The 144,179-nt window shown below is 37.6% G+C and overlaps 11 protein-coding genes, 1 long non-coding RNA gene and 2 pseudogenes across 13 annotated transcripts in view; 7 read left to right on the top strand and 7 right to left on the bottom strand.

Annotated features, from left to right (window-relative positions):
• LOC137742188 (disease resistance protein At4g27190-like) overlaps window positions 1-424 on the bottom strand; it is a 7,372-nt gene extending 6,948 nt beyond the window's left edge. The window contains exon 1 of the mRNA XM_068481977.1: window positions 2-424. The gene's annotated coding sequence lies outside the window, so the exon portion shown is untranslated. The remainder of the gene's footprint in view (window position 1) is intronic.
• Window positions 425-14,634: 14,210 nt separating this feature from the next.
• On the bottom strand, window positions 14,635-18,882 carry LOC137742187 (accelerated cell death 11-like). Its single transcript, XM_068481976.1, has 4 exons — window positions 18,318-18,882; window positions 16,070-16,242; window positions 15,244-15,389; window positions 14,635-14,914 (listed from the first exon to the last, which is right to left on the bottom strand). Exons 1-4 carry the CDS (start codon window positions 18,519-18,521, stop codon window positions 14,796-14,798), a joined length of 642 nt encoding a protein of 213 aa, XP_068338077.1. The 5' UTR covers window positions 18,522-18,882; the 3' UTR covers window positions 14,635-14,795.
• A 3,672-nt stretch (window positions 18,883-22,554) lies between these two features.
• Window positions 22,555-23,763, bottom strand: LOC137743241 (uncharacterized mitochondrial protein AtMg00810-like). The gene is made up of 3 exons (XM_068483117.1): window positions 23,607-23,763; window positions 23,370-23,516; window positions 22,555-23,264 (listed from the first exon to the last, which is right to left on the bottom strand). Exons 1-3 carry the CDS (start codon window positions 23,761-23,763, stop codon window positions 22,555-22,557), a joined length of 1,014 nt encoding a protein of 337 aa, XP_068339218.1.
• Window positions 23,764-30,341: 6,578 nt separating this feature from the next.
• On the bottom strand, window positions 30,342-40,265 carry LOC137743692 (disease resistance protein At4g27190-like). Of its 2 annotated transcripts, XM_068483624.1 has the most exons (4): window positions 40,079-40,265; window positions 34,044-34,146; window positions 30,787-33,940; window positions 30,342-30,614 (listed from the first exon to the last, which is right to left on the bottom strand). In XM_068483624.1, the coding sequence occupies exons 3-4, from the start codon at window positions 33,930-33,932 to the stop codon at window positions 30,596-30,598; spliced, it is 3,165 nt and encodes a 1,054-aa protein (XP_068339725.1). In that variant the 5' UTR covers window positions 33,933-33,940; window positions 34,044-34,146; window positions 40,079-40,265; the 3' UTR covers window positions 30,342-30,595. The 2 variants fall into 2 exon arrangements, with proteins under 2 accessions (XP_068339725.1, XP_068339726.1); XM_068483625.1 differs by lacking the exons at window positions 34,044-34,146; window positions 40,079-40,265 and having other exon boundaries at window positions 30,787-34,003.
• Window positions 40,266-47,145: 6,880 nt separating this feature from the next.
• Window positions 47,146-50,801, top strand: LOC137743240 (uncharacterized). The gene is made up of 5 exons (XM_068483116.1): window positions 47,146-49,412; window positions 49,504-49,679; window positions 49,725-49,812; window positions 49,901-50,006; window positions 50,109-50,801. Exons 1-5 carry the CDS (start codon window positions 47,146-47,148, stop codon window positions 50,799-50,801), a joined length of 3,330 nt encoding a protein of 1,109 aa, XP_068339217.1.
• A 15,849-nt stretch (window positions 50,802-66,650) lies between these two features.
• On the bottom strand, window positions 66,651-67,123 carry LOC137741438 (uncharacterized). Its single transcript, XR_011069295.1, has 2 exons — window positions 66,916-67,123; window positions 66,651-66,837 (listed from the first exon to the last, which is right to left on the bottom strand). It is a non-coding gene; the product is annotated as an uncharacterized lncRNA (long non-coding RNA).
• Window positions 67,124-69,225: 2,102 nt separating this feature from the next.
• LOC137743711 (accelerated cell death 11-like) lies at window positions 69,226-71,554 on the bottom strand. Its single transcript, XM_068483646.1, has 4 exons — window positions 71,303-71,554; window positions 70,585-70,757; window positions 70,241-70,386; window positions 69,226-69,501 (listed from the first exon to the last, which is right to left on the bottom strand). The coding sequence occupies exons 1-4, from the start codon at window positions 71,522-71,524 to the stop codon at window positions 69,383-69,385; spliced, it is 660 nt and encodes a 219-aa protein (XP_068339747.1). The 5' UTR covers window positions 71,525-71,554; the 3' UTR covers window positions 69,226-69,382.
• A 3,873-nt stretch (window positions 71,555-75,427) lies between these two features.
• Window positions 75,428-78,323, bottom strand: LOC137743469 (G-type lectin S-receptor-like serine/threonine-protein kinase LECRK3). Its single transcript, XM_068483364.1, has one exon. The coding sequence runs from the start codon at window positions 78,247-78,249 to the stop codon at window positions 75,835-75,837; it is 2,415 nt and encodes an 804-aa protein (XP_068339465.1). The 5' UTR covers window positions 78,250-78,323; the 3' UTR covers window positions 75,428-75,834.
• Window positions 78,324-89,091: 10,768 nt separating this feature from the next.
• Window positions 89,092-93,378, top strand: LOC137742211 (uncharacterized; annotated as a pseudogene).
• Window positions 93,379-94,136: 758 nt separating this feature from the next.
• Window positions 94,137-95,872, top strand: LOC137743273 (octanoyltransferase LIP2, mitochondrial-like; annotated as a pseudogene).
• A 1,692-nt stretch (window positions 95,873-97,564) lies between these two features.
• LOC137743239 (uncharacterized) lies at window positions 97,565-101,199 on the top strand. The gene is made up of 7 exons (XM_068483115.1): window positions 97,565-97,858; window positions 98,005-98,075; window positions 98,386-98,453; window positions 98,980-99,505; window positions 100,090-100,155; window positions 100,292-100,585; window positions 100,680-101,199. Exons 1-7 carry the CDS (start codon window positions 97,565-97,567, stop codon window positions 100,732-100,734), a joined length of 1,374 nt encoding a protein of 457 aa, XP_068339216.1. The 3' UTR covers window positions 100,735-101,199.
• Window positions 101,200-106,014: 4,815 nt separating this feature from the next.
• LOC137742217 (G-type lectin S-receptor-like serine/threonine-protein kinase LECRK4) lies at window positions 106,015-108,609 on the top strand. Its single transcript, XM_068482012.1, has one exon. The coding sequence runs from the start codon at window positions 106,036-106,038 to the stop codon at window positions 108,460-108,462; it is 2,427 nt and encodes an 808-aa protein (XP_068338113.1). The 5' UTR covers window positions 106,015-106,035; the 3' UTR covers window positions 108,463-108,609.
• Window positions 108,610-121,106: 12,497 nt separating this feature from the next.
• On the top strand, window positions 121,107-123,808 carry LOC137741940 (G-type lectin S-receptor-like serine/threonine-protein kinase LECRK3). Its single transcript, XM_068481642.1, has one exon. It carries the CDS (start codon window positions 121,192-121,194, stop codon window positions 123,616-123,618), a length of 2,427 nt encoding a protein of 808 aa, XP_068337743.1. The 5' UTR covers window positions 121,107-121,191; the 3' UTR covers window positions 123,619-123,808.
• Window positions 123,809-137,954: 14,146 nt separating this feature from the next.
• LOC137742136 (G-type lectin S-receptor-like serine/threonine-protein kinase LECRK4) lies at window positions 137,955-140,549 on the top strand. The gene has a single exon (XM_068481897.1). The coding sequence runs from the start codon at window positions 137,955-137,957 to the stop codon at window positions 140,376-140,378; it is 2,424 nt and encodes an 807-aa protein (XP_068337998.1). The 3' UTR covers window positions 140,379-140,549.
• Window positions 140,550-144,179: the final 3,630 nt, after the last annotated feature.

Here is a 144,179-nt window from a genome sequence, read left to right as displayed (position 1 = left end):
CCTGACAACCTGATGATCTGACCTTTGATTCACCAACTCGACTCCGCCGCCATGGCCGTCCCGTTCAACTTCGAGTAGGTTGCTGTTGGGGGGAGGGCGCACGAGAGTTTCTCATTTTCTCTTTTTTTTTTCTTTTTTTTTTCCTTCTTCTTCTTCCTCCTTCGGGTTGGGTTGGGGTTGGGTTTTTTTTTTTTTTTTTTTTTTCCCCTTCTTCTTCCTCCTCCTTCTTTCTGGGTTGCAGGGGGTTGGGTTTGTGGTGTGGGGAGGGGTGACGAACTGGGTTTGGTTTGGGGTTTCTTTTTTTTTTTTTTTTTTTTTTTTTCTCTTGTTCTTCCTCCTTTTTCTTTTAGGGTTGCAGGAAGATGGGGAAGAGAGAGAGAGGAGGGAGGGACGAAAAGGAGAGTGTTATATTTTTTTTTTTATGTACTTTTTATTATTATTTTAATATTTAAACAATATTAAATGATTTTTTTTGTTTTTAATAATATTTTATTAGTTTTTTAGTTAAAAATTGGTCCGGATCAAGCCACGTCAGCATTTAACTGAGAAATAAACGACCAAACTAACGGAAGATATAACATTGACACAATTTCTAAAGATGAGGTATGACATTGTCAATTTTAAAAGATGAGATATGAAAGTTTTGTGACACCAATAGTTGAGGTAGTTTTTTGTACTTTATCCTAAATTTTATTATACTTTTAGATTGGGTAATGTTAATGACACAAAATTTCTAAATTAAATTTTGTAAAATAAATAATATGATTAAATTATTACTTAAATGTTGATTAACGTATTTATTTTCTATTAGTGATATATCATTTGGTTTAAAAATTTAGTTCCTAGTATTATTCTTTTAAATTATTAGACAAAATTAAGAAAGCTCACCAATTCTAAAAATATTAAATTCATAATTTCAAATTCCGTCATTTTGAAATTAATTAGTAATTTTAAATCGCTTCTCTTCCAAACATGGAGAGAAGAAAATAACTTAGAAATAAAATGACATCCGTAATTCACTCATCAGATAATATTGCGTTTTCTCTTTATACCTGACAACCTGATGATCTGACCTTTGATTCACCAACTCGACTCAGCCGCCATGGCCGTCCCGTTCAACTTCGAGTAGGTTGCTGTTGGGGTGGGGTGTTAGCACAGCTATTCACTCATCAGATAATTCTCTCTAGTTGTAGAGTTGTAGATGGACTTACTGCTCTAAAAATGGGTCACAAAATCGGAAAGTATAGTAGACGTACGCCTCGACAGAATTAGGCGAAGCTGGCAGGGGCTGGGTGGGGGTTAGGAGGACGTATGTTGAGAACGCCGAAATCTGAAAAAACAAAATTCGTTGCTGAGGCTGCGTTCGGTGTTCTCTTCAAGGTGGTCTCCCCATCTTATCTTTTCTTTGTATTTTATTCTGTTAATTTATTAGCCCCTCGTCATCTTTTCTTCTACTCCTAAAACAATCTTTTTTTTTTTTGTCAACTAAAACAATCATTTTCTGCCTCCTAATCTTTTTTTATTCTTTTGTAGGTATTATTTTATGACTTTTTTTTAGACCCGCCATGTAATAAGGGATTTGAATCCCATTCGACTCTAAATTGTGAGGATCTTAGAGATCGTTACATTTTATTTATTTATTATGTATTGTGTGATCAGAAATTATTTAAATTTTTTTTATGTAAAATTAAACATAAATAATATCTAACGAAAACTGATAAAGTGAATTTGAAGTGGTTCCTCTTCCTATAATAAGATTAAAAATACTAATAATTTAGACTATTTTATTATTTTTAATTGTTATAGCCCATCTAATAAATAAAAGTTCTGAAAAATAAGATTATTTTTAGAAAAAGTAAGAGTTAATAAATATTAAATAAATTATTTACTTTAATCAATGTCAAAATTTATTATTATTATATTTCAAATCTACACACACTGAGACACACGTCCCAATAAGTCTTTTTCTTTGATTAGTTTCTAAAGACTAGTCTATAGTGATTAGTTTAGGTTTCCTAGGAGTAGACATTTAGTTTTAAAAAGATTATTTATTATTTTATTAGTTTAGGTTTCTTAGAAGTAGTTTATTATTATTATTTTTTTTCAATTTTTGGAGTACAACAATATCTCTTTTTCACTTTTCAGAGAGTCGTTGTCCTGTCTTGTTTGTAGTTTCCCTTTTTTTTTTTTTTTTTTTTGTCTTCTTCCTCTTCTTCTTTTTTCTTCTTCTTCTTCTTCCTCCTTCCGGTTGGGTTGGGGTTGGGTTTTTTTTTTTTTTTTTTTTTCTTCTTCTTCCTCCTCCTTCTTTCTGGGTTGAAGGGGGTTGGGTTTGTGGTGTGGGGAGGGGTGACAAACTGGGTTTGGTTTGGGATTTCTTTTTTTTTTTTTTTTTTTTTTCCGTTTCTTCTTCTTCCTCCTTTTTCTTTTTGGGTTGCAGGAAGATGGGGGAAGAGAGAGAGGAGGGAGGGACGAAAAGGAGAGCTTTATTTATTTTTTTAATGTACTTTTTATTATTATTTTAATATTTAAATAATATTAAATGATTTTTTTTAATAATATTTTATTAGTTTTTTAATAAAAAATGGGTTCAGATCTAGCCACGTCAGCATTTAACTGAGAAATAAACGACCAAACTAACGGAAGGTATAACATTGACACAATTTCTAAAGATGAGGTATGACATTGTCAATTTTAAAAGATGAGGTATGAAAGTGTCGTGACACCAATAGTTGAGATAATTTTTTGTACTTTACCCTAAATTTTATTATACTTTTAGATTGGGTAATGTTAATGATACCAAATTTCTAAATTAAATTTTGTAAAATAAATAATATGATTAAATTATTACTTAAATGTTGATTAACGTATTTATTTTCTATTAGTGACATATCATTTGGTTTAAAATTTTAATTCTCCTAGTATTAGACAAAATTAAGAAAGCTCACCAATTCTAAAAATATTAAATTCATAATTTCCAATCCCGTCATTTTGAAATTAATTAGTAATTTTAAATCGTTTCTCTTCCAAACATAGAGAGAAGAAAATAACTTAGAAATAAAATGACATCCGTAATTCACTCATCAGAAAATATTGCGTTTTCTCTTTATACCTGACAACCTGATGATCTGACCTTTGATTCACCAACTCGACTCCGCCGCCATGGCCGTCCCGTTCAACTTCGAGTAGGTTGCTGTTGGGGTGGGGTGTTAGCACAGCTATTCACTCATCAGATAATTCTCTCTAGTTGTAGAGTTGTAGATGGACTTACTGCTCTAAAAATCGGTCACAAAATCGGAAAGTATAGTAGACGTACGCCTGGACAGAATTAGGCGAAGCTGGCAGGGGCTGGGTGGGGGTTAGGAGGACGTATGTTGAGAACGCCGAAATCTGAAAAAAAAATAATCGTTGCTGAGGCTGCGTTCGGTGTTCTCTTCAAGGTGGCCTCCCCATCTTATCTTTTCTTTGTATTTTATTCTGTTAATTTATTAGCCCCTCATCATCTTTTCTTCTACTCCTAAAACAATCATTTTTTTTTTTTGTCAACTAAAACAATCATTTTCTGCCTCCTAATCTTTTTTTATTCTTTTGTAGGTATTATTTTATGACTTTTTTTAGACCCGCCATGTAATAAGGGATTTGAATCCCATTCGAATATAAATTGTGAGGATCTTAGGGATCCTTACATTTTATCCATTTATTATGTATTGTGTGATCAGGAATTATTTAAATTATTTATTTAAAATTAAACAAAAATAATATCTAATGAAAACTGATAAAGTGGATCTGAAGTGGTTCCTCTTCCTATAATAAGATTAAAAATACTAATAATTTAGACTATTTTTTTATTTTTAATTGTTATAGCCTACCTAATAAGTAAAAGTTCTGAAAAATAAGATTACTTTTAGAAAAATTAAGAGTTAATAAATATTAAATAAATTATTTACTTTAATCAATGTCAAAATTTATTATTATTATATTTCAAATCTACACATACTGAGACACACGTCCCAATAAGTCTTTTTCTTTGATTAGTTTCTAGAGAGTAGTCTATAATGATTAGTTTAGGTTTCCTAAGAGTAGACATTCAGTTTTAAAAAGATTATTTATTATTTTAGGTTTCTTAGGAGTAGTTTATTATTATTATTTTTTTCAACTTTTGGGGGACAACAATGACTCTTTTTCATTTTTCAGAAAGTCGTTGTCCCATCTCGTTTGTAGTTCACAGAAACCAAGAGAAACTTTATTGATTTTTCTCATCAATAGAAACTCTTTTTCACTTTTTTAAGAAACTTTATTCTTATGTCTTGATGATTTTATTTGTTTATTGCTTTAATTTTAAGAGTTTGTACTTTAAAAATTCAATTTCAAGTTTAATATATTTTTTCTGATAGTTTGATAAATTTCTTAGAAATATAATTTATTATATAAACTTGCATTATTGTTGTTCAATTGTTAGGTTAACATTCAATAAAGTGGTTAAGAACTATTGATTCATTATTTAAAAAAAAAAAATGATGGTGATAAATTAGAAAGTGATATACCTTCTGCATCTAATAATAACGCACCAATATGAACTGAGCAGCCTCATGATTCTCACCAAACATATAATATAATTGAACCTCAAGAAAAAGTTTTTGATGATGCTTCTTTGGAATTGGAACGAGACCCGGGGAAACGGATTCAAATACATGAGTATCCTATTAATCGACAAGATGAAGTTCGACGTGCTTATATCAAAGCTAGGCCTTACTGACCGAAACTTCTTGAGTATCCTAGGTCTCGGTTTGGATCACAATATCGTCGATTTTAGTATTCTTGGTTTTCACAATTTTCATGGTTAGAATATTCTCCGACAATAGATAGAGTATATTGTTTCCCATGCTTTCTTTTTAGGACTAGTCCAGCAAGTCGTCCGACACTAACTATTGATGGGTTTAACAATTGGAAAAGAGTTAACGACGGAAATAATTGTATATTTCTTTCTCATATTGGAGGTCCATCTTCATTACATAATACTTGTGTTTCGCGTGTAGAGGAATTGATGAATCCATCTTAACATGTTGATAAGGTTATTAATCGACAATCAAAAGAAGAAATTTTGAAGAATCGGTTAAGACTCAGGCTACAATTGAGTGTGTTCGATGGCTTACATTTCAAGCATGTCCTTTTAGAGGACATGATGAATCAGTGGGTTTGAAAAATCGTGGGAATTTTATTGAATTGGTAAAGCATACAGCCAAGTTTAATGATAAGGTGGCTGCAGTTGTTTTAGAAAATGCACCAAAAAATGCCAAATATTCCTCCCCCATGATCCAAAAGGAGGTTTTGAACATTCTCGCCAACATAGTACAAAGAAAAATTCGTGAAGAAGTCGGGGATGGTGTTTTTTGTATTCTTGTTGATGAAGCACATGATACTGCTCACAGAGAGCAAATGGCCATTATTTTAAGATTTGTTGATAATGATGGTTTTCTACGAGAACGGTTTTTAGATATTGTGTGGGTTGAAGACACTACTGCACCAACACTTCACAGGGAGATAAAAAAAGTCCTTGCTTTCCATGAGTTGCCTATAAACAAGTTACAAGGTCAAAGCTATAATGGTGCGAGTAATATGCGAGGTCAGTGGAAAGGGCTACAATCTTTATTTATTAAAGAGTGTTCATTTGCTTATTATGTGCATTGTTTTGCTCATCAACTTCAATTAGGATTAGTTACAGCATCAAAAGAAGTAGCTGTTATCTGGTTATTGTTTTCAACATTAGGTTCAATTGTAAATGTTATTACTACTTCTCCAAAGCGTAATACTTAGCTGTAGGTTGCACACACAGTGAACATTGAAGAGTTGGTGGGTGCTGGTGAACTTGAGACGGGAAGATGAGCTAATTAAATCGGTATTATACATCGACCTGGAGCTATTTGTTGGGGTTCTTAATATGATTCAATGTGTGACTTGATACATATGTATGACGCGTCTTGTACAATACTTAAGAACATAAATAATGATAGATCAACTACAAACTCTTTGCGTGGGGAAGCTACTAGTGTTTATAATGCAATCAGATCTTTTGAATTTACTTTCATCTTGCATCTATTGCAGGAGATCATGGGAATCACTAATATCCTTTGTCGTGAACTGCAAAATAAGTCACAAGACATTCTGAATGCTATGAACCTAGTCACTACTACAAAAGATGTCCTTCAGAAGTTGTGATTGGATGGTTGGGCTACCTTTATTGATAAAGTGAGTTTATTCTACAAGAAACATGATGTTGATATGCCCGATATGAATGCTCAATACAAAGTAGGAACTGGTCATTCTTGTCAGCAAACAGATCATATTACATTTGAGCATCATTATCACATTGATATCTTCAATAATGCAATAGATTTTTAGCTAACAGAGCTAAATAGCAGGTTTAGTGAGGAGGCAATGGAACTTCTTATTCTCAGTTCAACTTTAGAACCAAGAGTAGCTTTTAAGGTGTTCAACATTGATCACATTTGCAAGCTTGCAGAGAAATTTTATCCCCTGGGTTTCACTGAAAAAGAACTACATACGTTGAGATGTGAGTTGAAAATCTATGAATCAGACGTACCGCATCATCCTATGTTTCAAAAAATGTCTACTACTTCGGAATTATGTCTAGGATTAGTTGAAACAAAGAGGTCCGAAAGGTACTATTTGATTGATAGGTTAATTCGACTTGTATTGACTCTTCCCGTTTCTACAGCTACTACTGAATGAGCTTTTTCAGCAATGAATCTTATTAAAACAAGACTTCGCAACAAGATGGAGAGTGAATTTCTAGCAGATTCAATGGTTGTGTACGTTGAAAAAGAGCTTGTTGAAAAGATTTATTCAGAAGAAATAACAAAGGATTTCAATTCCGTGAAGGATCGAAGGGCACAACTTGAATAGGTACTTTTTCTTTTATTTGTTAAGTTGTTATGACAAGATTGATGATGTATGTTTCTTTCTACTATGAGTTGCAGCTTCAAATGTTTTCTTTGTTAAATCTAGTTAAAACTTGCTTCATTCATAGTTAAATTTCTTACTTTAAATTAATGTTTTCAGGCTTGCTATTGTGTAACTTTATGTAAGTAACAAAAAAATTTAACCATTTGATCTCCTAGTAATAATTTTAGTTTAGCCCACCCACCAAATAATTTCTGACTATTTTCTTAAGATAAAAAACATGTTATTCAATGTTTCTTTATATATTATATAGTAAATTAAATTATATAATAGATAATAAATTTACTTAAATATGTCTCACTCTTGCTTATACGCTAGGTATTGTCTAGATAGATTGTGTGCTTTTAAAATTTTTGTTCCCTACAATAATTTTTAATTCTCTGCCAAACGAACCCTAAACATCAGAATTCGGAAATGCTTTTTATTTACATAGTTAGCATAAAATCCTATCGACTCTCTAGCCTTTAGTTGCTCTGACAATTACGGGCTGTCTCCCTTTTCTCTGCATTAATTCTTGCTGGATGGTAGGGACAAGGATTGTCTGCCCTCCCATTTCCAGTGCCCTCCCATACCCTTCTGTTTGTGTGGTCACGGTTAAGCCACGTCAACATTTTATATTACTTTTCATTTTTGTTTTATTATCTTTATAAAAAAATAATATAAAATGTTGATGTGGCTTAACCGTGACCACACAAAACAGAAGAGCATGGGAGGGTATCGGAAGTGGGAGGGCAGACAATCCTTGTCCGACGGTCATTCAAAAGCTATTACGCCATGGCTAGCTACGTCATTCACAGGATCACGTCGTAAATGGTGGATACATTTGAGAGAAAATATAAGGCGTGCATGTCTGAACACATCACATCCAGTGTCATCCCTACTTACTCCTATATTTCTCCCACAGTCATCACTCGTAGTTGTCAAGAAGAACTTATCTATACCGAGTTCGTCACTATGTTAACATTCTAAATTAATAACGCGACACTATATAAAAAATATTTACACATATCAATCTAGGGTGCATGCAAAACTTGCCAACCCGCTTGGGGTTTGTTGAGGGCTTCCCCCTGTTTTGCCTTCGTCCTTGTTTTGATTGGTCGTTCCGGGTGTTCTTTGATATGAAAGGAAGCGACAACTTATTTCAATTATCAAGCTGAACACAAAAGTCCATGAAAATATGCCGTAATTGACGTAGCATTTGCCATTATATAAGGGCGGAGGCAAGAATTTCAAAAGTGCGTGGACTAATATTTTGCAATAATGATAAAGCTCAGATTGTTGTAAAATTGGCGGTATGTGTACAGTGGAATAAATAAAATAAGACACAATATTTACGAGGTTCCTCAACAGTCAGTGTAACTGGAGTATGTCCTCGGGGCAGCAATAGTGCTTTTATTCATTATCTGCATAATAGGAGTACAAAAATATCCTTCTCTATTTTCTCCCTCTTCTCCCTCTCTTTTCTCTCCTCTCTTCCCTTTCCTCTTCCTTCCTCTTTCTCTCTTCCGTCCGTGCACATACTCTGTGTGTGAACTAATGGACCTTTATATAGAGAAGGGCATAAGGTGGACATCATAATTGCATAAGGTGGACAACAAAATTCCAACAATTGTTGGCAGTCAAATGGGGCTTTTCATTTAAGTGGGTTATCCACTTTTATTACACTCCCCATTGGATTACCACAAGTCTTTAATTGACTTTAGATGCTCCCCCTGATTTCAAATTCTTTAGGCTGATGTGTATTGAAGCAATGCTTGATGTTTTGTGGGCTCATCGTTGATCCTTCTGCTTCAGTCTCTTGCATAGCAGAATTGGTGCGCAACCTTTGCCTTTGAATGATTCTTCAAAACATTACTTCTCAGCGACTCATCCATGCTTGGCAGCTTCAATGTAAAGAGTCAACATCATATCAACTGTTCTAAGGTATTTGCTAAGGAAATTCGAGAGCTAACAACAATTGAAGATGACTACTCGAGAGCAATGCAAGGTAAGCAATAAGGCAAAGGTTCTAGGCAATCAGTTCCAAATTGGAAGTTTGATTTTAGGTTGCGACTGATTACTTTCTTTCTCCTTGTCTTGCAAGTAAAAACAAGGATAAAGAAAATGATAGGGAAAAAGTATGATATGAGAACTTTTGCCTTCAACCCTAACGATATGAGATACTTTTGCTCTTCAAGAATTTAATGCTGATGTAAAACTTCTTGATCAAAGCTATCATCTTAATGAGGAAATGAGTTGAGCATTTTGAGTGACTTGGTTGAAGAGGTATTCTTGGGTAGAGGAAAATTGAGTATTTCGAGATGCTTTATTAAAGATGCACTCTCGGATAAGAGGAAGAGTTAGACATTCTTGCAGGTCCGCCTTGCCATGGAGAACGGAGGTCGACATATATAAGGATTTCTCAATAGCAAGTAGTGGTGTTGTTGGGACCATTTCCCTTACACTTGTTAGCATCAGTGGTGTAGTTAGAACAGTAAAGTTCACGCGTTTCAACTTTGTCAGACATCTTTGACAAAGTTGCACGTGATATTCGAAAAGCTGAGATTACGTTTGAGAAATTATTTAGCAAAATCTAGCTTTTGAAATTCGAAGAACGGTGCCTCTTTGATTTTTGAACAAGTGGCCATATTGCCTCTTCTTTTATAAAGACATCAATTGTGTTTGAAAACACGCTCAGAAAGTTGCTGCCTGTAGAAATTTCCCTTTTTTGCACTTCTGAGATTTCAATTTATCTGACCTCATTTTCCTTCATCATTTATGAAAATGGCTTACCCATTTGACCATCGTTTTAATTTGAATGTTGTGGAAGATGCATACATGTCTCTTCAAGATAATATATGGCACTCATCCTTCTTATCCTCTAATGGTCCTCTTGCGGTTGGACACTCTATGATGAAGAATGACATAACCGTTATGGTGGTAGTTAGGAATCTTCTCACTCCCAAGGATAAAAAGATACTTTCAAAATGGTTTGATGAATTAGTTGTTCAAGACTCTCTGGCTTTCAACGTTCAGTGTGCAGGCTCTGTATCTAATATGGGCCAACGTCTACTTGCTCAAACACACCAAGTGGAATCATTAATGGCTGAGGTGGCAAGCCTTAGACAATAGATTATAGGGCTCAAGCACAAGAACAAAGAGTTATACATGCTTGCAAATAATTACTTAACAAACAAGAAAAGAAAGTTTGATCAGCTGCAGGAATCCGAAAGTCAGACTCAAAGTGACCATCAGAGGTTCGTGGCTTTATTCCAAAGGCACCAATTACCTTTGCTGTCTGAAGTTTTACCAAGTACTGAGGCTCTAAATAATCAACCTCTGGTGCCTTTTCTTTCTGGAGTTTTGCCAAGTACTAAGGCTTCACATGATCAACCTTGTGAAGACTCCCCATGTTTTGTTTGTTTTTGTAGTTGTACCTCACCTGCATGTATATGCATACAAATTTCCTCTCTTATGCCTAAAAACTTTTAGTTTGGCTTGTTAGATATAGAAAACATGGAAACTTCTGGTTCCATAATCAATAAATCAATGAGGAAACAATGAAATATCATAGATTGTTCATAATATCATATAAATACATGTCCACACAAAATGTTAGAACTTCAGGTTATTAACATTATACACATGTTCTTAAAATTTATTCTCGATAGCGATATCATTAGATCCTTTCAAAAGGATAAGAATAGTGTTGACATATTGTTTGATCTGCAACTCGAGACAATGTTTCTTTTAACACTTAAATATTTATACTTTTTAGGAGTCTCAATCTAATATCAACTCTTGTAGGAGATTTAGTATGTTGCAACAATATCATAATGATAGTACTCACTAAGGCAATTTATACCATCCATTGGTATTAAGTACATAATTTGTGCTTTACCCTTCCGAGGCTTACTTTAAGCAACTTGAATCCTTCATGGATTTTCTACACTTCATGACACATTACCCTTTTGGAACATATACAGAGCAATTTGCTCCCATGTGCACTTGAGGGAATTACTTGTGGAGATATGCTTTAGGCATATATATAATTCTCCACTGAAATGAACAAGTTTCACAATGAGAAATCATGTTTCCAGGAGTGTATTACAATTTCATATTTCAATTGGAAACCTTGTGTAACAACCCATACCAAAATTTCAATATTTTTATAATTTTAAAAGTGTGAATTTATGAAAATACCATTTAAGGTGAAATCGTAGACTTTTGTTGACCCTCATATTGTGAGACGTGTAATCCATTCTATTAGTGTATCCTTGTAGGACTCGTCATTACGAACATATGGGTACAAGTGGAATCGGTTTCGAAACTGTGATGGAGACTATGAATCTACGAATCCGAAAGATACCTTTGTAAAATTACTATTTTAGATATTTTAATATTATCTTATTATTTTATTACTTATTTTTTATTATATATTATTTTATAATATTTTTTGGTGGGATTTTGTGGACCGTGGGACCCATTCCCCACTAAAAAAACACTCCTTTGTCACTGTACACATCGGTGCACAAATTTTCCGACCACCACCGCCCAAATCAAGAGCACCACAAGCTTCGTCTCATCCTCATGAATCCAAAACACCCAACCTAACCTCGAACTTCTTTCCAGACTGTTGGGATCAAAACAAAATCGGACTGTAAATTTTTAGGCCAAACTACAGCTAGTTAGAAGTCGAGAAGGGTACCATTCTCTCATCTCGTCGAGAGGTATGATTTTTGTTTTTGATTCACCCAATTTCGTTAAGTATAGAAGAAGTTATAACCATTTGAATTTTCCCCAGTTTCCGACGATCTCCGTGCCTTTGCAGGCATTTTGCGGCTAACTCCGTCCACTTTTTGGACTCCAATCAAGTATAATCTTATTCTGCACTTCCCTATCTTCGTTTTGATATATTATAAGTCGAATTTGGTTGAGAAATGAGAGAGATATGGTCATTTGAAAACTTACCATAAAATCGGGCGAAATTTCCAGATTTCCGACGACTGGAATATTCCTTACATCGACTTTTACGAAATTTTCTCAGGAACCTTCCTAGACTAATTTAGACGTCTAACTCCATTTTTGACATCCATTTAGTGAAATTCCAAAGTTTTAATTCAGTTGACCAGCTCGGCGTCTCGGTTGACTTTTTGGGTCAACCGTTGACTTTTTACGAAATCTTTCCGTTGACTTTTTCGGTAGCTAGGCATGGCTGCCGGCCATGCGTCATGGTGGTTTTAGTGTGAGTGACGTCAAGGATGGGTTCTTGGCTCGAGGGCCCAACGACAAGGATGGGTTTTGATGAAACCCTAAATGAATTTTTTTTTTTGTTTTTGTTTTAATTCCATATTAATTCAATGCATATTTAAACAAATAATTCAATGCATGGACATATATTTGATGCAATTCAAGGCAATATCAAATTCACATAATTCAACAATTATGAATATAACGCATACACAATTTATGTAGAATCTAAAATTCGAAAAATGTAAAGTTGGGTCATTTATTATAATGAATGTTCATGCTATCAGGACTGCAAAAATATCGAGATAAAAACCGTTGATTTGTAAGAACTTGATTGCTTGATGATATTGATGAACTGGTTTGATTGCGTGACTAAAGGAAGGGGGCCAGCGACATGGAGAGATTGTAGAGAGAGATGTGTTTGTAGAATTGTAGGGGAATATGTGTGTTATTCCCTCCTACGTAGTACCTTTATTTATAATAATAAGAGGGAGAAGAATTCCTTCATCCCCAAGGAATACAATTCTATATAAGAAAGAATAACTAGAATCAAATCTAATATAAGATTTACACAATCACACTTAAACTAAGAAAGTTTACAACAATTTTTTACTTTTTTCCATTTTTTTTAAAGAAAGAAAGTAATTATTAATTAGTTATCACTCAATACTACAGTACAAATTTGTTGCAGATAATTTGTGTTGAGAATTACAAATTTGTGTTGAGGTTCATAATCTCACTCTAACAAAAAGAAATTAGTTCCAACATAATTATACAAATACATACAACAGTATACATGAAAAAACAAAGAGGGAGTACAACCCGTTTCACAAGGCTTCCTCCTAAGCTCTCCTTATTCTTTCTGCAACCTGCAACCAACAACCAAACTCCATCTCCGTACTCTCTTACTGGGAGCTCTCTTTTTCTTTTTCTCTTGGATCCTCCTCTTTCATTTTATTTTTTTATTTTTTTTTTCAATTCCACCCACTTGAAGTCTGCTTTTTCTTTCTTCCAGGAGCTGCTCTTTGATTTCTTTTCATTATTTTATTCCTTTCTAGCTGGCCACTTTCCCCATAATTCGTTCGGTCTCAGTGTCGAGAGCTCACTCTCTAATTTCACTTGAAATCACTGTATTTTATTCCTTTCATCCTTTTCAGCCCACCTATTCCTTCGAATTCCATTTCTTTTATTCCTTTCTTTCCATCATGCTAGATTCCCTACCATAGAAATATTAATTCTTGCAACTTTCGGCTACTGGAGTCCAACTGGAGTGTAGGTTCATTCTTAAACCGAACGGAACACATGTTAATAGGCATTTGAGAGGAGCATTTGTTCTTCCGTTTGCATATTTTTCCACCAAAATCAATGTCGTGAGAGAGGTAGTCATGTCAATGCAATTCGAAGCTCCTTTAAATCATCATATGTAAATCAATGAGCTATTCATAGGAAAAACACTATTCACTCATATTTGTAGATTAATGTGTCTCGCTCAAGTAATCTCATTATACATACTGTCATATGCTTGCTTGTCCACCAAAATCGATATCAATAATGTTGGAACCAAATTCGTGCATTTCCATAAACGGCGATTGAGCACAAACTTGAGCAACCTGCAAAACTGCATACAACCGTGAGCAAACTTAAGACCGGAGGTGTGTACCGGCCAAAGACTCTCCGACGATCAAGTTAGTGGATGATATGAGACTCAAGTAGTAGGCTAGAGAATTAAAGCGTTTAGATTGCGTTACCCTAGATGAACCCTAAGATGGTGTATTTATATCGTGGGAGAGATTTTTTAGAATAGAATCCTCGTTCTAAGCCGAGAGAATCCTGAAGGATATCTAGTAAGTAAATATTGCTTCTTTTTAGGAGTTGTGATTATTTGCGGGACATGCCTCTTCCTAGATTGTAGGAACTCCAAGACTTATAAGATCTGATTGTATCCAATTCTGGATCAAATTGCTTGTCTCACGAAACAAGCATGGTCATCCAACAGAGTCGCTTGGACTTCGTCTAGTGCCCTGGAGTAGAGTGATGGTGGCACCCTACTCCGTTTGATACAGCTCCATCCGGAGTTGATGAGTCCATGACTGAACTTCTGAGGTAACAACATTCTGATTAGCCTTACTCCAGTTCTAGAAAATCATGGTCCCACAAATAACAATTAACAACTCAGATCAAGGGTCTTCAACAAGGTTATAATCTGGTTGAGGATTAAATGGCTAAACAGAAAATGTTATGGAAAACAAAGTCCAAGGAAAACGTAGAGCATAGAAAATTTCTTCACAATAGAGAGATCCAACTGCATTGTGGAAACTTCGAAGCACTTAGACATAAGAGCATCACTTTTTTTCGGTTTTACCACGCTTCGAACTCTCCTGACCTTCTAGTTCAAAAAAGTTGACCAACAGTACATGAAGTATAGAATGGTAGGCAATGGAAAAAGGAAAATTATCATAACTATAACCAAATAGAATAACAATCCTTACAAGGTTCACACTGATATTCAATCATAACATACATATGAAACTCGGAAATCAAAGCATATTTGTAAAAATGCATGCGTAAGTGTGAAAGACGGAAATCGATCAAATCAAGTGTAGCAGTTCTTGAGCTGACTCCCTTGAATGGAATAAGTTGTCGATGTAGCGTATCAGAGGAGCTAATGCAGTAACTGTCCTTTGCATCAAAACAAAAGCCGATGCCTCTGATAAAATATAATACCAAACAAACTGTGTAACCAATCAAGTCCAACCCTAAAATACGCATGCACGTATAGCATTCATAGAAAATTCATGCTAATTATACATGCTCAATATCTGAACGTAAGATTTTTTTTTCTTTTCTTCTTCTCCATATTGGATACGAAAAAAAGAACCTGCAACTGGCCACGGTAGCTACCGCTACCATGAGCAGTCAAACCGATCAATCCCAAATCTCTAGCCTAATGTCACTAGATATGAGCTAGTCTGCGAGAAGCCTGGTTTGGAAGCAGATAATATGACAATGATGAGTTACATACTAGAAATGTCTTACCATCTAATTTTAGCCTTTTCAAGAACAGTGACTTTGTAGGAAGGGTGTACAGTGCACCCGCAACAGCCTTTCTCATAGCCCATCCGTGGTAGGCGTAAAAAACTTGTTTATATGCTGTGTTAACCGCATCCATGATTGAATTTCCGCTGCCCAAGTAAAAAAATTAAAAAGAAAAAGAAATTCAAGTTATAAGTAACTGTGAATCTGTGATAGTAGAATAGCAGCTAGCTGCAAAATTATAGAGACATACAAAAATTAGAAAATTAGAGATAGCAGTCATTGATTTAGGGTTTGTTCTTTTGTGAATAATTAATTCAAAGATTAGTCACTAAATAATTATGTGCCTTCAGTAGAATAATTAAGTCATGGTATAATGGATATCACGAGTTTAGAACGAGGAGTCTATGAACTCATTTGGAAGTACTTTTAAAATGACTGAACATGCGTTTGATGAGAGTACTTTTCAAACCAATCCTTAGTAAAAATGTAAGTGAATCTTGAAAAAACACTTGAAGTGCTTCATGCAAAAATCACATAATTGATACTTCTTGTAAGAAGCACTTTAATTAAGTGCTCTTAAAACCCAAAAACATTTTTCTTAGAAGCATTTTCAGTCATTTTAAAAGCACTTAATGAATATTAAATATTAAAAAAATTCATGATGAACGGAAATATAAATTAAGTGGATATGAGAAAATAGAACATATGAGTGGATGTAGCTGCACGCTTAATATGATATTGCATTTGCAAATGAAAATGATTTTAGACATGTTAATGAAACAGTGAATTCAATGAAGATCGAGGCTAGGTTTGAGATAAGTAAAACCTTGAGGCCAGAGTTTGCTCGAATATTATCTTAAGCATCTCAAGTGAACGCTTCACTCTGACGAGGGATCTCGAAGCACTACTTTGGTCCTTCATGGTATTCTGTTGTATTTCACGGTCAAGCAAATCTTCTAGGGTATTAACTGACTTTCCTGCCTTTTCAATCCCATTAACCTAGCAACCACCACATTAATCAAAATTTGATTAAAAAAACAAAAAAAACAAAGAAACACTCACATCAAAGGGAATTATATATGAACAAAATCAAAAGGCAAATATAAATAATTAAGATCATCTTTGAAATATGTAAAATGTCTTAATTGTGTATTATATAACTTAAAAATATATTTGAAATCCAATACACCAAAATTTCAATATCGAAATTTGTCATATCCTAACCCGAGCTCCCACCATATCCGGGTCCGCTCCATCACCGTAGCACGATATTGTCCAATTTGGGCCCCAAGTACGTCCTCACGATTTTGTTTTTGGGAACTCACACGAGAACTTCCCAGTGGATCAACCATCATAGGAATGCTCTCACGCGCTACTCGCTTAACTTCGGAATTCCCATGCAACCCAAAGCCAATGAGCTTCCAAAGAGCCTCATGCTAGGTAGGATGAGAATATAAATATAAGAATCACTCCTCTAGACGATGTGGGACGTCACAAAATTACTCACCCTCACCAGAAGATGTGAAAAAATAAAGTAATATATTTTCATTTTTACATCTCATGCATTTCAGTCAGTCCCCAATTTCACTGACTATCTACGTGGCCCAATAATTTTAAAACATCTGTCAATCCGAGGACTTTGCCATCTCTGTAACCAAACACAAATTGATGCTTTAAACCCGTGACCAAACAATAGTCTTCCTCCTCTCCAACAAGTCTGCGTAGATCTTCAAAGCCGGTCACGGCGACCTCGTCGGCTCCACCATCATCTTCCAGATACAAGCCATAGACTTCATTTTCACCAATCTTGTCCTCCACAGCCACGCCGAGCTCGATCTCACTCACCAAGATAAAGTGCCGCCGACATACCCACATAGCTGCAGATTTCGTAGCCGTCAATCGCACTGTAGCGGTTGAATCAACGGTTGAAAGAGGGACTGGGGCGGTGATGGGATCAGTTGAGGAGAGAAGATGAAGGAGAGAAGGCGGGCTGAAGAAGAAACCATAGCGATGGCTTGGAAGATTTGCAGATATCGAAGAGGAAGAGTTCTGTTTGGTATTGGGTTTAAAGAGTTGGTTCGCGTTTGGTTACAAAGGTAGCAGAGTGTTGGGATTAACAAATGTCTTAAAATCATTGGGCCACATAGATGGTCAGTTAAATTGAGTTACTGACTGTTCAGTACCCAAACCCAAGTATTCTCCTAAGAATAATAAGAAATGTTTAGGAATTTATGTAATTGAGTTTTTATTTAATATTTTTGCCTTCCTTTTATTATTTTAACGCAATGAATAAATATTTCATCACATTAAATTAAAAAAAAAAAAAAAAATCAATAACAAAAAAAGTTAGATGTATTTCATTTTCATCATGAAATTTATATTCTCCTACTAGAGCAAAACATGTCTTAGTGTATATGGTGTTGGGTTTCATCATAAAAGTTTGATGTAATTGAGTTATAAAATGTTAGATGTAATTGAGTTATAAAATGTTCATTTATATTCTCAAATTTACATCCTTGCACAGGAAGTTGCTCTACGAAACTGAATTAGCTGAAACCATTAAATCAGCATGTAGTTCAATATCTTAGTGTATATGGTGTTGGATTTCCACTCATTTCAAGTTCAAAACTCTCTCTCTTAAATAATTGTAATAGTTTAAAATCTTCTCCCTCTTATTAATAATAATAATAATTTTTTTATATAAAAAATCCATTGAATCAAAAGGAAATATGAGCAAATCAATTATAAAGTTGAGGAACACTGAATAAACAATAAGGACGTACATAAAATAAAATTTGGTTCCTTTTTATTGTCTGTATATTATCCTCTAGTTTTATTATTTATTTAAAAAAAGAGTAACTGATTTAATCGTGTGTATATTTCCCATGAGTCAAACGCACAAAAGAAATCAAAGCACTCATCAATCACAAGCCACCAAACCCTAAAGAACACCCAAGTTTTATATCAAACTTTTGAAATTTGATTCAAATGTAGAAGACAATGACAAGGTTGCAACCCAAATCTCCCCGTCACCAAAAAGCATCAAACTCTCAAGTCTAAGAGATGAATAATACCTTAGCAGAGTACTCTATGTCGGCGAACTTCATAGCGACGCCTAAGTGTCGAATGAGAGGAGAAACGAGACGACAGGCTTGGGTGAACTTGCCAATTTCCATGGTGATCGGTGACCGAGAGTTCAGCTGAGCGGCCAGTTGTTCGAACTCATCTGCCAGCCTTGTCAGAATTCTCTCATCTCTCCTTTTCACTACCCTTGCCATTCTATAGCTTCTTTTCACCAACTATCTGCTCCTCTCTCAAACACTTTCATTTTATAGGAAATTTTGGAAAACTAACTAAAATTTGGACTCCAAATAAAATTATAACCATCACTTTAAAATTTTAAATTTATGATAATTATAATCAAAAGTTGATACGAAAATATTAATATACCCTACGTTGCTTTGATCTGATGCTAAAATATCAATATGTTGCTCGAAAAGGAATAAATTTTAGGAATATATGCTCCTCATATTCTCTTCTTAAAAGAAATTCCTCGTGTCCTTATTTGCAGTGGCAATCCAAAAAGGAGCCTGGTGCAATTGTTTGCAGGGTTTCTCCATCCTCAGTTAAAATCAAATTAACTTGCAGAAAAGAGAAGTACCTTCTTCATCCGGGTTTTGATTTCGGATTTCCGGGATTTGTTGTAAATCCTCCTCTTTTCGGCCTGCCGAGCTCTCTTCACAGCAGAGTCGGGCTTCTTCGTTGCGACCTCACAAACAACGGAATGTCGAACCGGCCTCTGAAGTGGGCTCACGGCCACATACCTTGAAAATAGTCAAGAACCTGCACCAACAATTAAAAACAGACGAACACAACATGATTGAAGAACACAGATCGGGATTAGAAACGATCTAATTTTGGGAAAACTGTATAGAAGTTGCCTGATGCACTGAGGAATCGTTTTTGAACTGCTTCGACACGGCCTTCGCCGGAATCGTAGCAAAAAATTCGGAAAGCGGACGAACGTAACAAGAATGTACTGCTGAGAAAAGGGAGGGATGGGGGGACTTGATGGAGGGAAAGAAAAGGGGATGGAAACGGACGGAATAGCAGTCGAAGCAATCCACGATGATTGACGCGTGGGCGCCCTTCCACTGTGCAAAGCAGTGACAATTTCGTAAATAAATTAAAATTTCCAATCTGAACGGCTGCGAAGAGGCTGTGGCAATTTTGTAAATAACTAAAAAATCCACCCAAGTCACTGTTCTTTTAACACAGGCAACGATGGAGTTCTTGATCTGATATGCAGGTAACCATTTTTCTGTAGAAAAACTAATATAAAAAAATTTGAAAATTTTGAATTTTAATAATAATGATAAAATAAAGGATAAAGTGAATAATATTAGGTTTGTCTTTTTAATGTAAAAATATGATTTTTCGTTAAAGTAAATAGTACCGCAACTTTTTCGCTAAAACTTCAATTTTTCATTGGAGTAAAGGTGTTGGTGCACAGTCCTACTTGGTTCAGTAGTTTTGTAAGAAGTTTTGTTTTCCTAGTGGTGTGGTGGCCTCCCATATCGGGCATTGAAAGTGATTAAGATGGGATGGTATATCTCTTGTTTGCAATGTACACTATGAACTAATTAAGATGCAATTGGCTTGTTCAGCTTCTGCTGTTGATACTGCGGTCCGTGCTGCAGCACATTACTCAGGGACCATCTTATTATTTTTAGAGAGTTTTAAAGAAAAGTCTGCAGTACTGTTTATTTGAACGAAAAACCACATTTTTACACTAAAAAGTCAATTCTGGTATTATTCACTTTACTCTTTATTTTGTCCTTATTGTTAAAACTTAAAGTTTTCAAGATTTTTTCATTAGTTTTCTTTTATTTTTAATAGGACTTAGTCATTGTGTATCACAGAATGTGATGATTTGATGCATCGCCAGTTTCTATCTAGCATATATAGTTTTTAGCGCAACATTTCTGCCAATGTGGTTGCAACAATTGAGAATGGCAATCTCACTTTATGCTGAACCTTGGTCTTTTCTCTCATCTACCCTTGCGGCCACTCTGAAAATAGTTTCTGATAGAAGTTCTACACTCAGGCGTACTTAATTAGCTATTTTTCTGAACTTTGCTCCCATCATAATTTTTTTAACAGCTTGGGTGGTGCAGGTTGCTGAGAGCATTGCTTCCTTGGTTGACAGATGGCAGGGGATTGGTTTTACTCACGGTGTGTTGAACCCTGACAATATGAGCATTATGGGTCTTACAATTGATTACGGTCCTTCCGGATATCTGGATGCCTTTGCTCCAAGTTACATGCCGAATACCACGGATCTTCCTGGGAGGAGATATTGTTTTACAAATCAGCCTGATATTGGCTTGTCGAATATTGCACAATTCACCAGAACTCTTGTAGCTGCCAAGTTGATAGATGATAAGGAGGCGAATTATGCAATGGAAAGGTAATTTTTCATTCCTACACCTTCATCGTAATTAAATGTATGTTGAAGTGGGAATTAATTAAAATTTTATTTTCGGGGGATCTTTTACGGATATGGAACCAAATTCATGGATGACCATCAAGCTATAATGACCAAAAAACTTGGTCTCCCCATGTACATTAAACAGCTGATCAGTAAACTTCTGAATAACATGGCTATTGACAAAGTGGATTACACAAACTTTTTTTGGTTGCTATCCAATATCAAAGCTGATCCTAACATTCCCGAAGAGGAGTTGTTGAACCCACTAAAGGCTGTTCTATTAGACAATGGGCAGGAGCAAAAGGAGGCATGGATCAGCTGGGTGAATATCTACATAGAGGAGGTACGATGAACTCTGGTTTTCTTATGATTTCTATCTCGGAAAAGTATATTGGTTTGATACCGACGCTGCATTCATCATAGACGTTATTTCGCTCAGAATATTTATTAAACTCGTCCAGTGGCTAGAGTCTCGTCAAAAGCGAACGTGTCATTTGATTTTCTCACACATTATGGTTGCTACTTGTGCAGCTGGCCACAAGCGGCATCTCAGATGAGGAGAGGAAGGCATCAATGAATGCGGTGAACCCTAAGTATGTTCTCAGAAACTACTTGTGCCAGAGTGCCATCGATGCAGCTGAACAAGGTGATTTTGAGGAGGTTTGGAGGGTGCTTAAAGTAATGGAACGACCATATGATGAGCAACCAGGAAAGGAGAAATACGCTCGCTTACCCCCCTGCTTGGGCTTATAGGCCTGGAGTTTGCATGCTGTCTTGCTCTTTATGAGCTTGGTTATCTGATTACAATGTTATAGTTATATATATGGCGCAAAGAGATTTTCGTTTTGTTTTTCCTCAACAGTTTTATCGTTCGTCATGTAATAGTAAGTAGTCGTATATAATAGTCAAATTCGGGTTTTCTCCTTCTCTTTCATTTACCTCGGGCGATGAAATAAAGTGGCAACGTTGTATGATTCATGTTTCTATACAATATATACAGCTTAAAGAAATGCAAGAAAAACCAGCTCAAACGGAACATGTTGGGTCTTAAAAAGACTTCACTACTTGGGAGATGTTTATCTCACAAAGAAGAATGTAACGCAACGAAATTGATAGGCAAGAGAAAGAAATAACACTCGAAGTATTACACAAAATTTTATTTTAACTCTCACAACAAACTAATACAAGAGGAAACACTCAAACACTCTCACACTTCTTAACTCTTCCTCACTTCTTGCTCTCTTAGTTCTTACATCACAACACACACATACATATATTTATAGGCATACTTTGCCAACTTACTATTGCCCACCGCCTTTGGACTTTGCATTTCAACAACACAAATTTACAATCAGCTAGACCTTTCTAGCATGCACACAGACTTAGGCTTTGCCTAATGTCCTCACAATTTTACAACTAGCTAGAACTTTCTAGTTAGTTACCACCGGCTTAAACTTTGGTAGAATTCTCTAGTATGTGCATGAATCTTTATTTGTGCATGGGTTGGATCAATTGTCTTGGGCCAAGACAAGATCATTCAACATCCCCCCTTAATCTTGTCTTGTGACGTTGATTGAGGTCCTCAATCTGACAAAGTTTTCTTGTTTGAGTGGCTTGGTGAATATGTCGACGACTTGGTCTTGAGACTTCACATATTCCACTTGCACTTCATTTCTTGCAATGCACTCTCTAAATGTAGTGATAACGGGTATCTATGTGCTTGCTCCTATCATGGAACACCGGATTCTTTGCTAAAGCTATTGTAGACTTGTTGTCAACATAAATCTCTGTTGGTTCTTCTTTCAACATGCTTAATTCTTTCAGCAATTTCTTAACCAAATTGCATGACAGACGCATGCTGTAGCGGCTACGTATTCAGCTTCATAGGTAGATAGAGTGACAATCGATTGCATCTTCAACATCCATGTGAATGCAGTGTCTCCCATGAAGAAAACAAATCCAGTAGTGTTTTTTCTATCGTCGGAATCTCCTGCCGAATCACTGTCGCTATATCCAACAAGTTTGTAGTTACTAGAACTTGAATAGAACAAGCCAAAGTTAATAGTACCCTTAAGGTATCGAAGAATTCTTTTGGTGGTCTTCGAATGTGTAGTTGTGGGATTCTCCATGTAGCGATTGACTAATTCGACGGCATAGAGAATGTCTGGTCTTGTGCAAGTCAAGTAGCACAAGCTTCTAACTAGACTCTTGAAAAATGTTGGATCTACTCTTTTTCCTTTATCATGCTTGTTTAGTTTGACCCTGCACTCCACTGGCATGCTTATGGGCTTACAGTCGCCCATTTTGAACTTCTTCAATATCTCCTTCATGTAGCTTTCTTGGAAGATGAAAATGCCTTCTTCGTTCCGCTTGACTTCAATGCCTAGGTAGTATGTCATCAGCCCGATGTTGGTCATCTCGAATGCTTTGGTCATCGCTCTCTTGAACTCTTCAAACATGCTTGGATTACTTCTGGTGAAGATTAGATCATCCACATACAGGCACACAATCAAAATATCTCCATCTTTGACTTTGACATAGAGAGCATGTTCATGAGGGCATTTGGTGAAGTTGTTTTCTTGGAAGTACTTGTCAATGCAACTATTTCATGCTCATGGTGCTTGTTTTAACCTACAGAGGGATTTCTTCAGCTTCAGAACTTTGTCTTCATGCCCATTGATTTCATAGCCTGATGATTGTTGAATGTAGACTTCTTCTTCAAGGACTCCATTTAGGAAAGCGGACCTCACATCCATTTGTTGAATCTTCCATTTATTTTGAGCTGCCAAAGAAATTAGTAATCGTATCGTTTCCAAACGAGCAACGGGTGCAAAAACCTAGTCATAGTTGATTCCAGCTCTTTAACTATAACCCTTCGCCACTAGTCTCGCCTTGTATCTTTCGACCTCTCCGTTGGCATTTTTCTTTGTCTTGTTCACCCACTTGACTCTGATGGCTTTGTGTCCTTTCAGAAGAATGGCAAGTTCCCATGTATCATTTTTTTGCATTGCTTCGATTTCTTCATCCATTGTTTTCCTTCACTTAGTATCTTGCATTGTTTATTGGAAGTCGACTAGTTCACAATCAGCAAAGAGACAGAAAAGTGTAGGATTATCAAGTTTTTCAGCTACGTCATAAAGGTCTCGTATACTTCTTGTGCGTGGTACTTCTCTTTCATTTAGACTCTCACTTGACGATGCTAATGTTGGTGAATTGCCATAATTGGTTGATGTTGGTGAAGCAGGTGGAGTAGTGGATTCTTGTTGAACGTCTCTTACTTGCTCTATCATCCCTTATTCATTCTCTTCTTCAAACTGAGGAAAGAAGCTGAGATCACTTGCATGAGAATCAAAATCTCATTCTCCTTCTTCATCAAACATCACGTCTCGACTGATCATGGTCTTCCCATTGTTCAGATTATATAGCTTATAGCCTTTTGAATTTGTGTCATAGCCGATGAAGATGAACTTTTCACTTTTGTCGTTGAGTTTGGTTATCCTCTCATCTGGTACATGTACATAGGCTATGCTTCCAAAAACTCTTAGATGAGAAATACCTAGTTTTCTTCCACTCTATGCTTCTTGCAGAGTCTTTCCCCACACACTTCTTGTTGAAGACCTATTTGATAGATAGACAGCAAATGTTACTACTTTTGCCCACAACTCCTTAGGCAACCTCTTGCTTTTAGGCATACTTCGAGCCATGTCGAGGATAGTTTGATTTTTTCTCTCCTCCACACCGTTTTGTTGAAGAGATCTTGGAACTGTCAAAGGTCGACGAATTCTATTGGCTTCACAGAATTCTTGAAATTCCTTCGAAGTGAATTCTCTTCCTCGATCAGATCTCATGGCCTTGATCCTACAACCACTCTCTTTTTCTATAACAGCTTTGAACTTCCTGAATGCTCCAAATGCTTCTGATTTTTGCTTTAAGAAATATACCCAAGTTTTCCTTGAAAAATCATCAATGAAGAGAAGGAAATAATTATTTTTACCGAAATAGCTTGGTTTTATTGGACCGCACATGTCGGTGTGAATAAGCTCGAATGGATTCTGGGCTTATGTGGTTGACTCCTTTGGAAAGCTTTTCCTGAACTGTTTCCAAATAAACATCCCTCACAAACTTTATCAGGGTGGCTAACGCACGGTAAGCCTCTCACCATCTCTTTCTTAGATAATAACTCCAAGCCCTAAAGTTAAGATGCCCAAAACAAAGATGCCAAAGCCAAGATGTGTCTTTGTAACATGTTTTAAGGCGCTTTGCATCATCATTTTGAATATTCATAGGAAACATCCTATTCTTTGACATTTTCACCTTGACAATTAATCTTCCTTTGTCATCTCTAAGAAAAAAGCTATAATTTTTCATATGAATATCATAACCTTTTTCTAAGAGTTGGCCCAAACTCAAAATGTTGCTTTTCATATTGGGCACGTAGTAGACATTTGAAATTAATTGGTGACCGCCATTTTTTAGGGGAATAAGGATGTTACCTTTTCCTTTTACGGGTATTTTGGATTCGTCTCCAAAAGAAACGTTGCCACTCACCGATTCATTGAGCTTTACGAACATGTTTCTTCTTCCACATATGTGGTTGCTGGCGTTGGTGTCAAGGTAACATGTATAGTCTTGGTCTCCACCATTGTTCTTGCATGCTAGTAGCATAATGCCATTATCTTCTTTCACATAATTGACCTTCTCATCAGGTCTGTTACTTGAAGCTCTACATTCCCAAGCATAATGCCTAAACTTTTGACAATTGTAGCATTGAACTTAAGATTTTTCATACCTCCAGTTTAAGCGCCCTCTTCCACGACCTTTTGTTGAGCTTTCTTCTCTCTCGTAGTTGCTATGGTTGTTGAAGTTCCAACCACTTCCACACCCATGTCCACGTCCGCGACCTCGGCCATGACTTTTTCCCGTATTGGCTTTTCTCGTTGTCGAAGCTTTCTTCTTTCTTCTTTGGCTAGACATGCATCTTGAGGAGTTGCTCATCATTCCCTTGCCTCTTCTTATGTTTCTCTTCATATGCTAGCAGTGAACCCATTAATTGCTCTATAGTAAATTCTTCCCAAGTTTTTGGTTTCTTCAATCGTCACGACAATGTACTCGAACTTGGGGTCCAACAAGCGTAATATTTTCTCCATAATTCTAACATCTTCCAACATTTCACCATTTCTTTTCAATTTATTAGAAACGGCTAAGACTCTTGAGAAATTATCGGAGATTGATTCAGACCCTTTCATTTGTAGAGATTCGAACTCACCTCTTAATACTTGAAAACGAACCTTTTTCACTTGTTCAGCTCTTTTGTAAGAGGTTTGAAGCTTCTCCCATGCTTGCTTGGCAGGGGTTGCACTCGAGACCTTCTCAAAGCCATTGTCATCTAATGATTGGTAGATGAGGTGAGAGCCATCTTGTCTCTCTTTCTTGAATCTTTCAAACTCTCCTTCTGGGGTTGAGACAGAGTAGCTTCATCTTCTAGCTCAATGTAGCCTTTCTCCATGACTTACCAGACATCGTGTGCACCCAAAAGGGCCTTCATTTTGATACTCCAATTATCGAAGTTGTTATCGAGCACTGGAACTTGGAAGGCTGCCATAGCATTGCTAGCCATAGGTCTGATACCACTTTGTTGGGTCTTAAAAGGACTTCACTACTTGGGAGATGTTTATCTCACAAAGAATAATGTAACACATCAAAATTGATAGGCAAAAGAAATAAAGAACACTCAAAGTATTACACAAAATTTTATTTTAACTCTCACAACAAACTAATACAAGAGGAAACACTCAAATACTCTCACACTTCTTAACTCTTCCTCACTTCTTGCTCTGTTAGTTCTTACATCACAACACGCACACACATACCTATATTTATAGGCATACTTTGCCAACTTACTACTGCCCACCGCCTTTAGGCTTTGCATTTCAACCACACAAATTTACAACCAGCTAGACCTTTCTAGCATGCACACCGACTTAGGCTTTGCCTAATGTCCTCACTATTTTACAACTAACTAGAACTTTCTAGTTAGTTACCACCGGCTTAAACTTTGGTAGAATTCTCTAGCATGTGCATGAATCTTTCTTTGTGCATAGGCTGGATCAATTGTCTTGTGCCAAGACAAGATTATCATTCAACACATGTTGCAGAAAGATAGGCTATGAGTATGAGATTTTCAAGAGGAAAGAAGTATTAAAGATACAATTTGTTTTGGTGGCTGAGCTCAAATTTCATGGTCGACAGTTACTATATCAACCAAAAACTTAAAAGCGGAATAAAACTTCCACGATCGAGATTTGAGACTAATGCAAAATAGTTGGTGCTTGTAACTCAGGTGGTTAAGAATTAACAGCAGTGATTTCATCCACCATACTTTTATGTTCAAGTCTCCTGATCGTGTTTACTTTCTAAGAATGCGTATTCTTGCCCGTGCGGATTTTTGATGGAGCATAAAGTTTGTTAAACACACAGGGAATAAAGACAAGAGGTACAATTCTGATGCTATCTAAGTAATCATGCCCATCCTTTGAATTCGCATAAGTGAAGTGAAACGCTGCGTTGAACTTCAGCAGATTAGATTGCTCAAAGTGCTGTCACAGCCAGCAAAGTCTGGTTGGCTCGGAACCTCTCTCTCTCTCTCTCTCTCTGTGTGCAGTGACTGGCTCAGCTTTCGTAAGACTCCTAATTTTGTTGTCAATTTTTGTTCTTTGGATTGCTTGAATCAATGAATTCACACTTAACATTTGATGCCTATGTTCAATGAAATGCTTCTTTGAATTTGGTATGATTGCTAGTGTAAAATTTGAATCTTTGGCTTCTATAAATCTGTGAATTCATACTTAACATTTGATGCCCATCAACTGTTTGGTGAAATGCCACTTGCATAATAGCCTTTGAAGCGCGCTGGGTATAATCCAGTTTGCTTTTTGGTTGTAGCTCTGTCCAAATTGAGCTACCATGGTACCCTAAATAGTCAAGCTTTAGCCCATCTGTGTATGTTTAGACAGGAATTACGTGTGAAGAGAACGGACATCCATCGATACTGTGGAAAATGCATCAACAACCATAATGAATATCCGTTTCATAGCCAACGAAGGAGGGAATCTTGGATCAACGCATGTGGGTTATCAGGAAAAGTTAAGCATTTTTTGTGACAAGTGTGAGACAAAGTGGTCCGTTTGTAACTTTGAAGAATGTCATAATCGTGTACTTTTAACTCTTACAAAGGTACACCTATTAGTTTCACATCGTAGAGCTTCGAAAGCAAAGAAGCTTTACATGAAAATACTAAGCAGTGCAAATGTACGTACCTACAAGTCAACAATCCAGAACAATGGAGAATGATGCAGGTGGAATTGCAAATGTTGGGTGTACCTTGATGTTGACATGCTTCTTGAATATTTTGATTCAAAAAAGAAAAAAAACCCATCTTTTTATTTCGAAGTTGATAGAGATAAGGAAAATAGGTTGAGCTGTTGTTCTTGGGTCAATTCCCCTACAAGAAAAGCATACTTCTTTTTTGGTGATGTAGTTGCTTTTGACACGACCTACAACACAAATAAGTGTGGTATGATCTTTGCTCCATTCGTAGAGGTTAACCATCACAACCAGACAATTATATTTGGCCCAATGTTTCTGCTTATCTGCCACAATTTAAAGCTCTTGTCTACGAGCTCGGGATTATAAGGTACCGTTTGGTATGTGAGACGGGACGGAACAGAGTGGGACGAGGCGTTCCGTCCCACGTTTGGTACACCTAAAACGGGTGGAACGCGTTGTTCCACGTGACGAGTTTTGGGTGAATTTTTGTTCCACCTCCACCCCCTGGAACGACTCGTTCCACTTCCGTGAAACACAAAATTATAACATTTTCGTCTCCTTCTTCCTCCTCGCTTCCATCCGAAGGCATGAGGAGCTATCAGAAACGGCGGTCGTGGCGGGGACCAAAGCCGCACCAGCAATGGTGACACTGGCGGCACCCTGGTGGAGAAAGGTGTCGACTTCGCCAACTACTTCTGCACCTATGCCTTCCGCTACCACCAGAAGGAGAAGCTCTCTGATCGAGTCCGCATGGACGCTTACTACAACGCCATTTTCAAGAACAAGCACCACTTCCATGGCAAGATACAACATCTCATGAGCTCACTACTTAATTACTCCTCCTTTACCATTTGTTGTTATGCTATAAATAAATTTGGTTTTAAGGCCATAAAGAACGAAAATTTACTGAAAAAGTTTTGAAATCGAGAGGTACCCACTTGGTTTTTCGCTACGATTTGTTCGAAATCGGTCTGAAACATTTCTTATTTGTTTGATTTGGGTTGGGGTTTTCTGTTTTTTGCAAGCGCGGAACAATCGTTCTGTTCCGTCCCTGCACGTACTAAACATACATAGAACCTTTGTCCCGTTATGTCCCATCTCGTCGTACCAAACAGTACCTAAAAGAATATGAAGAAAGATGGAAGCATGCATTATTGCAACATAATGCATTGGAGAATCACGAACGGCTGCACCTAAGATACAACTCCGTAAGCAATAAGGTCCTGCATTTTGCATGTCACATTCCGGTCCGGGCCCTCACCACATCCCGGGCTCGACACCACTATAGCACGATATTATCCGCTTTGGGCCCCGACTACGCCCTCACGGTTCGTTTCTGGGAACTCACACGAGAACTTCCCAGTGGATCACCCATCATGGGAGTGCTCTCGTGCACGACTCGCTTAACTTTGGAGTTCCTATGGAACCCGAAGCCAGTAAACTCCCAAAAGGCCTCGCGCTAGGTAGAGATGGGAATATACATATAAGGCTTACAGGAACCACTCCCCTGGATGATGTGGGATCTTACAATCCACCCCTCTTAAGGGTCCGACGTCCTCGTCGGCACACTTCCGGCCAGGGCTTGGCTCTGATACCAAATTGTCACATCCCGGCCCGAGCCCCCACCACATCTCTGGCTCGACTCCACCGTAGCACGATATTGTCCGCTTTGGGCCATGACTACTCCCTCAAGGTTTTGTTTCTGGGAATTCACACGAGAACTTCCCATTGGGTCACCCATCATGGGAGTGCTCTCGCACGCTACTCGCTTAACTTCAGAGTTCCCATGGAACTAGAAACCAGTGAGCTCCCAAAAGGCCTCGTGCTAGGTAGAGATCAGAATATACATATAAGGCTTACATGATCCACTCCCCTGGGCGATGTGGGATCTTGCATTGCATGCATATATTTTTGCAAGAGTAGTCACGGAGTTGAAAGTGGGCATACTTTCTTCAAGAAATATGTTTCAAAATGCAATCTATATGGGATTTTGTAACATGATTTGAAGACATTATTTCCAGTTGAAAAGCAGATGCATGGTTTATACACAAAAACAATATTTTTAAAGTTCCAAGATGAAGTTATTTAATATACTGCTTATTTAAAGTGTGATGTTATAAGGGAGGACGAAAATGAATGTGTTTATGTTATATGTGCTGATGCAAAAAGCTCAAAATTGCGACATACTGTTCACGATAAAGTATATATATCAAAATCAAATGTTTAACTGAATTTTATCATTCGAATTGTCCCTGATAAAAAAAAAAAAAAAATGCTTCTGGCATGAATGGAAGCGTATACAAAAAAATCCAAGAAACATTAATCTCCCAACAACCAAACAAAAAAAAAAAATTAAATTAAATGTATCTTAGCTGCAAAAAAAAAAAAAATTTTCTACTTGAGTAGAAACAAAAATGGATGTATTTTTAAAAGATATATAGGACAATATGTGTGGAATATTATTCTTCTTGTGGACCTTGAGAAATCTCCTCTCTTGCTTCTTTGTTCATCAGCTTCTTCTTCTAGGAAAATTAATTACCTCTGCTCCCACAACCTTTCGGTTGATTCAAAATAAAGGAGATGTATAAGTCAGCAATTTGCTTTGGTTTTTGCACTCCAAACATATTTATAACTGTTTCTGTAATGTTCAGCTTTAAAAGAAGGATATAGAGAAAATGGAATGAAAAGGAAAAGACAGATGAAATTTATGCATGAGAGAGATGTACCTTTTCCTTAGGAGGAGGAAATGTTGCTCATTGTTTAGTTGGACTTGCATCTGGCTGCGGAAGTCAGAAGTAGAGGTTAAAAACTGGGGGCAGTCCAGCACATGCAAGTATTCCAATGAAGGGCACAAAAGTCTAGCCCGTCCAGCGAGAAAGCTTGTCAGCATTGGAAGACTTTGCAATGCTAAGTTCTTCAGTCGTGGAATAATGATCTCGGAATCCTGCTCTATTAATCCCTCGCTTCGGCCGAAAAGTTTGTCCAAGCTATGGCACTCCTCCACCCAAAGCTCTTCCAATTGCAGCAGACATTGAGCTATGTCGAATGTGAAGAGAGTTTTCAGTTTCTTGCACTTGGAAATTGCCAGAGTTTTAAGATTATGAAACATTGCAGGCTGAGCAGGACCGTTCCATATGTTTGTCAGTTCCGGTAGATTCTCCAGTTTCATCTCTCTCAATTTTGTCAAGACCGTTTCTCTTTGTTCAAGCCCTTGAGATCTGAATATATAAACCATATCAGCTCCACCTACAAGAAGTACTTCAAGATTTTGTAGTCTCCGCAACAGATTAGATGGAACAAGTGCATCAGCCACACCATCACACTGCTCCACCTCCAAGATCTTGAGATTTCCAAGACACCCTTGCGGTAATTCACCAACACATAACTGTTGCAAGCAGTCCCATAAGAAGACATGCAACTCTTCCAAGCTCTCGAGCACAGGCTTATTTGGAACCCTAGTTACTGTGTTCATCAAAGTTACCATCTGACGGCACTCTTGGATATGCAAAAACTTGAGTCCATGTAACTTCCAACGATCATACTCCACAAGAATGTCAGTTAAACTTCTAGGCTCCATGTAGATTATTTTCTCCACTCTCTCCGTCACTGTGCTGTTAAACCAATCCGGCAGCATATTGATTGTTGTGTCCAGAAGCAGGGCTCTTGAAAATGGAGTAATAGTATTCTTTGATAATTGCACATTCATGGACCGATAAAATTGGTTTCCACAGATACATATATCAAAATTTACCCAATTTCGACGGAACCCTACAGTTTTCGGAAGGCATTCTGCATCAGAAATGTCAACCTTCAAAATGTTTAAGTAAGACAAGCTAATTAGCTCATCAAAACTAGCATTAATTTTGGCATCTTCTCCTTCAACTTTCTTGCCCCAGTCAGCGAAACTCTGTTGCATGTATAGTTCTTCTAATTTGGACAACCGCGATATCACATTGGATGGAATTGTTGCAATGGAGGTACTCATAGTGAGATCCAACATCCTTAAATTGGTCAAATGTCCAATTTCTTCGGGCAATTCCTCAATAACAGATTCTCTCATACTAAGAACCTCCAGTTTTTTCAATTCTCCAAGAATTGATACATCCGTTATTGACTGACAACGATCTAGATGCAGCGTTTGGAGCTTGGTTAAGAGATTAAATGATGAAGGTAATGAAGAAATTTGGGTACTACTTATGTCGAATACCCTTAATGCATTTGGGCCTTGGAAAAAATCTTCTGGGATCTCCTCTACTTCAAAATTTGACTGTAGTAATAAAATCTGGAGTTTTGGACATACCAACTCGTCAGGAAGATTGCAGATTTCATTCCCCATTAGGGAGATTGCGGAGTAGTCTTCGAGTGAATTTGTTGGCCAATCCTTTAAGTGGCAGCCAGCTTTTACGAAGAATCCTTTGCCATCCCCAGATGAAGCAATTCGTATTGCCATGTCCCGAATCACATCATGCATTCTTACACATCCGTCTTGTAGACCATCCAAAACCAAGCTACAAGCTTTAAGGTACTTGGCCACCAAATGTGCTGTGCTTCTGGCTTCTTGCATTGAATTGGCATCTCGAAACAATCCTTTCCCGATACCATACTTCAGCAAGTCTTCGATTTGGATATCAGAGTCCTCCGGGAATAAGCAGCAAAGTAAGAAAAATGACTTGGCGTCATTGCCATTCAAGTAATCGTAGCTCAGCTTTATACATCTGAACACATCCCCCTCGTCATCCAGGTTGGTAGTTTGGGACATCTCTAGTCGTCGAGCTGCTTCTCTCCATTCTTCCAAGTCCTTATCTCCGAGTGCTCTTGCAACTGTAATCAAAGCAATTGGGAGACCACCACATTCTCCAGCTACCTTCCTCGCTATGTCATAGAAATTGGTTGATTCCAAAGACCTGTTTGCGTTTTTCACAAACAAGGCCCAAGAATCTTCTTCTGATAGAATATTGAGGCGAATCTTTTCTTGGCACTTCATGGCATGACATACATTCGATATCCTTGTGGTGAGTAGAACTTTGGAATTGCAGTTTTGGAGCTCGTAGTGATCGGGGATCCCTATGTGAGACAAATCTATTGTCCTCCAAATGTCGTCTAAAATTATAAGGATATTTTTTCCTCTCATTATTCTCTCCTTCAATCTAGCTGCTCTGCCTATTTCTGTCTGCTCATTCAAATTCAAGGCCAGCATTTCTGCAAGCTGTTGTTGAATCTTGAGCAGGTTCGGGTTTTGGGAAATGACAGCGATAATCACATGATCAAAGAGCTTGTCTCTGCGTGCTTGCACACCAACATGTTTCACCATGGTTGTCTTGCCTATGCCTCCCATTCCATGAACCCCGATGACAGTGATGTTATCGTCTTTCAGCGCCTTCATGACCCCATCCATGGCTTGCCTTGTTGCTTCAAATGCTTCGAGATCTCCTGTTGACATGGTGGACTCAAACTCAACGGGTCGGTGAACTTGAAGCGAAACTGTTTCAAACCTTTTCTCTTCTTTAAGCTTGTTCATTTCTTCTGCCTCCTTAACGGCTCTCTTGCTTAAACTGTAACGCCATTTCAAATTCGGACAGCAGCCTCCGAGGCATGTTTTGTCTTCTCCGGCTTCATTATTCAGTCTTTTCGCATCAATTATGGCCTTCTCAGCATCCTTGAGCCATTTTTGAACCACGGACTTAACTTCGTCTCCATTCATTACCACCGCATCCACTTCTCGCTGGTAATCATTCTGCATGGCCTCAAGCTTTTCGACTAGAACTTCAAGAGACTGCATGTGGCTCTTGTAATGCACCAAGTAATCCACATTACGCTTCACTGGAGTCCATAACAACTTACCAACTTCTAGTACGAAACTAACAATTTCCATACCTGTCCCTTTTTTTTTTAAATTAACAGAGAAAAAAGTAAGATGCAAAGTTCAAAAAAAATAGGTACCACCAAAAAGGGAGAAAAACTATGTAGGGATTTGGTGACTAACCTGGATCTTCCTTAGCTTCAACTGGTACAGACTTTGAGAACGTTTTTGTACGTTAGACGAATGTCAATTAAGAGAGGATGGTTAGGCCTGGTTCTGATGATGTCTGATAACAGAAAAGGTAGACGAAGGATCAGCAGAGAAAAGAATCCAACTAATATTTTATTGGTTTGTATTTTTTGGAGTAGGACTGGGATTAGACTCGATACACTTTCGTGCATCTCCAATCATGCTTTCTATTTTGAAGTTAAATTGAATTTTAGTTAAACTTCAACTGGACTTGTTAGTTGTTCGTTAATTAAAAACTGGGCGGTTCAGATCCAGGTCCAAAAATCCAAGTTGTTTTTAAATTGAGTCCAATTGTAACATACCTATATCATAAGAAGACTACAAAATTTTTGAAACGAAATATGTTTGAGATAGAGTTGAATACAACTAATTCTGAAGAGGTAGATTACAAGCAAAAAATATCTATAATATAGTAACTAAAAAGACTTATTTGTGATATAGGTAGATTGTCGACCAAAACTCTACGATATAGGTAAATTAAATAAGTAAAAGGACTAAATGCACCATGATTTATGGAATTTAATTCTTATTTTAGGATATTACAATCCTTAAAATTTTCAATTTTATCACAAACTAAACAGAGGGAGGATAATATTGGACCTATTTTTTAAAAGTTGACTATTAATCCTACTAATAATAACTCGCAAAATTAGAAATATTGAATTTATCCTAAAAAGAATACCATGATGTCTAGTTTCTGAGAGTCATAGTGCCTAGCCGCCGTTAGAACAATAATAAAAAAAAAATAAAAAAATAAAAAAAAAGCTTGTACAGTGATTATAATCTGGGGGATAACTATTTTTCGAGTATTTACAACCATTAAAAAAATGATATCTATAAGTATAATCTATTTATAAGGAACTACGGGAGTTTAATTTAAAGATGGTAGAGACTTGGTATGTTGTATGGTTGGGGTTGGGTTTTTAAATTCCGACTTTAAATTTCATGGAAATAGAATCATTTCTAAATTTCTATAAGTAAGCTACCATCACTTTCACTCTTACACACCCACCACCCTCGTCTTGTTTGTACCACTATCATGCTACAACCACCACCATGCTCACCATTGTCGTCGTTGGTGCCATCACCACAACCGCTACCTCCACTCCCACCACCATCATTGTACAACACCACAACTATGGCTTCCATTACCGCCGCCGCCCTCACCGCCGCCACTACCACCACTCATTATCAAACCGCCTCCACCACCCACCAAATCATCACCGTAACTGGTCCTAGCACATTTTGTCACACCCCAATCCCGACATACGTCCAGGATCGACACGTGACGTCACCATATATTCGTATATCTCACATACCCCGTCTCCGGGATATGGCAAATCACAATTCGAGAATCAATTTGCAAAGAAATTTTTCGTTTACCTTATGGATGCATCTAACCTCCTCGTTAGACTGCCTACGTACCCTCAATAGGGATCAAGCCATTCGTAGTTCACTTATCACAAAATCAGACGTTTATTCTACTAAGTTCAAGCAAAAAAGCATAGTATTCCTCAATCATTTATTATAACCTGACAACATGCAATTCCTGGACTCAAGCTACATAACCAATCCCCATGAAAACATGATTTCTCTCCCATCCAACATACAAATCATTATGTCTCATCATGATATCGCAATTCACAACACACATCATATTTAAGAGCCAACGAAACACAAAACCATTCTCTAGCCGCATTAATTAATTAATTTGATCCAATTAATAACAATCATTCCCATATCTTCTAAATTCATACCTTATGAAATCATAATCGAATCAGAGAAATCCTGAAGGAGTCACTCAGACGTCCAACATCTTTTCTAACTCAATTCACAAGACTCTCGAAACCATTGACACAAATATATATATATAAAACTAAGGCTAGAGTGACACAGTTAAGCCAAGCCTACTTCTCCAAATAATGGGATTTTAGGCCACTCCATGAAATTCAACAACCTCGAGTTCCGGACCACTCAACGGAACCAAACCAAATATGATCGCCTAAAAATGTACCATGTACAACTAATCATCATCACCTCTAGAATGCGTATGGTCCCCCATCGCGGATATACCAAGCAGGACCATAGGCATAATAAACTCATCATGCAGGCAGTGATCATCCATCGCGGATATACCAAGCATGATCACCCCTGAATACATATGGTCCCCCATCGCGGATATACCAAGCAGGACCATCCATGTACCACTACTACGTGGTGCAATCTGTCACATCCTGGCCCGGGCGGGACCACTTCTCGAGCCTGACTCCACCGTAGCACGATATTGTCCGCTTTGGGCCCCAACCACGCCCTCACGGTTTTATTTTTGGGAACTCACGAGCAACTTCCCAGTGGGTCACCCATCATGGGATTGCTCTAGCCCCCTTCTTGCTTAACTTCAGAGTTCCTATGGAACCCGAAGCCAGTGAGCTCCCTAAAGGCTGCGTGTTAGGTAGGGATGGGAATATACATATAAGGATCACTCCCCTGAGCGATGTGGGATGTCACACAATCTCATCATCACACATTAAACATAATTATGCGCATACAAGCTATCGATTCCACATATCAACCAGCATCTAGTCATATGAAGCCCAACACAAGGAATTCCCTTAATTACTATTTCTACTAAAAATCTAATAAAGTACCTAACTCATCTCCTGACTTCCATCTCCATCTCATGCTAGGTAGTAATGCCAAGTTCAAATAGGTATTCAGTTGGCAAGCATATCCAAATAATTATCAAACAATATTTAGATCCCATAATTGTCATAACATTCATCATAATTATCATTCACATTATTAAAAAGTTAATCAAACATATATATATATCACAAACATCATCAATACACAAGCCAAATCATAGTTAATTAGCATAGGTCTATGGTTAAATATATAAAATTCACATTTCAATTGAAATCATAATTATAAGACCAATTCATATTCACTAATGATACTAATATAAGAAATTAAGATAATAATCATATTTCATATATTCAAGTCACTATCTAACCAATATAGGCTCACTAGATTTTCGCTAGTCATTCCCTAAGGTCCGTAAACAATATCTACAATAGCATGCTAAAAAATTTGGTGTCAATTCAATGGTAAGATCGTCAATTGTTAGAATATTCAAGTGGCGGACTTTATCGAAAATATACTCAACCAACGGCATTTCATAAATCGAATGTTACACATCGGAAAATTCAACTTTTTCCAAAAATTCTCAAATTTTACAAGAATGAAGGTCTCAACAAGTAGAGTAAACTTTATACCTATGGCTGAGTCCAATTTGGCCTGGAAGGCCCTCAAATTGGCTCGCACCCGTCAAAACCCTAAGGTGAGTGTCCTTCGATTCAGCTTCCTTGGTGTTCCAACGCCCCAACCACCAATTGGGTCTTGTTCCTGGGTCTAAGGGAAGTTAATTAAGGGTGATGTTGAATGGTAATACTCACTGGAATGACGAATCGCCGTCGAGAACCCCTAGGTTCTCTGGTGGAGTTCTACCTGATTTAGACCTTAAAACCCCTTGATTTTTGGTGGAGATGGAAGGAGGAAGGTAGTTGAGAAGGTTGCAGGTAAAGGAGATAAGAAAAGGGAAAACTTGATATAAGTCCAATTTTTTAAATTTAATTATTTTATTATCAATACTTATCTCTTCAATGAAAAAAAATTTATTGTAAAAATCAAATTTCTTCCTAATTATCTTTTTGATTATTTCTTTGTATTTATTTTTTTGTTATTTCTTGTTCTTCCTCCTGCATTAACCCATTTATAGATTTTATTTTAATTTTTATAATCAACCTATATCACAGGTTAATTGTATTTATTTACCTATACGACAGAGTCTTTTTCATAGTCAACCTATCACAAATTAATGTGTCTTGCTTGTAGGTATATTATGTTTTTTTTTTTTTTTTTTACCTTTTAGTTAGGTTTTACATCTCACTTATATGTATAATATACATTCATATACTTGCTACTTGAGTTAGGGTAGCATGTTTTGCTGATAGATTTATGTTAGTATATTAGTTTTTTTTTTTTGTTATAAGATATTTTGGAGTTGGAAAATGCATAATATTAAAAGATTTTAATTGATTTTTAATATTTTTAGAAAATATAAAATGATTATAAAAGAAATAAAAACATCTAATTAGATAATTAGACTCACTCTTAAAAACACTTTATATTTTTGGACCTGGATCTAAAAGCCCCATAGGAAAATCAGTTGAGAAATGGTAGAAATTGGCCTGAAGTTGGCCGGTTTTGAAAAATGGCTAGTGGAGTACACGGTTTCAAGAAATGGGGGAAAGAAAATGTCAACTTCCCTCTTTTGGTCCTTTCTCCTCCCCTAGCCGGTTCTCTTAAGCCAATTATATATTTGGGCCTTTTATCCTTTAGTGGAAAATTAAATAATTTTCACAATCTAAAGTTTCACAACTTCAAACATCTGCAACTATACCGTTATAATTTGGACTCGCAAACAGCTTTCGCCTATGCGCTCGTGGCCTCGAGACCTATTTGAAAACGTTACTTGTGACCTCAAAAGGTCAACGAGTAAATAATAATTTTTCAAATTTCATTCTTCATAACTAGTTTAATTGAAATCTAATTTCAATTAAATTAATATAAATTCTCAAAAAAATAATATAAAATCCCAATAATATAAATACGTAGATTATAACAGTGAAATCCGAGAACAAGATTTCACACATTTACCACTTACCACCTTCCTTATTTATAGTTTCAAATTCCATCATTTTGAAATTACTTAGTAATTTTAAATTTCCTCTTCTAAACTGCAGAGAGTTAAGAAAATAACTTAGAAAAAAAAAAAACTAATAAAAATATCTTTAAATCTTTGCATTTTAATAAATAAATAAAAAATCATCCACTAACTTCTTTTTTTTTTTTTTTTTTTTTTTTTTTTTTTGCTTAGAATGAGAGAAAGACTTTAAATTGAATTACATTTTTCAGTTTTATTTTTTGTGGTGTTATTTCCCAATAATAACCAAGATGACGAGAGATTTTTCAATGTGCTCGGAACACGAGATGATGCACCACATGTCTATACAAGCAGTGAGATTCATGTCTTTAAAAATAAAATTTCCCACCACTTACATAATAATACGTGGTGTAAAAAGTTAATATTGTAGGTGGAGGAGAAGAGGAAGCTGCAGATGGACGAACAATGGAAGAAAATTAAGTAATTGGTGTAGAAAGTTAAGAAATTGAAGAGATGCAAAGAAAATTTGATGAGTATCAAAGAAAATTAGAAGAAGAAAATGTGTTTGGAAGGTGAGAATGTGCCAAGAAAATTCAAGAATATAAGAGAGAAGAATGTAGTACCGTTAAATTTTATAAATAGTGTAGCACCATTAAATTTCATAAACAGTGTAGTAAGTTTCATAAATAGTGTAGTAAGTTTCATAAACAATGTGGTAAGTTTTCATAAATAATGTCGTAAAGTTTCATAAATAGTGTCGTAAGTGTTCATAAACAGTGTAGTACTGTTAAGTTTCATAAATAGTTTGTGTAAGGTTGCGCGGGTCATCACATCAGATTTTTTTATTTTATTTTAATTTTTTAATATTAAAGTTATGTCTTTTTCATTAAAATTTAAGTTTTTTGATCATTCTTATTAAAAATTAAGGGTTTTTCGTTAAAATTAAGCATTTTTTATTAAATAAAGTTATAACATGGTTTTTTATTAAAATAAATTTAACCCAAACCCTTTCATGAAAATTTCCTAAAAAATAAAATCACATCCTTAATTCACTCACCCAAAAGTACTTTCCTCTTTTCTATTTTCTAACACCTCTCGAACTCATGTTGACATACCACATCATGATCAAGTTTGCCAAAAATAAAATTTAAAAAAAATAAAATAAAATTGAAGCGAATTTCTAATCAAGTAAATTAAATACATAATTTTCAACAGATTGTACATCTGCGTTTTCTCTCCATACCTGACAACTTGATGATCTGAGCTTTCATTCACCAACTCGACTCCGCCGCCATGTCCGTCCAGTTCAACTGCGACTAGGTTGCTGTTGTGGGGTAGGGTGTTTAGCACAGCTATTCACTCATAAGGGCTGTAGATGGACTCTCTCCGTAGAAGTTTATGCATAGACTTTTCTGCTTTCAAAAACAATTTTTAATTCTCTGCCAAGCGGACTCTAAGCATCAGAAATGCCTTTTATTTACATAATTTCACTTTAACTTTAGATTCTTTAAGATTGCTAGTCAGCAAGTATAGTGGGCATATTGTTATACTCCACGTGTACAATCATTGAAGGTTAATGAGAATACATTCTTCAGATTCAATCTCTCTATAAACTTCCCCTCTCTCTAACTGATTCTCTCATAACTGTCACACTTTCTACAGTTAGCCCTCCCCAACTAGCTTTAGATAACTTGTTTCTTAAATTTTACCCTAACTTGTTTCTTAAACTTTACCCTTAAAATATATATACAAAATGATGAAATTAGGGTTCCACCATAAAATCAATTAACAATATAAGGAGTAGTCCAAGATCATGTAAACCCTTAGCTAGACTTGTCCCTCACCAATGTGGGACAAACTCTCCACACACCCCCACACATGTGGCCGATTTTCAAGCCTATACGTGGACAACAAGTGGGTGACGCGTGAGCACGTGTGACTCTTTGGGCTTTCACACGAGGGACAACTTGCTATGGTACTATAATGAAATTGTAGTTTCACCATATATAAAACCAATTAGCAATATGAGAAATAGTTCAAATTTATATAAGCCTTTAGCTAAACTTGTTCCTCGCCGATGTGGGACAAACTCTACCCACACCATCAACTCTCAACATTATTGAGCATCAAAGCAAAGCAAAGTCAGCAGTCAGTTTCAATACTTTTCTGTTCATTCATATGGAACTTTACAATATTTACACAAGTATTTAAGGGGAGGAAAAAGAGCTCAGCAAGGAGCTGTACAAGTCAAAGAGAGCGGCTGCAACAATGAAGGGAGTAAAGCCAATCTACCGAACTTTAATTTGACACTAACTGCTGACTTTGCTTATTTAGAAACTTGTGTTTCAATATTTTTCTGTTCATTCGCATGGAAGTTCACAATATTACACAATATTGGCCACGGTTTCTTTATTAAATCGCCACGCTTTGGTATAACCATCCCAACAATATCCACCGTGGCTATTTTTCCCTTTTCTTAAAGTGCACATACACATCACATCCTAGGTATAATGGGCTAAATGATTTGTGCCATGAAGGATGAATGTAGTGATAAAAAAAAATTTCTGTTAATAAAAAAAAAAGTAAAAAGAGAGCAAAAGTTGTGCCATGAAATTCAAAAAAAAAAAAAAAAAAAATTATATACACACAAAAACACACATACACGAAAAAATGGTGATGTTCTTATGTTCTAAGTGCTTCGAAGTTTCTACAATGCCGTTGGATCTCTCCATTGTGAAGAAATTTTCTATTGCTCTACGTTTTCCTTAGACTTTGTTTTCCACCACTTTTCTTGTTTAGCTATTTAACCCTCAACCTCATTACAACCTTGTTGAAGAACTTTGATCTAAGTTGTTACTTGTCATTTGTGGGACCATGATTTTTGGTTGGAGTAGGCTGATCCGAATACTGCTACCTCAGAAGTCCAGTCATGGACTCACCAACTCCAAGCGCAGCTATATCAAACGGAGCAGGGTGCCACCGTCACTCTACTTTGGGACACTAGGCGGAGTCCAAGCAACTCCGTCAGATGACCATGCTTGTTCCGCAAGACATGTGATCTGATCCAAAATTAGACACAATCAGATCTTATAAGTCTTGGAGTTCCTACAATCTAGGGATAGGCATGTGCTGCAAGTAATCACAACTCCTAAGAGAAAGAAATATCAACTTGCTAGATATCTTCCATGAATCTCCCGACTTAGAACGAGAATTCTATCATAAAAATGTCTATCCCATGGTATAAATACACCCTCTTAAGCTCATTTAGGTAACATAATCTAAACGCTTTAATTCTCTAGCCCACTGCTTGAGTCTCATATCATCCACTACTTTGAACATCGGAGAGCCTTTGGTCGTCACACATCCCTCGGTCTTAGGCTTGCTCAAGGTTTTTTGTTGTTTTGCAGGTTGCTAGAATTTGTGCTCAACCGCTGCTTACGGAGGTGCACGAATTTGGTTCCAACATCATTGATATCGAGTTAGGTGGACAAACAAGCATATGGCGGCATCTATATTGAGATCACTTGAACGAAACACATTAATCTACAATACGAGTGAATGATTGTTTGTCCCGTGAGTAACTCACTGGTTTACATATAATAATTTAAAGGAGCTTGAAATTGCATTGACATGACTACCTCTCACGCGACATTGATTTTGGTGGAAAAATATGCAAACTGAAGAACAAATGTACCTCTCAAACAAGTAGCCCAAAAAGATGCGTTCCATTCGGTTTAATAATGAACCTACACTCCAGTTGGACTCCAGTAGCCGAAGGTTGCAAGAATTAATATTTCTATGGTGGCGAATCTAGCATGATGGAAAGAAAGGAATAAAAGAAATGGAATTCGAAGGAACAGGTGGGCTGAAAAGGATGAAAGGAATAAAATAAAGTGATTTAAAGTGAGATAAGAGAGTGGGCTCTCGGCATTGGAACCGAATTCGAGAGAAAGTGGCCAGCTAAAAAGGAATAAAATAATGAAAAATAAATCAAAGAGCAGCTGGAGGGAAGAAAAAGCAGACTTCGGGTGCGTGAAATTAAAAAAAGTAATGAAAGAGAATTAGAGAGGGATGCATGAGAATACAAAGGGAAAAAAAAACAAAGAGCTCTCGCTAAGAGAGTACAGAGATGGAGTTTTTGGTTGCAGGTTGCAGAAAAAATAAGGAGAGCTCAGGAGGAAACCTTGTAAAACGGGTTGTACTCATATTGTTGTATGTATTTGTATACTTATATGTAACTAATTTCTTTTGCTAGAGTGAGATCATGAATCTCAACACAAATTTGTAATTCTCAACACAAATTATTTGCAACAAATTTGTACCACTAGACTGTAGTACTGAATGATAACTAATTAATAGTTATTGTCTTCTAAAAAAAAAAGTACTTTTATTTATTAATAATTACTGCCTAAAAATAAAAATAAAACTTAAAAAGAAACAAATTTAAAATAAAAAATTGTAAAATTTTAATTTTTTTAATTTTTTTAATTTTTTTAATTTTTTTAATTTTTTTAATTTTTTTAATATATATAATAAAAAACTAAATAAATAAAATAAAATATTGGTTTGTTTGATCACAATTAAAAGTAGCAGATGGTATTTGGAACAAGGTCCCGGGATCAAGCTCTTACTGCCTTTGACCCTGAACCAGAAAGAATTGCGGGGAGGTTCGCTAGAGAAAGATATTTAGTGCAAGATCCAAGCCTACTTGACACTTTTCTTGAAAAGTTGTTTCATGATCCTGAGAGCAGCGCAGCTGTTTTCCACCCTTTGGCCCCGATCTCAACCATCGCACTTGCCCTACCTGCTGCAGGTCAGCCTGTGAGGAAATCATTGGTGGCAAGAGTCAATGCACTGCCAAGGTGCATTGTATACCCAGAACACATCCTCAACATTTTGCCATCCTTTCATGGGTTGCCAAACAACGACCCCAACATGCATTTGACTGATTTTCTTGAAGCATGTGACAACACCGTAATTAGAGGTTTCTCTCCTGAAGCAATCCATTTACGCTTGTTTCCTTTCTCTATGAAGGACAAAGCCAAGACGTGGCTACACTCTCTTCCTGCCAATAGCATTTCAACTTGGAGCACCGTGCACCAGCCGTTTTCTCTTCACACTAGAAATCTCTCTCATCCTTCCCATTTTGAAGTTAAATTAAATTTTAGCTAAATCAACTGGACTTTCTGGTTGTCTGTTAATTAAAAAATGATACTTTGGACTTTCTAGTTGTCTGCTAATTAAAAAGAGTTTGTTTAGATTCAGTCCAAAACTCTAACTTGTTTTCTAAATTGAGTCTAATTGTAACATACCTAAATCATAATAAGACTAAAAAATATTTCAACCGAAATGTATTTAAGATAGTATTGAATAGGGGTGTGCTATCCACACACCCATGTTTACTTCTCATACATCCCTTGTTAATTTATGTTTGTTGATCTTCTTCAATTTATCCGATCCGATGGCCGAAAACGAAAAAAGTGTGGGAGAAGTAAAAAAGGATGTGTGGATATCACACACCTACGGAATATAACTAATTATAAAGAGGTAGATTATAAGCAACAAAATATCTATAATATAGGCAACTGTTGTAAACTTTTCTAGTTTATGTGTGATTGTGTAAATCTTAGATTATATTTGATTCTAGTTATTTTTCCCTATTAGGACTTGTATTCTTTGGAAGAAAAGGATTTCTTCTCTACCTTATTACTATAAATAAAGGCACTACGTAGAGAGATAATACATCTCTCAACACACATTCCCATACAATTCTACAAACATATCTCTCCCTCAATCTCTCTCCTTGTCGTCGGCCCCCTTCCCCTTGTCAGATAAAATAGGTTACAACACATTAGCAGCATGCTCCTACCGTTACGCTTAAGAATCTGACGTTGAAGCTTTTTTTGCACCAAACCAGTTCATTCATATCATCACGCAATCTGGTTCTTCCAAAACAACGGTTTTTATCTCAATATTTTTGCAAAAGATTCACCATAATGCATGACCTAACTTTACGTTTTTCAAAATTTAGATTCTACATGAATTGTGTATGCATTATATTCATAATTGTTGAATTATGTGAATTGATATTGCCATGAATTGCATCAAATATATGTTCATTAAACTACTTGATTAAATATGCATGTATTGAATTAAAATTCCATAATCTAGAATTAAGAAAAAAAAATTCAAATTAGGGTTTTGTTAGAAAACCCTCCCTGTTGCATGATGAGTCATCGGCTTCCACAAGCCGTGCCACCATTAACACCAGGCCAGCAACCTACGTCAGCTTGGCAAGCCTAGCCCAACCACGAAACTCAAGGCTACATGCCTAGAACCGAAATGGTGCGTTTACGGCACCACTGTCTCAACCTTCGGCCTGAAGCCCAACACTACTACAAAAGGACCTAATAGTGTCAGTTGTTGCGTCGGTTTAATATTATATAGTGGCGAAAAAGAGATTTGCGACACTCACTGAAGATGACGTCGTATTTACTGTCGCTTATAAGCGTCATAAAATTTTTATGTCGCTTTTAAACCGACGTAAAAATTTAGTGTCGCTTATAACCGACATATATTTTAATATTTTTAAGTACTGGCGTCGCTTTAAATAAAATAGTGTCGCTTTTAAGCGACATAAACTATGGGTGTCGCTTCTAGGCAACACTAATTCTTGTTTTTAATATTTTAAATCCTGCGTCGGTTTTGAGCGACATATATTTTGAAAACCAGTGTCGGTTGTAAGCGACACATTGATGGTCTTTATATGCTCTCCCCTGTGTTTTCTTTTTCTTCTCTTACACTTTTCTTATTCGTTCTTCCAATTTTTACAAAGTCTCCCGTGTTCTCTTTCTTTCAGCTTTCTCCTTTGGTTTTCAAATTTCATTTGTTCCTCTTCACAACAGTAAGTTTTTCTTGCTTATAATATTTTTATTTTCTCCTCTTATGTTTAATTTTTAGTTACAATTTATTTTTGTAGGAAATTTATTTGAGCTGGTTGAGTACATAAAGAATTGTTGACGTCGAAATTCTTCAACAAATCAGGTTTGTATCACTAACTTCTTTAATTTTTAAATTGTATAATACACAAGTTTATTTATTTAAAAATTATAATTTAAGCACTTAGATAAAATTCTACTATTTTTGTTAAATTAATAAAAATTTAGTCGAATTAATTAATTTTGTCACTCTAATTGTTATTTTAATTTGTTGTTATTTTGATAATTTTTTGTTGTTATTTACTAGAATGGATTAGATGAACATAATTTGAATTGTTATGAGAAAATGGAATGAATAATATTTATAAGCATTTATGTTAAATTAACAATATTAAATATAACATAAACTTATAATATTGAGTAATATAAGAATATATTATGTTAATTTTTTTTTTTTTGCACTCTAATTGTTATTTTAATTTGTTGTTATTTTGATAATTTTTTGTTGTTATTTACTAGAATGGATTAGATGAACATAATTTGAATTGTTATGAGAAAATGGAATGAATAATATTTATAAGCATTTATGTTAAATTAACAATATTAAATATAACATAAACTTATAATATTGAGTAATATAAGAATATATTATGTTAATTTTTTTTTTTTGCACTCTAATTGTTATTTTAATTTGTTGTTATTTTGATAATTTTTTGTTGTTATTTACTAGAATGGATTAGATGAACATAATTTGAATTGTTATGAGAAAATGGAATGAATAATATTTATAAGCATTTATGTTAAATTAACAATATTAAATATAACATAAACTTATAATATTGAGTAATATAAGAATATATTATGTTAATTTTTTTTTTTTTTTTGCATTCTAATAAGAATATAACCTAAACTTATAATATTTAGGAATATAAGAATATAAGAATATAACCTTTCATAAGAATATAACCTAAACTTATAATATAAGAATATCCTTTCATATAAGAATATAACCTTTCATATAAGAATATAACCTAAACTTATAATATTTAGGAATATAAGAATATATTAATTAATTTTTTTTGCACTCTAATTGTTATTTGAATTTGTTGTTATTTTGATAAGTTTGATAACTTTTGGTTGTTATTTATTAGAATGGATTAGATGAGCATAATTTTGATAACTTTTTGTTGTTATTTTAATTTGTTTTTACTATAATAGGTGTTGAAAATTAAAAGATTGCAATCGTGATAGAGTTCGAGGGGTGAAAGATAGAAATTGAAAATTTTGATAGTTATGCCTACATGATAGGGATTGAAAGATTGTAGGCATCTTAGTGTCAACGTAATATTTTACCTTCGTAAAGTGGTAAAATATGGATAAGAGTTGGTTGACAATACCCCGAAATTTTGAAGCGTATACAACTGGAATTAATTTGTTTTTGGATCAAGCAGTTGCAAATGGTGTTGGTCCTGATAAGTTTAGATGTCCTTGCAAAAGATGTTGTAATCGATATACTTTTGTTAGGAACACCATTGTTGAACATCTCATATTGTATGATATGGATAAAGATTATAAAAACGCTTGTTGGCGACATCATGGCGAGCAAAACATTGGAGAGCAAAATGTGGGAATTGGAGAAGAAGAAACAGGAGATGAGGTGATTGGCATGCATGATTTTCTTAATGATGTATTTGTCCAACCATTAACAGAAGAAGGTGTTGGGCCATCTACTGAACCCCGTATTGGGGAAGGGCGTCCAGAAGAGGTGCAGACTTTTTTTAAGTTGCTTGAAGAGGAAGATCAAGATTTGTGGCCAGGTTGTAAGGAGTTTAAGAAATTGGAAGCAGTTGTAAGATTGTATCAGATCAAGTGTTTAGTGGGAATGCCTGACGAGATCTTCACCACTTTACTGGAGTTAATTAAAAGAATGTTGCCTGAAGGGGATTGTTTGCCTGAATCCTGTTATAAGGCAAAAAAACTTATAAATGACTTGGGGCTGTCGTATGTGAAAATTGATGCATGTCCCAATGATTGCATGATCTATTGGAAAGATACTTCATATTTGACCGTGTGCTCAGTTTGTGGTAAATCAAGATATAAAATTACCAATGCAGAGGATAGCTCGAGGAAAAAGGTCGCAGCTAAGGTTATGTGGTATTTTCCTTTAAAACCACGATTGCAACGATTTTTTATGTCGAAGCATATGGCTGAACATATGAGATGGCATGCAACTGAATGTCCTAAGGATGAGTTTATGAGACATCCTTCAGATTCTCCCGCATGGAAGCATTTGGATAATTTATATCCGGATTTTGCGTCAGAAATTCGAAATGTCCGATTAGGGTTGGCCAGTGATGGATTTAATCCTTTTGGGAAAATAAGGAATGATCATAGCACATGGCCTGTGGTGCTTTCTGTTTATAATTTGCCACCTTGGATGTGCATGAAGCAACCAAATTTGTTATTGTCTTTGTTAATACCAGGACCGCGCAGTCCTGGTAAAGAGATTGATGTATACATGCATCCATTGATTGACGAGCTGAATGAGTTGTGGGAGGTGGGCATTCCCACTTATGATGCGTATTCCAACCAAAGTTTTACGATGAAGGCTGCCGTGTTATGGACTATAAGTGATTTTCCGGCTTATGGAATGTTGTCAAGATGGAGTACACATGGCTATAAAGCTTGTCCACATTACATGCATGATAAAGAATCTATTTACTTGCCAGAGAGTCGCAAGATTTGTTATATGGGGCATCGACGTTTTCTTGAAGATAATCATAGGTTTCGAAGGCAAACCATCACTTTTAATGGTCGTCGAGAGCATCGTAGTGCACCAAGGCAGTGGACTGGTTTACAATGTCTCGAAGAACTTTCTACATTGAGATTTACTTTTGGAAAACCAAACAAAGATGCTTCAGTTGGGCAACGCAGAAGAAGAGCTTCGAGCAGTACAAGTAGTAACAGTCAGTGGAAGAAGAAATCGATTTTTTATGAACTACCTTATTGGAGGCATCTGTTGATTAGACACAATCTTGATGTTATGCATATCGAGAAGAATATATGTGACAGTGTGGTGGGAACATTGCTAGATATAGAAAAGTCTAAAGATGGATTGGCGGCACGTGCAGATCTTGAATTCTTGAACATAAGACATAGTCAACACCCACGTAGAGAAGGAAATAGAACATTTCGACCTCCAGCATTGTTCACATTGAAAAGAGAAGAAAAAACTGCGTTTTGTAAAGTATTGTCTACTATTCGGGTCCCAGATGGATATTCATCAAATCTGTCGCGATGTGTGCACGTGAATGAACGAAAAATACATGGGTTGAAAAGTCATGATTGCCATGTTTTAATGCAGCAGTTACTCCCGCTTGCAATACGCCCGGTTTTGTCTAAAGCTGTTACTATGGTTTTATTAGAGTTGAGTGTAATTTTCAAACAGTTATGTAGTAAGAAGGAGTCTGAGGAAGGATTTAAGCAACTGAATTCAAGAATTGCCTTGACATTATGTCAACTTGAGAAAATATTCCCTCCTGCATTTTTTGATATAATGGTGCACCTCCCAGTTCACTTGGCAGATGAAGCAGCTCTTGCAGGGCCTGTTCAATATAGATGGATGTATCCAATTGAACAGTAATGAATAAATTTTTATAATTTTTTTACAATTGTAGTCATAACTTTAATTAATAATTATAATAATTTGTATTTCGTTTTATAATTGTAGGTATTTGCAAACACTGAAGCGCTATGTTCGTAATAAGGGTCGTCCTGAAGGTTCTATTGCTGAAGCATATTTGGTGGATGAGTGCTTGTCATTTTGTTCCATGTATCTTACAGACGTTGAGTCTCGTCGTACCCGTAAAGGCCGAAATGAAGATGGTATTGGACGTGGAGTATCTGGTGGGTTATCAATTTTTTACTCGAAAGGATGTTAAATGGGTTCAGGAGAAAATGTGGAGCTCGATCTAAATGTTCTTGATCAGTGCCATAGATACATTCTAAATAATTGTGATAAAGTTAGCCCATTTAGAAGGTAAGAACGTTTAATCATACGTCTTAATGTTTTATTGGTTTTTTTAACTTTGAAAAAATAATTATCTAAATTGGACATAATTGTGTAGGCAACATGAAGAATTCTTGAAAACTAAACATCGTCGAGAAAGGTTAACTATGCGACAAATTAAGGAGCTAAGCAAGAAAGAATTTCCAGAATGGTTTAAGCAACATGTGAGTTGATATAACAATCATATTATTTATTTATTGTTTTGCATTTTAATTATAACATGTTTATAGTTATTCTGTCAATTTTTATCTTCATACTTATTACAGATGAATTCAAGATATGATGCTAATGACACATTGATATCTCAAGACTTGCATTGGCTAGCTAATTATCCTAGTAGGGTTGTGAGTAGATACAAAAGTCACATTGTTCATGGATTTAGATTTCGTATAAAATCTGTGGATGATAAGCATAAGAATCAAAATTGTGGTGTCTTTGTACCTGCAAATGTTCCTGGAGCAATTGGGCAAGTGAATTGTTATGGCAGAGTTGTAGATATGTTCGAGGTCAAATATTGTGGTCCTACTGAAGCAGGAGATAGGGGTCGAGCTGTGATGTTATTTAAGTGCGAATGGGTTAATAGTGAAAGTCCACGAGGAATGAAGACTGATCAATATGGATTTACTATGGTGAATTTCAATCAATTGGGATTTAAAGAGGATCCTTTCATACTAGCATCACAAGCATTACAGGCATTTTACGTGGAGGACACGATTGAAAAAGATTGGCACGTAGTTGTTCGAACTCAGCCAAGAGATTTATTTGACGTGTTAGAGGATAGTGATGCTATTGATGATTATGCCATGCCGAACTTGGATGATCGAATTCTTGATAATGAAAATTTCCATACAAGGGTTGGCGTGGAAGAGACTCCCTTTCTTGAATCATTAGCGTTGCCTACCGGGTTCGTTAATCATGCCAATACCGACGATGAGTTAACAGATGATGACAGGGAATAAATATATTAATTTTTTTTTGTATTAATTAGACTTTGTTTCATTTTGTATGCTATGATATCGTATCATAAAATTATATTTCTGTTTTTTTTTTTTTTCCTTGTTTCCTGTCGCTTTTAACCGACGGCATATGTCATGTGTGTCAGACTTAGCGTCGGTTTTAACCGACGCAACCTTAGCCTATTCCGACGCAATGTTAACCTTACGTCGGTTTTATGCGACACATTATTATCATATTTTGACGCAATGTTGTGAATCATATGTAATAATTGTATATAATTTAACAGTTTTAACAGTTTTAAAAACTATAATAATCCTACATATCCTATCATTCTTCTCTCCTACATATCCTATCTATCTTTGACAATATTCTTCCTTTATAATATGTTTGCCAATTAATTATTCATAATTATAACACATGAATATTCTAACTAGCCAATTATGTGGGTGTAGGAAGAAGATTAAGGTACAGCATCACATTATTAGTTATTTCATAAACGTGATCACAAACTTTTAACTCAAACTTGAATAAATACTTAATTTACAGTCTTCTTCAATCAATTGGAGTAAAAGTGTTGCTATGGGTAAATTGTCTAATTTAAAGGTACATGTTATTACTCTCTACTTATATAATGATGCTTTGTTTTTTTTTTTTTTTTTTTTTTTTTATAGTTTTGACTTCTAATTTCCTCATAAGGTTTTCTTTAATTTTCATGGATGTATTATAAATAATTTCCTCTTTGTTAGGTTTTCGTTCCTTTTTATTTTTTTTGGTTCCCTGCATGTTTGTGAGATGCACTGCCTATGGAGAAGAAATACTAAAAAGAAGGAAAAAAAATAGAAAGAAAAATAGTTAAGCAATTCAGTACTGAGTAACTGAAACGTTAGAGAAAAAAGAGCCTAACAAAAACAAGAAGTTTTCTTGGTGTTGAAATTTAGAGGAAGCCAATGCCATCAATAGTCAAAACGTGAATAAATAAAAAACGAATGAAAGGGAGTTAGCTTGACTTTGGACATTAATGCAATTAATTAGCCACAATACGTAAACGGTATAGCTTTAGCTATTAGAATGAAGAACATCCAAGACGTTTTTAGAGGCGCTACACCGTAATAAAATAAAAAATAAAAAAAAACCTCTTGCGAGGTGGAGTGGAACAACATATATAAAACATTACTTCATGCAAAATGATAATTATTATAATTATTAACAGTTTTACAACATATATAAATCATTAATTTAACAGTTTTACACCCCTAAAAACTATAATAATTATATATATAATTATTATACGAATTCTACGAAACTAATTTCAACGATCCAACCGTCAAACATGTTTGTATATAATTCGAGATCGTATACGAAAAAAATCGCAAAAAACAAACATTCTGGGATGAAGTAACAGTACAAAAAATTTCGACGGTTATCAACAAAAAATGACGATTTAACGGTTATTTTAAGTCCGATTTTGATGATTTTTTACAGCTACACTCCTTGAACCTATATGAATACAATGAATGAATTCGATCTTCAAATTAAAATATTTATACTAGTGGATACCACAAAATCTTAAGTTATACTTAATGAAAGTGTGAATAAACTCTTAGGGTGCGTTTGTTGCACCGGACTATCTCGGACTGGATTAGCTTTAGGGACTAAGCTGGATTGGCTTAGAATAGACTAAGGTGGACTAATTTAGTAAAGCGTTTAATGTTGTATCGGACTAAAAACAGGACTCATATATTATATTATTAAATTTATATTTACAACATTTTATTATTAATTTAATCTATATATACTAATATTTTATTATTAAATTATCATTTTCCTTTCTAGAACTATCTTCCTTCTTTTTATTTTGATCAAGCTCTGATTCATATTCCTCTCTCATTTTTTTTGTCCGCCCACTGCATCCCTCCCCTCTCCCATTTCTCTGCCATTTTATCTGTGGCACTTCAAATCTTTCTCTGCCTCTTTTATTCGAAGATTTTACAAATCTCTCTCTTCCTCTTCACTGCAAATCTTTGTCTGCCTCTTCTATTCCTCTCACAAAATCCCTTTCAAATCTTAAAATCAAACCAAAGAACAAGAACGAAAATGAAAATTTGGGAGTTGGAGGCGGGATGCATGCGTGAGTGGCTCGAAGGTGGGGAGATGGGGTTGAATCTGCTTTCGGTTTCTCAATTTTCTGGGTTTTTGGCTTTTTGGATTTTTTGGTTTTCTGGGTTGAAATTTTGGGAGTTGGATTTGGTATTGAAAAGGGAAGGGCTACAGATCCACGAAATGAATTTACAAAAACTCCATGAAATGGGTTTCTCAAAGAAGAGTTTCTGACCACAGATCCATGGTGGCTTCGCTGGAATAGGAGTCTTACGGGAAAAAAATAGCAGTCGGGAGGAGAAAGGTAGAGAACTGACGAAGAGTGAAGCGGAAAGGGGCGAAGGAGAGCTGGTCTTAGCAATCCGCCCAATTTCGGGGGGTCTCGCTAAGACCGCCTAGTGAGGCATTTAGTCTAGGCGAGTCCCCTTTAGTCTCATTAAAGATAATCCCGGCTGCTAACAAACATGGTATTTCAGTCACTATTAATCCTAGCCAATCCAGTGAAACTTAAGGAGGCCAAACAAACACCCCCTTAAGTCTTAGTGAATCTATCGTTTTGATGGGATACGCATTCTACGAAACTAATTTCAATGATCCAACCGTCAAACATGTTTGTATATAATTCGAGATCGTATACGAAAAAAATCGCAAAAAACAAACATTCTGGGATGAAGTAACAGGACAAAAATTTTTGACGGTTATCAACAAAAAATGACGATTTAACGGTTATTTTAAGTCCGATTTTGATGATTTTTTACAGCTACACTCCTTGAACCTATATGAATACAATGAATGAATTCGATCTTCAAATTAAAATATTTATACTAGTGGATACCACAAAATCTTAAGTTATACTTAATGAAAGTGTGAATAAACTCTTAAGTCTTAGTGAATCTATCGTTTTGATGCGATACGCATTCTACGAAACTAATTTCAATGATCCAACCGTCAAACATGTTTGTATATAATTCGAGATCGTATACGAAAAAAATCGCAAAAAACAAACATTCTGGGATGAAGTAACGGGACAAAAAATTTCGACGGTTATCAACGAAAAATGACGATTTAACGGTTATTTTAAGTTCGATTTTGATGATTTTTTACAGCTACACTCCTTGAACCTATATGAATACAATGAATGAATTCGATCTTCAAATTAAAATATTTATACTAGTGGATACCACAAAATCTTACGTTATACTTAATGAAAGTATGAATAAACTCTTAAGTCTTAGTGAATCTATCGTTTTGATGGGATACGCATTCTACGAAACTAATTTCAACGATCCAACCGTCAAACATGTTTGTATATAATTGGAGATCGTATACGAAAAAAATCGCAAAAAACAAACATTCTGGGATGAAGTAATGGGACAAAAAATTTCGACGGTTATCAACTAAAAATGACGATTTAACGGTTATTGTAAGCCCGATTTTGATGATTTTTTACAGCTACACTCCTTGAACCTATATGAATACAATGGATGATGATCAATGAAAATTGATGATTTTGTAAAAAGAATAAAATGCAAGCTTTGAGTTACATTGGCAAGGTTTAAACTTTTGAGAAATGCTCATCTAATCCATTATAGTAAATAACAACCAAATGTTATCAAAGTTATCAAAATAACAACAAATTAAATGTTATCAAAGTCATCTAATCCATTATAGTAAATAACAACCAAATGTTATCAAAGTTAAACTTTTGAGAAATGCTCATCTAATCCATAATATATACTTATATTACTAAATATTATAAGTTTATGTTATATTTAATATTGTTAATTTAACATAAATGCTTATAAATATTATTCATTCCATTTTCTCAAAACAACTCAAATTATGTTCATCTAATCCATTCTAGTAAATAACAACAAAAAATTATCAAAATAAAAACAAATTAAAATAACAATTACAGTGCAAAAAAAATTGATTCAACTTAATAAATTTATTTATTAAAATATTATATGAGATAACATAACTGATTACTTTTTAATTTTGGATTAAATTTTTTTATTTTTTTTGTTTCTATTTTTATCCTTGTTCTCTTTTTTTTGTAAGTTAAAACTTTTTTTTTATGTTGGGCGGGAATTTTCCCCGTTTTTTTGCACGGGGGAATGGGTTGGAAGACTTTGTCAGTCATTATCATGTCAAATTATGCTTATATTGGCTTTAACCGATGCAAAATTATACACTTTCGAGACTATCTGCTACAATGGATTTTCTGTTAGAGACACTACACAAATTTGTTCTTATTTCGACGCAAATTTTATCTTATTTCAACACAAACTTGTTCTTATTTCGACGTTATAAAAATCTGTCGGTCTAACGTCGGTTTTAACCGACGCAATGTGGCCTAATTTCGACGGTATTGACATAGTATGTCAGGCTATAATGATGGTTGAGTCAGACGGTACTGTCAGGCTTTCAGTCAAAAGCTATAATGATGTTGAGTCAGACATAGTGTCGGTTTTAAGCGACACAATGTGTCCTTATTTCGACGCAATGGGTCCTTATTTCGACACTGTGCCACATAACGTTGGTTTTAACCGACGCAATGGTCTTCCATTGAAAAGTATGTCAGGCTTTCTGCCTAAAGATGTCAGGTTACGTGTGTAGGCTTTCTGTCAAAAGTATGTTAGGTCGAGTCAAACCTTGTGTCGGTTTTAACCGACGCAAAGTGTTCATATTTCGACGCTATGCAATTATCCATATTTAATCTTCTTTATTTCCTATCTCTTCCGTGATTCCACTCCATTTCTGGTGTACTCTCGTCTCTATCCCCCATTTCTGTCTCACTCTCGTCTCTATCCCCCACTTCTGTCTCTCGTCTCTATCCCCCATTTCTGGCCTACTCTTTCCCCCATTTCAGCCATATTCCTTCTCCTTCCATTAAATTTTGCTATGGATAGTTCTCGTGAAGATCAACGTTGTGAAGAACGTCATTTGGAAGAGGACGAGGGTGCTGCTGGTTCTTTTTTGAATTGTTATTAATCTCAGTTTTTATTTTTATTTTTTTGTGTGTGTGTTTGAACTATTATTATTGCTAAACTGAAAATATACATTTGTTTCCTGGTTTTTAATTGTGTGTTTGTATTAACAAGGTACATCTCAACGGAGGCGTGGACCCTCAATTCCTAAATGGACGAAACAGCTTTGTTCGTTTGATTCGTCCGGAAAATGCATTAGTGATAATGCTAGTGCTTTTTCAAAACATGTAGCAGCGGAGGTTAGGGACTATAGAAATCTGCCGTTGGAGAAAGATTGGCGTAAGGTTACAGAAAAAGATAAGGAAGCTTTCTGGAATAGAATAAAGGTATAGGTGTTTTTATTTTTAGTTGAAAATAGAAGAATAAGTCAATGATTGTAATAATAATTGACTAGCGTGATTTTTTTTGTTTTTTGTTTTTATGTATGTAGGGAAATATTTTTTTTGAAGATGCAGATATAGTAAAAATGCCTTTGATCCGTCATATGACGCTTAAGATTGCAGAGCATGCGCACAAAGAGTTTAGAAATAAGTTAAAAAAAAAGTATTATACTAAAAGAGCAGAAGAGGTGCGCAGCGAGCCTCCTCCTGATGTGATTCCTGCCCAGTGGGATGATTTGTTGACATATTGGAATAGAGACAAAACAAAGGTAAACCTTACACGATTTATTTCGTTATAACTTTAAATTTGCCTAATATAATCTTTTTTTTTTCTTTCGTTTTTTTTTTCCAGGAGGTTGCTAAAAAAAATAAGATTAATCGGGGATTGAAATCAATGAACCATACCACTGGTACAAAATCCTTTGCAAGAGTGCGGGAAGAATATGTATGGATTGTACATTTTGAAGAAATGATTAATTTTAAATAATTATATTTATTTTTAGTATGAGGTTTGCTTATATTGTCTGTAGGAAATTTTATTTTTGATAAAGCGGAAGAAGCATGGGAAAGAAGCAGATCCTGTAGCCTTTTTTCGTGAATGTCATACACGAAAAGATAAAACATGGATTGATGAAACATCGGAGCGTACAGGGGTAATAGATTTTTTCGTGTTAGTATTTGATTTTATTAGTATTTATTATCTTTAGCTTATTTTTCTGTTTTACGATTGAATTTTTGTTTTTAAAAATTGTAATGCAAGTCAACAATGGAGAGCAATCTGCAAACATTGATTGAGTCGGGCCAGGAGGATAGTGAAGATCTTAGGACCCAAGTTTATGTTGATACTATGGGTCCTGAGAGGCATAATAGAGTCAGAGGATACGGTCATGGTGTGACTCCTGATATGGTGTCTTATGCATCTTCTTCATCTTCTACATCAATTTCCTCCAGGAGATCATCTAAGAGTTCAATGGCGTTGCTGATGACTCAAAATAATGAGTTGAAAATGAGGGACGAAAATAATAATAAACGGATTTCGAACCTAGAGAACAAGCAAAATCAGTTGTTTGCATGGTTTTTTCAAAGATTTCAGCCACAACCACCGTATAACCCGGGAACCCAACAATCAGGCCAGAGTCAACCTCCTCAACAGTCGGGCCAAAGTCAGCCTCCCCCTGCATATCCGTATGCTGGCCATAATCAGCAACCTTCATATCCTGTGTATCCGATGCCTGCGCAGCCCATGCCATACATGCAGTAGCAGCCCATGCCATACATGCAGCAGCCACCTTATCAAGTGCCAGTATATCGACCTGAGATGGCTGCTCCTAGTGGATCTTTTCCTGAAGTTCCAGCTGGGGGGTTTTCTGGAATGCTTGCAGGTGTTGGATTTGATGTGGACTTGTCGAGGATTTTTGGATCAGATGGAGGATCTCAAGGAGAAGGTTCTCAAGCAGAAGGATTTGGACGACGTTCAGGCGCAGATTCGGTTGGGTAGTTTAATTGGTTCTTTTTCTTGTCGGTTAAATACGACACTATAATTGTTTTATCTTTTTGTTTTTTTATGTTATGTTTGTAATGTCGGATTTAATGCTTGTTACGACGGACAACTTTTTGGATTTTATGTGAAATGTTAGATGTACAGTTTGGCACTATTGTTTTTGTTATTTATTTTCATTAATGTTTATTTAGATCTTAAAATTTATTATTTTGATTATATAATTTATTGTAGTTGGAATTAATTGAAATTGCATGCAGTTGTCGATCTATTTTTATTATTATTAACAGATATAGTGTCGGTTAAGACCGTTACTAGATTTTATATTTTATTTATTTAATTGTTATCTAACGTCGGTTTAAGGGATATTTTATTTAATTAATTTTAATATAATGTCAATTAAAAGAGACAGTAGATTGCATACTTTATTATTAAATAGCTGATGCACGTGTAAGTATGCGTCGCTTTAAACCGACGTTAAGATTAGTGTCGCTTTAAACCGACGCTGTGTAGTGGCGGATTAAGCTCAAAAAACGACACTGAAGCCCTTTCGCGACGCTAGCAATAGTGTCGCTATTGAAATGTGACATTACATTGTTTAATGTCGGATTTGTGCCAAATTTTCGACAGAAATTTGATTTCTCGTCGGTTTTTCCTCCGCCGGTGATAACATATATTGTAGTAGTGCAAGTCTTCCCCATCGATTTTTTCAACGAAACACGACCGGTTGTCATGTGATTTAGACGAAACTCATCGTTTTCACCAACAATTTTTTGAAATTCCAGAAGAATTTCATGAGTTTTTAATTAGATTCAATCGAATCCTTTCGATTCCCCCCCCCCCAACGTTAAGATTCCATTTCCGTCGTTCAATTTTGGTTTTCTGATGAACCAACGGCTTGCACCGACCATGGAACACTGCCTAAAGCGATGCCGCTGACTAGCTTCGACGGATGCCCACACCCAGCGCCGTTAGGGTGGCCTGAAGATCCCACCTGAGCCTTAACGGGCCTCGAATTCCATTCGATCCATTCGCACAACACCTTTATTTTTTTGCCTGCTTGTGCTAAGAGTTTTGACCCACATCACCAGCCCTTTGGGCTTTGGTGATAACCTGACCTGAGAACCAGTTTATCCCATCTAAGCTCTTTCCGTTTCTCCCATGTAGTGTGAAACACAGAATCTTAGTTTCTACTGGTGTATATGTGTGTACAGCATTGGATCCCAGCTTCGTTGGAGTATCTATGCTCCCGTGTTTGCATCATAGCTGATCTGTGCCCTTTATGGGCCCCTATCTTGGGCTTGCGCATGCAGCCACTTATTTTGTGATGCTAGGCCAACCTGCATGCTCTGCCCGAGACCAAACCTGCCCAATATTCAGGCCTGGGACGCACGACACCTATTTGATTAGCCTACCAGTGGGCTTTGGCCTTATTTTGGGCCCTGAGTTTAATCGCCTAATTATTTTAGGCCCAATGAGTTTTTATATTTTTCAGCCACACTTTAAATTTGACCCGAACTCTGAATAATTAATTTAATTATAATTATAAACTTGAAGTTCTATTTGCAATTTTCTTGTTGCATATTTCTGTATATATATATTTGTGTTTGCCTGCAGGAACATATGAACCTGAAGTTCATAATTACTTTGAAATCTGAAGTTTTTATAAATTTACCTTGTTTGAAAACCTAAAGTTTTTCATTAAAAACCTAAAGTTTTTCATTAAAAACATCACCTATGAAAACCCGAAGTTTTTCATGCAAATTTAAACCAATACATGTCTATTAGAACTAGAATGTTCTACTCATATGTGAATTAATTGATTTTTCTCCATTAGAGTAACCACATCTTGTCCATCTATTTTGTGATAGAAACATGTCGAATTTGAACAAACTCGACTTCACCGCTTTAAAGGTCTCTGGAATGAACTACCTTAAGTAGGTCTAAGATGTAAAACTCCATCTCACTGCAAAGATTTGCGTCCCGCCATTGAAGATGAGACAGACAATCCGGTTGGCGAAGCTGAGAAAGCCACCGCTATGATCTTCATCCGAGGACATATTCATGACGCTCTGCAAACTGAATATCTTGCTGAGGAGGATCCATGAGCACTATGGGTCGCTTTGGCTGATCGTTTTGATCACCAAAAGAACATCTTTTTGCCTGAAGCAAGACATGATTGGCAGCATTTGTGCTTCCAAGACTTTAAGTCTGTGAATGAATATAATTCTAAAGTTTGTCGAATCCGATGACTTCTCAAGTTTTGTAACGAAACTTTGACCGAAGAAGATCTCCTTGAGAATACCTATTCGACCTTCTCTGCTACTAATATTGTCCTGCAGCAACAATATAGAGCTCAGAAGTTAATTAAAGTTTTTAGATTTGATCTATGTTTTACTTATCACTAAAAAGAAAAATCAGCTGTTAATGAAGAATCATCAAGCTCGATTTACTGGGGCGACTGTTGTGCCTGAAGCACACTATAGCACAAACCAACGCCCACAATGCCAAAAGAGGCGTGGTAGGGGCGGCCAGAAGCCACCCCGAGGTCGACAGAGTCAATGCCTACTTAAGTGAGGAAACAAAGCCCAGAAGTGCCCAAATCTTGCTCCCAAGGCCCTGAATTTCAAAAATAAGGGTAAAACACCTGAAACCATGGCTGCGGATATATGTTATCGCTATGGTTCAAAAGACCATTGGTCCCGTGTTTTCCGAGCTCCCCAGAAGGTTGTAGTTAAATATCGTTCTCGTCGTAAGAAGTTTGAATCACACTTTATGCAAGTGGACAAACCGGAGACTACAATGATGAAGGTTTCTGACTTTCAAGAGGATACCATCCCTATGGAAGATTAGAATCTTAAACATAAACTATTTTTTAGTTGAAATAAGACGTTGGGGTCGAATTCCGCAGGATGTTGCTGAACCCCCCTTGTTTTTTGGTTAAATTTTGAACTATTTTTTCCTTTATGCTTGGATTATTTGTTGGTGGTTTGTTTTTGGATATTAAGTTTTTAATTAATTACCATCCTTGAATAAATGAAATTATTTTGAATGGATATTTGTTTTTAAGAACTTTTATGCATGTGACCGATTCAAATTAATTTTTCATTCTAGGTATGACTAGTGGGGAAGTTAGTTGTCTGGCAGATTGTGCAACCACGCACACCGTTTTGCATGAACACATCTATTTCACTAACTTTATACCTAAGAATGCACATCTAACAACCCTCTCAAGCTCATCCAACCTGATTGAAAGATACGGTAAGGCATGTATAATGTTGTCCAATAGTATAATCTTGACCATTGATGAGGCACTTTATTCTCCACGTTTCGGATTAACGTTGTTAGGTTTCAAGGATATTAGAGAAAACAATTACCACGTAGAAAACAAAGTTGAATTTCTATGCATAGTATTCTACGAATATGACCAGAAGCATATTCTAAAAAAGATTGAGCATATCTCGAGTGGTCTATATACTACAACCATACACCCCATAGAATGCCACTATGTGGTCGGCCTTACCTCTAGGACTGCGCACGAAATTACACTTTGGCATGATAGTTTGGGACATCCTGAGCGAATAGCGATGTGCAGTATCCTCAAATCATTACACGGGCATCCACTAACCCGAGGTTTAGGTTCGATTCAAGGAATCACATGTGAAACCTGTTTCATGGGAAAACTTATCATTAAGCCTTCTTATAACAAGATTCGTTCGAATCCTCCCATTTTTCTACAACGGATTTAGGGGGACATTTATGGACCAATTCATCATTTCTGCGGACCATTTAGATATTTTATGATTTTGGTTGACGCTTCCACACGTTGGTCACATGTGTGCTTGTTATCCACAAAGAACGCTGCATTCTCCAAACTTTTGGCTCAGGTTATCAAGCTCAGGGCTCACCATCCTAATTATCCGATCAAATATATTCGATTGGATAATGCTGGAGATTCACATCTAAAACTTTTGATGACTATTGCATGTTGGTTGAGGTTGAAGTTGAACATCCAGTACGCCATGTTTACACCGAGAACGGCCTACCATAGGCATTCATTAATCGCTTACAAATGATTGCTCAATCATTAGTCATATGTACCAAGCTCCTGATCACTGCTTAGGGCCTTGCAATATTGCATACAACTAAGTTGATCCGCCTGAGCTATGTTGCGACACAATCATATAGCGCCCTTCAGTTGGTTACCAGATACGAACCCGACATATCACATATGCACGTTTTTGGTTGTGTGGTCTATGTGCCGATTTGACCGCCCTTACATACAAAAATAAGGCCTTAGCGAATAATGAGAATCTATGTCAGATATGATTCTCTTTCGATCATTCGTTACTTAAAACCTTTGATAGGCGATCTGTTTACCGCTCATTTTGCTGATTGTCACTTCTATGAGACAGTCTTCCCATCATTAGGGGGAGATAAGAATGTCAACGTTCCTGAAGAACGATGTGAAATATCGTGGACGACTCCCAATTTGTCTCATTTAAATCCCCACATCGCTCAGTCTGAAATTGAAGTGCAGTGCATATTAGATCTCCAGATGATAGCTCAGAGCATGCCAGATGTTTTCAACAATCTAGCGCGAGTGACAAAATCACATATTCCAGCTGCGAATATGGATGTACCAAATGTACGACAGACTTCCTTCCTGGAGGCCCAGGACACCACTTTGGCTAATCCACGTACATTAGCGGCTAGCCAATCATCTGCCCCTACACAAAAGCATGGCAGAACTCTTAGTTCAAAGGATTCACACCCCTAGAAAAGAAAACCCACAACATAAGCACCTGAAGAGCCGACCGTGAATCCAACTGTTGCTTACTCATTATATCCAACTCATGAGGAAATTCTACATTACGGAAGTGTCATTGAAGAGACGAAACTTTCTTCCAAGAATCATGAGATTTCGGTCTATTATGCTAGCTTAGATGATGTATGGTGTAGAAATAAGATGATCGTCAACAATGCATTAGCATTTGCAGTAGCTACTGAGATCATGTTGAGCGATGACATTGAACCGCATGCCATTGATGAATGTTGATGTAGAACTGATTGGTCAAACTGGAAACAAGTAATCCAAGTCGAACTCGATTCGCTTGCGAAACGTAAGGTGTTTGGACCTGCAGCTCATACTCCTCCACATGTGAAGCCCATTGGCTACAAGTGGGTTTTCGTTCGAAAACGTAATGAGAAGAACGAAATTGTGTGTTACAAAGCTCGTCTTGTTGCGCAAGGCTTCTCATAACACCCTGGGATTGACTATGACAAAACTTATTCACTCGTTATGGATGTGATTACTTTTCGCTACTTTATCAGTTTGGTAGTTTCTGAAAAAACTGAATATACAGCTGATGAACGTAGTAAATGCGTATCTTTATGGGGATCTTAATACGAAAATTTACATGAAAGTTCCCGAAGGACTTACGTTGACTGGGTCAAATATTTCCATATCTTGGAACACACTCTCAATTCAGCTAAGGCATTCACTTTACTGTTTGAAGCAATCCAGAAAAATATGGTATAACCATCTGAATGAGTATTTAACTAGTCAGGGATATATGAACAACGAACTATGCCCTTGTGTGTTCATTAAGAAGTCACATTCCAGATTTACGATTGTTGCAGTATATGTCAATGACATGAATCTTATCAGAACTCCTAAAGAGCTCGCGAGAACTGCTGCGCACCTGAAGTCGAAATTTGAGATGAAAGATCTAGTAAGGACTCGATATTGTCTCGGTCTTGAGATAAAGCATTGTTCGGATGGAATCTTAGTTCATCAATCGAACTACACCCAAAAGGTGTTGCGCCGCTTAAACGAGGATAAAGCTAAGCCTTCAAGTACTCATATGGTCGTTCGATCACTAGATGCAAAACGATATCTTTTCCATCCGAATGAGGATGATGAAGAGATTTTAGAGCCTGAAGTTCCTTATCTAAGTGCGATAGGTGTTTTATTGTACTTAACTTAATGCACTAAACCTAACATCTCCTTCTCTGTTAATCTTTTGGCAAGATACAGTAATGCACCAACATGCAGACACTGGACTGGCGTTAAAGACATCTTTCGCTACCTTAAGGGTACTACATATTTAGGCTTGTTCTATCCCTACAGATCCTTGAATGATGTCACACTCTCTGCTTCTCAAGTTAATCTCGCCTTATTGGTTATGCCGGCGCATGATACTTATCTGATCCGCATAAGACGCGTTCTCAAACGGGTTATATCTTTACCGTTGGAGGCACCACAATCTCTTGGAGGTCAATTAAACAAACCTTAGTTACCACTTCGTCTAACCATGCTAAAATTATCACCTTACATGAAGCAACTCAGGAATGTTTTTGGTTGAAAGCAGTAGTGAACCATATTTGAAGCTTCTGCGATCTTTACCCCGTTGTAGATGTCCCGACGACGATTTATGAAGACAACGCAGCATGCATCAAACAACTCAAGAAGGGTTATATCAAAGGAGACAACACCAAGCATATTACGCTGAAGTTCTTCTTCTCACATTAACAACAAGAGTATCAGAAGATTGAAGTCACGCAAATCTGTTCGCAATACAATCTGGTCGACCTCTTCACCAAATCAGTGTCGAAGACGATGTTTCAGAAGCTTGTTGAAGGAATTAACATGCGTAAACTTTCTGAGTTGTAACATTATTAGTTCTTTTTAGAATTGTGTCAAACTCAAGGGCAGTATCCTGAAGTATACTTGCTTGATTTTAATGTACTCTTTTTCTCTACGATTAAGAGCATTTTTCCCACTGGGCTTTTACTACCTAATGAGGTTTTAACGAGGCACCCACCTTGGACTGGTCATATTCCTGATGACGTCCCGTAGACGTTTCTTTTTACTTTGCATTTCTCACTCATTTTTCCTTAGACTAAGGATTTTGTTCCTACTCTGGATTTTTACCATAGCCATAGGATTTTTTGTGATACTTACTTCTTTATTCAAGTTCCTACCTTATTGAGAATAAGCATTGTTCCCATAATCAGTGTCAACGAGTCGACTTCCTCAACCTCTACATGATGCTGAATCCACTTAAGTATTCACACACTCAAGAGGGAGTGTTGTAAACTTTCCTAGTTTATGTGTGATTGTATAAATCATAGATTAGATTTTATTCTAGTTATTCTTTCCTATTAGGACTTGTATTCCTTGGAGAAGAAGAATTTCTTCTCTACCTTATTACTATAAATAAAGGCACTACGTAGGGGAAATAATATATCTCTCAACACACATTCCTCTACAATTCTACAAACACATCTCTCTTCTTGCAGCTGACCCCCTTCCCCTTGTCAGATAAAATAGGCTACAACAGCAACTAAATTAAATTTTAGCTAAACTTCAACTGGACTTTCTAGTTGTATGTTAATTAAAAAAAGATACTTTAGACTTTCTAGGTGTCTGCTAATTAAAAAGAGTGTGTTTAGATTCAGTCCAAAAATCTAATTTGTTTTCAAAATTGAGTCTACTTGTCACATACTTATATAATAATAAGACTATAAAATGTTTCAACCGAAATTTATTTAAGATAGTATTGAATACAACTAATTATAAAGAGGTAGATTATAAGCAAAAAATATCTATAATATATGCAACTAAAATCGATTTATCTGTGATATACGTAGATTATCGACAAAAAAGTTATGATATCAGTATATTTTTTGAGTTGAGCAATAGCAGTACTGCATTAGTTAGTTAGATGTTAGATTAGCTACCGATGGGGTTCGAAACTACATCGTCATGCAAGGGCATAACACATTTCCACCACTGTGGTAAATGATCACTTGCATTAGTATAGTATTTAGTAAAGAGACTGAATGCTCTACAGTTGAAGGAATTTATTTTTACAATTCCTTAAAATTTTCAGTTTTATCACAGACTAAACAAAAAGATAATCAATGGACCTATTTTTAGAAAGTGGACTATTCCTAATAATAACATCACAAAATTGGCTTTATATTGAATTTATCCTTAAAAAGAATACTATGATGTCTAGTTTCTGAGAGTTACAACAAGTAGCGGCCTATATAACTAAACAAAAGATGTTTATTAGTGATTGTAATTTGGAGTGCGTGATTACTATTTTTGAGTATTTACGACCATTAAAAAAGATATCTATAATCTATTTACAAGGAACTAGTAGAGTTCATTTTTAAGATGGTAAAGACTTAGTGCGTGTTATGTTTAGGATTGGGCCTTTAAATTCCAACTTTAAATTTCAAGTAAATAGTTTCATTTCTAAATTTTTACAATTCATAGTTATAGTCTCCTTCACTCTTACACACCCACTACCCAAGCCTCTGCCACCATCATGCCACAACCACCTTGCCATCACCACCTGCACCACGCCCACCATTATCGTCGTTTGTGCCGCCACTGCAACCGTTACTCCACTCCCATCACCATTGTTGAAAACACCACAACTATGACTTTCACTATATACACCGCTACCAATCATCAAACAGCCTTCACCACCCACTAGACTATCACCTGGCCCCTAGCACATTTACCAACTTGCACCTTCTGTATTTAAATTTTATTATACTTTTAAATTGTGTAATGTTAGGGAGATCAAATTTCTAAATCAAATTTTGTAAAGCAAATGATGTAGATGTTGATGATTGAATTATTACTTAAGTGTTGTTTAACGTGTTTATTTCTTATTAGTGACATATAATTTGGTTTGTAAATTTGGTTTAAAAAATTAGTCTCCTTAACATTATCATTTTAAATTATTAGACAAATAAAAAAGCTCACAAATTCTAAAAATATTAAAATCCATAATTTCAAATCCTGTCATTTTGAAATTAATTAGTAATTTTAAATCTCCTCTTCTGGACAGAGAGTTAAGAAAATAACTTAGAAATAAAATGACATCCGTAATTCACTCTCAATATCTAATCTAAGTAAATTAAATACATAATTTCCAACAGGTTGTACATTTGCGTTTTCTATTTATACCTGACAACTTGATGATCTGAGATTTGATTCACCAACTAGACTCCGCCGCCATGGCCGTCCAGTTCAACTTCGACTAGGTTGCTGTTGGGGTGGGGTGTTAGCACAGCTATTCATTCATCACATAATTCTATCTAGTTGTAGAGCTCTAGATGGACTCACTGTTCTAAAATTCGGTCACAAAATCGGAACGTATATTAGACGGACGCCTGGACAGGAATAGGCGGAGCTGTCAGGGGCTGGGAGGACGTATATGGAGAACGCCGAAATCTGGAAAAAAAAATATTTGTTGCAGAGGCTCCGTTCGGTGTTCGCTCGAAGAAGAGCCTGCCTTTTTACCTCTTTACGATGGTCCCCCCATCTTCTCTTTTCCTTCTTTTATTTTCTTTTAATTTATTAGCCCCTCGTCATCGTCTCTTATACTCCTATCCTATCTCACCAAAACAATCATTTTATGATCTTATTTTTATTTTATTCTTTTCTAGGTATTATTTAATGAATTTTTTTAGACCACACCATATAATATGGACTCAAAACTCTCACCTTAAACATACATTCTTTAAAAAAATAAAAAATAAAAAATACATGTTATATAATAAATTGAATTAAATGATATAATATATATATATATATATATATATATAATTTACACAAAATTGTCTAGCCTTACCTTGACGCTAGGTCTTATCTCGCCACCCGACTATCATCTAGATAGACTTGTATGCTTTTAAATTTTTGTTCCCTACTTTGGATGTTAGTACGTTCTTTCTAAAACAAAATTTTTAATTCTTTGCCAAACGGACCCTATGCATCAAAATTCAGAAATGCTTTTTATTTTCATAGTTAGCATAAAATCCTCTCCACTATTGAGCCTATAGTTGCTCAGACATTTATAGGACCTGGATCCTCTTTGAGGCAAACCCTCGGGATCCTGCTGAGCGAGAAACATGGGTCGTTGAATTTCGATCCAACGGCTACAGACAGGAGGATCCCTCTTAAAGTTATAATAGTTATAGTCGTTGGATCGAAATCCAACAGCCCATGTTTGTCGCTCAGCAAGATCCCGAGGGTTTGCCTCAGAGAGGATCCAGTTCCACATTTATAGGCTGTCTACTTTGTTTTGGGGTAGAGAATTTAATTTAATTACTAAACTCAAATTAAGAGGTGTAAAAAGGCAAAAACGCCCATGTAACTTAGAGTTAAATATAGAATAGGCCCTTTCATCGCATTCTTGCTAGATGGTGATCTACAAGCTATTCCGCTACGAGTAGTCATTCCACATGCCCCTGATCACAAAAACTTCTGGAATATAGACCCTATTGGCCCAGAAGACAGGACAACCGATTTGGGGACATGGCCTGGGCAGAAGGGGAAATTCATGAAATTCTACTCTGAAATTCAAAGATGTGGTAGAAAGGCTAACTACGTCATCCACAGGATCACGTCGTAAATGGTTGACACAATTGGGAGAAAATACAAGACATGTTGTCTGAACAAAACCACATCCAATGGCATCCCTTCTTACTCCTATAATTGACAAGAACTTATTTATACCGAGTTCGTCGCTATGTTAACATTTTAACTCAATAATGCAGTACCATATAAAGAGATATTTACACATATCAGTCTATATTGGATCAAGACGCCACGTAGTTTCCCGAGGGGTGCATGCAAAACTTGCCAACCCGCTTGGCGGCTGTTGAGGGCTTCCCCCTGTTTTGCGTCGTCCTTGTTTTGATTGGTCGTTCCGGGTGTGCTTTGATATGAAAGAGCGACAACTTTTTCCAATTATCAAGTTGAACACAAACGTCCATGAAAACATGCCGTGAATTGACGTAGCGTTTGTCATTATATAAGGGCGGCGGATAGAATTTGAAAAGAGTGTGGGCTAATATCTATAATCCCATGCTTCAACGTTGGATTTGTTATTTTCTTTCCTTTTTGCTGCAAAACCCGACGATATGGGACCAGGGACATGAACCTTCCCTGCTTTCCGCACACAGCCAACCCTTAACCTTTTTTTCTTTTATCAAACGTCAACCCTTAACAACCAGTCATAACACTAACTCAACCCAAAATTGAAAGGGAAAATGAAGTAACAATTTTAGCTTCACACGTGAAACTTAGATGGGAGCTATTAATGAAATTTTTAATTTTGGGTTTGAATTCTTACGGACTTATCCATAAGAGCTTAATTTCTAATTATTTTATACAAGGTTATCTTCTAAATACTCTATAACCACAAAAATTATTCATCCAATTTAGCCTATACTTAAAACAAATAATCTAGCCCATATACCTAAGATGTGATGTGTAAGTGCACTACAAGAAAAGGGAAAATAAGGTAAAGAACCCGTGGCCAATATGAAAATGTGACTTTTTACCACGCTTTGAACTGTGGCCAGACCTTCTAGTTCAAAAAAGTTGACCAACAGTACACGAAGTATGGAATGGAATGGAATGGCAGGGCAATGAAGATAAGAAAAATATCATAATTACAACAAAATCAAATAACAATCTGATTCCTTATAAGATTCATCACACTAATATTCAATCATACAATACACATGAAATACGGAAATCAAAGCATATTTGTAAAAATGCATAAAGTGCGAAAGAATGAAATCGATCAAAGCAAGCGTAGCAGCTCTTGAACTGACTCCCTTGAATGGAATAAGTTATCAATGTAGTGTATCAGAGGATCCAACGCAGTAACTGTCCTTTGCATCTGAACAAAAGCCGATACCTCTGACAAAATAGAATACCAAACAAACTGTGTTACCAATCAAGTCCAACCCTCATGGATCAATATAGAACTAGGGTTACAGTTATAGCAAATAAGCAACAAGTATACCAAGACATGCATGCAGTGCAAAGCAGAAGCACTTACATGCAGGCATGGCCATTCTCGGTACAAACAGAAGTAGCCTTCTACTTCCTATATCCTTTATGAACTCTAGTAACGAAATAGGTTTGTAGTTTTGTGAGATTCGACTGGTATGGAAGCAGGGACTGCTACCTTGTTTTATAGCTAGGGCTTTCATCAAATCCAGCCTATTAACGAAAAAGACTTCAGCCCAAACTCTGTTAAATCAATTAGAGTCCCATAATGATTCTATATCTTGTGTTTACGTAAGAAGGGTCCTCATCGATTGTATAGGGTTAAGGCTCCAATATATTTACTTCATTAGGGCACCGAGAATCCTTGAGAGTCTAATGTCTTGTAAACCAGTCATCTAGCCTACTAAATATTCTCGGCATAATTTATTGTCATTGATATTAGAATTTACATATATAGCATTCATAGTAAGTTCATGTTAATTATGCTCAATATCTCAACCTAAGATTTTTTTTTTTTTTTTTTTTTTCCCTCTCTATATTGGATATGAAAGAAAGAACCTGCAACTGGCCACGGTAGCTATCGAAACCCAGTTTGGGAGCAGATAGTATGACGACAATGATGAGTTACATACTAGAATAGTCTTACCATCTACTTTTAGCCTTTTGAAGAACAGTGACTTTGTAGGAAGGTTTTGCAGTGCACCCGCAACAGTCTTTCTACTAGCCCATCCGTAGTAGGGGTAAAAAACTTGTTTATATGCTGTGTTAACCGGATCCATGAGAGTATTTTCGCTGTCCAAGTGAAAAAAGAAGAAGAACATGTGAACGGAAATATAAATCAAGTGGATATGAGAAAATATAACATATGAGTGGACGTAGCAGCACAACTACGGATGAAATTGTATTTGCAAATGAAAATGATCTTATAAGACATGTCAATGAAGCAATGAACTAAGAGAAGATCGAGGCTAGGGTTGAGATAAGTAAAACCTTGAGGCCATAATTTTCTCGAATATTATCTTAAGCATCTCAAGTGAACGCTTCACTCTGATGAGCATTCTCGAGCTACTACTAAAGTGCTTAATGGTATTCTTCTGTATGTCATGGTCAAGCAAGTCTTCTAGAGTATTAACTGACTTTCCTGCCTTTACAACCCCACTAACCTGATAACCACATCCACATTAATCAAAATATAACTACAAAACCCAAAGAAACACTCACATCAAAGGGAAGTATTGAACAAAATCAAAAGAAAATTATGAATAAAATCATCTTTGAAATATGTAAAATGTCTTAAAATGAGCGTTATATAACTTAAGAGCTGGTTTGAAAGTGCTTTTAAAATGACAAAAATTGTTTTTAGAGAAAATATTTTTGAGTTCTAGAAGTACTTGAAGTACTTTCTGGAATGAACACTCTTCTAACAAGCAGTTGAAGTGATTTTTCCGAATTCAGTTGCGTTTTTGCTAAGGATTTATTCTAAAAATATTTTCATCAAAAACGATTTCAGATGTTTTAAAAACACTTAAGAAATCAAACCCCTCATCAATCACAATCCACCAAAACCCTAAAGTACACCCAAATTTTGTATGAAACTTTAGAAATTTGATTCAAATTAATGTAGAAGAAAATGACAAGGTATCAAGCCAAATCTACCCATCGCCAAAAAGCATCAAACTCCTCATCAAGTGTAAGAGATGAATAATACCTTAGCAGAGTACTCGATGTCGGCGAACTTCATAGCGACGCCTAAGTGTCGAATGAGAGGAGAAACGAGATGGCAGGATTGAGTGAACTTGTCAATTTCCATGGTTGGTACCGGAGAATTCAGCTGAGCGCCCAGTTGTTCAAATTCATCTGCCAGCCTTGTCAGAATTCTCTCATCTTTCCTTCCCACTACCCTTGCCATTCTATAATTTTTGTTCACCATGTCTCTGCTCCTTTCTCAGACTTTTATAAGTCAACCAGTCAAATGGTCGGTATATATTTAATTTTAATAATTTTTCTTTTGTATAACAAAAATTATTCAATGTATAAGTTAACGGTGGTTCATCTGTTAGAGCAATTCCACCCCTCCCAAATGGAGTTATTGGGTGACTCAATTCCGCAAATCAACAAAAGCATCAGTAGCCCACGCCCATCAGTTAGGCGATCTTATGGGCCCAACACCGACGGTCCGAGCCATTGGGCTAGTTAAAGGCTTTCACTTGCGCTATTGTTTCGTGCCCAAATCGGAAAAGTTGTTAAATTTATACATAACTGCTTAGAAATTTGTACTTACTCAATCTAGAAGTTGCTGAGTGGCTTACAGAGTGTTGTTAGTTGGGTTAGCTTGATTTGGCTATGGAACTGTGCCATTGATAGGTTTGATTGTGATTTGATTTCTTGCTTTGAGCTCCAGTTTGATGATGACTAGCTGAGGGGGGTGTTATGTTGTGATTAGAATTGTGAAAGACAGATAGATCCTTATCGAGCTCCCGTAATTTGGCTATGGAAATGTGCCATTGGTAGGGTTGATTGTGATAGATCTCTTGCTTTGATGGAACTGTGCCAAAGGTGGATAAAGCCTCCTAAAGAGCGAGTATTCTTGTTTCTTGTGCTCCCGGAAACATCAAGTGTTAATGCTTTTTGTGAACATGGATGAGAAAATAAACTTCATCTTAAGAGTGAGTTTAGTAGAATCAGAAAGAAGAAGAAAAAAAATGTGTTTGACAGCATATATTATGGGTAATGATTTTGATGGTCCTTTGATGTTCGAATGTGGATCTGTTTTTACCTCTGCACAAGAACCTTGTGGTTGGCACTTTAGGAAATTAGATCAGTTTGTAAATAACATGACACTATTATAACTCGTACGTGGAAATATGCTAAATTAGTCCCCCAAATATTTGTACATATGGAGTCACCAAATTTCCACATGTTTTCTCAAGATTTGTTAGTGCAAGATTTCTGCCAATGTGGTTGCTACAATTGAGAATGGCAATCTCACTTTATGATGAACCTTGGTCTTTTCTCTCATCTACCTTTGCCGCCACTCTGAAAATAGTTTCTGATAGAAGTTCTACACTCGGGCTTACTTAATTAGCTGTTTTTCTGAACTTTGCTCCCATCATGATTTTTTAACAGCTTGGGTGGTGGAGGTTGCTGAGAGTACTGCTTCCTTGGTTGCCAGATGGCAGGGGGTTGGTTTTACTCATGATGTGTTGAACACTGACATTATGAGCATTTTGGGTCTTACCATCGATTATGGTCCATTTGGACTTCTGGATGTATTTGATCCAAGTTACACGCCAAATACCACGGATCTTCCTGGGAGGAGATATTGTTTTGCAAATCAGCCTGATATTGGGTTGTGGAATATTGCACAATTCACCAGAACTCTTGTAGCTGTCAAGTTGATAGATGATATGGAGGTGAATTATGCAGTGTAAGGGTACTTTTCATTCCTACACCTTTATCGTAATTAAATGTATGTTGAAGTGGGAATTAATTAAATTTTTTATTTTCTGGGGATCTTTTACGGATATGGAACCAAATTCATGGATGACTATCAAGCTAAAATGACCAAAAAACTTGATCTCCCCAAGTATATTAAACAGCTGATCCCCAAAGTGGATTACACAAACTTTTTTTGGTTGCTATCCAATATCAAAGCTGATCCTAACATTCCCGAAGAGGAGTTGTTGAACCCACTAAAGGCTGTTCTATTAGACATTGGGCAGTAGTGAAAGGAGGTATGGATCAGCTGGGTGAAAATCTACGTAGAGGAGGTAAGATGAACTCTGGTTTTCTTATGATTTCTATCTAGGAAAAGTATATTGGTTTGATACCGATACTGTATTCATCATAGACGTTATTTCGCTCAGAATATTTATTAAACTCATCCAGTGGCTAGAGTCTCGTCAAAAGCGAACATGTCATTTGATTTTCTCACACATTATGGTTGCTACTTGTGCAGCTGGCCACAAGCGGCATCTCAGATGAGGAGAGGAAGGCATCAATGAATGCGGTGAACCCTAAATATGTTCTCAGAAACTACTTGTGCCAGAGTGCCACCGATGCGATATGCAGATAGATGGATAGGGAAAAGGAAGATCTGACCTGAGGGCAGCAAGATCATTGGCAATTGGGGTGCATAGGTAAAGAGAACAAGAAGGAGAGTAGGGAAAAAGCAACAAAAAGCAGAAATAGAACGCAAAGAGAAAAAGCAGGGATTGGCACCGACCCTAAACGGAAATAGGCTTTGCGGCAGAAGAGAAAGCTTAGTTTTGTTGCTGTTCTCACTCAGGGAGAGAATGACTCCCCTCGATTGTTGGTTCATTCACTTTACACATGCGTTTTTGCCTTTCTCTCTTTCTCTCTGCCTTTTTTCCTCTCTCTCTCTAGTCTTAAAAAGCTTCAAACTTTTGGCTTCTGGGTATTCAAAGGAAGAAGGAGGAGGAGGAAGAAGAAATAGGTACAATTAGAACATAAGATTATCAATTTAACTTCATTATCTCCTATGTGAATTAAATGATTGTTGAGTTGTATTGGGTTTTCTTCTAAATCTTTCAAATTTTTCCAATTGGGTTTTGTCTCTGATATCATTTCTGGCATTGGATAGCTGCTGGACTTGCTTCTTCATCACCATCTTCTTCCTTTTGTCTCCAAACTTTTTTAGTTTGCTTTAATTTATAATTTTGGGTGAGGACTTCTGATCAATTTTTCCAGCTGGGTGAAGAATAATTCAAGTGTGGCCACTTTTTTGGGATGATTTTAGGGGGCATGTGGCCATCTGGAACATGGTGGGGTGGGGGGCGAAGCTACAGTGTGCGTTGGAGAAAAAATGGAGGAAAGTGGGGTAGGGTGGAGCTACAGTAAGTGTCGAAGACAGAGAGGTCGAGCTTGCAGAACCTGCATGGTGGTCATGGCAGGGAGGAAGCTCAACGTTGGGGAGGTAGCAGCGAAGAAGAACCGCGAGACTTAATTAGACGGAAACTGGGCTTGACGTCGTAGTCATGGCAGCAGCCGTGGTCTGCATTCAGTGGCTTGCGAGGCGACGTCTGCCAACAACTTTTTTCACGGTTAGGAGCATAACGCATAGGTTTTTAGTCCTTTAAGGGTAAATTAGTAATTTCATATCAAATTTTGATTATAATTATCATAAACTTAGAAGAGTGGTTATAATTCTAAATGCGGTCTAAATTTTAGTTATTTTTCCAAATTTTCCTATTTTATAAGTGAACAAGCTATAATTGATAAACAAAGACGTGTTGATGAAGACTTGTAAAGTGTTAAGTTTTAATTTTAATAAGAGTACTATTATTCATACACATTTTTTTACTTTTCACACACTTGTTGATTTATGTCTGTTGATTTTCTTCAATTCATTTGATCTAATGGTCAAAAATTAAGAAAGATGTGTGATAGGTAAAAATAGGAATGTGGATTCCATCCTTTTATAAGATCCCACATCGTCCGAAGGAGAGGAGGTGATGTGCCTTATATGTACATGCCCAAGAACAAACCCATGAGGGTGTGGCCCAGAGCGGACTAAACCCTAAACCATGCGGACTGGGATGTGACAATTTAATATCAAAGCCACTCTCCGGCCGAAAGCGTGCCAACGAGGGCGTTGGGCCCTTAAGGGGGTGGATTGTAAGATCCCACATCGCTCTGGGGGAGGAGGTGATGTGCTTTATATGTACATGCCCACCTCCCTATAGAGAGACACGTTTTGGGTGGAAGCCCAAGAACAAACCCGTGAGGGCATGGTCCAAAGCGGACAATATCTTACCATGCAGACTAGGATGTGACAATTTCAAGGTTTGGTCCAAAGCAGACAATATCTTACCATGCAGACTAGGATGTGACAATTTCAAGGTTTATCTTTTCACCGATGTGACTCTTTTACCTTTACATCCTCACATGCTCCCTTATGTATGGCGAATTTTCAAGTCAAGCACGCAGACAACACAAATTGTGTGGCGTGGAGTACGTGCTGTCGTTAGGCTTAACACATAGGCCAACCTGCTCATAAAAATGGTTAAGGTTCCTCCATCAATAATTCCTCTATTTATTAAGACATGGAAAATGACGGATCAGGTTTTATACCATTGATAATTCCTCTATTTATTCGGACAGTTCAAGAGAATTATCATACATTCAATACCGTATAGTATGTTAAGAGCTAAAGACTACTGGAAAATAAAAATACACAAATTTTGATATACATAAGAAATGGATTATTATTGGAAGAACTTAAAGTACTGAACTTATGAAAGAAGATGGATCGGGTGGAGCTGAGACTTCGACAGTTCCTTCGAGCATCAATGTGACTTTCTTCATGGTAGGTCTAAGCGATGGATCCTCCAGAATGCACCATATTGCAATCATCACATACTTCTCCACCATCTTCATGTCATGCATTGCCTCATCGTTATTCTTGAATAGCTCGTGCAGCTTATTCTGCTTATAGCAATCATACGCCCAATCAGCTAGTATCATTTGACCTTCATCCTCTACCTCTGCCTCGAAATGCTTCCTGCAGAAAATAATCTCTAACAACAAAATTCCGTAGCTGTAAATATCAACCTTTGCCGTGATAGGCAACCTTTTCCACCATTCAGGGGCCACATAACCTTTCGTTCCCCTGATTCCGGTTGTGGTTAGAGTCTGGTCGATTCTCAAAAGCTTTGCTAAACCGAAGTCAGAAATTCTTGCAGTGAGAGAGTCATCAAGAAGAATGTTTTGAGGCTTGATGTCGCAATGTACGATTTGGCTGCTACACTCCTCGTGCAAATACAACAGCCCTCTTGCAATTTCCAAGGCGATTTTCCTCCTTTGATACCAGTTTGGCATCGGCTCTCCAAAAAGGAAGCCCGCTAAAGATCCGTTGCTCATAAACTCATACACAAGAATTCGGTGCTCTCCCTCATAACAAAATCCAAGTAGCTGGACTAAATTTCTGTGGTTTGTTCGGCCAATAGCACTCACTTCCGCTTTGAATTCCAAATCATTTTCTCTGACCCTAGTGTCTAAGCTTTTGACAGCAACGCTCTTCCCATTATCAGAGGCTAGAACTCCTGTGAAGACTATTGCAGAAGCACCGCGTCCTAGCTCTTCCTCGAATTGGTTCGTAGCGTTGTTTAGCTCCTCATAAGTGAAATGCTTCAAATTCATACCAGAGATGACTGGATAAGGTTGACACACCCTCGCTTTTCTCGAATAGGCTCGGGAAACAACCAAATAGGTTATCAATGGTAGGAGGAAGTTTAGAACCCCAGAGCCACTCAGGATGATTGATCCGAAAAGGATCAAAGTTTTATTGTCTTTCTTTTCTGTGTTGGAACCTCCACCCCATTTCACAGTCAAATTTTGTTTCCCAACTTTTATCAGAGTTTTTCCAGTAATATTGGGGTCAATTGCCCCATTCGAGAAAGGGAGTCTCTTCTTATAACACTGTCCACGGCTGTTGTAAACTGCCACAGCACAAAAACAATCATCTAGGCAATTTTGTCGGCACCAATCCTCAGGTACCCCCTCAAAAAGCGTGTAGTCTCCGCCCCAGCAATTTGCGTAATTCAGCTCTTGAAATTCGAATAGATCCGTCTCCTCCTTTGACGTTTCACCACAACTCTGTGGAGCAAAGTTTTGCTTGCATCCTCTGCGCTCATCCTCCGGATCAATAAAGGAGTAACCATTTGGGCACTGGCAAGTCGGTCCTTGATCTTCAATCGTGCAAAAGCTGTTTAAGCCACATGCCCCACCGCCGGTTGATTCCATAATCGACGTGCAGATGTTTGGAGGTACGAATGGGGATGAGGAAGTGGACCAAACCTTAGGCCATCTTCGGGCGCTCGAGCTAGTGCTTTTTGGGAAAACATAGTGCCTAAATACTCCATCATACTCTAGTGTTGCTCTCTGGTAGAAATCTTGCATTGAAACCGTATTGGATGATATGGTACTGAGTAAGCTTCCGTTCTTGGATGTGACGTACATAAAGCCAGACTCGTTGAAGATGAATCGAAATCCAATATTTGGATTTTTCACCGACCAATACGCCTGATTGGGCGTATTTTGTGGGAACCTTGTAGTCGCAAGTACAAGATTCCCATCAGGTTTTAGTGAAAACAGGAATCTACCAGTCGAGTAATTTGTTGCCGTGTAGCGCGCATAGAGTATGCCATTCTGATTTAGAGTTTGTGAGGGTAGAATTGTATCGGTTGGATAACTAAAGCTCTCCCACACATTGGATGAATTTCCATTCGCCAACACAAAATTTCCGGTGTCTAGCATGGATGCATAGGCAACTCCACTACCGGCAGATTGAGTGTACCATATTCGCTTGCCAGTTGCATCATTGAGAATAAACTCGCCATCGACCGTAAGCTCCACTTTTGATCCCTTTGGCACTAGATTATCCCCATTGGCTGACCAGACAATGGTTTGATTTGGTATCTTATCGAACCAAATGGCTAGCAGGAACCCATCTTTTGCGATTTGTCGAAAACCGAAAGCAAATTCAGCAGATGGTGATAGCCAGGACGAGTTATCATCTTTCAGTGCAGTGAGGGATGAGCCTAAAGATATGTTTCTATAAGTTTGAGCAGTGGTGGGGAATGGTAGAAACGTGAAAAGGAAGAAGAAGAGAAGATTTTTCAGTGGACAGGCCATGGCAAAATTACAAAGGTTTTCAAATAAACTATATTTTCTGTTTCAATCACTCGCAATTTTTTATTTCATCCTCTTCAAGTATGAAATAAAAAACTTAGTTGCTGGACGACCAGGTGATTTCTTCGTATTTAAATTACAGGATCAAACCACAACAACGTCAGCAATGAGCTCATTTTGGTGACTGATTGAATTTCGGTGGCTTTACTTGGAAACCGTCTTGTTTGACTCCTTCAAGCTTCATGTGCTTTATTTACTTTATTCAATTGTTACAAACAGTAAAGTCATTTTAAAGTTATAATGATTATAATCGTTGGATAAAAATCTAACGGTCCATGATGTGCTTTATTTACTTTATTCAATGGTTACAAACAGGAAAGTCCTTTTAAAGTTATAATGATTATAATCGTTGGATAAAAATCTAACGGTACATGATGAATCCTATGAGCATTGTTTTTAAGGTGCTTTGTTTATATATTTTATCGAAAGGCCACAGCCTACGACACTGTGGGAATGATGCATCGAATTGTGGTTTCTTTTTTAAGATTTAAAAAGATAGCATCCATTACTCAAATGGCAAATCTCCAAGTGTAATATCTGCCATGATTGATCCTTTTTCAAATCGTTTGTGAGAGGACTCAGCACAGGTGACTTATGTAGTTACCTGCCATCTGGCTCCAATTAGTCACCTGGTTTAATAAGATATCTGAGATCATTTTTAAAGAAAATTTCAAATTTAAGATTCAAATTATAATTGATGGCTAATGTGTCAATTAAGTTTTGTGTTAAATTTTGTACTTCACTAATCAAATTATCAAATGTTATTTTATTATTTAAATAGAACTTTATATGGTTTTAACTATTAAAAAAATGTTGAAACAAAATTTTTATTGGTTAAAATATTAGTGGAATAAGAGATCTACTATTAAAATGAATTAAAAATAAATTTGACATTGATAATTTGATCTCAAATCACAAAGTCTTCAAATCCAGTCAGCAAATAACACTTCGGCTAGAGAGACTTTTGATGTCAATATGCATAGTGACATTCCACCTAGGATTTTGACATCTTTTTTTGAGAAGCTCTGATAGAACTATGATGTATGCTCACAATACACATAATCAATCATTTCACTTAATCTTGGGTTTTTTTTTTTTTCAAAATTGAAAAAGTAACATTTAATGTGAAACTTAATTAGAATTAGGTTAAAGGACCCATGTCAATTGATTAGGCATATGGTAACAATACACCATAGTTATGGAGCAAAAAGGCTCATACTAGGCTTTTTTTTTTTTTTTTGTCAAACAACATATTTTGTTAGATTAGATATTAAATTAGCCACCGACGAAATTTGAACTCACGCTATCATGATAGGCTTAATTTCGTGCAATATGTTGAAGGGATCATGATAAGAGTGTGCCCCTCCGTAGTCATCTTGAAAGACAAAGTAGAAATGCAAGATTGTCTAGAAAAATATAAATCTCCCGGTCGTGTCAAAATCACCTAGAGTAATACATGTGAAGTTTAAAAGTAAGCCCTTATTATTTTGTGCATTTTTCGTTCTACTTTAGTCTGGATTAGACAGTTGAAGTTTTCACTCCTAGTCGTATTCGTGGTGTTTTGGGTAAGCAACTTTTAGTCTATCTTGGGATAAACTCCTGTCATAGTTATTGTTCATTAGCATCCTCTTCTATGTCCTCAGATCAAAGTGAATACAAACGACCTTGTTAGAGGTAAACCGGGACTTATATTTCAGTAAGCATCCTATTGCAGCACCAAGTTTTACTTATATTCCATGGCCTGAGGCCCTTAAGCGGGACTCCCTTCTACATCTTTATTCCATGTAGTATTTTGTTTTAGTTTTTATTTAGGCTCTGATCACGGTCGGTCTAGTTGTATTTGGATCAGGCCCACCATTATATTCGGTCTGGTTCTATTTAGGCTCATCATTTGGACTTGGCCCAGGACCGACCCCTCTAATTTTTCAGAATGTTTTTTTGTTTAACACCCAAGTCTTCAATTTTCTATAAAATAAAATAAAACTTATACTCATATATATATATATATGATTATCGCAAAACACTTACTAGGGTGTTATTAAGTTAATCTCACACCTACACCTGCACTTACCCTTTTTATCTTTTATTTTGACGAAAAAGTACAATGGAGGAAGAAATCGTCATCAATGGTGCCTATGAAGTCGAAAAGGCAAATTTACTTTCACTTTGTATGTTTTTACAAGTTTTAATTTGACTCTTTGACGTGGAAAGTTTGCTGGATCGCAGCTCCTGAGTGAACTAAAATCGTAACCCCGCAAACTGAAATTATGGGCAGCCGCACAAGCTGCAGAAAAATGCCCAATTAGCTGAATTGATTACTTTTTGACATTTAGTTGAAAAACAAGATACGGTGACATGTTAATCATATATGAATGACATAAAACTAACATAATGAATTCAAATTTAATAAAAAAAACTATCTCAAATCATCTCTTTACTTTTTACGACCATCAAACGATGATATAATAACTGCATGCTAAAAATTTATTATTTCTGCAATCAAATGTCAAAAAATGATCAATCCAGTTATTTAAAAAAAAAAAAAACAAAAACAAAAGTGTCAGTTATGTGTAACAGGGGTGCCAAAGCATATTTAAACCTTGTTGAGAGTGATGTTCAAATTTTATTTTAATGTAGCACATAGATTTCAACGTTTAGTTTTCCGTAATAAACAACTTGTGCGAGGTGGACATGTATTAGGTGTAGTAAATCGTAAACTAATCATAATTGGGATTTTATATTGCTTTATAATTTGATGGTTTTAAAGTTTCAAGACATGAAATATCATAGTAGAGAACCGCATTTTTATTAGTCTCTAAACATGATATAAGATATATTAATACGTAAGAGCATTTTTCCTGTATCAATACACGTCGCGCACATATAAATGACTTGTTTTAAGGACAAAGTCTAATATTTTTATTTAACATTTGTTTGATCATGTGCGTGTTTTAAATTGTGTATTTACTTGCATGACAATTTATGAATTTTAAGGGGTATTTTTATAGCAATTAGATTCCCAACACAATATAACTTCTCAAATCACATATACCGTAAGTGAGTTAAATTGTTAATTGTTAAGAAAGAGGGCAACCAGTGGAGGTCGAAACCACACTAGAGTGCATAGGCATTATTACTTTCCGTCAATGCTGACACGCCCCAATCCCAATATCCCCACATACCGAGGTAGGCACGTGCTGGCCGACACCCGAGGGTGATGAAGCCATTTTAAACATGCTTACCAATAAAAGGTGTGATATTAGAATGGAATATGTCAAAGCAGAAACGTGTTCAGAGTATACAATTAACTAAGAATAATATGAAAGAATGACTATGAAAAGATACTAACAAGGAATTGATACCTATACTAAGAAGACACAAGGATACTTATGTTGTAGAGTCCTGATGTCGGGATCGTGTGCCTCAAATCCTAACTCCTGAAGGGGTGCAAAACAAAAAAGGTGAGTGGACCAATTTTATAATAATAGTACTAATAATAGGAAACCATTTGCTTTATGAACATAATAACTCCCTATTTTGAAAACACATATAATACTACATAATAGATTTTCTAAAAACCCTAGCATGCCATGAAAAACATTTGTAAAACAAGTATGTGTAAAACTTGCTCAGTAATGGTGAAAACGTCGTCCGAAGGTAAATCCGTAAATCTCATCGATACTATACTCTTTAGGGGTATCATAATCGCTCGAAGGCAGTACATGTCTATCATCCAAAGGTGAAGCTGAATAACCTGTCTATCACCCAAAGGTGAATTGAATAACCTGTTCATCACCCGTAGGTGAAGCTGAATATCTTGTCTATCACCCGTAGGTGAAGCTGAATCAAATAACATAACATCCACACCCACACTAGCCGTGGCTAGTGAAGATGTTTAACACCGCTTTCGGCGATGAAGCTAGGGGGTATAACATACATCATATCTCACTCCTCCATCATATGTGTCCTATGGCTATAGACATTTATACCAGTGTTGTGTGGATGTGCTGTATGATAACCCACTAAATACGTACCAAAAACATATCTCGAAATCTCAAGTCAAATCACCAAAGCTCAAGAGTTTAAAATCTCATTTCGTAAACCATAATAATGCACATCCGTAAATCCATAAATAAATCATATTCTAAAGTCATAGAATTTCATATACGAGAATCCAACAATGCATATTTGAAATCCTTTAGTAAAACATAATTCTATAAAACATGAATATTTTATTTTGTAAACCATCATTATAGAAATCCAATCTAAACTTATGCGTGAATTCATAAATTCATGAACGAAATCCAACGATTCATGACCTTTAGTAATATGTAAATCCGATAAATCATAATTATTTTGTAAAAGCTAGCTATTTTAATAAATTATAAGAATGTAACTCTGTAAAACATATTATAAATCATATTCTATGCATGAAATATGAGATGATTGCTAGGCAAATATTTAATAAAAACATATAAGTTAGGAAGGGGTCCACTCACTAGTTTTCTATTGCCCGAAAGCCGCTCAAACTATCGAGAATGTGATCACTCCCCACCAAAGCGCTTAAACACAATTAGGAACCTTTTAATAAGACTCTACTAAAATGTTATAATTTGGGAAAACAAATGGTAGATTCGGATTTGGCACATTGAAAAACCTAAGGAGGGACCTCGGGTTTTTCTCTCACGCACCGCCGCGCGTGGTGGCCGGCCACCATGACTCACCGGAAAATTGAACAACTCCAAAATTCCCAAATTTTACAGGAATGAATATCTCGATGAAAGGAACAACTTTCATACGATTAAGGCCAATTTAGCCGGAAAAAGCCTCAATTTGCCATGAAACCACCAGAAACCCTAGAAATGGGTGGCTTCGATCCGTCACCCCTAGGCTCCGCCGCCTCTAAAATCGTTTGGTCTTTGTTCCAGGCCTCAAGTGGAGTCTAATGGTGGTGGAGATGGATAGAGTTAGCTTCAGGTTTTGATGAATCGAAGCCAAACTCGCCGCACCCACTGTGCGGTTTCTCTTAAAACCAATCTAATTTTATCAGTTTTTTTGGGTGGGAATGAGAGAGAGAACGAATGGGTTCGAAGTAAGGATCATTTTGGCACCGGTCCTATCGTTGACGGTGGTCGGAATTGGAAGATACACAGGGTTGGGTCGAAAATAAAGCACGGATCAAGGGAGGTCTGGGTTCCTTTCCCTCTCTCTTCCCTCATTTCCCTCCTTTTTCTCACTTCTCATTGGTCATTCTCTCTCTCATATTTCCTGATTGGTTCACACCACTCCCTCATTTCTTTCATTTATCTTCTTTCCCAATCGTCCATTTCTCCTTTCTTTTAATCTCAGCCATATACGTGGCTTTCCAAAATTTGCTCCAAAAATTTGGAGCCTTCTAGAAAATGATCAATTTACTAAAATGCCCCTAACTTTAAACGTTAATATCTCATTCGTTAGAACTCCAAATCACATTCCATTTTCGCTCACGCGTTAGTAGCAACAAATATTACGAGAATACACCAAGAAAATAAATTTTACCTGACATGACAAGGTGGTCAACATAAGTCATATTTTCCTCGAAAGACATTTTCGTAAATTCACGTATTAAAATTATAAAAATCATAATTTTTGGGGATGGGCATTACAAATACAATAAAACGCCATGTGCACAGAGAAGTTTGTTGAAATAAGATTTTATTGAAAGATTTTATTTACTTTTGTTCTATACATTGTCATTTTAACAGTGTTTTTTAGTAATCAATTTTTTTTGTACAGCTTTTTTTTATTTTTTATTTTTAATTAATACCTCACAATAGGCTAGCAATAATGTGATTCACTCAATTGTTCATTAAATATTATTTGCTCTATTTTTAAACATGTTCAAAACATCTTAAGAGACATGTAATGCCAGTTATACAAAAGGTCTTTGGCACGCGGATAATAATGTGATTAAATTAGTTGTCAAATGATTTTTTTTTTAACAAACAATATTATCTACATTAAGGGGAGGGGTGAGCTTAGCCTCACAATGGAGCAATAATGTTTTGTGGTGTTACAAGCTTCACAAAAAACAATTGGATAAAAATGCCTCTCAAATAAAAAACTTTTAAAACAACCCAAAATAATGCATCAAATGTGGCAGGAGTATCTTCGTCATTTTAACAGTATTTTTTAATAATTAATTTTTTGTACAATTTTTTTTAATTTGTACCTCACAATAGGCTAGTAATCATGTGATCAATCATCTGTTCATTAAATATTGTTTTTTCTATTTTTAAACACGTTCGAAACATCTTAAGAGGCGTATAATGCTGGTTATAAAAAAAGGTTTTCCGCACACGAATAATAATGTGATTAAATTAGTTGTCAAATGATTGTTTTTTTTTTTTTTAGTGTAACAAATGATATTATCTACACTAAGGAGGAGATGGTGGGCTTAGCCTCACAATGTACTAGCAATAATCTGATTCAATCAGTTGTTTATCAAATATTATTTTCTCTATTCTTAATGTAAATTCTATAGAGACCGATTTTATTATGTGAATTCAGCTGATTTAATTGGTTTATGAGGGGTTTCTTCTAGCATGATCTAAGATTATTCATTTACTTCAAATACTTGACTTTCCTTTTGTTAATTTACGCATATAAATACATTTAAAACTTGTAAGTTGCGTGTAGTATGCTGCGATTCAAAAAATATCTTACGCACGCATGTGAGTGCGTGCATAAAGGCTAATTATATATAAAGGTAACAACCCCTTTTGGGGTCATAAGCTTCACAAAAAAAAGTGGGTAAAAATGCCCCTCAAACAAAAAATTTCAAAAGCAGCCCAAAATAATGCATCAAATGTGGCAAGGGTATTTTTGTCATTTTAATAGTATTTTTTAAATAATTAATTTTGTTTGTATAATTTTTTTTAATAATTAGTACCTCACAATAGGCTAAAAATAATGTGATTCAATCAGTTGTTCTTTAAGTATTATTTTCTATATTTTAAACACATTCAAAACATCTTAAGATATGTGTAATACCGGTTATAAAAAGGTATTTCGCATGCGCATAATAATGTGATTAAATTAGTTGTCAAATGATATATTTTTTCTTCTTCTGAACAAACGATATTATCTACACTAAGAATGAGGGGGTGTGCTTAGCCTCACAACGGGCTAGCAATAATGTGATTCAATCAGTTGTTTATTAAATATTATTTTTTTCTATTCTTAATGTAAATTCAATAGAGATCGATTTTATTATTTGAATTCAGCTACTTTGATTGGTTTATGAGGGGTTTCTTCTAGTATGATCTAAGATTATTCATTTACTTCAAATATTTGACTTTCCTTTTGTCAATTTACACATATAAATACATTTAAATATGTAAGTCGCGCGTAGCACGCTGTGATTCAAAAAATATCTTCTGCTGAGTGCGTGCATGAAGGCTAGTATCTATTAATTTAGGGTAACTCAAATTTACATCATAAGCACCTTATGTAGGATCCCACATCGCCCGGATGAGAGGAGGTGATGTGCCTTATATGTACATGCCCACCTTCCTATATAGAGATGTGTTTTGGGTGCAAGCCCAAGAACAAACCCGTGAGGGCGTGGCCCAAAGCGGACAATATCTTACTATGCAGACTGGAATGTGACAATTTGGTATCAGAGCCACTCCCCGGGCGTAAGTGTGATGACAAGGGCGTCGGGCCCCTAAGGGGGGTGGATTGTAAGATCCCACATCGCCCGAGGGAGAGGAGGTGATATGCCTTATATGTACATGCCCACCTCCATATAAAGAGAAGCGTTTTGGGTGGAAGCCCAAGAATAAACCCGTGAGGGCATAGCCCAAAGCGGACAATATCTTACTATGCGGACTGAGATGTGACACCTTTAATAATTCTTCTTTTACATAAGAATAATTTAATGTATAAGTTGACTAAGCAGTTTGAGCTTGTAGCTCAAATGGTTACGAGCGCGCCTTATCTAGGTCGTACGTAGGAATTTTCTCACTTAATATTATTTATATAAAAAAATCAATTATTTAATGACGATAGTGTTAAAAGTTAATGTTTAAGTTGTAATATTTGAATGAGGATCCTCACTGGATCCTATTTGTGAGGATCTTGGGGGATCATCTAATCATGTCTGTTTATCGTACATCGTGCAATCAGAAGTCATTGTAAATACTTTTATTTAAAATCGAATATAAACAGTATCTGATGAAAACTGGCCACACGATGTACGATAAACGGACACAATTGGGGGATCTTCGAGATCCTCACAAAGAGGATTTGAAGAGGATCTTCATTCATAATATTTTAGTTTTGGCTTATCTCCTATTTTCCATAATCTTAATATTTTGACAATTTCCAATTGCAAGAAATTGAAAAATGTGTTCATATGACCAATTTTCCACAGAAGAACTTAGCATTGCAACCTTCCATTGCTCACAAGTGCTGGTATTAGAGCTGGAATAACGATACAAACACTCATACAAATATAAGAAATAGCGGGCCACGGTCTCCTCTGTGAGAGCTTTTCTCTTCCTCGTGAGAGACTTTTTCACCGTTGTGTGAATGATCTTCGTTTTCTTTAATCTGCGTTGGTGCCAGCCTTAACTTTGGTTAGGGTTGGTACTAGTCCCATGTTTTTTATGCGTGTTTTGTTTCAATGGTTTGCTTGGTTAAGTTCTTTCTTGCTCTTCATGTTGCTTGCAAATTTTCCTCCCATCCCCTACAATTTTCACAATCTCATCCTATATTTTCTCCTTTTGCCTTTGATTTCACCTTTTTGAGACTTAAACTATATCCCCCTATTTCCTCCGTACTCTTTGACCCATCCCCCTCCATCATCTTCATCTTTTGGTTCCGCCACCTCTATCTTCAATTTCGGTCGATTATCGTTTTCGTTTACTGCGAGTTGTCACGCATCTTTAGTAGGGTGTCTAGAGATTTTGCTTGGGTGCTCGAACTACCACCCTTGTTGACCATTATTGGTCCTACTTGTTGTTCACCCTTGTTGGTGATGTTGCTCATGGACTCTCCCAGCGTGCTTCATTGTTCTCGTGGCGGCGATTCTTGTTGGTTCTTTGAGGATGTTGCGGCCTCTTGCTTCACCAATTCTGGGGTTCTTGATGGTGTGATCTAAGGTGATCGTGTTGGGAGGCGGTTCATGAAGATTGTTGGGTGGTTCTCTAGCAGCAGCATGAAGACTAGTTTTCTAGTAGTTTTTCTATTTGTTTAGTTTGTGTGTGTTGGGCTCTAAAGGTGGTCTTGGGGCTTTGTCTTTTGTGTGTTTGTGGCCCATTTTTGTTTGTGCTTAACTTGTTTTGAGCGTTGGTTGTACATATGGTTGTGGTAATGAAATTTATCCTTTGACAAAAAAAAAGGTCACAATTAAGCATTGACTAAAAAAATAAAAATCACTCGTATAAATATAGAAATCTAAAGCAAACTCTTATTTTTATAGGCAATGAATCCAAATCCTAATCTTGCAAGCTTACTCATAAAATATCCTTACATAATAATGAACTAGGTTAAATTTACCAACACTCTCGTAAAACTTATGGTGGTAATAGCATGAGTTTGCCATCAAGAAAAACGACATGGAAATGCATATGCAAATTTCCACGGCGAACAATACACTAATCAGATTACTATGCGAGAAATGCTAAATAGACTTTCTCAAAAGTGAAACTCTCCATAGACTCTCTGTCATCTCATTTTTTTTGCACAGTGTTTTATAATGTGGTCACTATAATTGACGTTAAACTATGAAATGACAGAAAATACATGGAGAGTCCCACTTTCAGAGAATCTGCTTAGCATTTTTCTACTATTCCTATATGCAAGAAACCTTAATCAATCGAGACAATAAATAATTAGAAATAAAGAAGGAAAATATGAAAAAGAAAAAGAATTAGGAGATGAATAGCCCCAATTAACTTGAAATATCAAATCCTTGTATATATGCAGACGATGGGAGCCCAGGAATTTTTTGCTTCTAAGGCCACTGCGAATCCATCAACGTTGCAATGATTTAGGAGATTAAATTTTTACACTTGTATTATTTTATTCTTTAAATGTTTCAGAAAAGAAAAAGAAAAATAATCCTGAAATCAGGAGATTAAATACTTGTGTGATAAATTTGGTATAGAAATAAAGATGTGGGGGCTCATCGGACCTATTTCAATCGTAACAAATAAAGTGGATTATTTATAAAATTGGCTCACAAAATTGTAGTTATATTCAAAGTTCTAAAAGGTGTTAAGCGCTAGTCAGGCGGTGAGTAATGATATAACGTTTAAGAGTCTAGGCGGGGCAGCCAAGACAGTTATTTTTTTTAAATTTTGAATTAAATTTATCATATAATATACAAATAAATATCTATTTATATTAAAAAAAATACATAATTGTATTCGATATATAAATTGTAAAATAAAATGACATAAAGATTATAAAGTATAAGAGCATATTGAAAACATGTGAAACAAACATACAATGAGTGTTCATCTAAATATTCAACAAGTTTTTTACAATTTATTGTAAAAATAACATGCAAAATGAAAGTTATCAATGTTCTGTCAAACTAAAAATCATGACCGAAGAGAGTTTAGACAGACGTCTAGGCAGATTTAAACGCTTTTTCTTAATTTTTAAACGCCAATAAATTAATCAAATGGTGCCAATCACTTAACACCTACACGAGACCTATGTGGCGTTAGTACAAATTTTTTAGAACAATGGTTATATCAATTTTACTCAAATTTTATTTAGATAGACGAAAAAGCCAGACAGAAGAAAATGCAAATCCTTTCGCATTTCTCCTCTAAAGCCTCCTCCACACTCTCCTCACTTTCCCTCCCACGCCCCTCTCTGTCTACCGCCCTCAACTTCCGCCGTCGCCCTTCCAAATTCCCATTTTACCCCTCCAACAACTTTGGAATTCCCAGGCTGCCCCTCCTCGCATGCAACCTCAGCTCCGGCCGCAGCCAACAGCAAGTTCCCATGGACTCACCCCCGCCGGAGGCCACCGCCGCGTCGGTCGACTCCGTGACGCACGATTTGCAGAATCAGAGCTTGGCCGGCGATGAGAAGATTCGCAAGAGCGAGAGCAATGGTGTAAGTAACACTCACAGGGTAAGGTTGAAGCTCGAAGATCTAAATTGGGATAACTCGTTTACCAGAGAGCTACCTGGCGATCCCCGGACTGATACGATTCCACGAGAGGTTAGTTTGATTTTTTCTGTGTATTAGGAATTGGTATTTTCTGTTTGGTTTCTGAGAAAGTGGTACTAGCTCAAGGCTTCGACTTGCGTTTTTGATTTGTGCCAACTTGGAAAATTTGTTAAATTTAATCATAAATTCTTTGAAAATTGTAGTTACTCAATCGAGAAATGGCCAAGTGACTTACGATTTGTGTGTTGTGAATTGGGTTCTGTTTGGTTGCTGAGAAAGTGGAGAAAAACCAAAATGAAAATGAAACATATGTGGCGTGTATGTTTGTGAACTCGTTAAAGGCTTTCACTTGCGCTATTGTTTCGCCCCAAATTGGAAAAGTTGTTAAATTTATACATAACTGCTTAGAAATTTGTACATACTCAATCTAGAAATTTGTACCTACTCATTCAAGAAATTGCTGAGTGGCTTACAGGTTGAGTGTTGTTAGTTGGGTTAGCTTGATTTGGCTATGGAACTGTGCCATTGATAGGTTTGATTGTGATTTGATTTCTTGCTTTGAATTCCAGTTTGATGATAAGCTCCAGTTTGATGATAACTAGCTGAGGGGGGTGTTATGTTGTGATTAGAATCCTGAAAGACAGATAGATCCTTATTGAGCTCCCGTAATTTGGCTATGGAACTGTGCTATTGATAGGACTCTTGCTCTGAGCTATACTTTGAAATTTTTTCTAGCTGAGGGGTGTTATGTTGCAATCTGATGTTATGCATTCTGGGTTTTGATTATCAGGTGTTGCATGCTTGTTATACGAAAGTGTCCCCATCAGCTGAAGTCGAAAATCCTCAGCTTGTTGCATGGTCAGAATCAGTCGCCGAGTTTCTTGATTTGGATCCTAAAGAGTGAGTATTTGTTTCTTGTGCTCCCAGGAAGTGTTAATGCTTTTCTAGAACATGGATGAGAAAATAAACTTCATCTTAAGAGTGAGTTTAGTAGAATAAGAAAGAGGGAAAAATTGTGTTTGACAGCATATATTATGGATAATGGTTTTGATGGTCCTTTGATGTTCGAATGTGGACCTGTTTTTACCTGTGCACAAGAACCTTGTGAATAGAGCTTTAGGAAATTAGATCATTGTGTAAATAACATGACCTACTATTATAACCCGTATGTCGAAATATGGTAAATTGGTCTCCAGATATTTATACATATGGAGTCACCACATTTTCACATGGTTTGCCAAGATTCCTGTTATTGATTGAAATTTCCTTTTCTTCGAGTTCTGATATTTTCCTGAGATTATTGTTTCCTATGCACATGTGTTTTTCATCTTGTGTATCAGATGATTGCTTTGGTTTACTGCTGTGCCTTGAACCATTGACTGATATACCATAGTACTTCACTTTGATGAATGATGCACGAGTAAGTATGTTTTGCACGTGTGGTATGCCATGTTTCATGGGACTAATTAGCCACCTTGTTTGGAGTTACAGATTTGAAAGGCCAGACTTCCCTCTTTTATTCTCTGGGGCGTCTCCTTTAGTGGGATCGTAAGTTCTTCTCTGAATATTATGTTAGGAGACTCGAATTTGGGCTTGTTGTCTTTTTTTTTTTCATGCATCCTAGATGGATGCTTTATTTATGCAGGTTGCCTTATGCTCAGTGCTATGGTGGACATCAATTTGGCATGTGGGCTGGGCAGTTGGGAGATGGGCGGGCTATTACTCTTGGGGAGGTTCTTAATTCTAAGTCTGAGAGATGGGAACTTCAGCTTAAAGGTGCTGGGAAGACTCCTTACAGTCGGTTTGCAGATGGCCTTGCTGTGCTTCGCAGTAGCATCCGGGAATTCCTCTGCAGTGAAGCAATGCATAATCTTGGAATTCCAACAACTCGAGCTCTCTGTCTTGTGACCACAGGAAAATTTGTCACGCGTGACATGTTCTATGAGTATGTTAATTAAATTTCTATGCAACGAGTATTTTTCTACCCAATCATGTTTTACTGTGAGAACCACACACACCATTTTGTTTTTTGAGATATATTAGGCTTGTTGGTTTGATCTTATGCTAAACTATCACTATTTGCTTGAAAAGGAATAAATTTTAGGAATATATGTTTCTCATGTTCTCTTATGAAAAGAAATTCCTCATGTCTTCATTTGCAGTGGCAATCCAAAAGAGGAGCCCGGTGCAATTGTTTGCAGGGTTTCTCCATCATTTCTGCGTTTTGGGTCATACCAAATACACGCTGCTAGAGAAAAAGAGGACCTTGAAATTGTTCGTACTCTTGCAGACTATGCCATTAGGCATCACTTTCCTCATATAGAGAACATGAGTAGAAGCGAGAGTTTATCTTTCAACACAGGCAATGAAGAAGTTCTTGATCTGACATCTAACAAGTATGCAGGTAATCTTTTTTCTAATTTTCCTTTAGAGTAAAGGTGTTGGTGTCATTGTGTATCACAGAATGTGATGATTTGATGCATTGCCATTTTCTATCTGGCTTATATAGTTTTTAGTGATAGATTTGTTAGTGCAAGATTTCTGCCAATGTGGTTACTACTATTGAGATTGGCAATCTCACATTTGCTGAACCTTGGTCTTTTCTCTCATCTACCCTTGCTGCCACTCCGAAAATAGTTTCTGATAGAAGTTTTACACTCGGGCATACTTAATTAGTTTTTTTTTCTGAGCTTTGCTCTGATCATGGTTTTTTTAACAGCTTGGGCGGTGGAGGTTGCGTAGCGTACGGCTTCCTTGGTTGCCAGATGGCAGGGGGTAGGTTTTACCCACGGTGTGTTGAACACTGACAATATGAGCATTTTGGGTCTTACCATCGATTATGGTCCTTTTGGATTTCTGGATGCATTTGATCCAAGTTACACGCCGAATACCACGGATCTTCCTGGGAGGAGATATTGTTTTGCAAATCAGCCTGATATTGGCTTGTGGAATATTGCACAATTCACTAGAACTCTTGTAGCTGCCAAGTTGATAGATGATAAGGAGGCGAATTATGCAATGGAAAGGTAATTGTCGTTCCTACACTTTATCCTAATTAAATGTATGTTGAAGTAGGAGTTACCTAAATTTTTTATTTTTGGGGGATCATTTGCAGATATGGAACCAAATTCATGGATGACTATCAAGCTATAATGACCAAAAAACTTGGTCTCCCCAAGTACATTAAACAGCTGATCAGTAAACTTCTGAATAACATGGCTATCGACAAAGTGGATTACACAAACTTTTTTCGGTTGCTATCCAATATCAAAGCTGATCCTAACATTCCCGAAGATGAGTTGTTGAACCCACTAAAGGCTGTTCTATTAGATATTGGGCAGGAGCGAAAGGAGGCATGGATCAGATGGGTGAAAATCTACATAGAGGAGGTACGCTGAACTCTGGTTTTCTTATGATTTCTATCTCGGAAAAGTATATTGGTTTGCTACCAACATTGTATTCATCATAAAAATTGTTTTGCTCAGAAGATTTATTTAACTCGTCCAGTGGCTAGTCTCATCAAAAGCAACATATATCATATGATTTTCTTACACATTATGGTTGTTGCTTGTGCAGCTGGCCTCTAGCGGCATCTCAAATGAGGAGAGGAAGTCATCAATGAATGCGGTGAACCCTAAATATGTTCTCAGAAACTACTTGTGCCAGAGTGCCATCGATGCAGCTGAACAAGGTGATTTTGAGGAGGTTCGGAGGGTGCTTAAAGTAATGGAACGACCATATGATGAGCAACCGGGAATGGAGAAATACGCTCGCTTGCCCCCTGCGTGGGCTTATAGGCCTGGAGTTTGCATGCTGTCCTGCTCTTCATGAGTATGGTTATCTGATTACCATGTTATATAGATGGCACAGAGATTTTTGTTTTGTTTTTCCTCGACAGTTTTATCGTTCGTCATGTCTTAGTAAGTTATCGTATATAATAGTCAGATTTGGGTTTTTTCTCTTTCGTTTACCTCGGACAGTAAAAAAAAGTGACGATGTTGTACGATTCATGTTTCTATACAATTGATACAGCTTATAGAAATGCAAGAAGAACCAGCTCAAAGGGAACATGTTCCTGAAAGATTGGCTATGAGTTTTTCAATAGGAAAGAACTATTGAAGATACAATTTGTATTGGTGTCAGTTCAAATTTCATGATCGGCGGTTACTAAATCAACCAAAAACTTAAAAGCGGAATAAACTTCCTTGATTAAGATTTCAAACTATTGCGAAGCAGCTTGTGCTTGTAGCTCAAGTGGTTAAGACTTAAAGAACGGTTATTTTATCTGTACTTTTGTATTCAAATCTCCCGAGCATGGATACTTTCTAAGAATGCGTATTCTTGCTCATACTGATTTTTGACCAATCATGGGTTCATTAACACACCAGGAGTAAAGAAAATAAGTGAGTTTCACATTAAAATCGATTATCCCTTAAGAAAAAAACATGTATGACTGTTCGTTAAGAAGTGCTTTTAAAATAATCAAAATCACTACTTGTGAAAATGTTTTTGGAACCATTTTATAGTTAAAACACAAGTGAATCCTGAAAAATTACTTGAAGTGCTTCATAAAAGAGAGAGCATTTAAGTGTTTTTAGATCCTAAAAGCATTTTTTAATAAAACACTTAGTCATTTTAAAATCACTTCCATACCATTACGCACCAGTAACACGCAGCGTTCAACTTTAGCAGATTAGATTGCGCACAGTGCTGTCACAGCCAGCAAAGTCCGGGTGCCTCGGAACCGCTCTCTCTCTTATTCTGCAGTGACTGGTTCAGCTTTCTTAAGACTCTTAATTTTGTTGTTAAATTTTGTTCTTTTTATTGCTTGAATCAATGAATCCACGCTTAACATTCGATGCCCATAACCGTTCGATGAAATGCTTCTTTGAACTTGGTATCATTGGTATTTGGTAGTGTAAATTTTGAATCTTTGGCCACGTTGAATCTGTGAACTCAAGCTTAACATTTAATGCCCATCAGCTGTTTGATGAAATGCCGCTTACACAATGGCCTTTGAAGCGTATTGGGTTTAATCCAGTTTGCATTTTGGTTGTAGCTCTATCCAAATTGAGCTGCCATGGCACCCCGATAGTCAAGCTTTAGTCTGTCTGTGTATGTTTAAACAGGATTTCTATGTGCGGAGAATGGACATGTATCGATATTCTGGGAAATGCATCGATAACCATCGTGAATTTCCGTTTATAGCGCCAAACTTCGAGTGATTTAAATTTATTTCTCCAGTATCTTACAATGTGCCAACACTTATTCTCCCATTTATAGAAAGGTAGAGAACAAGTGTGCTCAAATTCGTATATCGTCTCTTCAGTATACTCTGAAGTTAATTGTCTTTTCACTTTTCTTTGGAAAACTTATATCATGCCTTATCAGCTTATACCTGGAAGTTGAGTTCTTATCGACTTATATCATGCTTTAACTGTAAAGTTCGTGACTTGGAATGATTGCTCTTTGTCCCGAGTGACTTCACCCTTCTCTTGTGTTTTTCTGATCTATGAATTTGTAACATGCCAATAATTTCTTTGGAGTCTATATACATCATGTGATATGAAGTCGGAACATGTTATGCTGAGTTAATTCCGTGCGATGATAAAACTAAGATGCATAATTGGTTATACAGTGGTTTGCAGGAAATGAGGGTTTCGCGAAATCTTGAGGTCTTGAAAATGGGCATTATCGGCTATCTGGAAGCACTTAAGCTGCAGGAAAAGCTGGTAGCTGATAGAAAAAGTCATAAGATTCCAGATACCCTTGTGTCCCTGTAACATCCACCTACATATACCCTTGGCAAACAACGAACTGATCACAATCTGTTGAGTCCGGAGACTGAACTCAAAAGAATAGGAGCTGAACTGCACTACACACAAAGAGGAGGAGACATTACATTTCATGGTCCACATCAAGCCATCTTGTATCCCATTATTGCTCTTCGTGATATGGGGCTTGGTGCTCGTAAATATGTGGAGAAACTTGAGTCGACTATGATTGACTTGGTGTCTCTGTATGGTGTGAAAGCTTGCCCTGGAAATAAATGTGAAACAGGGGTTTGGGTTGGAGAGAGAAAAATCGGAGCCATTGGTGTACGGATTTCATATGGAGTCACCTCTCATGGGTTGGCATTCAACATTGATCCAGATTTGAGCTACTTTAAGCATATTGTGCCTTGTGGAATTGCAAATAAAGACGTTACATCATTGAGAAGGGAGACGGGCTTGGCGCTTCCTTCGGAAGAAGTAGTTCAGGACCAGTTGATTTCTTGTTTTGCAAGACAATTTGGTTATAGTGATCTTGTGTGGAAGGATGCTGCTTCAGTATCGTCAGACAATGGGGAAACTGAATGAGGTTACAAATGTATGCCAAAGACGATTAAACAATGTAAGTGTTATACTCTTCCATTCATTTGTTTGTTGAACCAATTGATTTGAAAATTGCTGGATTTGTATATCTTGCTGAAAATTATGTAATTTCTGACATCAATGTGTTCACTAAATCTTTAACCATAACAAGACTTTAATTAATATTCTTTGAAAAACTGAGTTATTGATTAATTAAATAAAAGATTTAATTCTGAAAAATCTTCAATGCGTTTGAAAAGAACACGCCTTAGACTTAACATCAATTGTACCTCAATAGTCGAACTACAATAGCAGACTACTAAAAGAAATACCATGTCAATTCGAAGAGCTAGTGACACATCGAGACATTTTCCAGACCAAACGAAGCAAGTAAGGGTGCTCAAGGGACAGAACTAGTAGAACATTCGACATTGAGGATTTCAATGGTTAAAAAACTAGTTAAAATACTTACCATATTTGGACGTTAGTTGCACAATAACCTGAAACTCCAAACTCAACCTTCAACCCTGCATAAACATATAAAAATGGAAATGTACTGCAACTGCAATTGTTGAGTTACTAATGCTAACCGCTGACAACCATTCAGTTTAACTCTACCACTGGTTTAAGGAATCCATGATCATACCTGTATGTATATTCTGAATAATGTAAATTTCCTTACTTCTAATGAAATAAAACACCGACGAATGCAGCTAAATTAGGCAGATAGTAACAAGTGTGTAATAGTTTTCCATGTACCACACTTTTTACACAATACAGGTCCTAACATGGTAAGTATTTTAACTAATTTTTTAACCATTGAAATCCTAAATGTCTAATGTTCTGCTAGTTCTGTCCCTTGAGCACCCTTGCTTTGTTTGGTTTGGAAAATGTCTTGATGCGTCATTAGCTCTTTGAATTGACATGGTATTTCTTTTAGTAGTTTGCTATTGTAGTTTGACTATTGAAGTACAATTGCTGTTAAGTCTAAGTCGTGTTCTTTTCAAACGCATTGAAGATTTTTCAGAATTAAATCTTTTATTTAATTAATCAATAACTCAGTTTTTCAAAGAATTTTAATTAAAGTCTTGTTATGGTTAAAGATTTAGTGAATACATTTATGTTAGAAATTACATAATTTTCAGCACATATTGTATCTCAAAATGTGTTTTATGTCAAACAAAATTCTTCCATGTTAACATGAGTCTGAATGTGTGGCTTTATTTTAATTTTAACAATATTATTTTCATGTTCTACCTTTTTCGCTAATGCACTTGTTCATTTTTAGCATACTTTGTTTATTGCTGAGTTTTTGCTGTCACTGTTTTTAAGATTAATGCTGTACTTGTCAGTGTGTTAATTATTTACAAAATTGGAAAATCTTACTCCAGGTCCCAAACTCGACAATGAAAAGCAAACTCTACGTACTACAGTTTGACCATTCGCTCTGATTATATGAAAAACACTATCTAATCTGGTCATCTCTTGTACACGGCGTCTATATGAAGCATTACTGGAAATAAAGATGGTTCTACACGTGTAGTAAATGCGTTTCAGTAATGTACACGTTACGAATGAACAAGAAAATCCGCCGGTTACACTGATTTTCACCAATTCTTCCTGAGGATTATATACCCTTACCCTCGTAGTATTCGCCCTGTAGAATTCCTCTGCAAACTTCAGCCTTAGCTCTAATTTCTTGCTTCTCCTTTGAAATTTCCTAGATAAAGATGAGAATTCGAAATAGCTGGTCAAATTTCTCTCAGATGACTCCACCTGACACCACACCTGCGGCTACTCATCTTCGTTCACAACATGGTTCAGATGATCGCTTTGTAATTGAAGAAGAGAATCGGCACATTGGATGGTCCGGCTATACAAAAAAAGAATTCCCTGCTCAAGTTTCTAGTAAGGATCAATTGCACGATGAGTTGGAGGCAGCAAGCAGTACAGAAATTGGGCCTTTGAACTGTCTTGATAAGGGGAAAGATGCGAAACATTGCATGCAAATGAATACAAATCCGGTAATTAATCTTTTACTCATCCCATTTTCACTTTAGGAATTTGCGATTTGTTGAATTTGCTGAAGATCAATTTTGTTATTGTTTAATTAGTGTATTCTTGTTCAAGGTTCATGACACTTGAGATTTAAATGTTATTATGCATTTAGGCCTCAGAAGGGCAGAGTGAAGGAAAAGCAGATAAAGGGAAACAATTTACTGCATGTGCTGGTTCTCAGGGGTAACTATTTCTTGTCCTTTCTCATCTCTTGAACCTGCTGAAATTTATAATCGCCATTTATACATTCTAATGGGGAAATATATATTCTTTTCTAATCTGCAATTTTGAGATCTGTGATGGATACATAGTTATTTTACACATCCCTTTTCACATTCTCTTGTGATAGAACAAAAATTCCAGATCTGTTTATTTGTAATTTAAATAGTCATAAATTGATGGTAAAAGTAAAATTTTCCATTTACTCATTGATTTCTACACAGAAGTGCAACTTGAGATCTATAAAATTGAAATAACTATGTTTTTGCTGCAGGGGTGGAGAAGGCGTAACTTCTCCAGTTACAGCTGGGATCGCTCATCCTTTTTCTTTTTCTTACCTAGGTAAGCTACCCTTAAATTAGATTCCTCATGGAGACCAAGTCTTGAGGGTAATTTTTCAGTGAATTTCTTGTTGATTTAAGAGATTTGGTGGTCATATCAGTTCTTATGATTGGGTTGAATTGAAAGGAATCCCAGTACTAGGGGTTCACCGTGGAGTAAATGATTATACATCTAATATATAGAGTCATATGATGCCAGCATATGGGAAATGTAATGATAGCTAAAGCCATCTTGTGTGTGTAATTACTAGGTAAACATGAGGTTTTCTATTTTCTTACATCAGTCGGCATGTGATGTATTTCAGTTCAACTGTTCTTGTTGCATTTATAGTTTATATAGGTATCAATCAAAATCGATTATAACCCTTAGAGGTGACATGTGCAAGGGACTAACAGAAAAGGTTCTGAGACTGAAGCTGCATCTCGTTACATGTCTTTTTGGCTCTAAGATTTTCTTGTTTCGTTGACATGGAAAATTTGTTGTTCTAACTTTATCTATTGAATTATTGATTGATGTTCTGAATCAGGTAACAAACTTCCGTTTAAGAAAAGAAGACCTTATAACTACACAGAGACTGAAGTAGAGATGGAAAGAGAGAAAGTAGAAGATGGCTTGCTAGAAGTAAAAGTGGAAGATGCGGTAATGGAGGCAAAAGAAAGATGGGTGCTTGTAGAAGTTGAAATGGAAAATCAGTTAGCAGAAGTTAAGGAAGATGAGCCAAAAGAAGTGGAGGCTGACGATGCAACAGCTGACAAGGAAAATGAATCACTCGAGGAGGGGGAACTGAGAGAGGAAACTGAGGAGGAGACAAAAAAAATGGGTGGGCTTGAACTCTTCAATGAAGATGAAGATTTCCAGAGGACTCGGAGCATTATCCGCACTGTTACCTGTGGGTCGTATGTACCTCATCTGGCCATTGATGAGAACCAGCAGGACAGCAAAAAAGAAGAACTTGGTCTAGAAGAGACAGCAGGTGAACCAAATGAGAAGCCAAGAACGGGAAGGAAGAGGCGCAGATCTGGTGCTAGCTCTAGCAGCGATGAGCCTCGTATGTAAGTACCCCGGATGACTACAAAATACTCCCATTAATGCTTTCTAGCATGAGAAATGGTATGACTTTCACTGCTATGGATGTTCTGTTTTTTCCCCTGATGGTTCACAGAGCTTATGTTCTTGACCTTTTCTTTGATGGACTCGTATGTAGGTATATAATCGCCACATAAAGTTCTTCCAATCCTTTAAGAGAGTCTAAAAAGAGCTCATATATAATATCATCTATGGTTTTATCTACTGCAATGCGTTCACTTAAGGACATTGTTGTATTTTCAAATGTTCTGAGACAGTACATTTTGAAATGCAAAGGCGACCATGTATATCCATGAGATGTTCACTTGCTCCTTCATCTCCGTCTATTTAATTATATTTTGCTCATGATACTCTCACGCTGTGTATGTGCATCTACAAAAACATGGTCATCTATGTGTATGGTTTTCTAGTGGGTTTGGAGAAAATTAATAAATCTGACCATGAACACACAGGGGAAGGCGGGAACTAAAGAGAGGAAGGCCAAAGATCTATGTGTATGGTTTTCTAGTGGGTTTGGAGAAAATTAATAAATCTGACCATGAACACACAGGGGAAGGCGGGAACTAAAGAGAGGAAGGCCAAAGAGGATGCAAGATCCAGTTGAGGCAAATCAAGGGTATATTCACATCCCTCCCTCCCCATATGCTCTGTATGTGTATTTGAACATGTGTTTCGGATCCAATTTATGTGTGTTGTGTGCATGCATATATCCTCTGCCTATGGACATAATAAACAACACTTTCACTACGAAGGTGTGTAGATATTGCCATAAGAAGAGGTCGCTCCAAGGGGGATACAGAGGCATCATTTCATTCATACAATAGGTACCCAAGAAGAGGTCGTTCCAAGAAGGACTCAGAGGAGTCCTTTTATTCAAACAAAAGGAAGCCAAGAAGGGGTCGCTCCAAGAGGAGCACAGAGGAATCACCTCATTCAAACACTAGGTACTCTCTTGATGCAGAGGAGTCGTCTTCTTCAAACAATAGGAAGACAAGAAGGGGTCACCCCAGGAGGAGCACAGAGGAATCACCTGATTCAAACAATAGGTACTCTCTCTCTCTCTCTCTCTCTCTCTCTCTCTCTCTCTCTCTCTCTCTCTATGTGGGTTAGAAATCTGTAGCTAAAGATTTAATAAAACAGGAATGCTGAAATGCCAAAGCCTAAGAGGGGGAGGCCAAAGAGGGTGAAGGATTAACCAGCCAGCCAGTTAAAGTAAAACATAGAGACTCCGATGTCGTATATCATTGTAAGACTTTGGTAGAGTTTCTCTTGCAATAAATGACTCCATAGTCTGCAAGTATATTTCTATGCCTTAAAACTTTTAGGATTTATGTTTTATGGTCTATAACAGAAGAGACCAAAGTGAAAGCTGAAAACTTGTATTTGTAGTGCGTATTTACCAATGTGTCAATGCAATAGGCTATTATCATTATATCTCTATCCTGATTATAAAAGTAACAAAATATTGTTGGTGGGAATTTAATGCATCACCTTCAGTTTCGTTTTGTTATAATTGACAGATTGTGCCTCACATTTTTCAGTTTCATTTGTATACCTGTGACCTATGATACATGGTAGGCATAGATCAAAACAATGTTTTTGAGTATATCGGGATATTCATATAACAAAAAAAAAAAAAAAAAAAAAAAAAAAAAAAAAAAAAAAAGCTGCTATATTTTTTATATCCTGAATATATTCAAGAACATTTTTTTTACCAGAAAATTAGCGTCATGTCAGTTATATATCCATGTACATTTTTTCCAGCAAAAGCATTACTAATCCACAGGTCTTCTTTGTGTAAGCAATCTCGTGTTTACCTGTATGGCCAATTTAGGCATCAAAATTGTTTAGTTTTGCTGCATTGAACTCCTGTATGACTTGTCCCTTGTTTTCTGCGTAGACATTTTCATTGAAACAGCCTGATTTTCTTACAGGGAAGTTACATGCTACCCTTATTAGGTTACCTAATATGTAGAATTGCCATTTCATATGAAATTTATGACTATATGTGCTAGGATTTTCTTCTATGTTCTCAATGGAAATTAGAAATATCAAAATTTAATGACATCTAGTCTCACATTTAACTTTTACTCTTTTGCTCTTTACGGGTTGAGGGGCACCGTGTGACCTAGTAAGGTGAGAGCCAGCCGTCAGACCATCCACCAGGTGTAAGTCATGGAGAAATTTTAGCTTAAAATGCAGTCTAATAAGTCCAATCTTTCTGTTTCTTTCTGTCTGTACATGAGTTTCTAGGTTTTTCCCTTTTACTCATCTCTTGCTAGACATTGATTTTTCCTTCAGATTCATTAGTTCAAACAACGATCTTTTAGGAATTGAGTGTATACAACGAGGTCATATTTTGGTACTCTTGGATAATTTTGAAAATGAGAATCAGGGGCAGACGGATCGTCAAACCACCTCCTCCTCTAACTAGCTCAGTTGGTTCATCAGAAGATCCTCCAGCACAGCAAGATGAGCAAGAGGTTTCATCATTGCCCTTCAATGGTGCGATTTTTCTGTCCTACCAAAGATATCTGCATGATCAGTCCATTAAAGAGGTAAAGAGGGGTTCAGGATGTGCAAATCTGTTGCGATTTTAAGTTATTTTTATGTTAATTGAATAAACCAAACATCGAATCATAGGTAAAGAGAGGATTCAGGATGTGAAAATCCGTTGCGATTTAAATTTAGTGTATGTTAATTGAATAAACCAAACATCAAATCACAGGTAAAGAAGGATTCAGGATGTGCAAACTATTGCGATTTTAAGTTCTTTTTATGTTAATTGTTTTCTACTACCTCCTACTGCATCTCCAATTTTATTCACTGGTTCTACAATTCATTGTTCTTTGGAATCTCAGATCTAGGTGTAACTTAAAATTCTAAATCAAAATCCACTCAGTTTGTTGTTATCATGCAACAAATTCTGCTCCACAATCCCAGATCTAGGTATCCTTGCCTGCATCTTCAGATCCAGGCAACGCTATATTTTCTGAAGTTCGGGCTGGTGTAACACCCGTAGTCTCATCTGTTTTTTGTTGCTATGCACTAATTCTGTTCCACAATCTTTTTTATAGAACACTGCAGGATGCGTATCTGAAGATAAGGTGATCTCAGATTCCTGTGCTGCTCAAAGGTAAGTTATTTTCTTAATGTAATTACATGGATTAATTGAGCAGGGCGACATCACCATGTTTTGTAGGCTTGAAGTTGACAGGAGACACAGTATCGTCATCTTACACAGTATCGTCATCTTTCATGTGTCCATCTGATTTAATAAGAGGGGGTCATCTCTACTCAATGTGTTTCATAAAATATCAAAATAAGGTTCCCGCGTACTCCTGCAGTACGCGCCTAAAATTTAAATTGCATAAGTAGTAAATTCAAACTGATACTTTGAAGGAAACTAGTTGTTTTATCATGATTGTGAGAACATTTGAATGACTCTGTACACATTGTTAAATGGATTTCCTTTTTGGTGATCATGAAGGAGGGGAAACATCTACAATGCAGCTGTACCTGCCCGACAGAATGTAATCGTAATATCTTCTGATGATGGTACGCCTTTTTCACTTTCTTTAAAGAGTTCAAATAATGGTTATCAGGAAATTAATAAATTTTGTATCAAGCACTATAGATATAGAGAATGCTTTTGGGAACATCTTTGTACAAAATTCTCAATGCAGAGAGGATTAATGACTGGTAAACTACGTGAACTTGTCTGCGTCATTTAGTAGCATTATAAAGATGTGATAATTCTTCGGAATATTGAAAAGAAATTCTTCAGATTATCGAAAACTGTTTTTTTTTCCTTTCTTTCTGTAAAACCCTTCAAAGCATCAGTTAGCTCCTCCAAAGAATAGCCTACCCGCTATCAGTACTATTTTTAGCATTCCTTTTTAGGATATTCTCAAAATGCAACAGCCAAAAAGAAAGCCATGTCGTTGGGAAACTTCCACAACCCGCCACGAACCAGCGTATATATGTTACAATGGTGATTTGCAAATCAGGTTAGATACAGATTCCCTTAGCTCCCAAAGTAAAAGAAGCATGGAAATAAAGGTCAGATATGATATCTTATTCAATGGATGAACTTTGTCAAGAAAACACATTTTATTGATATTTAAGCCTTTTCCCAACGTATCGTTTCTTTTCTAATAACTTCTGCAGATTGTTTTGTTGTTATAAGATACTGTACTGTATCTAGGATGTACTTTGCTTAGTCTTGAGGAGGAAGATTATTGGTGTTGGCTTGCTTTGTACTTCATGACATTCACGTATTATAATACCATCGCACCATTTTCATATATTGAAATGATTTTGTGGATCAAATATGCATATTACCAGACTACTTAGTGTCTTTGCTAATAATAATGATGCATATAGACGGTCCGCCTATTCTTCTTCTAGAGTTTTGTTCTTGCTTTATTATGTGTCATCCACTCGAAACTTATTTAAGAAGTAAATACTTTAGCTTCTTGTGATCTGATTCTCAAAGGCCGCGAGATGTGAAATTGCAAGAAAATTAGCCAAGTGTTTGTTATTATTAGGTTCTGTTTCGTCATATGCCGTTTCTTGTTGGATTCTTAATTTATTAACATGGAAAAGCAGATGAACCTGCACTGAGGAGCGAGAAGGTAGACCCGGATGAAGTCACCAGCAGAAGGATTCGCAGGAGAATAGGCAGCAGGGATGTCAATATGGGAAGATCTAACTGCGCACGCAATGAGATGACTCAGGCGGGACATGCACGTGTACACACCTCAGGTGTGGCAAGAGCTAGGGGCATGCACAGCCTTATGCGCAACCTGAACCTAATGCCTTCTCGTCCCAGATTTGAAGAGGAGCTCATTAAGAACGTTAATGGTGAAGCAAAGAATGCACAAAGGAAAAGGTTCAGGCTTCTAAGCGAATTCTATGGTGTTTAGAAAAAGCTTGAGGCAGTGAGGAAGCTCATTTGGAATAGAGCAATGGTTTTCTGAGTTGCATGTTTTTCCGTTTCCTAGTGTTGTTGTTTTCGTCTTAGTTTTTTGAGGAGGTTTGGGCTGTTAAACTAAAACAATGCTTTTTCTGAGTTTCATGTTTTTCGGTTTCGTAGTGTCATCGTTTGTCTGAGATTTGTTAAAATTTGGTTTTCTGATTTGGACTTGAATTTCATACCATGATTCTATGCACGAGTGTTCAATCTTGAGTGACCTCCACATGACTTGGAGCTTACTCTACCTTTACCTCATCTCTTACCTTCCTCTGTAGTATCGAATATGGGTCGAGTGGTAGGCAATGTCTAACCTGGTACGAAATGGCTGGCCCGACCTGATGAGATGAAATGGCATATCAGCCTTGTCTTGATCTATACAGGCTTCGAATGCTCGTCGAACCATGCCTGAAACCGGTGATATCTCAGCTCGGCATCCGGTGTATTACCCCGACGGCAGCGTATATCATACAAGTTTAAAAACTTTAGTTAGTACTTAGTTTTTGGTGAATACATAAATGAACAGAGATGTTTTGCATTTTTCAAAAGTCTTATCACTTGAAGACTTGGTAGTTTTTGTTCGATCATGGAGGTCTGTTTTCCAAGTTTTCCCCAGTTATGTCCTACTCCTGCCCCACTGAAAACATGAACTTCAGCTTTGACACCACCTCTTTCCGTCCTCTAATTTGCATTTACTTTTCACATTTTTCGGCTACGATGGAAGGTAGAGTGAAGACGGGATTCAAACTCTGATCTCGAACGCAAGGGTAAATGCTTTCAACCACCCGAACTCAAAGTCTTCTTACCAATCTCTGAATTTTGCTGCTTGTCTTTTGTTCTGGTAGGTTTGAATGGTCAGCATATGTGTCAGTCATGCTTATATTTATTATAGTTTTTTGGTTTGAAACGTATATATATACACACACACACTATAGTATTTTTGGTTTGAAACATTCACACATATATATTAATATAATATTGTATAGTCAAACCTAAAACTACGAGTACAGTGGTAAATATTCTTAACTACTTAAGCTACAAGTCATTTGCTAGTTTGAAACATCCATAAGTGCTTAAGTAAGTAGAGTTGTAAAATGAGTGAGAGACGAGAATATGATGAAAAAAGATTTAAGAGAGACAAGTCAGCAGACCATTGCTGATCACATCAATATTGCCCCAACTTGCATTCTCTTACCACCGGTTAGCAAAATAATTACGGAGTAGGTATCAGTGTCATTACATATAGAACTATTCATTATATTATTTTCTCAAAAAGTGGAATTCTTGTATTTTGAACAAGGATTAAATGTGTAATATATGTGTAGGTTCGGAGAAATTGTTGTGTGTGACTCTAGCGAGGGGAGGCCATGTCGTGGTTGACAGCTAATATTTACGTAAAGAAATGTGGTACACGCATTTACTTGCAGGAAAAAACTTAAGACATTGACAGGCATGGAGATTAGTCAAGCCTAATTAAGATATATAGTTAATTAAGCTAGGTTGAAGAATTGGTGCTTTGCAATGGCAATGGCTTTTTCTGTACGGATGCTTTTGTTCTCCTCATTGTTTTTGCTACCAATTTATGTGTTTTCCCAAAATAATGGAAGAGTAGCAGTTGGGAGTTCTCTAACTGCAACTACAGGCAACTCCTCATCATGGCTTTCTCCATCCGGTGATTTCGCGTTTGGATTTTCACCCCTCGGAAGCGATGATCTTTTCTTGCTTTCGATATGGTATGCGAAAATCCCAGACGAAACCGTAGTTTGGTATGCATATGACGGTAACAACCCCATCGTTGCACCTAGGGGATCAGTTTTGAACTTGACTGCCAACAATGGACTAGTTCTTAACAATCCTCAGGGTGGAGAGATATGGAAATCCGAAACAACTTTCGGGATTGTTGAGAACGGGGTCATGAATGACACCGGAAACTTTGTCCTTCAAGACCAAAACTCGGGGAGCTTGTGGGAGACCTTCAGCAATCCTACAGACACCGTTTTGCCTGGACAGACAATTGAGAAAAATGGGAAGCTTTCGTGTAGACAATCGGAGACAAACTACACAAAAGGGCGGTTCCAGCTGCGCTTGCAAGATGATGGAAACCTCGTGCTCAACACCGTCAACTTGCCAACAGATTATGCCAACAACCCTTACTTCGCCACGGGCACCACCGCAGGGACTGTAGAAGGTAGTCAAGGTAAACAATTGGTGCTCAACAGCTCAGGGGACATGTTTGTTCTGAGAGAAAATGGTGGAAGATTCACTCTTCCAGGGACACAGGGAGTTTCGGTGAGGGACAACTACATAAGGGCAACTCTTGATTTTGATGGGATTTTCGCTTTATATTCTCACCCGAAAAATTTCACTGGAAATGCAAGCTGGAGTAATCCTCTGTGGTATAGGCCGGATGATATTTGCCGAACACTTCTTGAAGACAGCGGCGTTGGTGTTTGCGGATATAACAGTGTCTGTAAGCTCAAACCAGATAATAGGCCAACCTGCGAATGCCCAAAAGGGTTTTCTTTTCTTGATCCGAATGATATATACCGAGGCTGCAAACCCGATTTTATACAAGGCTGTGAAGAAGATGAGCTACAAAGTCCCAGAAAAGATTTGTATGATGTCGAAGTGCTGACAAATACTGATTGGCCAAACTCAGATTATGTGCAGCTAAACTCTTTTACCTCAGACGAGTGCAACGAGTCCTGCTATCAAGATTGTTTGTGCGCTGTTGCTGTTTTCCGGTCTGAAACCTGCTGGAAAAAGAAGTTACCTCTCTCGAATGGGAGAGTGGATGTCAGTCTTAATTCACAGACCTTCATAAAAGTCCGAAAGGATAATGCCACTCTGCAGTCTCTTCCAAAGCCAATTCCAGATGATAAAGAGAAGAGACGGAAATCTGTGATACGCGTGGAATCAGTATTATTAGGTACCTCTATCTTTGTTAATTTTGTCTTAAGTTCTGCTCTCTGTCTTGGGTTTTTCTTCATTTTCCGGAAGAAACCTGTAAGACCTAGTACCGATATTGTTTTGGACTCGAATTTGCGCTCTTTTAGCTATGAAGAGCTACGAGAAGCTACAAATGGGTTCAATGAAGAATTAGGAAAGGGTGCTTTTGGAGTGGTTTTCAAAGGGGTGATGCAAATTGGTTCTGGTGTCGAAGTGGCGGTGAAGAAGCTAAACTATGTTATGCAAGATGTCGAGAAGGAGTTTAAAACAGAACTGAAAGTAATTGGTCAGACGCATCACAAGAATCTGGTTCGTCTTTTTGGATATTGTGACGAGGGGCAACAGAGATTACTAGTTTATGAGTTCTTAAGAAATGGCACATTGGCAAGCTTTCTTTTTTCTGATATCAAACCAAGTTGGAGACAGCGAATTGAAATCGCTTATGGCGTTGCGCAGGGGCTTTTATACTTGCATGAAGAGTGCGGCACGCAGATTATCCATTGTGACATAAAGCCGCAGAACATACTTCTCGATGATTATTACACTGCTCGGATCTCTGATTTTGGCTTGGCAAAACTTTTGCTGATGAATCAGAGCCAGACTCATACCGCCATCCGAGGAACAAAAGGTTATGTTGCACCTGAGTGGTTCAGGAACTTGCCAATCACTACCAAAGTTGATGTGTACAGCTTTGGTGTTGTGCTGCTGGAAATCATTTGTTGTAGGAGAAGCGTTGACATGGAAGGTAACTGTGAAGAGAGAGCAATTTTAACGTACTGGGTTTATGATTGCTACGTTGAAGGAGGACTAGATGCTGTTGTAGATTGTGAAGTTGAGGCCTTGGGTGATCGAACGACACTGGAAAAGTTTGTGATGGTTGCGATTTGGTGTATTCAGGAAGATCCATCTCTTAGGCCTACTATGAAGAAGGTTGTGCAGATGCTTGAAGGAGTTGTCGAAGTGCCTGTTCCACCAAGTCCATCCCCATATACCAGATAAGGTTGAACCGCCGTTATTTGTATTGCAGCGAAGGTGTATTTATTGTCACAGTAGTAGCTAGCTTGTTTCCTGTTTGTCAGTCTGTGTTTAGTTTACCAATTTTTGGTTTTGTAAGGCAATGATTTAGATAAAACGGTAAATGCTTTATGTATGTAACTCTTGTTATGAATGATAAAGTTTGTTATGAAAACATTTTCGTTTGCTTAGTCTGTTGGTGCTGATGAAGTTTGTGGCTTATCTTGTACGAATTGGACTTATCGCTACCCTCCCTACTCCTTTGTCTTCTCTTTGTAGGGAGGGCCTGAATTATGATCATGTTTATTGGCAAGAACTTGTTGAATATAGTTTTTAGCCGCGAGCGCGACTCCATCCACATTGGTTAGAATTCAAAATGAACATCTGCAGTCTGTGACGACCTTGTCTTCACTGCTGTGAATACAATGGCCATGGCTTTTGCTTCTGCCAATAACAATTCCAGAATGGAAAGTATTCTCACTGCAGGTGAAGAGCCTGCTTGGTGGTTTTCAACTTACAGTGATTTTGCGTTCGGGTTTCGAATACTTAACAGTGATCTCTTCTTGCTTGCCATATGGTATCAAAATATACTACTACAAACGCACAACTTTGGTCTTATCGAAATATAATGGCATCTGAATTTTGATTTTTTAGTTAGTTTTTTTCCTTAGGAACTCAAAAACACAAAAATTTGATGTTATCAAAACATAATGGCATCATATTTAATTTTTAGTTACTTTTTTTTTTTCCTTACGAACTCAAAACGTACACATATTTAGTTTTGTCAAAACATAATGGTATACCCTCTTTTGGCATCTTTTGTTGGTTCAATCTTTATTCTCTATGGAAAACTCGTGAAATTATTGTAGTAACCTACTGAAAATACACACAGATTTGGTCTTATGGTAACATAATGGCCTTAGATTTTCATTTTTCAGTTACTCTTTTTTCTTATGAACTCAAAACACACGATTTGGTCTTAGCAAAGCATAATGGTCTTCCCTCTTTTGGCATCTTTCGTTTATTCAATCTTTATTCTCTGTGGTAAACCACGTGAAATTACAATTACACTCATGAAAAAACACACAAATTTGGTCTTATTGAAACATAATGGCCTCAAGTTCTATTTTTCAGTTACTCTTTCTCCTTGTAAACTCAAGATGCACAAATTTCATCTTATCAAAAGAAAGTGTTGTTCCCTCTTTTGGCATCTTTTGTTGGTTCAATCTCTATTCTATGTGGAAAATAACTCATGAATTTACTATTGTACCCTCCCGAAAATGCACAAATTGGTCTTATCGAAACATAATGGCCTCATATTTTAAATTTTCAGTTACTCTTTCTCCTTATGAACTCATAATCCACTGATTAATTCTTATCGAAACGTCTTCCCTCTTTTCACATTTTTGTGGTTCATTATGTAATTGGCATCTATCGTTAGATCAGTAGGTATTATCTGTGGAAAAACAATAAGTTAATTTTTTAGTTACTCTTTTTCCTTATGAACTCAAATCCCACAGGTTTGGTCTTATCAAAACATTATGGCCTCCTTTCTTTTGGCATCTTTCATTGCTTCAATCTTTATTCTTCGCGCAAAAATCATGAAACTAATGTACCAATATCCCAAGAAAACACACATATTCGGTCTTATTGACACATAATGATGTCAAATTTTTTTTTTTAGTTACTCTTTTTCCTTATGAACTCAATAACACAGGGATTTGTTCTTCCCTCTTTTGACATCTTTCATTGGTTCAATCTCTATTCTTTGTGGTAAAACACGTGAAATTACAGTTACGCTCTTGAAAAAACACACAAATTTGGTCTTAATGAAATGGCCTCAAGTTTTATTTTTCAGTTACTATTTTTCCTTGTAAACTCAAAAGGCACGGATTTTATCTTATCAAAACATAGTGGCATTTCCTCTTTTGGCATCTTTCATTGGTTCAATCTCTATTCTGGAAAATAACTTGTGAATTTACTATTGTACCCTCCCAAAAAATGCACAAATTTAGTGATCTTATCGAAACATAATAGCCTCATATTTGAAATTTTCAGTTATTCTTTCTCCATATGAACTCATAACTCATAATCTTATTCTTTTCGAAACATCTTCCCTCATTCGACATCTTATGTGGTCCATTATGTATTTTGCCATCTTTCGTTGGACCATTGTGTATTTTGGCATCTTTTGTTGGACCAGTAGGTATTAATTGAAAAAACTTGTGAACCCCTCTTGAAAAACACATAGATTTGGTGTTATCAAGACAAAATTGCATCACATTTTAATTTTTTTGTTACTTTTTTTCCTTATGAACTGAAAGCCCACGGATTTGGTCTTATCAAAATATAATGGCCCTCCCTCTTTAGGCATCTTTCATTGGTTAAATCTTTATTCTTTGCACAAAACTCGTGACACTACCCTTGTATCAGCATCCCAAGAAAACGCACAGATTCGGTTTTATCGAAACATAATGACCTAATTTTAATTTTTCGGTTACTCTTTTTCCTTATGAACTCAATAACACACGGATTTGGTCTTATCAAAACATAATGATCTTCCCTCTTTTGGCATTTTTTTGTTGGTTCAATCTCTATTCTCCGTAGTAAAACACATGAAATTACAGTTATGCTCTTGAAAAAATACACAAATTTGGTCTTATTGAAATGGCCTCAAGTTTTATTTTTCAGTTACTATTTTTCCTTATAAACTCAAAAGGCACGGATTTTATCTTATCAAAGCATAGTGGCGTTCCCTCTTTTTGCATCTTTCGTTGGTTCAATCTCTATTGTATATGGAATATAACTTGTGAATTTACTACTGTACCCTCCCAAAAAACGCACATATTTAGTGATCTTATCGAAACATAATAGCCTCCTATTTTAATTTTTCAGTTACTCTTTCTCCTTATGAACTCATAACGCACAAATTTATTCTTATCAAAACGTCTTCCCTCTTTTGACATTTTATGTGGTCCATTATGTATTTTGCCATCTTTCGTTGGACCATTATGTATTTTGGCATCTTTCGTTGGACTAGTAGGTATTAATTGATAAAACTCGTGAACCCCTCTTGAAAAAACGCATAGATTTGGTTTTATCGAAACAAAATTGCATCAAAATTTAATTTTTTTGTTACTCTTTTTCCTTATGAACTTAAAGCCCACGGATTTGGCCTTATCAAAACATAATGGCCCTCCCTCTTTTGGCATCTTTCATTGATTCAATCTTTATTCTCTGCACAAAACTCGTGACACTGTTGTTGTACCGGCATCTCAAGAAAACGTATAGATTCGGTCTTATCGAAACATAATGACCTGATTTTAATTTTTCAATTACTCTTTTTCCTTATGAACTCAATAACGCACGGATTTGGTCTTATCAAAACATAATGGTCTTCCCGCTTTTGGCTTCTTTCGTTGGTCCAATCAGTATTCTTCGTGACAAAACTCGTGAAATTACCGTCGTCACTTCCCAAGCAAGAATTCATCCCAACCTCCCTATATAACCCAACATGGTGAAAGCTAAGACGAACAAACATATCGACCATTCAAGTCATTTACCCTGTGTAGCTTGCGCAACTCTCATGGTTTATGTAATTGAGTTTCGAACTCAATTATTTCATTGTTCTTTCACCATCCAACTTCTCCAATCCACTTCAAACAATCACATCATGGATTCATTCATGATGATCATCATCCTCGTTTATGATGAAGTCATGCCTAATGACGCCAGTCAGCAAAATCTCGATCCTCCAACTCCTGATATCCGAGAGTCCAGTCTTGCCGAGGGAGTCCACCGTCCGTCAGACAAAGACGATGGCCGTGGTGATCACGAAAATGTTTCCATTGATGATGAGGATATTATTTCTATTCTGGGAGATGATGATGGACGGATACACAGCCTCCCTCAAGGAGGGGTGGATCGTGACGATTTTGTGGTGCCGTTGGATCACCTGAACAGAAGCACTCCGGTGGTGGGTCGTCATGATCATGAGGCAAACTTGAAATTACTGTTATACACTAACCTATATTCTAAGTTCCTAACAGAACGCTACGACAGAACAAAAGGGAAAATAATCGTACTTACCCATATTCCCATTTCCGTCAACCTTCTGTAAAGTTTCTGATTTCAATAATCAATCCTACTTCGGCAGGCCTTATGGGAAGGCTTTTTATATACACTACAACATACAAACTTTACAATTTAAAACTACAAGTAATTGCACGCTACACATGCAGCAGCACTCGGATGCAATACCAAGCAATAATAAAATGTCCTCCTGCTGTCCTTGAGACAGCAATCACATGTCCTCCTTGCTGTCATTCCTTTATGACAATGATGACTCTAGTTTTATATACACCCATGCTTGCGGACTAGGATTCTGCACTACATGTGCATACTGATCTCAACCCATGCTTGTCGACAAGGAATCTGCACTGCATGTCATCCCATGCTTGCCGACAAGGAATCTGCACTGCATGTGCATACTGATGCACTGATCTCATTTAACAGCCCCCCGCAAGCTGACAGGTTGTGGAACAACAGGAAGCTTGGAGACAAGGAACTTAAACCGAGACGAAGACAGACCTTTGGTAAACAAGTCAGCAAGTTGATCTTGCGAACAAAGATAATTAACCAATAATTGCCCACGAACCACCTGCTCCCGTACATAGTGATAGTCAACTTCCAAGTGTTTAGTTCGTGCATGAAAAACTGGATTAGACGCGAGAGCGATGGAAGATATATTGTCACACCAGATTTGAGGACGAACCAAATACAAATGCAGATCTTTGAATAATGATCTTAACCAAGAGAGCTCAGCCGCAGTGTATGCCAACTGCCTGTACTCGGCTTCAGCACTAGACCGAGAAACAGTCTTCTGCTTCTTTGAACTCCAGGATATAAGGTTGGAACCAAGATATATACAAAAGCCTCCAGTTGAATGACGAGTATCCGGATTCCCTGCATAATCCGCATCAGAGAAAGCACTGAGTTGAGTAGGTCCAGGTTTATAGAGTAGACCATGAGTATGCGTGGCCTTCAAATATCGTAAAATCCGTTTGACGGCCATCCAGTGAGTTGTTTGGGGAGCATGCATAAACTGGCATACTTGGTTGACAGCATAGGACAAATCTGGGCGTGTAATTGTCAGGTATTGTAGTGCTCCAACCACACTACGATACACATCTGGTTTGTCATACAGTTCGCCCCCATGCGCACTGAGCTTTTGACCGGATGAGACGGGAGTAGATATAGGCTTGGCTTCCGTGAATTTGGTGCGAGATAGCAAGTCCAATGCATATTTAGATTGACAGAGATGCATAGCAGTCCCATAATAGTTGACTTCAACCCCTAAAAAATAATGAAGGGTTCCTAAGTCTTTCATGGAGAACAACGTACCCAAGCGCTGAATCAATCGGGATATTTGGTGAGAACTATTGCCTGTGATGAGTATGTCATCCACATAGATTAGGAGAAGCAAATACACACCGTTGTGTCTGAACACAAATAAACTGTAGTCGCATGTGGATTCCTGGAACCCTAGTTCGAGCAAAAAATCGGAGAACCTCTGAAACCAAGCCCTGGGCGCTTGCTTCAAACCATAAAGACTACGTTGAAGTTTACACACATGATTTGGGAATTGCTGATCAACAAACCCCCGCGGCTGGCGCATGTAAACTTCTTCCTTCAGAAACCCATGCAGAAACGCATTTTGCACGTCAAGCTGCCTGACATGCCATTTGTTAGACACAGCAAGACTTAAAACAAGCCTGATCGTACTGTGCTTGACAACAGGACTAAAGGTCTCACTGTAATCCACTCCAGCCTGTTGATGAAACCCATTGGCGACAAGCCTTGCTTTATGTCGTTCAATCGTACCATCTGCACGTCTCTTCAACTTAAACACCCACTTGTTAGGAAGCAAATTCATGTTGGAATGATGGGGAACCAAACTCCAAGTTCCACATCGCTGCAATGCATTAAATTCTTGACTCATCGCATTTCTCCACTCCGGATACTTAACAGCTTGACTGAAACACGTTGGTTCAACAGGTAACGTGTCAACAGTTAAATGCATGGCATATTTAGGATTGGGTTTATGAATCCCTGACTTGGAACGAGTAGTAACTTGATAGTGTGGAACATCAGGAGTAGCAGGGAGCACAGGTTCAAAATGTTCAGCGACTTGCTCATTTGATGGTGCAACAGACTGGATAGTAGGGGATGGCACAAGTATTGTAGGGCAAGGTTGAGATGAAATAGGGTTAGGATGGGTGTCAGTTGGAGAGAGTCCTGTGGCAAGAGTGGTTGGATTAGGGTTAACGTCTTGGGAAAGAGATGAGACAGCAGGATTAGGGTTAAGTGGTTGATGCAAACTAGATCTGCTAGGGGTGTCAAATGTTAATAAGAGATCTGGGGTCAGAAGGGTACCTAAAGATGGGATGCTTTCTGAAGAAGATGTGAGTCCCTGAAAAGGGAAGCAGTCCTCATCGAATAGGACATGGCGAGACACATAAATGCGTCTTGTAGACAGATCCAAGCACTTGTAGCCCTGATGATTCAGTGAATAACCCAAGAACACACAAGCTTTGGATTTTTGTTGAAGTTTATTTTGTGTATAAGGCACTAACCAAGGAAAGCATCGACAACCAAACACCTTTAAAACATCATACTTTGGTTTTTTTTGAAAAAGTTTCTCATAAGGGGATGCGTAAGACAAAAGTTTAGTTGGCAAACGATTTATCAAGTAAACTGCCGTGGAAGAGGCATCAAACCAAAAATTTTTGGGCATATGAGATTGTGAAAGCATGACTATACTTGTTTCAATAATGTGTCGATGTTTTCTCTCGGCAATTCCATTCTGTTCAGGGTGTTTAGGACAAGAAAATCGTTGTGAAATGCCATTATCATTGAGAAATTTTTGAAAGGCATGGCTTTTATACTCGCCACCTTCATCACATTGAAGGGTTTTAATGGACAAATCAAACATTTTTTCAACTTTGGCCTTAAATGTAACAAAGATTTCGAACACTTCACTCTTGTTTTTCATAGGAAAGATCCAAGAATAACGAGAGTAGTCATCCACAAACAAAACGTAATAACGAAAACCTTCATTAGAATTAATGGGAGAACACCACACGTCAGAGTGTAGAAGTTGCAAAGGAAATTGAGACATTGACTCAGACAATTTGAAAGGTAACTTTGTACTCTTGCCTAAGGGACACGACTGACAAAAACTTACATTTGAAGTTCCGTGAATTGGTACCAATTTATTGGAAATTAAAAACTTAATTATAGAAGTGGCAGGGTGACCAAGTCTTGCATGCCATGTATTCACCGAACACCGAAGGCCTACAAATGCTGAAATTGGATGTTTGAGTTGTCCAGTGCCACATGGAAATGGATATAATCCATTCTCACATCTCCCTCGGAAAAGCGTCTTCCGAGTCTTGAGGTCCTTAACAAGGAAATAATAGGGAAAGATTAGAAGATAGCAATTGTTATCCAAAATGAACTTATGCGCAGAAAGTATATTTTGGGAGGCAGAGGGACAATGAAGGATATTATGCATGTCAAACGAGCAAGTTGGAGTATGTAATTTATTTGAACCAGAATGAGAGATAGAAATGCCAGAGCCAGTACCTACACCCCCAATAGCTTCATTACCATTATACTCTTTAGGGTTAACAAGGTTCTGAATCTCAGGAGTTATATGAGCATTTGCGCCAGTGTCCAACAGCCAGGTACCATTCTGTTGTTTGTTGAGAGTGACAGGAGCAGACGTCATGGCTGCAAGGCGTTGAGTGGGAATTCTTCATTCAAACGCAGCATTCATCCTATTGTAACAATCAAGGGCCGGATGACCTGGTTTGCCACAGATTTGACAAACAATTCTCTCACCATTAGAGACAACCCGCTCTCCGCTGCATGGCATGGTGCGAGAGTTGTTGTTGGTTCGAGGGCCATTGCCTCGTTGGTTGAACACATTACCTCGATAGGATGAAGAAGCACCTCTCCCAGTCCCTCGAGTGCGGCCACCACCTCGACCACGAGAAGCAACAAAAGCATTGACCTGCGCAGATTCTACCAATGGAGCAGTGTACGCAGCCATTCTACGCTCAGTAGTTAACAACAGTGCCTCAAGAGTAGGGTAAGTGATTGGAGAATCACGAGCTTGAGCAGCACTGACAGTCATCTCGAAGGCAGGTCCTAGGTTGTTTAACACAATCTGGACCAGTTCATCATCACACACTGGTTGCCCTGCTAGGGCAAGGTTGTCAGCAATCGCATTCATGCGATCAAGGTAATCGGCCACAGTAAGATCACCTTTCTTCGTCTGCAATAATTCATTTCGCAGAAACAAAATCCTGTTTTGTGAAGTAGAGGCATATCGTTGCTCGAGTGCTTCCCAGGTGGCTCGAGAAGTCCTCTTGCTTGCCACGATAGACAGGACAGAAGCCGTCAACGAGCCATTGATCCAACTAAGGATCATTTGATCCTGTTGGACCCATGCAGTGTACGCAGGGTTCACAGTTGTTACACCCGGCAGATGCTTGGGAGGAGACTCCATCGTTCCATCAACATATCCCATCAGATCTCTGCTCTTGAGTATTGGGAGAATTTGGGCCAACCACAGTGGGTAGTTGGTCCTGTCAAGTTTGATGTTAACGACAGTGGTGAAGGGGTGGAACGGATGAGGGGAAGTCTGGTTGAAAGCAGAGGAGGAGGGGACAACATTGTTCTCAGCCATTGAAGCGTGGGAAGAAAAGGAGAATCGATGTCGTTAGACAAAAAAAAAAGGCTCAATACCATGTAAAGTTTCTGATTTCAATAATCAATCCTACTTCGGCAGGCCTTATGGGAAGGCTTTTTATATACACTACAACATACAAACTTTACAATTTAAAACTACAAGTAATTGCACGCTACACATGCAGCAGCACTCGGATGCAATACCAAGCAATAATAAAATGTCCTCCTGCTGTCCTTGAGACAGCAATCACATGTCCTCCTTGCTGTCATTCCTTTATGACAATGATGACTCTAGTTTTATATACACCCATGCTTGCGGACTAGGATTCTGCACTACATGTGCATACTGATCTCAACCCATGCTTGTCGACAAGGAATCTGCACTGCATGTCATCCCATGCTTGCCGACAAGGAATCTGCACTGCATGTGCATACTGATGCACTGATCTCATTTAACACCTTCATCCCACCTTCAATTTCCTATGTCATCCTCATTTCCCAAACTCCATTTCCGTCAAGCAAAACAATGGATCCGGCAGACCCGCCACCAGCATCACCACAACCAGCAGCAGCAAGCCATCTTGGTTAGTCGGCTGATCAACTCAGCTTTCACCGAGAAGCTCAAACCCCAACTTCACCCGTCCTGAGGAGCATGCCTATAACGGCACTATCAAGGAGGGTCTGCAGCGCCACCACAACCAGCAGCAGCAAGCCATCTTGGTCACTCGGCTGATCCACGCACCTTTCACTGAGAAGCTCAAACCCCACCTCACCGGTCCAGAGGAGCATGCCAATAACGACGCTATCAAGGAGGGGCTGCAGCACCACCATAACCAGCAGCAGCAAGCCATCTTGGTCACTCGGCTGATCCACTCAGCTTTCACCAAGAAGCTCAAACCCCACCTTCACCCGTCCCAAGGAGCATACCAATAACGACGCTATCAATGAGGGGTTGCAGCCGCTTGATGTGGAAATTATTTCTCATTTGGGAGCTGATGAGCGGATTCACAGCATGCGCCACCGCGGACCTAACAAATGGTACAGTTATCCGATATGCCACGGAGTGTACGAGTCGGCACATGTCTTCTCTATATATCCTAACAGAGCAAGATGAAAGCTACGACATAACCAAAAAAAGGAAAATAATCGTCTGCGGCCCAAACCCCATCTTTGTTTAGGTTTTCCTTGTTGCCAAAGTTAGTTCTTTGTTACAGTTCTATGTACTGTTCTCCCCTCTTAACAAATTGAAAGTCTAAATTAATTTACATTTTGACAGAACATTTCATCTTTTTATTACCTTTTTTACTAGTGCCATTGGTCAAGATTTCATCTTTTTATTGCTTAAAGGAGCACAATGCTATTTGGATTTAGCTAAACCCAATATAAATCTAATCTATTTATAAGAAAAATAAACATAAAATTGCACCTCCAAGATAAACAAATTGTAAATATTTCATTTCATCAGATATTCTATAAGAACACGGGTGAAAATTAGTAATAATTCAAACTAGCCTCAATAAGTATGTTATCTCATAAAACGTTTCGTAAACGTAATCATTAAATCATGCTTTTAATGTATGCATTTCTACTATTAAAACATGCATTTTAGAAGGGGTCCACTCATTGATACTTAACCGCCAAAGAGCCGCGCAAACTAGCGAACATGGAATCGTCACAAATAATTGCCCCTAAGCACATAAAGGGTCCAATCAATAAAACTATACTGTAACAATTGAATTTGAGAAAATAGACGTCGGAAACGGATTCAGGACGTCGAATTACCCTAAGAAAGGTCCCGGATAAATTTCGTAAACGTCAACATAAGAATATTCCACATAAAGGGTTTGGGTCGGCTAGGGTATAAGGTTTTGGAAGGTTAAAGGGTTTAGTGCTTGAGGCACTAGGTTAACAAAAGTTTGAATTAGGCTTTTAAAGGGTTGGGCTTGAAGAGTTTGGGTTTAGTTTCAAACAAATAAAATAAATAAATAAAAGGGTTTCTAATGGGTTTGGCTTGAAATAAAATAAATAAAAATAAAAAGATTTGGGTTGGGTTTTAAAGAGATTAACGGGCCTGAGGCCCGAGCCTTTACAGCCCAAAGGCCTAAACTAACAAGGTTTGGGTTTTAGGTTACGCTTTAAAGGGTAATGGGTTTGGGTTTCATTTGCTTGGGCTTAGGGAATTGGTTTAGGTTGGGCTCGGCGCTGGTTTGGGCTGGTTCTTTGGCCCGTTTGTTATGTGGGTCGCCGGAACCAATTGAAGAAGGCCGGAATTCGGCCAGACATTAGACACACTTTAAAAGGTCATAACTTTGTCAATACTTAACGAAATCGATTGATTCAAAAACAAAAATTGTAGTTTTCGAAGAGACGAAGAGAATGGTATCCGTAAGACGTCTAACTCGCCGTGGTTTTCCCGGAAAACGCCTCGAAAGCCGCGAAGGCCGTTGGAAACTGGTAATATTCAAATGAATATAACTTATTCAATACTCAATGAAATTAAGTGAAACAAAAAGGAAAGTTGTAGTCCTCAGCGAGACGAAGAGATTGATACGTTTCACACCGGCCAACTCACTGTGGTTTGGCTGGAAATTGCATCGAAAGAGGCCGTGCTCGTAGGAAAACTGAGGAAGTATCCCGGAATTGGTTCTTCTTGGTTTTGACGTCCAAAGCAAGTACAAGGGGGTTAGTTTTCAACCAGTGACGAGGGACAGACGATCAAAAGGGTTTAGAAACTTACCCTCGTGACGGGAATTCGAGAAAAGATTTCGGAGCTCATCCTGCATACCGGAACTCAGTAACTCTTTCGCCTTTGTCGGGTTTCAATGATGCAGGAAGGGAGCTCGAGGATGGTGGTGTTGTTTGTTGGTGAGAAAAGCCCTCGGAGGGGACTGAGATAGAGAGAGCCGAGAGGGGGAGAGAGTTGTGAGAGGGAGAGATAAGGGAGAGTGAGCCGAAGGAGAGAAAGAAAGACTTTTCAGAAAAAAAATAAAAGAAAGGGAAAGGGCACCGGGGGACAAAACAGGGGTTGTGCCCTTGGGTTCACCAATTAAGACCCAAAAATCAATTTTAAGAGAAAAAGAGCTAACCACAAGTGAAATTTCATGAAAATACACATATTTTCCGATAAAATCGGAACGATGTTGTTACGGGAAGACTTAGTCGTCTTTGTTTGGTCATGGAGGTCTGTTTTCAATCTGCATTTACTTTTCAAATTTTCTTTGTGAGCCCCATTGTTGAATTTTGACTGGTGGACTTGAATGGCCGGCAGATGCGTGATTCATACTCGTATTTACTAGTCCTTTTGGTTTGGAACATTCATATATATTATATATTATATTTTGGAATCTAGAATCTCGAGTGTAGTGATAAATGTTCTTAACTATTTAAGTTACAAGTTCTTTGTTGATTTGGAACATTTATAAGTGCTTAGGTAAGTAGAATCATAAAATGGACGAGGGACGAGAATAGGATGAAAAGAGATTTGAGAGAGACAAGTCAGCGGGCTATTACTAATTACATCAATATTGCTCTAACTTGCAACATTATAAAGAGTTGAGAGAAACAATAAGTTTGATCACAGAAAGTTTCGGTGTTATTATGTACAGAACTATTCATTATATTATTTTTTCAAAATGAAATTCTTGTATTTTGAACAATGATTAAATGTGTAATTTGAACACGATATGTGTAGGTTCGGAGAAATTATTGTGTAGGCTCGGATAAATTTTTGTTTGTGACCCTAGCGAGGTCTGAGGTCACGTCGTGGCTGATGGGTACTACGGATGGGGTAAAGGCCTTTAATTTCAGGAAACAACTTAGAAAATGACAGGGATGGAGATTAGTCAAGCCTAAATTATGGTGCACGCACATTTACTTGCAGAGATAACAGGGAACCAATGCTTTATTAAGAAATATAGCTAATCAATAAAGCTAAGTTGAAAAATTGGTGCTTTTGCAATGGCAGTGGCTCTTTCTGTAGAGATACTTTTGTTCTCCTCACTGTTTTTGCTACCAATTTCTGTGTTTTCCCAAAATAATGGAAGAGTAGCAGTTGGGAGTTCTCGAACTGCAAGTACAGGTGACTCCTCATCATGGCTTTCTCCATCCGGTGATTTCGCGTTTGGATTTTCTCCCCTCGGAAACAATGATCTTTTCTTGCTTTCGATATGGTATGCGAAAATCCCAGAAACCGTAGTTTGGCATGCATATGAGGATAACAACCCCGTGGTTGCACCTGGGGGATCAATTTTGAACTTGACTGCCAACGGTGGACTAGTTCTCAACAATCCTCAGGGTGGAGAGATATGGAAATCCGGAACAACCTCCGGGACTGTTGCGATCGGGGTCATGAATGACATCGGAAACTTTGTCCTTCAAGACGAAAACTCGGGGAGCTTGTGGGAGACCTTCAGCAATCCTACAGACACCGTTTTGCCTGGACAGACAATTCAGAGAAATGGGAAGCTTTCGTCTAGACAATCGAAGACTAACTACACAAGAGGGCGGTTCCAGCTGCGCTTGCAAGATGATGGAAACCTCGTGCTCAACACCGTCAACTTGCCAACAGATTTTGCCAACAACCCTTACTTCGACACGAACACCACCGCAGGGACTGGGGAAGGTAATGAAGGTAGTCAATTGATGTTCAACAGCTCAGGGTACATGTTTGTTCTGAGAGAAAATGGTGGAAGATTCCCTCTTACAGGGCCACAGGGAGTCTCGGCGAGGGACAACTACATAAGGGCAACTCTTGATTTTGATGGGATTTTCACTTTATATTCTCACCCGAAAAACTTCACTGGAAATGAAAGCTGGAGTAGTCCTCTGTGGTACAAGCCGGATGACGATATTTGCCAAACACTTCGTGAAGACATGGGTGTTGGTGTTTGTGGTTACAACAGTGTCTGTGAGCTCAAAACAGATAATAGGCCAACCTGCAAATGCCCGGAAGGGTTTTCTTTTCTTGATCCGAATGATATATACCGAGGATGCAAACCCGATTTTATACAAGGCTGTGAAGAAGATGAGCTGCAAGGTCCCAGAAAAGATTTGTATGATGTCAAAGTGCTGACAAATACTGATTGGCCAACCTCAGATTATGTGCAGCTAAAGCCTTTTACCGCGGACAAGTGCAACGAGTCTTGCTTTCAAGACTGTTTGTGCGCTGTTGCTGTTTTCCGGTCTGCAACCTGCTGGAAAAAGAAGTTACCTCTCTCGAACGGGAGAGTGGATGTCAGTCTTAATTCACAGACCTTCATAAAAGTTCGAAAGGATAATGCCACTCTGCAGCCTCCTCCAAAGCCAATTCCAGATGATAAAGAGAAGAGCCGGAACGCTGTGATACGCGTAGAATCAGCACTATTAGGTACCTCTATGTTTGTTAATTTTGTCTTAAGTTCTGCTATCTGTCTCGGTATTTTCTTCATTTTCCGGAAGAAACCTGTAAGATCTAGTACCGATATTGTTTTGGACTCGAATTTGCGCTCTTTTAGCTATGAAGAGCTACGAGAAGCTACAAATGGGTTCAATGAAGAATTAGGAAGGGGTGCTTTTGGAGTGGTTTTCAAAGGGGTGATGCAAATTGGTTCTGGTGTTGAAGTGGCGGTGAAGAAGCTAAACTATGTTATGCAAGATGTCGAGAAGGAGTTTAAAACAGAACTGAAAGTAATTGGTCAGACGCATCACAAGAATCTGGTTCGTCTTTTTGGATATTGTGACGAGGGGCAACAGAGATTACTAGTTTATGAGTTCTTGAGAAATGGCACATTGGCAAGCTTTCTTTTTTCTGATATGAAACCAAGTTGGAGACAGCGAATTGAAATCGCTTATGGCGTTGCGCAGGGGCTTTTGTACTTGCATGAAGAGTGCGGCACGCAGATTATCCATTGTGACATAAAGCCGCAGAACATACTTCTCGATGATTATTACACTGCTCGGATCTCTGATTTTGGTTTGGCAAAACTTTTGCTGATGAATCAGAGCCAGACTCAAACCGCCATCCGAGGAACAAAAGGTTATGTTGCACCTGAGTGGTTCAGGAACTTGCCAATCACTACCAAAGTTGATGTGTACAGCTTTGGTGTTGTACTGCTGGAAATCATTTGTTGTAGGAGAAGCGTTGACATGGAAGGTAACTGTGAAGAGAGAGCAATTTTAACGTACTGGGTTTATGATTGCTACGTTGAAGGAGGACTAGATGCTGTTGTAGATTGTGAAGTTGAGGCCTTGGGTGATCGAACGACACTGGAAAAGTTTGTGATGGTTGCGATTTGGTGTATTCAGGAAGATCCATCTCTTAGGCCTACTATGAAGAAGGTTGTGCAGATGCTTGAAGGAGTTGTCGAAGTGCCTGTTCCACCATGTCCATCCCCATATACCAGATAAGGTTGAACCGCCGTTATTTGTATTGCAGCGATGGTGTATTTATTGTCACAGTAGTAGCTAGCTTGTTTCCTGTTTGTCAGTCTGTGTTTAGTTTACCAATTTTTGGTTTTGTAAGGCAATGATTTAGATAAAACGGTAAATGCTTTATGTATGTAACTCTTGTTATGAATGATAAAGTTTGTTATGAAAACATTTTCGTTTGCTTAGTCTGTTGGTGCTGATGAAGTTTGTGGCTTATCTTGTACGAATTGGACTTATGGCATCTGAATTTTGATTTTTCAGTTAGTTTTTTTCCTTAGGAACTCAAAAACACAAAAATTTGATGTTATCAAAACATAATGGCATCATTTTTAATTTTTAGTTACTTTTTTTTTTCCTTACAAACTCAAAACGTACACATATTTAGTTTTGTCAAAACATAATGGCATACCCTCTTTTGGCATCTTTTGTTGGTTCAATCTTTATTCTCTATGGAAAACTCGTAAAATTACTGTAGTAACCTACTAAAAATACACACAGATTTGGTCTTATGGTAACATAATGGCCTTAGATTTTCATTTTTCAATTACTCTTTTTTCTTATGAACTCAAAACACACGATTTGGTCTTAGCAAAGCACAATGGTCTTCCCTCTTCTGGCATCTTTCGTTTGTTCAATCTTTATTCTCTGTGGTAAACCACGTGAAATTACAGTTACACTCATGAAAAAAACACAAATTTGGTCTTATTGAAACATAATGGCCTCAAGTTCTATTTTTCAGTTACTCTTTCTCCTTGTAAACTCAAGATGCACAAATTTCATCTTATCAAAAGAAAGTGTTGTTCCCTCTTTTGGCATCTTTTGTTGGTTCAATCTCTATTCTATGTGGAAAATAACTCATGAATTTACTATTGTACCCTCCCGAAAACACACAAATTGGTCTTATCGAAACATAATGGCCTCATATTTTAAATTTTCAGTTACTCTTTCTCCTTATGAACTCATAATCCACAGATTAATTCTTATCGAAACGTCTTCCCTCTTTTCACATTTTTGTGGTTCATTATGTAATTGGCATCTATCGTTAGATCAGTAGGTATTATCTGTGGAAAAACAATAAGTTAATTTTTTAGTTACTCTTTTTCCTTATGAACTCAAATCCCACAAGTTTGGTCTTATCAAAACATTATGGCCTCCTTTCTTTTGGCATCTTTCATTGCTTCAATCTTTATTCTTCGCGCAAAAATCATGAAACTAATGTACCAATATCCCAAGAAAACACACATATTCGGTCTTATCGACACATAAGGATCTCAGATTTTTTTTTTTTTTAGTTACTCTTTTTCCTTATGAACTCAATAACACAGGGATTTGTTATTCCCTCTTTTGGCATCTTTCATTGGTTCAATCTCTATTCTTTGTGGTAAAACACGTGAAATTACAGTTACGCTCTTGAAAAAACACACAAATTTGGTCTTAATGAAATGGCCTCAAGTTTTATTTTTCAGTTACTATTTTTCCTTGTAAACTCAAAAGGCACGGATTTTATCTTATCAAAACATAGTGGCATATCCTCTTTTGGCATCTTTCATTTGTTCAATCTCTATTCTGGAAAATAACTTGTGAATTTACTATTGTACCCTCCCAAAAAATGCACAAATTTAGTTATCTTATCGAAACATAATAGCCTCATATTTGAAATTTTCAGTTATTCTTTCTCCATATGAACTCATAACGCATAATCTTATTCTTTTCGAAACATCTTCCCTCATTTGACATCTTATGTGGTCCATTATGTATTTTGCCATCTTTCGTTGGACCATTGTGTATTTTGGCATCTTTTGTTGGACCAGTAGGTATTAATTGAAAAAACTTGTGAACCCCTCTTGAAAAACACATAGATTCGGTCTTATCGAAACATAATGACCTGATTTTAATTTTTCAATTACTCTTTTTCCTTATGAACTCAATAACGCACGAATTTGGTCTTATCAAAATATAATGGTCTTCCCGCTTTTGGCTTCTTTCGTTGGTCCAATCAGTATTCGTTGTGAAATTACCGTTGTCACTTCCCAAGCAAGAATTCATCCCAACCTCCCTATATAACCCAACATGGTGAAAGCTAAGACGAACAAACATATCGACCATTCAAGTCATTTACCCTGTGTAGCTTGCGCAACTCTCATGGTTTATGTAATTGAGTTTCGAACTCAATCATTTCATTGTTCTTTCACCATCCAACTTCTCCAATCCACTTCAAACAATCACATGATGGATTCATTCATGATGATCATCATCCTCGTTTATGATGAAGTCATGCCTAATGACGCCAGTCAGCAAAATTTCGATCCTCCAACTCCTGATATCCGAGAGTCCAGTCTTGCCCAGGGAGTCCACCGTCCGTCAGACAAAGACGATGGCCGTGGTGATCACGAAAATGTTTCCATTGATGATGAGAATATTATTTCTATTCTGGGAGATGATGATGGACGGATACACAGCCTCCCTCAAGAAGGGGTGGATCGTGACGATTTTGTGGTGCCGTTGGATCACCTGAACAGAAGCACTCCGGTGGTGGGTCGTCATGATCATGAGGCAGACTTGAAATTACCGTTATACACTAACCTATATTCTAAGTTCCTAACAGAACGCTATGACAGAACAGAAGGGAAAATAATCGTACTTACCCATATTCCCATTTCCATCAACCTTCATTCTACCTTCAATTTCCTATGTCATCCTCATTTCCCAAACTCCATTTCCGTCAAGCAAAACAATGGATCCGGCAGACCCGCCACCAGCATCACCACAACCAGCAGCAGCAAGCCATCTTGGTTAGTCGGCTGATCCACTCAGCTTTCACCGAAAAGCTCAAACCCCAACTTCACCCGTCCTGAGGAGCATGCCTATAACGACACTATCAAGGAGGGGCTGCAGCGTCACCACAACCAGCAGCAGCAAGCCATCTTGGTCACTCGGCTGATCCACGCACCTTTCACTGAGAAGCTCAAACCCCACCTCACCGGTCCAGAGGAGCATGCCAATAACGACGCTATCAAGGAGGGGCTGCAGCACCACCACAACCAGCAGCAGCTAGCCATCTTGGTCACTCGGCTGATCCACTCAGCTTTCACCAAGAAGCTCAAACCCCACCTTCACCCGTCCCAATGAGCATGCCAATAACGACGCTATCAATGAGGGGCTGCAGCCGCTTGATGTGGAAATTATTTCTCATCTGGGAGCTGATGAGCGATTCACAGCATGCGCCACGGCGGACCCGACAAATGGTACAGTTGTCCGATACGCCACGGAGTGTACGAGTCGGCACAGGTCTTCTCTATATATCCTAACAGAGCAAGATGAAAGCTACGACATAACCAAAAAAAGGAAAATAATCGTCCGCGGCCCAAACCTCATCTTTGTTTAGGTTTTCCTTGCTGCCAAAGTTAGTTCTTTGTTACAGTTCTATGTACTGTTCTCCCCTCTTAACAAATTGAAAGTCTAAATTAATTTACATTTTGACAGAACATTTCATCTTTTTATTACCTTTTTTTCCAGTGCCATTGGTCAAGATTTCATCTTTATATTGCTTAAGGGAGCACAATGCAATTTGGATTTAGCTAAACCCAATATAAATCTAATCTATTTATAAGAAAAATAAACATAAAATTGCACCTCCAATGACACGCCCCGACCCCGATATTCCCTGAATACCAGGATAGGCACGCGCTGGCCGACACCCGAGGGTGACGAAAGCCATTTATTAAGTGCAAATGCTGAAAATAAGGGATAAATAAGGCTTATAAATATAAAAGAATAATGAATATGCAAATAAGGACCGTGTTCAGAGCACACCTCTAATCTAGAACACTAAAGAAAATAATATAAAATTGAATGAAACAAAGGAGTGGGTCCTACACCGAGAGGACTCGAAGATGCCGATGCGGAAGTGCCTGGACGTCGGGATTGTATGCCTCGATTCTAAGTCCTGAAGGGGGCGCAAAACAAACATGAGTGGACCAAGTTGATATATATATAATAAAACAGTTATCAACATACTAACCCCCAGGTTTTATGAAAACACAAATATAATGATAAACATAGGTTTTCCGAAATCTAGCATGTCGTGCAATGTCTCAAATCATCAATCGCATAAATAATAAACACTAGTGAATGTCCGATATAACACTTCAGGCCCCATGCCGGCTCCCCGTCTCTGAGCAGACAGTCAGAGGAAAATGCACTTCAGGCCCCTTGCCGGCTCCCCGTCTCTGAGCAGACAGTCAGAGGAAAACACACTCCAGGCCCTATGCCAACACCAAACCGTCGCCCGGGACGGACCGGATCTATCCCTACGTCCCGTAGCGGAAAGGACCACTAGGTAAGTATAAAACCAGTGAACATACATATATTGAAAATCAACTTCATAGTATAAAGTCATCCATCATCTATACTATAAAGAAGTGTTCTAAACATGTTCTAAATATCATATCGTCATCCATCAGATATTCTATAAGAACATGGGTTATAGGAAAAATAGTAATAATTCAAACTAGCCTCAATAAGCATGTTATCTCGTAAAACGTTCATAAAACATAATCATCAAATCATGCTTTTCATGTATGCATTTATACTATCAAAACATGCATTTTTAGAAGGGGTCCACTCACAGTACTTAGCTGCCGAAGAGCCATGCAACTAGCGAAGACGGAAACGCCACAATTAAACGCCCCTAAGCACATAAACGGTACATTTAGTCAAACTCTACTCAAACGATTGAATTTGGGAAAACGAACATCGGAAACGGGTTTAGAACGTCGAAATTAGCCTAGGAGGGGTCTCGCACGAAAACTCAAAAAGTCAACGATCAAAGTCAACGTTGACCGTTGACCAGTCAAGGTCAAAGTCAAAGGTCAACGCTGACCGTTGACCCACTCAACGGGTCACGGGTTTGGGCTTTAGGGTTTTGGGGTTAGGGTAATTGGGTTAGGTTTTAGGTGGGTTGGGTTTGGGTTAGAAGGAAAGTGGGTTTGGGTTTGAAATCTCATGGCCCAAGGCCTAATTTAAAAGGGGAAATGTGTTTGGGCTGCAACCAAGGCCCTAAGGCCTTTGGGTTTTTAAAATGAAACAAAATAAAAATAAAAAGGAAAAGGTTTAGGGTTTTGGGCCAGAGACCAAACGGGCCTAAGGCCCGTGTGAGGGTGGAGAACGGCCCGAAGGCCTGGGTGTGCCGGAGAAGGACGCCGGAATTCGGCCGGAATTTAGACAAACTTTGAACATCCATAACTTTGTTAATACTCGACGAAAACAAGTGATTCAAAAATGAAAATCGTAGCTCTCGAAGAGACGAAGAGAATGGTACCTCACACGACGTCTAACTCGCCGTGGTTTGGCTGGAAAACACCTCGAAAGTCACTGAGGTCGCCGGAAACTGGGTAAGATTCAAATGAGTATAACTTCTTCAATACTCAATGAAATTAGGTGAAACAAAAAGGAAAGTTGTAGTACTCAGCGAGACGAAGAGATTGATACCTTGCACGCCGGCCAAATCGCCGTGGTTTGGCCGGAAATTGCCTCGAAAGGGGCGGTGCTCGCCGGAAAACTGGGAAAAGTCTCCGAGGTGGTTTCTTCATGGTTTGACGTCCAAAACACAACCACGGGGTTAGAAAAGAGCTATAGGTGTGGGCATGGGTGTGTGTGTGTGTGTGTGTGTGGGTGTGTTCTGCTCGGAGAAAAGAGCACCGAGAGGAGGGGGGAAAGAGAGAGCACGGAGGAAGAAAGAGAGAAGAGAGGAGAAGACTTTTCAGAAAAAAAAAGGAAAAGAAAAGGGAAAGGGAAGGAACCGGGGACAAAAACAGGGGGTGGGCCCTTTGGGCTCACCAATTAAGGTTCAAAAACAATTTTAAAAAGGAAGGTATCCCCCAAACTTAGTGAAAATACAAAAATACCTATTTTCTTATGTAAATCCCGGGACGGGTTCTTACAATCTACCCCCCTTAAAAGAATTTCGTCCCGAAATTTAAAATCACCACTTAAACCGAAAAGCTTGAAAATAGGAAGAAGAATATATGTATAAAGAGAATTCAAGTCAGAGTGGGTGCATCAAAGAGAATATGCCACACCGTCGCGAGCGGGTTGCCAAATCCTCTATCATGCCTCCAAACTCTTACTTTCTTCCCCATCAGTGTAAAAGTAGAAACATACTTTAATAAGATATAAAGTTGAAAACATATATAGACGTAAGGTCAAAAATAAGTACACAAAATACTATAGCGTCAAAATAGTCAAAATAGATATGTACTAACATATAGGTCGAAAACTCGCGCTTAACTTAAAAACTGAAAATGGAAATACTTCCCCCAAAACATTTGTAACGTCGAAAACAAATAATTACAGAAAAGGAAGTTAAAATACTTACTGAAAATCAAAACTGAAACTCAAAGCTGAAAAAAAATGAGAGTGGGTCTCGCCTAAGCATACGAATGTCACGTACTCCGAGAAAAGATGCGTCTCTAGGTCAAGTCCTAACAATAGCAAATCCGTACCAACTGCTGAAGACGAATCTTCCTGCCCACTTGCTTAACGAACCCAACGAATAAGTTTTCAATACCACAGTCGGCCGCCCGTGATATCGATCACCCATTTGTTGTCTCGATAAGCAAGCAGTAATTTGCTAAGGGTGCACAATTTCACGCGTCTTAAATTCCATCTTTCGAATACTAGTTCACAATACTCCTCTGCTAACCAGTATTGCCTGTAGAACTCTCGTACCATGCCGCAAAAAATGGCGTACTCAAACCGAACAAAACAAAAACTGTCGTCATAAAACTCTAACCAGTATCAAGCATACTAACCTCCTCAATTCTTCCAAAAGTGACCAACTACTCCAGTGTTTTGCCAACAAAGAACCCATTTGAAAACTGTACCTTGGGATTCAAAAGAAGTGGCTACCATGTTACTAGTAGACCCAAAAGCTCAAGCCAAGCAAGCAGAAAATGAAAAGTCACCTTTCCCAACAAGCAGTATCTCTTGGGAATCATTGTAGTGCTCAAACCACCTCTCCAATTTTGCTTAGTTGCAGATTTCTAGTAAAACAAGGTCAAAGTTGATGGAAAGTAGGACCCTCAAGTGATCAACCTAAAAAATAAATTAGAGTACACACCTTTCGAGAGAAGTGTAAAGATTTTCCGATTCTCGCCTCGACCGCGCTGGGGTGCCAACCCAGAGTACACTAAACAGATATGCTAGAAGTGTTTCAATAACCACGTACTCACAACAAAAGAGTCTTGAAGTGAAACAGTGAAAAGATGAGTTGAGACGGCACATAACATTGGAAAAGAACCGATGTGATGCCTATGAATTATAGTAAGATAGTGATACAATCCACTGACCTTCTGTACTCAAACCTTCATCCAACTCTTACTAAAAGATCGCACAAACATCACGCTCACGTGCTCACGAACCGAAGGATCCTGGTGCCAAGGTAGTGGAAAGCTACGTTGAAGCGAACACATCACATCATCGAAAAGGTCTACCAAAGTACGATATGATGGTTATGAATTGTAGCAAGATAATGAGTGGTGACCGTTCAATTCAGCGTGAAGACAATGATGCAATCTGCCGCTCACCTGCACCACAATCTTCACCAACCTCTTACCACAAGTCAACTCCAACCTCACACCCACGTGGAACTCTTCCTGGTAAGTAGGGTAAGCTTGTGAAAAGATTATGCTCCCAACATTTATGTCTGAAAAGATAAGAATTGGGCGCACAGTTCCGCCGAATTGATCGATCGTGAATTCTTCACTGATTGAGCGAGAAGCCATGTAGAGAAGGCTAAAAGAACACTCAAGAATTTGAGGATCAAAACAAGTTTATTAAAACTAAAGTACAAGATATCTGGATGAGTGAGAAATCATGCCAAGAACAAACAAGCGAAAGAAGGTAAAGATGCAGAAATAGAAATCACTGTTTATGATTATTTGGTTAATCAACACAGTAAGGTTGATTGGTTCCTTAGCCAAAAAGGAAATAGGTATAAGCTCAAGAATAGTCAAGAACTGCTAATAAGGTTTGGCGAGGCCAAAGACATTTCGAAATTCACAAAACTTTGTGAAAGCTGTTTCAAAGTTCAAAAATTAAACATAGAACCTCTGAACCAACAGAATGACGAAGAAGAAAGATACAAAGCAATCTGTGTAAGCATGCAGTGACACGATTGGCTACCTCAAAGTGATGCTCTTGAGCAAACCAAAGCTCAATGAGTCCAGGGAAGTTCAAAGTAAAGCTCGATCTTCGTACAAAGATGAATATGGTAGTCTTAAGCCATTACATTGAAAAGTTACAAAGCTGAACAGTTAGTGGACAAGAGCACTGGTCAGTTGGGCTACAAGCAAAAGGCTAAGTTCACTTCCACCGAAAGTATGTGGACAAGGTTCTAGGACTTACCGTCTAGTGCCAAATCTAGGTGAAGTTCAAGAAGTCTGTTTATCCAAACAAGTATGGATCTTCATCAACCAAATCCAGCTACAACAACAAAAAGAATTGCAACTCCTTTTGGAAAATTGATGGGAATAGCGTCTGCTACCGACGAGTCACTTAAGAAATTATCTAATTTAAATGAAGTCAACGCCTGAAGAATTTGGTGTAGAGCTAACGGTCAAAGGTTAAGGAACTTGACTTCGCCGTTGAGGTAAGCAAGGAGGTTACTGATAAAACAATCATCGAAGATTCATTCTACCGATTCACACTAGTTTCTTCAATGGTAATGAGCCTGAGAACATTGATTTGCTCCCGCCAACTACCACTTACTAATCGTCGTCACCACTCGCGCTTACTCGCTTTCTCAAACACGCACTTCGAATATTTCAAGTAGTTGCCACTGCAATCTGACTCTGCCCGCCATTCCTAGGGAACGCATGTCGCAGAGTGATGTCATCGTTTCAGGGTTCTAGTTGATCTTAACCAACTCGTACCGTCAAGATTTTTCCGCTTCTCGAGATTTCGGTGTAAAGCCGACTCTGCCCGCAATTCCTAGGGAACGCATGTTGCAAAGTGGCATCGCCATTTCTTATCTACAGCTGGTCTCGACCAGACTTCCTCAAACTAAGATTTCTAGAACACGTCCCTCCCAAATAACACTAACTATGCCCGCCATTCCCTGAGAATGCACGTCGTAGAGTACAAAACCGCTTCATATCTTCCAAATTCAACTCACTTAGGGTTTTTCCGTTTCTCAACGCTCCTAGTTAAATCCAATTATGTCCGAAATTCCCAGGGAATGCACGATGTAGAGTATCGATCCGATGTCGAAAGTCGTCCAACAATCCACTTCATCACCACTGAGGCACAATCCCGACACGAATTCTTGTATTTCAACCAGAAGGTGAAAATTCAAACAGAGAAAGGTTCGAACAACTACGTCGAATGACACCAAATCCGGAAGTCATGACATCCAAATGATGTCATGGCAGACACACTACTACAGTAACAGAAAGTCCTAAGTATGCTCTGAACAAAACCACGCTCTGATACCAATCTGACACGCCCCGACCCCGATATTCCCTGAATACCAGGATAGGCACGCGCTGGCCGACACCCGAGGGTGACGAAAGCCATTTATTAAGTGCAAATGCTGAAAATAAGGGATAAATAAGGCTTATAAATATAAAAGAATAATGAATATGCAAATAAGGACCGTGTTCAGAGCACACCTCTAATCTAGAACACTAAAGAAAATAATATAAAATTGAATGAAACAAAGGAGTGGGTCCTACACCGAGAGGACTCGAAGATGCCGATGCGGAAGTGCCTGGACGTCGGGATTGTATGCCTCGATTCTAAGTCCTGAAGGGGGCGCAAAACAAACATGAGTGGACCAAGTTGATATATATATAATAAAACAGTTATCAACATACTAACCCCCAGGTTTTATGAAAACACAAATATAATGATAAACATAGGTTTTCCGAAATCTAGCATGTCGTGCAATGTCTCAAATCATCAATCGCATAAATAATAAACACTAGTGAATGTCCGATATAACACTTCAGGCCCCATGCCGGCTCCCCGTCTCTGAGCAGACAGTCAGAGGAAAATGCACTTCAGGCCCCTTGCCGGCTCCCCGTCTCTGAGCAGACAGTCAGAGGAAAACACACTCCAGGCCCTATGCCAACACCAAACCGTCGCCCGGGACGGACCGGATCTATCCCTACGTCCCGTAGCGGAAAGGACCACTAGGTAAGTATAAAACCAGTGAACATACATATATTGAAAATCAACTTCATAGTATAAAGTCATCCATCATCTATACTATAAAGAAGTGTTCTAAACATGTTCTAAATATCATATCGTCATCCATCAGATATTCTATAAGAACATGGGTTATAGGAAAAATAGTAATAATTCAAACTAGCCTCAATAAGCATGTTATCTCGTAAAACGTTCATAAAACATAATCATCAAATCATGCTTTTCATGTATGCATTTATACTATCAAAACATGCATTTTTAGAAGGGGTCCACTCACAGTACTTAGCTGCCGAAGAGCCATGCAACTAGCGAAGACGGAAACGCCACAATTAAACGCCCCTAAGCACATAAACGGTACATTTAGTCAAACTCTACTCAAACGATTGAATTTGGGAAAACGAACATCGGAAACGGGTTTAGAACGTCGAAATTAGCCTAGGAGGGGTCTCGCACGAAAACTCAAAAAGTCAACGATCAAAGTCAACGTTGACCGTTGACCAGTCAAGGTCAAAGTCAAAGGTCAACGCTGACCGTTGACCCACTCAACGGGTCACGGGTTTGGGCTTTAGGGTTTTGGGGTTAGGGTAATTGGGTTAGGTTTTAGGTGGGTTGGGTTTGGGTTAGAAGGAAAGTGGGTTTGGGTTTGAAATCTCATGGCCCAAGGCCTAATTTAAAAGGGGAAATGTGTTTGGGCTGCAACCAAGGCCCTAAGGCCTTTGGGTTTTTAAAATGAAACAAAATAAAAATAAAAAGGAAAAGGTTTAGGGTTTTGGGCCAGAGACCAAACGGGCCTAAGGCCCGTGTGAGGGTGGAGAACGGCCCGAAGGCCTGGGTGTGCCGGAGAAGGACGCCGGAATTCGGCCGGAATTTAGACAAACTTTGAACATCCATAACTTTGTTAATACTCGACGAAAACAAGTGATTCAAAAATGAAAATCGTAGCTCTCGAAGAGACGAAGAGAATGGTACCTCACACGACGTCTAACTCGCCGTGGTTTGGCTGGAAAACACCTCGAAAGTCACTGAGGTCGCCGGAAACTGGGTAAGATTCAAATGAGTATAACTTCTTCAATACTCAATGAAATTAGGTGAAACAAAAAGGAAAGTTGTAGTACTCAGCGAGACGAAGAGATTGATACCTTGCACGCCGGCCAAATCGCCGTGGTTTGGCCGGAAATTGCCTCGAAAGGGGCGGTGCTCGCCGGAAAACTGGGAAAAGTCTCCGAGGTGGTTTCTTCATGGTTTGACGTCCAAAACACAACCACGGGGTTAGAAAAGAGCTATAGGTGTGGGCATGGGTGTGTGTGTGTGTGTGTGTGTGGGTGTGTTCTGCTCGGAGAAAAGAGCACCGAGAGGAGGGGGGAAAGAGAGAGCACGGAGGAAGAAAGAGAGAAGAGAGGAGAAGACTTTTCAGAAAAAAAAAGGAAAAGAAAAGGGAAAGGGAAGGAACCGGGGACAAAAACAGGGGGTGGGCCCTTTGGGCTCACCAATTAAGGTTCAAAAACAATTTTAAAAAGGAAGGTATCCCCCAAACTTAGTGAAAATACAAAAATACCTATTTTCTTATGTAAATCCCGGGACGGGTTCTTACATCCAAGATAAACAAATTGTAAATATTTCATTTCATCAGATATTCTATAAGAACACGGGTGAAAATTAGTAATAATTCAAACTAGCCTCAATAAGTATGTTATCTCATAAAACGTTTCGTAAACGTAATCATTAAATCATGCTTTTAATGTATGCATTTCTACTATTAAAACATGCATTTTAGAAGGGGTCCACTCATAGATACTTAACCGTCAAAGAGCCGCGCAAACTAGCGAATATGGAATCGTCACAAATAATTGCCCCTAAGCACATAAAGGGTCCAATCAATAAAACTATACTGTAACAATTGAATTTGGGAAAATAGATGTCGGAAACGGATTCAGGATGTCGAATTACCCTAAGAAAGGTCCCAGATAAATTTCGTAAACGTCAACATAAGAATATTCCACATAAAGGGTTTGGGTCGGCTAGGGTATAAGGTTTTGGAAGGTTAAAGGGTTTAGTGCTTGAGGCCCTAGGTTAACAAAAGTTTGGATTAGGCTTTTAAAAAGGGTTGGGCTTGAAGAGTTTGGGTTTAGTTTCAAACAAATAAAATAAATAAATAAAAGGGTTTCTAATGGGTTCGGCTTGAAATAAAATAAATAAAAATAAAAAGATTTGGGTTGGGTTTTAAAGAGATTAACGGGCCTGAGGCCCGAGCCTTTACAGCCCAAAGGCCTAAACTAACAAGGTTTGGGTTTTAGGTTACGCTTTAAAGGGTAATGGGTTTGGGTTTCATTTGCTTGGGCTTAGGGAATTGGTTTAGGTTGGGCTCGGCGCTGGTTTGGGCTGATTCTTTGGCCCGTTTGTTATGTGGGTCGCCGGAACCAATTGAAGAAGGCCGGAATTCGGCCAGACATTAGACACACTTTAAAAGGTCATAACTTTGTCAATACTCAACGAAATCGAGTGATTCAAAAACAAAAATTGTAGGTTTCGAAGAGACGAAGAGAATGATATCTCGTAAGACGTCTAACTCGCCGTGGTTTTTCCGGAAAATGCCTCGAAAGCCGCGAAGGCCGTTGGAAATTGGGTAAGATTCAAATGAATATAACTTCTTCAATACTGAACGAAATTAAGTGAAACAAAAGGAAAGTTGTAGTCCTCAGCGAGACGAAGAGATTGATACATTTCACACCAGCCAACTCACTGTGGTTTGGCCGGAAATTGCCTCGAAAGAGGCCGTGCTCGTAGGAAAACTGAGGAAGTATCCCGGAACTGGTTCTTCTTGGTTTTGACGTCCAAAGCAAGTACAAGGGGGTTAGTTTTCAACCAGTGACGAGGGACAGACGATCAAAAGGGTTTAGAAACTTACCCTCATGACGGGAATTCGAGAAAAGGCTTCGGAGCTCATCCTCCATACCGGAACTCGGTAACTCTTTCGCCTTCGTCGGGTTTCAACGATGCAGGAAGGGAGCTCGAGGATGGTGGTGTTGTTTGTTGGTGAGAAAAGCCCTCGGAGGGGACTGAGATAGAGAGAGCCGAGAGGGGGAGATAAGGGAGAGTGAGCTGAAGGAGAAAAAGAGAGACTTTTCAGAATAAAAATAAAACAAAGGGAAAGGGCACCGGGGGACAAAACAGGGGGTGTGCCCTTGGGTTCAGCAATTAAGACCCAAAAATCAATTTTAAGAGAAAAAGATCTAACCACAAGTGAAATTTCATGAAAATACACATATTTTCCGATAAAATCGGAACGATGTTGTTACGGGAAGACTTAGTCGTCTTTGTTTGGTCATGGAGGTCTGTTTTCAATCTGCATTTACTTTTAATTTTCTTTGTGAGCCCCATTGTTGAATTTTGACTGGTGGACTTGAATGGCCGGCAGATGCGTGATTCATACTCGTATTTACTAGTCCTTTTGGTTTGGAACATTCATATATATTATATATTATATTTTGAAATCTAGAATCTCGAGTGTAGTGATAAATGTTCTTTTAACTATTTAAGTTACAAGTCCTTTGTTGATTTGGAACATTTATAAGTGCTTAGGTAAGTAGAATCATAAAATGGACGAGGGACGAGAATAGGATGAAAAGAGATTTGAGAGAGACAAGTCAACGGGCTATTACTAATTACATCAATATTGCTCCAACTTGCAACATTACAAAGAGTTGAGAGAAACAATAAGTTCTATCACAGAAAGTTTCGGTGTTATTATGTACAGAACTATTCATTATATTATTTTTTCAAAATGAAATTCTTGTATTTTGAACAATGATTAAATGTGTAATTTGAACACGATATGTGTAGGTTCGGAGAAATTATTGTGTAGGCTCGGATAAATTTTTGTTTGTGACCCTAGCGAGGTCTGAGGTCACGTCGTGGCTGATGGGTACTACGGATGGGGTAGAGGCCTTTAATTCCAGGAAACAACTTAGAAAATGACAGGCATGGAGATTAGTCAAGCCTAAATTATGGTGCACGCACATTTACTTGCAGAAATAACAGAGAACCAATGCTTTATTAAGAAATATAGCTAATCAATAAAGCTAAGTTGAAAAATTGGTGCTTTTGCAATGGCAGTGGCTCTTTCTGTGGAGATGCTTTTGTTCTCCTCACTGTTTTTGCTACCAATTTCTGTGTTTTCCCAAAATAATGGAAGAGTGGCAGTTGGGAGTTCTCGAACTGCAAGTACAGGTGCCTCCTCATCATGGCTTTCTCCAAATGGTGATTTCGCGTTTGGATTTTCTCCCCTCGGAAACAATGATCTTTTCTTGCTTTCGATATGGTATGCGAAAATCCCAGAAACCGTAGTTTGGCATGCATATGAGGATAACAACCCCGTGGTTGCACCTGGGGGATCAATTTTGAACTTGACTGCCAACGGTGGACTAGTTCTCAACAATCCTCAGGGTGGAGAGATATGGAAATCCGGAACAACCTCCGGGACTGTTGCGATCGGGGTCATGAATGACACCGGAAACTTTGTCCTTCAAGACGAAAATTCGGGGAGCTTGTGGGAGACCTTCAGCAATCCTACAGACACCGTTTTGCCTGGACAGACAATTCAGAGAAATGGGAAGCTTTCGTCTAGACAATCGAAGACTAACTACACAAGAGGGCGGTTCCAGCTGCGCTTGCAAGATGATGGAAACCTCGTGCTCAACACCGTCAACTTGCCAACAGATTTTGCCAACAACCCTTACTTCGACACGGAGACCACCGCAGGGACTGTGGAAGGTAGTGAAGGTAGACAATTGGTGTTCAACAGCTCAGGGTACATGTTTGTTCTGAGAGAAAATGGTGGAAGATTCACTCTTACAGGGCCACAGGGAGTCTCGGCGAGGGACAACTACATAAGGGCAACTCTTGATTTTGATGGGATTTTCACTTTATATTCTCACCCGAAAAATTTCACTGGAAATGCAAGCTGGAGTAATCCTCTGTGGTATACGCCGGATGACATTTGCCAAACACTTCTTGAAGACATGGGCGTTGGTGTTTGCGGATATAACAGTGTCTGTAAGCTCAAACCATATATTAGGCCAACCTGCGAATGCCCGGAAGGGTTTTCTTTTCTTGATCCGAATGATATATACCGAGGATGCAAACCCGATTTTATACAAGGCTGTGAAGAAGATGAGCTGCAAGGTCCCAGAAAAGATTTGTATGATGTCAAAGTGCTGACAAATACTGATTGGCCAACCTCAGATTATGTGCAGCTAAAGCCTTTTACCGCGGACAAGTGCAACGAGTCTTGCTTTCAAGACTGTTTGTGCGCTGTTGCTGTTTTCCGGTCTGAAACCTGCTGGAAAAAGAAGTTACCTCTCTCGAACGGGAGAGTGGATGGCGGTCTTAATTCACAGACCTTCATAAAAGTCCGAAAAGATAATGCCAGTCTGCAGCCTCCTCCAAAGCCAATTCCAGATGATAAAGAGAAGAGCCGGAACGCTGTGATACGCGTAGAATCAGCACTATTAGGTACCTCTATCTTTGTTAATTTTGTCTTAAGTTCTGCTATCTGTCTCGGTATTTTCTTCATTTTCCGGAAGAAACCTGTAAGATCTAGTACCGATATTGTTTTGGACTCGAATTTGCGCTCTTTTAGCTATGAAGAGCTACGAGAAGCTACAAATGGGTTCAATGAAGAATTAGGAAAGGGTGCTTTTGGAGTGGTTTTCAAAGGGGTGATGCAAATTGGTTCTGGTGTTGAAGTGGCGGTGAAGAAGCTAAACTATGTTATGCAAGATGTCGAGAAGGAGTTTAAAACAGAACTGAAAGTAATTGGTCAGACGCATCACAAGAATCTGGTTCGTCTTTTTGGATATTGTGACGAGGGGCAACAGAGATTACTAGTTTATGAGTTCTTGAGAAATGGCACATTGGCAAGCTTTCTTTTTTCTGATATTAAACCAAGTTGGAGACAGCGAATTGAAATCGCTTATGGCGTTGCGCAGGGGCTTTTGTACTTGCATGAAGAGTGCGGCACGCAGATTATCCATTGTGACATAAAGCCGCAGAACATACTTCTCGATGATTATTACACTGCTCGGATCTCTGATTTTGGTTTGGCAAAACGTTTGCTGATGAATCAGAGCCAGACTCATACCGCCATCCGAGGAACAAAAGGTTATGTTGCACCTGAGTGGTTCAGGAACTTGCCAATCACTACCAAAGTTGATGTGTACAGCTTTGGTGTTGTGCTGCTGGAAATCATTTGTTGTAGGAGAAGCGTTGACATGGAAGGTAACTGTGAAGAGAGAGCAATTTTAACGTACTGGGTTTATGATTGCTACGTTGAAGGAGGACTAGATGCTGTTGTAGATTGTGAAGTTGAGGCCTTGGGTGATCGAACGACACTGGAAAAGTTTGTGATGGTTGCGATTTGGTGTATTCAGGAAGATCCATCTCTTAGGCCTACTATGAAGAAGGTTGTGCAGATGCTTGAAGGAGTTGTCGAAGTGCCTGTTCCACCATGTCCATCCCCATATACCAGATAAGGTTGAACCGCCGTTATTTGTATTGCAGTGAAGGTGTATTTATTGTCAATCTGTTTGTCAATCTGTGTTTAGTTTACCAATTTTTGGTTTTGTAATGCAATGATTTAGATAAAACGGTAAATGCTTTATGTATGTAACTCTTGTTATGAATGATAAAGTTTGTTATGAAAACATTTTCGTTTGCTTAGTCTGTTGGTGCTGATGAAGTTTGTGGCTTATCCTGTACGAATTGGACTTATCGCTGCCCTCTCTACTCCCTAGTGTTCTTAGTGGAGAGGGCAGCGATTTACGATCCTTTTTATCGGCAAGTACTTGTTCAGTTTAGTTTTCAGCGGCGGTACAAACTTCAATCACATTGGTAAGAGTAGCAGACTTGGAATTCAAAAAGAACAGCAGCCGCAGTCTCATTACACAAAATTGCAGCTGGATATTACTCCTACATCCTTCCGTTCATCGTCTCCCTCAGACGGTTTTATATGTTCACTCTGATTTGGTTTTGTTGCTACCAATTTGCTTCTACTCTACGCAAGCAGATAAAACTTGCATCATCGGAATCCTCCTAAAAAAACAGATGAATTGCCCTTATCCAAACACTGCTTCTATAAATTACAATCCATTAACTAATATCAGCAGGATCCTGATAGGTTCATAATTCACTTACTTTGTACTAATTTTAATTAATTTGCAGGAGAGAAGTGATTTAAAAAGACACATTTCTTTATTTTATCTATTTTCAGCTTTTCGTCGAACTTTTAGAGACGGTCCAACGGCCTACTACTAATTAACATCAATACTGACTTAACTTAACCACATGTGCAATCCATTAGGTCTGGTTTAATACAAAATTAAGGCCTCAAAGCAATTAGTAGTCGAACTTTTCAATATAAGGGGATTTAATTTCATCAAGTTTCCGATGTTGCCATGTGGGACATGCATCAACACACTTAATTAGTTTAAGCGGAAAATACATTTCTTTGTGTGTTTTAGACAAGAGGCCAGTTTCTCCATAATCTAGACATCTTGGAGTCGAATTACGAATCGTGCCGTCAGCTGCTTTGAAGTGGAAGAGTATTTTTCCTGTTGGTCGAATGACTTCCATTGCTGAAAATTCAGAACCGAGTTATAGCGTCGAAGAAGAAGATTTGAAGGCTCTCCCGATTTTTCCATGAAGTATGCGACCCCAATCCTTGAAGAAGACATCCAAGACTTGCCAAAACGTGTTTTTCTAAAATTTTCTAGACCATGAAAAAACCCTAAAACGTGCCTACAACCTGACTGATACGCTATCTAGTCAAAGTAGGATTTCTACAATAATTTTTTTGTTTGGATTTCCTTTTATTTTAAGGTTTTGTTTTGCTTTGTGCCAAATGTTCTGACCATACTCATCCACGAAGCATTGTTCTTCTAGTATCCCAGAGTTCGACCAGGAGCAAAATGATCCTTATCGAATAATGCAATTACAGTGTTGGCTGTAAAGACCTCCCAACTTTTTCCTTGAACAATCAACAAGAAGTTAGTCGTTCATCTCTCGAAAATCTGAATGCTCAATTAAAGCAGGCCACTCAAAAACAAAATACAATAATGCAAGCTTCCATCACCAAATTCCCCAGCCAACCTAAAATAAAATTCGAGTCCAAAACAATTTTGGGTTCAAATCTGTGTTCTTTTAGCTATAAAGAGATTCGAGAAGATACAAATGGATTCAGGAGGAAGCTAAAATCCGTATTGGTGCTGTTGTTTCTATACGAAACTTGTGTGAATTTAGTTAGAGGCGGCTATCCTGCCATTATACTTTAATTGAACTGCAATTCCACCTCCTGTATAGCAGTATTCCTTTCCAAAAAAAAGGTAAGAGAAGAAAGTTAGTGCTCATGGACCTCCTTGTTTTGTTTAGAACTAGGACAGGGTGCTTTTGGAGTTATTTACAAAGTGGTAATGCAAATTGATTCTGGAGTCGAATTAGTGGCAGTGAAGAAGCTAAACTATGTACTGCATGACATTGAGAAGGATTTACGACATAATTGAATGTACTTGGTCAGATACATCACAAGAATCTGGTTCGCCTTTCCGGATATTGTGATGAGGGACTAGTTTAAAAATTCTTGAGCAATGGCACATTAGGAAGCTTTCTTTTCGCTGAGGTGAAACCAAGTTGGAGACAACGAATTGAAATTGCTTATGGAGTTGCCAGAGGACTTCTTTACTTGCATGAAGAATGCATCACGCAAAGTGTCCAGTGTGATATAAAGCCTGAGAACATACTTCTCGATGATAATTACAATGCTCGGATCTCTGATTTTGGATCAGCAATTTTGACAATGAATCAGAGCCAGATTCATACTGCCATTTGGAGAACAAAAGGTTATGTTGCATGTGCACCTGAGTGGTTTCATATCTTGCGAATCACTATCAAAGTTGGCGTATACAGCTTCGATGTTGCGCAGCTAGAGATCATTTCTTGTAAGAGAAGCGTTGATGTTGAAAGTAACTGCAAAGAGAGCAAATATAACAGATTGGGTGTACAATTTCTACGTTAATGGAGAATTATGTGTTGTAGTAGATTACGAACCCCAGGCCTTTCTTGAACAATGGAAACTGCAAAAGGTCGTGATGGTTGCACTTCGGTGTGTTCAAGAAGACCAATCTCTTAGGCGTACTATGAGGAAGGTTGTGCAGATGCTTGAAGAAAAAGTGGAACTACATGTTCAACCTTGACCGTGTCCATTCCCATATACCAGAACTGGTTAAAACCGGCGTTGTTTGGATGGCATGGCATCCAAACTGTGGGCTATCAATCTTTTTTAGTCGACTAATTATTGGTTTGCTTTCTAACTCGTGCTTTAGTTTATGATATCATCGTATTAAGAATTATAAAGTTTGCTACGAAACTGTGTTTTCCCAAGCGATTGGTATTGATGAAATCTGTGGCCTATCTCTTTTCCTGTTTAGCATTCTCGCCACCCTCCCTACTCCCTTGTCTTCTCTTTGTAGGGAGGGCCTGAATTATGATCATGTTTATTGGCAAGAACTTGTTGAATATAGTTTTTAGCCGCAAGCGCGACTCCATCCACATTGGTTAGAATTCAAAATGAACATCTGCAGTCTGTGACGACCTTGTCTTCACTGCTGTGAATACAATGGCCATGGCTTTTGCTTCTGCCAATAACAATTCCAGAATGGAAAGTATTCTCACTGCAGGTGAAGAGCCTGCTTGGTGGTTCTCAACTTACAGTGATTTTGCGTTCGAGTTTCGAATACTTAACAGTGATCTCTTCTTGCTTGCCATATGGTATCAAAAGATACTACTACAAACGCACAACTTTGCTCTTATCGAAATATAATGGCATCTGAATTTTGATTTTTCAGTTAGTTTTTTTCCTTAGGAACTCAAAAACACAAAAATTTGGTCTTATCAAAACATAATGGCATCATATTTAATTTTTAGTTACTTTTTTTTTCCTTGCTAACTCAAAACGTACACATATTTAGTTTTGTCAAAACATAATGGTATACCCTCTTTTGGCATCTTTTGTTGGTTCAATCTTTATTCTCTATGGAAAAATCATGAAATTACTATCATAACCTACTGAAAATACACACAGATTTGGTCTTCTAGTAACATAATGGCCTTAGATTTTCATTTTTCAGTTACTCTTTTTCTTATGAACTCAAAACACACGATTTGGTCTTAGCAAAGCATAATGGTCTTCCCTCTTTTGGCATCTTTTGTTTGTTCAATCTTTATTCTTTGTGGTAAACCACGTGAAAATACAGTTACACTCATGAAAAAACACACAAATT

This window comes from Pyrus communis, chromosome 8 (assembly GCF_963583255.1).
Source record: "Pyrus communis chromosome 8, drPyrComm1.1, whole genome shotgun sequence".
Classification (NCBI taxonomy): domain Eukaryota; kingdom Viridiplantae; phylum Streptophyta; class Magnoliopsida; order Rosales; family Rosaceae; genus Pyrus; species Pyrus communis.
Note: the sequence above shows the minus strand (reverse complement) of the source record. Positions and strands in the feature narration are given on the sequence as shown.

Coding starts and splice junctions, on each gene's coding strand:
- LOC137743469 (XM_068483364.1), bottom strand. CDS start 78,249: ATGGCCTGTCCACTGAAAAATCTTCTCTTCTTCTTCCTTTTCACGTTT.
- LOC137741940 (XM_068481642.1), top strand. CDS start 121,192: ATGGCAGTGGCTCTTTCTGTAGAGATACTTTTGTTCTCCTCACTGTTT.
- LOC137743239 (XM_068483115.1), top strand. CDS start 97,565: ATGAGAATTCGAAATAGCTGGTCAAATTTCTCTCAGATGACTCCACCT. Junction 98,076..98,385: donor GCATGTGCTGGTTCTCAGGG/GTAACTATTTCT, acceptor TTTTTGCTGCAG/GGGTGGAGAAGGCGTAACTT. Junction 100,586..100,679: donor TCACCTGATTCAAACAATAG/GTACTCTCTCTC, acceptor TTAATAAAACAG/GAATGCTGAAATGCCAAAGC.
- LOC137742217 (XM_068482012.1), top strand. CDS start 106,036: ATGGCAATGGCTTTTTCTGTACGGATGCTTTTGTTCTCCTCATTGTTT.
- LOC137742187 (XM_068481976.1), bottom strand. CDS start 18,521: ATGGCAAGGGTAGTGAAAAGGAGAGATGAGAGAATTCTGACAAGGCTG. Junction 15,390..16,069: donor GAGCAAACTCTGGCCTCAAG/GTTTTACTTATC, acceptor TTACTTGGGCAG/CGGAAATTCAATCATGGATG. Junction 14,915..15,243: donor GAAAAGGCTAAAATTAGATG/GTAAGACATTTC, acceptor ATATTTTATCAG/AGGCATCGGCTTTTGTTTTG.
- LOC137743240 (XM_068483116.1), top strand. CDS start 47,146: ATGGATAAGAGTTGGTTGACAATACCCCGAAATTTTGAAGCGTATACA. Junction 49,413..49,503: donor TGGATGTATCCAATTGAACA/GTAATGAATAAA, acceptor TTATAATTGTAG/GTATTTGCAAACACTGAAGC. Junction 49,813..49,900: donor AAAGTTAGCCCATTTAGAAG/GTAAGAACGTTT, acceptor ATAATTGTGTAG/GCAACATGAAGAATTCTTGA.
- LOC137743692 (XM_068483624.1), bottom strand. CDS start 33,932: ATGGAAATTGTTAGTTTCGTACTAGAAGTTGGTAAGTTGTTATGGACT.
- LOC137742136 (XM_068481897.1), top strand. CDS start 137,955: ATGGCAGTGGCTCTTTCTGTGGAGATGCTTTTGTTCTCCTCACTGTTT.
- LOC137743241 (XM_068483117.1), bottom strand. CDS start 23,763: ATGGATGAAGAAATCGAAGCAATGCAAAAAAATGATACATGGGAACTT. Junction 23,517..23,606: donor GGCGAGACTAGTGGCGAAGG/GTTATAGTTAAA, acceptor TTTCTTTGGCAG/CTCAAAATAAATGGAAGATT. Junction 23,265..23,369: donor GAAGCTGAAGAAATCCCTCT/GTAGGTTAAAAC, acceptor TCTATGTCAAAG/TCAAAGATGGAGATATTTTG.
- LOC137743711 (XM_068483646.1), bottom strand. CDS start 71,524: ATGGTGAACAAAAATTATAGAATGGCAAGGGTAGTGGGAAGGAAAGAT. Junction 70,758..71,302: donor ACATCGAGTACTCTGCTAAG/GTATTATTCATC, acceptor TGTGGTTATCAG/GTTAGTGGGGTTGTAAAGGC. Junction 70,387..70,584: donor GAGAAAATTATGGCCTCAAG/GTTTTACTTATC, acceptor TCACTTGGACAG/CGAAAATACTCTCATGGATC.